The sequence below is a fragment of the Rhinoderma darwinii genome, chromosome 3, assembly GCF_050947455.1.
Source record: "Rhinoderma darwinii isolate aRhiDar2 chromosome 3, aRhiDar2.hap1, whole genome shotgun sequence".
NCBI classification, from domain to species: domain Eukaryota; kingdom Metazoa; phylum Chordata; class Amphibia; order Anura; family Rhinodermatidae; genus Rhinoderma; species Rhinoderma darwinii.
The window spans coordinates 350,101,203-350,245,381 of record NC_134689.1 but is presented as its reverse complement, the minus strand read 5'-3'; the positions used below and the strand labels follow the sequence as shown (position 1 = coordinate 350,245,381).

At 43.4% G+C, this 144,179-nt stretch overlaps 2 protein-coding genes across 4 annotated transcripts; both read right to left on the bottom strand.

Moving 5' to 3' along the window:
• Positions 1–58,483: 58,483 nt before the first annotated feature.
• On the bottom strand, positions 58,484–76,533 carry MXD1 (MAX dimerization protein 1). Of its 3 annotated transcripts, XM_075858498.1 has the most exons (7): positions 75,506–76,078; positions 72,435–72,531; positions 62,908–62,937; positions 60,697–60,811; positions 60,438–60,597; positions 59,017–59,227; positions 58,484–58,623 (listed from the first exon to the last, which is right to left on the bottom strand). In XM_075858498.1, the coding sequence occupies exons 1-6, from the start codon at positions 75,576–75,578 to the stop codon at positions 59,034–59,036; spliced, it is 669 nt and encodes a 222-aa protein (XP_075714613.1). In that variant the 5' UTR covers positions 75,579–76,078; the 3' UTR covers positions 58,484–58,623; positions 59,017–59,033. The 3 variants fall into 3 exon arrangements, with proteins under 3 accessions (XP_075714613.1, XP_075714614.1, XP_075714612.1); XM_075858499.1 differs by lacking the exons at positions 58,484–58,623; positions 75,506–76,078 and adding an exon at positions 76,478–76,533 and having other exon boundaries at positions 58,882–59,227; XM_075858497.1 differs by lacking the exon at positions 58,484–58,623 and having other exon boundaries at positions 58,882–59,227; positions 75,506–76,074.
• Positions 76,534–88,943: 12,410 nt separating this feature from the next.
• Positions 88,944–122,424, bottom strand: SNRNP27 (small nuclear ribonucleoprotein U4/U6.U5 subunit 27). The gene is made up of 6 exons (XM_075858496.1): positions 122,318–122,424; positions 105,383–105,497; positions 102,144–102,232; positions 97,647–97,726; positions 92,973–93,037; positions 88,944–89,271 (listed from the first exon to the last, which is right to left on the bottom strand). Exons 1-6 carry the CDS (start codon positions 122,355–122,357, stop codon positions 89,217–89,219), a joined length of 444 nt encoding a protein of 147 aa, XP_075714611.1. The 5' UTR covers positions 122,358–122,424; the 3' UTR covers positions 88,944–89,216.
• Between the last annotated feature and the right edge of the window lie 21,755 nt (positions 122,425–144,179).

The window sequence follows — 144,179 nt, the reverse complement described above, 5'->3', positions numbered from 1 at the left end:
TCCATAGTGTTCCCGACACAGTGTAATGCCTCCATATTTCCTTAAACGCACTCAGTATGCCACATATTGCGTCCCCACATGGTTTGATGTCCCCATAGTGCCCCTCACACAGTAAAATGCCCCCATAGTGCCCCAAACACAGTATAATGCCTCCATAGTGCCCCTCCCCACACCCTCAGTACAATGCGCCCATAGTGCCTACCCACACAGAATAGTACCCCATGGTACCTCCCCACACAGTGTAAGGCCCCCATAGTGCCTCCAAACACATTATAATGCCCCTATAGTGCCTTCCTACACATTAAAACGCCCCCATAGTGCCTTCACACATTGTATCCCCAGTGCCACATCCCGTTGAGAATGGCGGTGCAGGGAGCCGATGTAATCCTGCTCCGCCATAGTTTTCAACTGTATCCTTGTCCTCAGGCTGCGGATAAAGTTGAAAATAGTGCCGCTGCCAGGAGGTTTGGCTGCCAGAGGGTCCGGCGCAAGAGCACCATTTGCACATTTTGCCTTATGGTTAAAGCCCTGGTACAAATTTGTATTGCAATGTAATACAAACTTTTTAAAGAAAAATTAATTTTAGCAACTGAGATGTGAACATTATTAGCTGGATCCTGCGTGACAGAGACACGCAGGACCAGCTTTCAGCCAAATCGTCAGTCCTGCTGACTTGACGAAATTGGCTTTGAAGACAAGATGCATCTTCTATGTAAACAGGATTAATAGAAGCTGCCTGTAAAGGATCTGCCAGGCACAGCTTCGGGGTTAACGCCCATAGGTAATCAGTCTTCACCTGAGTCTATGTCTCTGAGACTGACTCCAGCTTCCACCACTCAGGCTGGCAGGCTTAGGAGTGGGAGAGCCTATCACAGCCTGGCCAGACTCAGCTAGCTCCCGCCCTCTGTCTATTTATACCTGCCTTTCCTGTTCCTCCTTGCTTGTGATTCTTTCCGTGTGGTTTCCTGGCCCAGCTACAGCTCCTACTATTTGATCCTGCTCCATACTGACCCTCGCTTACTGACTACTCTCCTGCTCTGCGTTTGGTACCTCGTGCTCTCCTGGTTTGACTTGGCTCGTTCACCACTCTGGTTGCTCACGGTGTTGCCATGGGCAACTGCCCCTTTCCCTTTGCTTTGTATTCCCTTGTATGTTTGTCTCGTGCACTTACTGAGCGTAGGGACTGCCGCCCAGTTGTACCCCGTCGCCTAGGGCGGGTCGTTGCAAGTAGGCAGGGACAGAGTGGCGGGTAGATTAGGGCTCACTTGTTCGTTTCCCTACCCCCGTCGTTACACTGCCTCTTAAAAAGAAAGAACATTTAATTAAAGTCAATTGAAAATGAGCTTAAAGTTTAATGATTTTTTTTTTTTTAGCTCAAAGGTTTCAATAGCCTTTAAAGGGGGTTTCCAGCCAATAAAAATTGATGGCCTATCCTCAGAATAGGCCATCAATAGCTGATGGGTTAGGGTCCAACTCCCAGGACCCTCGCCGATTAGCTGTTTTGTAGGGGCTGCAGCGCTCGTACGAGCGCTACTTCCACTTCATTCTTCTTGCTCACTGTGAATCTTCAACACGTATTTAGCGGCGATTCGCAGGTATTGCAGCCTCTCCTCCTATTCACTTCAATGTGACTCCGGCCCATCAGATATTTTTACAGGCTGGAAAATTCCTTTAAGCATGTAAATACCGTAATAGAATGAGTGTACGGCGTAAATGAACTTAGTACATACTGTATATATGGTACTAGATTCAAGCCTAGAGCATAGATAGGTAAAAGAACAAAGCCTGTAGCAAATAGCAATTGAAAAAAATCTAGACTGATGCATTAGGGTATGCCTGGGCTCACCAGGTACACCCTGTGCACACACCTATGGCTTCATTAGGACTCCATGTGTTGCTTCCGTGCCATTTGTAGGAGGCTTTAGTGCTATGTGACATTAAGATCTAGATGGAGATGGTCAAGTAGATGGGCATGTTTTTAACAAAGCTTTTCTGATTATATTATTTACATTAAACTACTTTACCTATCAAAAATCATCCCCTAGTCTAAGATTGTGACTATATGGTGATGATGCTGATGACTGTGCAATTGATAATCTGAGAATCATTGGCAGTTTTTATGTTGCGCAGAAATGGAAGTTCCACATTGTAACGCAGAAATCCAGGTTGAAGTGTAAAATAATGGAAGTGATCAGTCTTCCTACATAAACTGAGTCAGTGTGACGTAGGTAAAAAAAAAAATCATTGCTAGGAAGGTGCGACTGGTTTGTATTTTGCAAACTAAAATGTGACTTTGACAGCCTGAGGCAACATCCGGATGGTCTAAAGACACTGTCAAAATTAACCGTTTCACAGGCAGATCTCATAGACCTTACCAGATGATCAACATTAACAAAGAGAATCCTATTAATCAATGTACAAGTATTATGACAATTAATTACATTTAGGGGTCGAGAAATAGGCAACTGGCACCAGACTGGGACTGATAATATTATTTAGGATAGAAAAGGTGGAAAATGGTTTGATGACTCACGCACAGTACGGTATGCACCATAGTCATAACAAACAAGAATATTATCAGTCTGAGGTTACTAGGGAGTGGTCATGACAAGTAGCACTGGGTCTTATGACCTTAGGTAAGGACAACCAGTTTAGGGAAGGTCTTCTCTGGTCTGCAGTCTCAGTGTTAAGGTCTATTTACACGTAGCAGTTGTCTATATGACGTGACCAATTCTGACTTTCTGTAACAATAATCATCAAGTCTAAATGCACAAATCACAAAAGACAGAATATTATGGAGACACAATGTTTATTGCCACAAGGACAATAATTACACCCTTCAGTCCACATATTGGAAATGTATTGTCCACTTACCGGCTGACCCACTCCTGAATGATCCGGCCTCTGTGCCGGTCCCCCGTATCTGCTCTTCATGATGGCCACCACAGTCTCAGACTTTGCTATGGAGAGCTTCTTTGGAAGTCTGAAACACGCCCGACCCCTCCACTGCCCTCTGATAGACGAGCACAGATGGTGTTGACCCCAGTGTTTGGCACTCTGTCCAGCAGCGCTGATGTCATTTTCGCTCGTCTAGGGAATTCAAGTTGAATGTGTTTAGAAATATTCCTCTTCTGTTAATCTGCACTCTCGCTTCACTGCTAAAGAAGAATTTTGTGCTTCAGACCTTGTCTTTTGACTGCAATTGGGTGTGGGAGATTATGGAGATTTTCAGTGGATTCCACCGGTACGATCTAATGGGGAAAGATTAAATTCATACTCTCACAAACAAACAGCTGCATCTTCTACTGAAATTTGCAAGATGTCCTGGAAAAAATATAGGAACTCAACTCTCTCAAGATGAATGGTGCAAAGCCTTCATACTCACGCATAAAATGCCTATGGCTTGCCATGCTCCAGAAAAGATTTACAAGATATTGACAAGATAGTTACACAATATCTTCCCATCTGTGTCAGACATTTGTTGACATTGTGGCAATGTTCTAGCATCCATGTTACATATTTGGTGGGATTGTCAATAGGTTTTGGGTCAAGAATTTTACACTATAAAATACCTTCGTGGGCAACGATCCTACAGTCTCTCCTCAGATCAGTCTTTTGTTGGTGATACCTGGACCTTTCTCCTCAAACAGGAAGAGACTTTAGTGTCATGTCTCGACTACAACAAGAACATTCATGCTCCGCCACTGGACAGTGGCGCTGTCCTTAAGTAAATTGGTTGTGGGAGTCAATTACCTCATAAGAATGGAAAATATGGTGGCTGACAACACTGACTGTACTGCCATTTATCCGCTCTTGGACAAGATAGATACAATTTAAAGATAGTACCGGTATGACAAGCTGGCTAGATACTACCTCCCCTTAAAGATCACTATTTCATTTCTGCAATCTGTTTAACCCTATGGGCTCAGCTTCCCCCCTTTTTTCCACCCTTCATTATTGCCCCCCTTTTTTCTTTATTTCTTCCGCTCTCTCTTTTCTACTTCTAGCCTTCTCTTACTTCACGACCTCATTTTATATGGGTTATGTTTCTGTACCACTGATTATCTTATGCCCTTTTACCATTTTACAGGTTTCGTCCCATGTTGATATGCTCAACATTGTTTTGAACTCAGGGATTGCTATTTCAGAAAAGGCGTCCAGTTGCTGAGGCAGCAATACGACACCTGAAGCCACCCCTACAGAGCAGCAATTCAAACTTATTACTCTCACCCACAAAGCTCTCCATAGTGCTGCACCTCCTTACATCTCCTCCCTCATCTCTGTCTACCACCCTACTCGGGCTCTACGTTCTGCCAACGACCTTAGATTAAAATCCTCCATAATCCGAACCTCCCACTCCCGTCTCCAAGATTTCTCTCGTGCTGCACCCGTCCTCTGGAATGCGCTACCCCAAACAATCCGATTAATTCCCAATATCCACAGTTTTAAACGTGCCCTGAAAACACATCTATTTAGACAGGCCTATAACATTCCCTAATCTGACTCCTTTCCATGGCCCTCCTTTTAGATTAGTCATCAGAATAAGATTCCCTCACACTCCTCCTCTTCATGTCCGTCATACACGGATACTGGCTGGTGACCGGCTCATGCAGCTTTATGTTACCACCGCATGTGTATAAAAATGGCCGGACCATTGTACAGAACAAACACTGTTACACTTTGTGTCTCCCTTATTTCCTCATAGATTGTAAGCTCTTGCGAGCAGGGTCCTCACTCCCCAGGTTTGAATTGTAAATGAACTTTGTCACTATGTAATGTCTGATATTGTTTGTTTCATGTTCCCTCTAAATTGTAAAGTGCTGCGTAATATGTTGGGGCTATATAAATAAAGATCATTATTATTATTATTAGCAGGAGGTGCGGCTGCTTGTTTACGTGGGTATCACTTTAAGGCTGGGGCTACACATACTTTCTGTATTTTAATCATTGAAATCTGTATGACTACATTAATTCACATCTATATATGCAACTTTCATGGGATTTTCATGTGCTTGTCTAACAACAAATATATCAATAAGAAAGAGGAATAAAATAAGTTGTACACAAGTCACATGCAAATCATGCAAACTTTGCTTAGGATAGCAAAAGCAATATGATAAAAAAAAATAAAAAATTAATGACACCTTCCCTTTAATGTTTGATCCTGTAAGCACTACATCCCCTTCATTGTTAACATAGGCACATCGGCTCATCCGTACTACAGGCTGTGCCTAGTGCTGCCGCTCGTCCCATTCAAGTGCTGACCTGCGGTGGTCCCTGAGGTTGTACCCGACCAATCAAAACATTGGTGGCTTATGCAAAGGATAACCCATCAATGTTAAAGTCCCAAAGAACCCTATAAGACAATTAACACCAGTACATATGTAACAATTATTTGAGGAAATTCAACTTAGTTAATATTTGAAAACATCCTGGTTGAATTTGCAACAATAGCTAAAAACTATATTCAGGCTTGCAAACATATTTTGGACGCAAAGTAATTATTATGTTATGCAGAAAGTAAAAAAAAAATACAAAAATGTTTTAAAGTATAAATAAAATCATTTCTGTGGATCATAAAAAAAAACAAAAAACAGTCACAAATGTGTTATCCACAGGCAGAATACAGCGACTTGTGTGGCTTGCAAACCTGTTATTGCTCTATTAAGGGTAGGTAAGTATATGTATTATTAATCTTGTGTTTTCCTTCATCAACAAGCCCATTGTGTCAGCTGCAAACATGCCCGCTTACTGTTATACTGTTATAGGTTACGGATGTTCCTGTAGGATAGTGGGTGGCAAAGAATGAATAGTTTATTGGCGACAAAAATAAATAGTGTCTATTCTGTTCTCACTTAATTCAATGTTAATACAAAGCCAGGAAAATGTAAAATAATAATAAAATAAGAAAAAAAACATAGTGTGGAAAACGTAAAAAGTTTGTCCCAGAATCAAAAATTATCACCTAGCCACAGGATCCAATCCAATGTCTATGAGAATGTCGGAAACAGCCAAGTGCTGTACTTGGCTATTTTTGGCATTCCCATAGACTTTGAATAGAGCGGCATTCAATGTCCACCTCACTGCAGTGGAGAAGTGAGGAAAGGCACGGGGTTCGGGATCCCCTTTCCCACGATCAGTGGGGGTCCCAGCGGTGGGGCCCGCAGTGATCAGAAAATTATCACCTATGGACATATGTCCATCAAGTTCAACCAAAAAATGGGAGAAAGGGAAGCAATGGGAGAAATTACAGATTTTGTTTTACCACTATTAATTTCAGAAGAAGTTTAAATAAAAAAAAAAAAGTAATAAATATAAAAATTACCCATAAGGCATTAACCAATCCCCCCTTAAAGAGGCTCTGTCACCAGATTTTGCAACCCCTATCTGCTATTGCAGCAGATAGGCGCTGCAATGTAGATTACAGTAACGTTTTTATTTTTAAAAAACGAGCATTTTTGGCCAAGTTATGACCATTTTTGTAGTTATGCAAATGAGGCTTGCAAAAGTCCAAGTGGGTGTGTTTAAAAGTAAAAGTCCAAGTGGGCGTGTATTATGTGCGTACATCGGGGCGTTTTTACTACTTTTACTAGCTGGGCGCTCTGACGAGAAGTATCATCCACTTCTCTTCAGAACGCCCAGCTTCTGGCAGTGCAGATCTGTGACGTCACTCACAGGTCCTGCATCGTGTCAGACACATCGGCACCAGAGGCTTCAGTTGATTCTGCAGCAGCATCGGCGTTAGCAGGTAAGTCGATGTAGCGACTTACCTGCAAACGCTGATGCTGCTGCAGAATCAACTGTAGCCTCTGGTGCCGATGTGGCCGACACGATGCAGGACCTGTGAGTGACGTCACAGCGGGATCTGGCAGAAGCTGGGCGTTCTGAAGAGAAGTGGATGATACTTCTCATCAGAACGCCCAGCTAGTAAAAGTATTAAAAACGCCCCGATGTACGCACATAATACACGCCCACTTGGACTTTTACTTTTAAACACACCCACTTGGACTTTTGCAAGCCTCATTTGCATAACTACAAAAATGGTCATAACTTGGCCAAAAATGCTAGTTTTTTAAAAATAAAAACGTTACTGTAATCTACATTGCAGCGCCGATCTGCTGCAATAGCAGATAGGGGTTGCAAAATCTGGTGACAGAGCCTCTTTAAGGGTATGTTCACACGCAAAGTCAAAAATGCATGAAAATTACAGAGCTGTTTTTGAAGCTGAAAATGAAGCTTCTTTTGAGGCTTCTTTTGAGACGTTTTTCAAAGTGTTCAATGGAAAATCAGCTCCAAAAAACGACTCAAGAAGTGACATGCTGCTTCTTTTTACGGAGTGTCTTTTTAGTGCCGTTTTTTTAAAAACATCGGCGTAAAGAGATGCCCCGTGTGAACTAAATGCCGTTTTTCTCATTGATTTCAATGGGCAGATGTTTGTAGGCGTTCAGCTTCCGTTTCTCCAGGCGTATTTCGAGGCGTTTACGCCCCGAAGTACGCCTGAAAACACAGAGTGTGAACATACCCTTAAAAGGAAAAACTCCCTCCTGATCCCAAGTGGCAATCCGACTGGATCAACATTCAAACATACATTGACATAGGCGCTGACATTTTTTTATTCTAAGAATATATCTTAGCCTTTTTTAAAGCCACCTGAGATCTGAAAACACGCCTGCTTTTTTTCTCTTTCCAGAAACACTGCCACTCCTGTCCATAGACTGTGTCTGGTACTGCAGCTCAAGAGAATGGGGTTGAGGTGCTATACAAGGCAAAGCTCAAGGACAGAAGGGGTAATGTTTCACACAACCCCATTAAACACTGCATAAGCCTCTGCAAAATGACAAAGCCAATGTACATCAAAAGAATATTTTACAAGTTTAAAAAAGAGCTTCAAAATGTATTTAGAGCACATGCAGACAGCTGTGCTTTTTGGTCGATGTTGTGTCTATATATTTCTTGCCAAAAATAAGAAGGGATTCTATCAGAGGAAAGTAGGAATTTATTTTTTTTGCAAGAAATATATACATGTGAATGCACCCTTAAAATAACCGTAGAAGTAAGTAGGAGTAAGTAGTTTCCTTCTTAAAGGGAAACTGTCACGTTGAACATGCCGTCTAATCAAACGGCAGCATGTTATATAGCAGGACGAGCTCAACAGGGTGATATACAGTTTTGTGGAAAAATATTCAGCATAACTTTTATATTATTTATTTAAATCCCTGCTAACTCTTGGCTTATGAGTCCAGTGGGCGGTGCTACTCAGTGATTGACAGCTATCTCTGTATGCATGCTCTTACAGGGAAGGCTGTAAATCAGTCACTATGCCCCCTGGACTCCTGGGTAGGTATTTCAATTAATGAATTACAAGTTTTCCTGAATATTTTCCAACAAAACTATATATCAATCTGTTTAGTTCCTCCTGCTCTACAACATGCTACCCCAAGCAGAACATTAGACGCTCAACACCTCCTAAAAATAAAAGTTCAAGCTGTGCATAGTTCATACATGCCACTTATGCCTATGACTACATGTACATTACTTTCAAAAATCACCAGAACTAAAGTGACCAAAAATCAGTTTTTATGCTGTAAAATGTAAAAAAATTAACAATTTATCAAATACAGGGATTAAACACATTGAAAAGTGAGTTTACGCTCACACTATATATTTTCTGAATGCAGAAAGCCTGAAGAATGTAATAGCCCTACCTACTCATTTACAGCCATGACCACCTTTCTGCAATTATGTATGCGATACACAGTTGATTTTAAAAAGCATTTGACTCAAAAGCAAAACCCAACAGACCAGGGTCCTTCCAAAAAATACATTTAAATGTGTGCAACGTTCGCACGTACCACATGTGACTTTATCTACATGCACATGTCTTAAAACTAAAACATCAAAATAGTAAGGGTGCAAAGTTTAAATTTAAGATGTGGAAGAAGTAACAACGTCAATATAAAAAGGATTAAACATCCCTAGAGGTTGCTGTACCCCCAAACTCTGTATATTTCCTGAAAGTAGACAAACTGACGACTGCAGTTGTATCAACCTGCCATTTACAGCCTTGTCCGGCTTTATAAGCTTTGGAACTAATAGCAATTTTTTTGTAAACAAATGCATTAAATCTTCAATTCGCGACTAAAACTCACATTCAAGCAGAGACTATAATTTAAAAAAAAATAAAATAGATGAAGGTGTGCAAAGATCATATATACCAGAAGCAATGGGGATTCCACTCAAGGAGTAACCACTATTTCTAAAGCAGGGAACTATCAGCTCCCTGCTTCAGTATTAGTTCAGAGTGGAGGAGCTGAGGGAGCTCCTCCACTCGCCGAGGACTACCAGGGCACAGCACTACTTTAAGCGCTGTACTCTGGGAAGCCCTTTACGTTACTGTCCATATATGGACAGTGACGTCAGTGGCTACTCCTTAAGCGGAATCCCCATTGTCGATGATCTGGCTTGGGATTCTGCTCTTAGAGGAAACCACTGAGTTCACTGTTTATATATGGACATTAACGTCAGGTTCTCCTCCTGGAGAGGAGTCCCTGGTCAGAGTCGGCAACAGGGATTCCGCTCAAGGAGTAGCCATTGATGTCACTGTCTATATATGGAAAGTAATGTCAAGGGCTTCCCTGTGCACAGCGCATAAGTAGCGCTGTGCCCGGGGGGTCCTCAGCGAGCGGAGGAGCTCCCTCTGCTCCTCCCCTCTGAACTAATTCTGAAGCTGGGAGCTGAAGGTTCCCGCTTCAGAATTGGGTTCAACTGTATCTGCGTCCTGAGGACGCTGATACAGTTGAACCCAGCGGGACACCCCCGGCCGCCTGTGACAGCGGGACACCGCCCGGAACTCAGGACTGTCCCGCAGAATCTGGGACGGTTGGGAGGTATGGGTGTGGGTCCCTGAGGTGGTCTATCTGACATTAAACCCTAAACCCCCGTTGTGTGTTGCGGCTGAAGCAGGAGAATTACGACCATAAAGAAGGAAACAGTGTAGTTCACTGAGCAACACTGTTTCTTTAAGTCCCACAGAAGGGAATGGTAGTTATGGAAACATTGTAGTTCGCATGTGAAGCTGCTTCTGTAACTGTTATTCACCACTATGGGTCTTACGGAAATAGTGTAGCTCAGCGAGCGAAACAGTTTTCATAACTCCCGGTCATCAAGTCAGGAAGTGGCCGGGAGGCAGCGAGAGCAGAAGAAGGTAGAAAGGGGTTTAGGGGACCCACGTTCTCGAGATCGATGCGGGGCCCAGAGGTGGGACCCGCATCTATCTGACATTCTTGACATATCCTGTGAATACATCATAAATGTCCCTGGTGGGAAAACTCCTTTAAGACACCACAATGGAAATCCGATCACAGCCATTAAAGTTAGTGAGTTCCGTCAAGCGCTGATGGTGTCTGATGGAGCAGAACAACTGAAACACAGACGCAGATGTAAACAGGCCCTAACAGTAAAACTGTATTTTTGCCCATAACAACCAAGATCTCTACTTTTATTTTCCAGAGCAGTTTAAGAAATGAAAGCTGGGTTTTGATTGGTTGTTTTACAGTTAGACAGTTTTGATAAATGAGGGCTATTGAGTATACTTAGTGTTACGTCTAAGTTTACTTTTTATATCTATATCGAATATAAAGCATTATGTTTTTTTTGGGGGGTTTTATTATATATATTTCCCTGCTCTCCTTGGTGAGGGACTTATTGGATAATAATTGTTTTGGACAACCCCCAGAGCCAGATTTGCTGGAGGCAGCTCTTAGTTCCAAACAACATTGATTGGGTGCCCATCAGATTGACTTCTGGGGACTAGTAATGTGAAAAAGGAATTGTCTAAACTTGAGAAACCCTTTAATCAAAAGTGCAAAAAAAAACGAGGAAACCCTTTAATTACATGTATTGACTTTTACCTCTTATACCTAATAAACATCAGTATCAGCTTGGTTCCTGTTACACCACACTTAGCTTCTTCATTTTGGCCACAGCCTGGGAATCTTTTGTAGATCACATTCTTTCGAAAGACTGCACTAAACAATCAATCATTGGTAATAAAGAAATCCGTCTACTCTTACAAATAGCTGCAAGGGATTGCAATATAATAGATAAATCTCCTCAAGCTGAGTTTGGAAACTCAATATCAGGCTGCCCCTCTCTGTCTGCATTATTTCTCATATCGTATGCGAAAAATTCACCAGAAAAGGTAAAAATTTATCATTACCAGTTTATAAAATATGCTGTCAATTGAGTTGTCTATCAAAGATAAGGACATGGCAGTTCCGGTGAAATGATGGAACCCGGACCTTTAGGAGGGATCTAAATGGGAACACAAATCCCTGTGGTTTCATCCTAAAGGATTAAGTAATTTTGAGCGGGAAAAGCCATACCTCCCAACTTTTGAATTCGGAAAAGAGGGACATTTTTAAGCCACGCCCCCTAACCACGCCCAATATTCCGCATAAGCACATTAAATCACAGCCAGATCCTTCTGCAAATAACGCGCGCACATTGTCACTGCGGATCTCTAGACTGTCTGGATATCACAGATATTATGGATCCGGTTATATCGTCTTTATGTTACTTTTCCTATCTTGGGTATAACATTTGCTTATCATGGCGGCAGCAGCTGCAGGACAAACCAAAGGGCTGAGAATAATGAAAGTCAAGAGGGAGACCCTGTGGTGGATGACTTTTCAATTGACAGGTAGCAGAGTTACATGAAGGGTATTTTTTTTTCCAGTTGTGTAACTCTGCTACCGGTCAATGGAAAAATCAGCAACCAGAGCCCCCCTGTAGATTGCTCCACACACAGCCCCCCTGTACATAGCGCCAGACACAGCCCCCCTGTAGATAGCTCCACGCACAGCCCCCCTCTAGATAGCTACACACACAGCCCCCCTGTACATAGCTCCACACACAGCCCCCCTGTAGATAGCTCCACACACAGCCCCCTGTAGATAGTGCAAGACACAGCCCCCCTCTAGATAGCTCCAGATACAGCCCCCTGTAGATAGCTACACACACAGCCCCTGTAGATAGCGTCAGACACAGCCCCCTGTAGATAGCACCACACACAGCCCCCTGTAGATAGCTCCACACACAGCCCCCTGTATATAGCTCCACACACAGCCCCCCTGTACATAGCGTCAGATACAGCACCCTGAAGATAGTGCCACACACAGCCCCCCTGTAGATAGCGCCAGACACAGGCCCCCTGTAGATAGCGCCAGATACAGCCCCCCTGTACATAGCGTCAGATACAGCCCCCCTGTACATAGCGTCAGATACAGCCCTCTGTAGATAGCTCCATACACAGCCCCCTGTAGATAGTTCCACACACAGCACCCCTGTAGATAGCGTCACACACAGCCCCCCTGTAGATAGCTCCAGATACAGCCCCCTGTACATAGCGCCACACACAGCCCCCTGTAGATAGCTCTACACACAGCCCCCCTTTAGATAGCTCCAGATACAGCCACCTGTACATAGTGCCACACACAGCCCCCTGTAGATAGCGCCACACACAGCACCCCTGTAGATAGCGTCACACACAGCACCCCTGTAGATAGCGCCACACACAGCACCCCTGTAGATAGCCCCACACACAGTCCCTCTGTAGGTGCCACATTGCCGCCAGAGCGGAGAGCAGTAGGGTAGGCTGTTTTGGGCCGTTTTTCCCAGCCGTTTTGTATCCGTTCTGATTCTGTTCTGGGCCGCGTTGCTGTTTTTAATGGCCGATTTTGACCCGTTTTAAAATCGGATGAATTTCATTAAAATTTGTTGTCACACACAGCCCTCTGTAGATAATGCCACAGCCCCCCTGGTAGGTAATGCCACACAGCCACCTGTAGGTAATGCCACCCTGCCCCCTGTAGGTAATGCCACCCAGCCCCCTGCAGGTAATGCCACACAGCCCCTTGTAGGTTGCACCCATCCCCCCCTTCCAGGAGAAGTCACTGACTTCAATGTCCATATATGGACAGTGTAGTCACTGACTTCTGCTGGAGAGGAATCCCCGGCAACAGGGTCGGGGATTCCGCTTCAGAAGTGAGTGACGTCACTGTGTCCATATATGGACAGTGTAGTCACTCACTTCTCCTGTAGCGGAATCCCCGGCCACAGAGTCGGGGATTCCGCTTCAGAAGTGAGTGACGTCACTGTGTCCATATATGGACAGTGTAGTCACTCACTTCTCCTGTAGCGGAATCCCCGGCCACAGAGTCGGGGATTCCGCTTCAGAAGTGAGTGACGTCACTGTGTCCATATATGGACAGTGTAGTCACTCACTTCTCCTGTAGCGGAATCCCCAATCCCCGGCAGGGGATTGGGGTTTCCGACTCCTACAGGGAGGAAAAAAAAGACCCTTCTCCTCCTCACATGAACTCTACATTCTGGGGAGGAGGAGGAGAGAGAGCGCGAGCGACGGAAGACGCGGCTGTCGCTCGGGACACATCCGGTGATGGCCGTGTATTACCCGGCCCCATAGACTTCTATGGGAGCCGGGCGGCCGGATCAACGGCCGAAAATAGGGCATTTTTGAAGGCCAGGTTTCCCAGCCCCATCACTGACTGTCAGAAGAAGGCAGGAGTCTTGCAGCGGCGTTCTCACTGGTGTCTATGCCGGCCCGGGAGTGAACCAGTCCAGTCACCTGAGGTCAGGTGACAGGTCAGGTGACTGGACTGGTCCATTCACGGGCCAGCATCGATCCCAGTGAGAACACCGCCGCAAGACTCAGTGGGACATTTACAGACTGCCCAGGACGGCGGGACAGTGGTGAGAAACCGGGACTGTCCCGCCGGATCCGGGACAGTTGGGAGGTATGGGAAAAGCTGCCATCAGGTGCTGGGAAGATTTTATGTTTTGCCCAGTAATGCCTGTCATTGGGCCGCAATAATGACCCATGTGACATAGAAACACCTACCAGTCCCATCATGAAGATGAAGCAGGCACAGGAGCTGTGCGCGCTTCATCTTCAGCGGGTGTCAGCTGTAATATACAGCTGACATCCCGCTGCAACGGCGGCGATGGCGGTTACTACCGCCGATCGCCGCCGTTTAACCTCTTCAATGCGGCGGTCAATGGCGTCCGCCACATTGAAGTAGTAGACAGAGGGAGGGGGCACCCTCTATACTCCACCGCCCCCCCCCCCCCCCACGATCTCTGCCACGGCATTCAGGAAATCTAGCAACGTCTTCCTGGTTGGCCAGGTACGGAAGCCTATAAGGTCCTGCCCAAGACAGGACCAAATAGGCTTAACTGTCAGGTGAAAAATTACAGTTAGGGCCCAATCACACGAACGTTAATAACGTCCGTGTGCTGCGCATGGAAATCATGCACAGCACACGGACCCATTGATTTTAATGGGGCCGTTCACACATGCGTGAGTTTTCACGCAGCGAGAGTCCGCTGCGTGAAACTCACCTTATGTCTTATATTGGTGCGTTTTCACGCACCTACGCGTGCCCATTGAAGTCAATGGGTGCGTGAAAACCATGCAACGCACACAGATGCACATCCGTGTGCGGTTCTTGATTTGCGCATCAATTCGATTGAAAATAATAGTTAAAAAAAAGATGTGCTTTGCGAGTGCGTGAATAACGCATGCCACTCGCAAAGCACACTGATGCATTACGCTTCACACACGGACCAGATTCACGCGCGTGAATTTGATACACTCGTGTGAATGTAGCCTCCCAATAAAAATACACTGCACAACATAAGTAGTGCAGTGTATTGTACTGGGGATCAGAAGATCAGATCTTCAAGTCCCTTGGAAAGTGTAAAAAATTAATAAAAATAAAAAAATGTTTAAGAAACATAACTAAATAAATCAAAGTTTTAGGTAATAGAAACAATAATCGCCCTGTTTCTCTGATCAAGTCCTTTATAAATGAAAAAAAAACTATACATATTAGGTATCGCCGCGTTCGGAACAGCCTGAACTATTTAAAATATCACGTTATTTTTACCGCACGGTCAACACTGGAAAACATTTTTAATAAAAAACAATGACAGTATTTCTTTTTTTGGTCACCTTGTCTCAGAATTTTTTTTATAAAATATGATCAAAAAGTCGCAAGTACCCCAAATAGGTACCCACAAAAACTGCAGTTTGTCACACAAAAATCAACGATATCAATTTAAAAATAAAAAAGTTATGGCTGTCAGAAAATGGCGACATTAAATATGATTTTTTTTAGAAAAGAGTATTTTTATTGTGGGAAAGTAGTAAAACTTAAAAACACGATATAAATTTGGTGTCGCTGTAATCGTATCGACCCACAGAATGAAGTTAACATGTTTATACTGCACGGTGAACACGGTAAAAAAGAAAAAACAAAACAGTGCTAGAATTGCTGTTTTTTGGTTTCCTTGTCTCCCAAAAAATTTGTGGTAAAAAAAATCGTATGTACCCCAAAATGGAACCAATAAAAATTACAGCTCGTTCCACAAAAAACGCACCCTCGCACAGCTCCGTCAACGGAAAAATAACACGTTATGACTCAATGATGCAAAATGATGCAAAATGACGGCCCAGACTCATTTTTTAGGTCCAGTAGAATTTCACTAAATACCCCACATCGTCATTTGCTGGACCCCACAGGTGGACCCTGTAGATGCAGTGGAGATGAGGAAACTTTAGGGCCTTGTGCGGCTTATAGGGCTAGTGAAGAAGTCAAAAATTAGGCAAAACTGGAGCGCAGATATTTTGTATAATACCCAATAAACCCGGCCTGTGCATAAAGGATTGGTTCAAAGCGTACCACACCAATCCATGGATTATTCATTCACCCCATTATTACATCACCTATTATGCCCTGATGTACTCCACCCAGCACAGTTTACATATACACTGATTTACTCTGCACATCTTACATATACCCTGATGTACTCCGCCCAGTTTACATATACCCTGATGTACTCTGCACAGCTTACATATACCCTGATGTACGCGGCCCAGTTTACATATACCCTGATGTACTCCGCCCAGCTTACATATACCCTGAAGTACTTCGCACAGTTTACATATACCCAGATGTACTCCACCCAGCTTACATATACCCTGATGTACTCCGCACAGCTTACATAGACCCTGATGTACTCCGCCCAGCTTACATAGACCCTGATGTACTCCGCCCAGCTTACATATACCCTGATGTACTTCGCACAGCTTACATATACCCTGATGTACTCCGCACAGCTTACATATACCCTGATGTACTCCGCACAGCTTACGTAGACCCTGCTGTACTCCGCCCAGCTTACATATACCCTGATGAACTCCGCACAGCTTACATATACCCTAATGTACTCCGCACAGCTTACATATACTCCGCACAGCTTACATATACCCTGATGTACTCCGCACAGCGTACACATACCTTGATGTACTACGCATACTATACATATACCCTGATATACTCCACACAGCTTACATATACATTGATTTACTCCGCACAGCTTACATATACCCTGATGTACTCCGCACAGCTTACATATACCCTGATGTACTCCGCCCAGTTTACATATAACCTGATGTACTCCGCACAGCTTACATATACCCTGATGCACTCCGCCCAGCTTACATATACCCTGATGTACTACGCCCAGCTTACATATACCCGGATGTACTCCACCAAGCTTACATATACCCTGATGTACTCCGCCCCGCTTACATAGACCCTGATGTACTCCACACAGCTTACATATACCCTTATGTACTCCACACAGCTTACATATGCCCCCACATTATAAGCTGAAATACCAGTAGAACCCCAAAAAAAACTACTACCAAGCAAAATCTATGCTCCAAAAGCCAAATGGCGGTCCTTCTGAGTCTGACAGTGTGCCCAAACAGCAGTTTATGACCACATATGGAGTATTACTGTACTCTGGAGAACCCGCTTAACAATTTAAGGGGTATGTGTCTCCAGTGTCACAAGCTGGGCATAACATATTAGTCACTGAAATGGCATATCAGTGGAAAAATGTCAATTTTCAATCTGCAACATCCACGGTGCACTTATTTCTGCAAAACACTTGTAGGGTTAAAAATGCTCACAATACCTCTAGACGAATTTCTTCAGGGATGTAGTTTCCAAAATGGGGTCATTTTTCGGGGCTTTCCACTGTACTGGTACCTTAGCTCAATACAACATGTTGTCTGAAAACTCATTTTGTAAAATCTCCACTTCAAAAACTAAATTGCGCTCCTTTCCTTTAGAGCCTTGCTGTGTGTCCAAATAGCAGGTTACGACCACATGTGTGCTTTTGCCGTACTCGGGAGAAATTGCTTTACAAATCTTGGGCAGGTTCTTCTTCTTTATCCCTTGTGAAAATTAAAAAATGTAACTTTTTAGTGGTTTGATATTAATTTTTACAGCCTAATTCCAATAAATTCTGCAAAAGACCTGTGGGGTCTAAATGCTCACAATACCCCTAGAGAGATTCCTTAAGGTGAGCAGTTTCCCAAATGGGGTCACTTTTGGGGGGCTTCTACTGTTTTGGCCCGCAGGGGCTTTTGAAATGTGACATGGCACCTGAAAATCATTCCAGCTAAATTTGAGCTCCGAATGGTGCTCCTTCTATTTTGAGCCCTGCAGTGAGTCCAAACACCAGTTTACGACCACTTATGGGGTATTGCCGTAATCCGGAGAAATTTATTTTCAAATGATGGGGTGCTTTTTCTCCTTTATTCCTTGTAAAAATGTAAATGTCCATGTTTTATCTGAAAAAATCTAGCTTTTCCATTTCATGACCTAATTCCACTAAATTCGGCAAAAACGATTGTGATTGGAGATAAATTCCTTCATGGTTGTAGTTTCCCAAATGGGGTCACTTTTGGGGGCTTCCACTGATTTGGTCCTGCAGAGGCTTTGCAAATGTGACATGGCGCCGCAAACCATTCCAGTAAAATTTAAGCTCCAAAAACCAAATGGTGCCCCTTCAATTCTAAGCCCTGCCGTGGGTCCAAACAGCAGTTTATTGCCACACATGGGGTATTGCTGTGCATAGAAGAGGTTGCTTTACAATTTTTAGGGTGCCTTTTCTCCTTTATTTATTGTGAAAATGGAAAAATCTGTGCTAAAACTACATTTTATTAGAAAAAAACTTAGATTTTCATTTTCACTGCTTAATTTCATTTTCAGCAAAAAAAAACACTGTTTCAAATTACTTACTATACCCCTCGATAAATTTCTTGAAGGGTGTATTTTCCCACATGGGGTCACTTTTGGGGGTTTTCAACTGTTTCGGTCCCACAGGGGCTTTGCAAATGCGACATGGCACCCGAAAACCATTGCAGCAAAACTTGAGCTCCAAAAGCCAAATGGTGCTCCTTTTCTTCTGAGCTCTGCCGTGTGTCCAAGCAGCAGTTTATTACCACATATGGGGTATTACCGTAATCGGGAGAAATTGCTTTTCAAATGTTGGTGTGTTTTTTGTCCTTTATGCCTTGTAAAAATTGAAAATTTCCATGTTTTATTGGAAAACATTTAGATTTTCATTTTCAAGACCTCATTCCACTAAATTCAGCAGAAAACCTGTGCGGTCAAAATGCTCACTATACCCATTGATATATTATTTGAGGGGTGTAGTTTGCCAAATGGTGTCTCTTTGGGAGTGTTTCCATTGTTTTGGCCCCACAAGACCTCTCCAAAACTGACATGGTGCCTAAAATATATTCTAATAAAAAGAAGGCCCCAAAATCCTCTAGGTGCTCCTTTTGCTTCTAAGACATGTGCTTCAGTCCATTACCACACTAGGGCCACATGTGGGATATTTCTAAAAACTGCAGAATCTGGGCAATAAATATTGAGTTGCGTTTCTCTAGTAAAACCCTCTGTGTTACAGGGAAAAAAAAGAATTAAATATGAATTTCTGCAAAAAAAAAGAAATTTGTAAATGTCACCCCTACTTTGCTTTAATCTTGTGAAACGCCTAAAGGGTTAAGAAACTTTCTTAATGCTGTTTTGAATACTTTGAGGGGTGCAGTTTTAAAAATGGGGTGATTTATGGGGGTTTGTATTGTGTGGACCCTTCAAATCCACTTCACAACTGATCTGGTCCCTGAACAAATAGCCTTTTGAAATTTTCTTGAATATGTGAGAAATTGCTGATAAAGTTCTAAGCCTTGTAATGTCCCAGAAAAAGAAAAGAACGTTCAAAAAACACGATACCAACATAAAGTAGACATATGGGAAATAGTAACTATTTTGTGTGGTATTACTATCTGTTTTACAAGCAGATACAGTTAGGTCCAGAATTATTTGGACAGTGACACAAGTTTTGGCATTTTAGGTGTTTACCAACACATATTGAATATACAGTTATATAATCAATATGGGCTTAAAGTGCAGACTCTCAGCTTTAATTTGAGGGTATTCACATCCTAATTTGAGGAAGGATTTAGGAATTACAGCTCTTTAATATGTAGCTGCCTCTTTTTCAAGGGACCAAAGGTAATTGTACAATTATCTCAATAGCTATTTAATGGGCTGCATGGGCTATTCCCTCGTTAATCCATCATCAATTAAGCAGGTAAAAGGTCTGGAGTTGATTCCAGGTGTGGCATTTGCATTTGGAAGCTGTTGCTGTGAACCCACAACATGAGATCAAAGAACCTCTCAATGCAAGGGAAACAGACCATTGTTAGGCTGAAAAAAATGAAGAAATCCATCAGAGAGATAGCACAAATGTTAGGAGTGGCCACATCAACAGTTTGGTACATTCTTGAAAAAAAAAGAATGCACTGGTGATCTCGTGAACTCCAAAAGGCCTAGACGTCCACGGAAGACAACAGTGGTGGATGATCGCAGAATCCTTTCCATGGTGAAGAAAAACTCCTTCACAACATCTACCCAAGTGAAGAACACTCTCCTGGAAGTAGGTGTATCAGTATCTAAGTCTACCATAAAGAGAAGACTTCATGAGAGCAAATACAGAGTGTTCACTACAAGGTGCAAACCATTAATCAGCCTCAAAAATATAAAGGCCAGATTAGACTTTGCCAAACAACATGTAAAGAAGCCAGCCCAGTTCCGGAACAGCATAAAACTAAGATCAACTTGTACCAGAATGATGGGAGGAAGAAAGTATGGAGAAGGCTTGGAACAGCTCATGATCCAAAGCACACCACGTCCTCTGTAAAACATGGTGGAGGCAGTGTGATGGCATGGGCATGCATGGCTGCCAAAGACACTAGGTTACTAGTGTTTATTGATGATGTGACTGAAGACAGATGCAGCCGGATGAATTCTGAAGTGTTCAGGGATAAACTTTCTGCTCAGATTCATGCAAATACGGCAAGGTTGATTGGACGTTGCTTCACAGTACATATGGACAATGTCACAAAACATACTGCGAAAGCAGCCCAGGAGTTTTTCAAGGCAAAGAAATTGAATATTCTGCAATGGCCAAGTCAATCCCCAGACCTCAACCCGATCGAGCTGCATTTCACTTGCTTAAGACAAAACTTAAGGCAGAAAGACCCACGAACAAGCAACAACTGAAGACAGCTGCCGTAAAGGCCTGGCAAAGCATTACAAAGGAAGAAACACAGTGAAAAACAAAGGAGAGTTGATCCAGCGCTGTTTGGTATTTAAAAAGAAATCAGTGTTCCCACTTTTATTATAGTAGAAAAAATGGTAAAATATGAACAAACGCAGCACCTCGCTACTGCGTTTGTTTATATTTTACAATTTTTTCTACTATAATAAAAGTGGGAACACTGATTCCTTTTTAAATACCAAACAGCGCTGGATCAACCCTCCTTTTTTTTCTATGTTACTCACCGTGACCCGTCACGGAGATCCAGGCGAAGTTTGAACGCAGGACGCAGGACTGGTGAGCTGGACGTTTCCTCTCTTCAGGGTTTTTTCTCTTTTGAAGAAACGCAGTGTTTTTGTTGATCTCCATGGGTTCTAGACTTCAGGCAATGTTAATTTGTCCAATTACTTTTGAGCCCCTGAAATGAGCAGGCTGTGCAGAAAAATGGTTGCAATTCCTAAACGTTTCACAGGATATTTTTGTTCAACCCCTTGAATCAAACCTGAAAGTCTACTTCAATTGCATCTCAGTTGTTTCATTTCAAATCCAATGTGGTGGCATGCAGAGCCCAAATCATGAAGATCGTGTCATTGTCCAAATAATTCTGGACCTAACTGTACGTTTAAATTTAGAAAAGCGCAAATTTTTGCACATTTTCTCTACATTTTTGTGTTTTTCACAAACAAATATTGAATTTATCGACCAAATTTTTTCACTAACATAAAGTATAATATGTAACAAGAAAACAATCTCAGAATCACTTGAATAAGTAAAAGCATTCTGAAGTTATTACCACATAAAGTGAGACATGTCAGATTTGAAAAAATCGGCTTTGTCTTTAAGGCCAAAACATGCTGTGTCCTGAAGGGATTAAAGTTCTAAAATGGTTATTTAGTTATGTTGAGTAAAGTTTATATAGTAGAACCTTTAATAAAATACATGGCCAAAAAATATTATACCACCAATCAGCCTGTGGTATTCGTTTTATTTATAGTTTAAGTATGATTTGCAATCCTATAAGGAGTGTGGGGACAGGACTGATTGGTAAATCATCAGCTGGCAGGGGTGACACAACCTCTCTTGTTTCAGAGTGTGCCCCCCCTGAGGTGTGTTACGTTTACAGATAGCCCCGATTCACCCAATGTCATGCAAAGATTGCCAGCTTTTCCACCAAAAAATACAGACCGAATAACAAGTGGGATGTGATCTTGAGTGTGGCTTTATGAAAAGACTTTTTATCATCTAAAATTCATGTGGTCTAGGATAGTAAAATGGTTAATACCAGCATCCCTGGTGGTCTCGGTTAGTAAGAGGTTAATATTAGCATTCCTGGTGGTCTGGGGTCAGTAAGGGTTATAGTCAGTATCCATAGTGATCTAGTGTGGTTAAAGGGGTTAATCTAAGCACCCCTGGTGGTCTAGTGTGGTAAAAGAGTTAATGTTCCTAGTGGTGTAGGGGTTAATGTAAGCATCACTGGTGGTCTAATGTGGTGAAGGAGTTCATTATATGTGGTGTATAGTGGGTGATCAAAGAGATTAGTGCAGGGAGGGAGAATACTCTGCAGTTGTGATGGCACAACCACAGGCTTTAAGGCTGTGTTTGAGCAGAGCAAAGTACTGTACCCGATCATAGTAAGGGGAGCCATACATTGCCACCGGCAATTAGCATTTCTGGTGAAAATGTAATACCAGCACCAACCACCTGGTAGCAATTACGGCGCAGATGGCAACCGTAATTATGTATGCTTGCCACTGCGGGGCATGCATTTTATATCTGTGTGTGTAACATTCGTATGTATGTAGAGTTGTGTCATATGGCACTATCATCTGCTCAGACACAGCATCTCATTGGCTGTAGACAGAAATGTAAAGGCTATTGTGCCCCTGCCTGCTATACACAGTGTTCCAAATTATTATGCACATTGGATTTAAGTGTCATAAACATTTAATTATTCGTTTTTCAATTAAACTCATGGATGGTATTGTGTCTTAGGGCTCTTTGGATCATTGTAATCAATCTCAGACACCTGTGATAATTAGTTATCCAGGCGTGCCCAATCAAAGGAAAACTACTTAAGAAGGATGTTCCACATTAATAAGCAGGCCACATGTTTCAAGCAATATGGGAAAGAAAAAGGATCTCTCTGCTGCCGAAAAGCGTGAAATAGTGCAATACCTTGGACAAGGTATGAAAACATTGGATATTTCAAGAAAACTTAAGCATGATCCTCGTACTGTGAAAAGATTTGTGGCTGATTCAGAGCACAGACGGGTTCGTTCAGATAAAGGAATAATGAGGAAGGTTTCTGCCAGACAAATTAATAGGATTAGGAGAGCAGTTGCTAAAATGCCATTGCAAAGCAGCAAACAGGTATTTGAAGCCGCTGGTGCCTCCAGAGTCCCGCGAACCTCAAAGTGTAGGATCCTCCAGAGGTTTGCAAGTGTGCATAAAGCTATTATTCGGCCACCCCTAAACAATGCTCACAAGCAGAAACGGTTGCAGTGGGCTCAGAAATACATGAAGACTAATTTTCAAACTGTGTTGTTTACTGATGAGTGCCGTGCAACCCTGGATGGTCCAGATGGATGGAGTAGTGGATTGTTGGTGAATGGCAACCATGTCCCAACGAGGCTGTGACGTCAGCAAGGAGGTGGCGGAGTCATGTTTTGGGCTGGAATCATGGGGAGAGAGCTGGTAGGCCCCTTTAGGGTCCCTGACGGTGTGAAAATGACCTCTGCAAAGTACGTAGAGTTTATGACTGACCACTTTCTTCCGTGGTACAAAAAGAAGAACCGTGCCTTCCGTAGCAAAATTATCTTCATGAATGACAATGCACCATCTCATGCTGCAAAGAATACCTATGCGTCATTGGCTGCTAAGGGCATAAAAGGAGAGAAACTCATGGTGTGGCCCCCATGTTCCCCTGACCTCAACCCTATTGAGAACCTTTGGAGCATCCTCAAGCAAAATATCTATGAGGGTGGGAGGCAGTTCACATCAAAACAGAAGCTCTGGGAGGCTATTCTGACGTCCTGCAAAGATATGCAAGCAGAAACTGTCCAAATACTCACAAATTCAATGGATGCAAGAATTGTGAAGGTGATATCAAAGAAGGGGTCCTATGTTAACATGTAACTTGGCTTGCTAAGTTTTTTTTTATTGAAAGAGCTTTTGATTTCTGTAAATATGACTTCCTGATGCTGCAAATTCATCAAATTACCATTTTAGTTCTCTTTACAACCTTTAAAATGTTTTGATCTCTGTTGTGCATAATAATTTGAAACAGTGCATTTTTTTACTTCTAAAACAAAATCTGTTATGATTAGAAGATTTGTTCAATAACATTTGCATTATACTCCAACGGTTGATGGCTTGAAGATTATACTGACTGTCATTTGCATTGACTATTTAGGAAAATCAGCGAAAAATAACATTTGCATAATAATTTGGAACGCGGTGTAGTGTGCTAAATGGTCACCTACTATTCCCACCCCTTGTCATGTCCATGGTCGCGGGCCGTCAGGCTCACTAACCTCCTGACGGCCGCAGCCATGGGTCTGTGAGCGCTGGCCCCAATCTCCTCCTCAGGAGACGCCAGCGCTCACTTCCGCTTCTCTCGGCCGGGTTAACTCAGGTGCGCGCTCTGGCCCTTTAAGAGCGGGTACGAGCGTGTGCGCGCACCTGAGTTAAGTGCCAAATTAGCCCATGAGCACCCTGGACTATAAGAGGGGCCCAGCCCCTTCCTGCCTTGCCTGAGCTTTGTTGTCGTTACCCTAGTCTGTCTATGCAAATGGTCTCCTAAGTGTTTTCCAGTTCCAAGTGTTTCCCGTTCCTGCTACCTGTAACCTGTATCCCGTGCTATCCTGGTCAAGTGCCGTATTGAGTTGGAGTCGTGCTGCACTGAGTACCACGCCTGTCCTACTTCACCACGCCTGGTGCCTGCCTGCTGCCTAAGTCCCAGCCTAGCCTGTCTTGCTACTGTCTCAGCTACTACAGGTACACCTATACGAACTATAGATTGTGACCGGTGTCCTGTTGGCCAGCTGCCATACCGTCAAGGCGGTACGGCCCAGTGGGTCTACATACCCAACGTGACACCCCTCATCCCAATCCTGTACGATGGCATATGCCAAAGCCTATATACAGCTATATGGGATAAACCTAACTAAACTTACTCTCGCAGCTGTAGATAGGAGCAATTGGTTCCATCTGGTACGCAAAAAGAAAACCAAAGGGGTGACATTTAATGCCTCAAAATCATAAACTGATCTGGAAATCTGTACACCAAGATATGTAATAGAGGTCTACCAGAGGAGTGGGGTAGAGATCGCTGAGGCAACAGGGACTGATATATCTAATGGTAGAATATGGGACTTAGACCAATTAATGGTTAAACCAGACATTGAGCCGAAACGTGTCATTATGGAAAGTACTATATGCAGGGACACCCCAGGGTCGGCGACATATAACAGGGTGTCATCCGCATACATGCTGACCTTTTCTTGCACAGGGGGAGGTTGAAACCTATAATACAGGGTTCTTGTCTGAGTATTTCAGTGAGAGGTTCCACTGCCAGCGCAAATAATAGGGGGGAGAGTGGGCAACCCTGTCGGGTACCTCTATACAAGGGGAAGGGCTCCAAAGCCTAGCCATTTACTGACACCCGTGAGGATGGGGCAGAGTATAATAATTTAACCCATTTTATAAATTCTGGTCCGAAACCAAATTTCTCAAGTGTTAAGAAAAGGAAATCTGATTCTATTCAGTCAAAAGCCTTAGCGGCATCTAGGGAAACTACAGCAGGGGCACCTACATCCTCATGAGTGGACTGCAAATTAGTGAACAGTCGGCGAAGGTTAATCAAGGCCGTGGCTTTACCAGGCATAAAGCCCGTCTGGTCCGGATGTATCAAAGACAGTATAACCGCATTAAGTCGTCTAGCCAGAAGTTTCGCCATCATTTTTTTTTTTAAATCAATAGATTTTTATTTAAAATTGTAACAATTTTTTTTCCAACATTACAAACCAAAACATGGTCCTAGAAACATGGACCCTTAAAAGAAGCAGTACACGCATGTGATACATCAAAAAGACATATACAAACAAGAAACAACTTTGCTATGCCATGTTCATACAAAAATAAAAAATACAAATGAAATCAATTTTCCAGAGAAAGCTTGTCAATCAGACATAATAGTTAGAATTTACCCACAGCTCCCAAGAACGTACATTCCTTTTATAACCAGAGGGAGTTTGCAATAGCATGGATTCATGGTGACAGGTAACATTTACCCTGCCCTATCACTTCCGACAAGGAAGGAGAGATGGGAGACTTCCAGGATTTGGCAATTGCCGTTCTAGCAGCAATAAAGACGTGTTGTACTAGTACCCGAAAATCGATAAAAATATCTTCCAGTCCAATATAGAGGATGGCCAATTCTGGGCAATAAGGAAGAGATACTCCTGTGAGTTCTAATAGTAGGCGAAAAACCTCCTTCCACAAAACTCCAACCGTGGGACAGGACCACCACATATGTAGAGTGGATCCGAGGGAGCCACAGCCTCTCCAGCAGCTATTAGAACTACTTTGAAATATATGAGCACATCTGGACGGAGTCAGGTACCATCTAAGATGAATTTTACGGGTGAGTTCAATTATTTCAGTTACTTATATAGCGCCAACATATTACGCAGCGAGTTCAATAGGATTGACGCATTTAGAATGTCGAACAATCCAACTAGAGGCCTTCAGCCATTGTTCCGTAGAAAATTTAGTTCCCATCTCTCATTCCCATCGCAGCATATGAGCAAACTTTCCCGAATTCTGCCTCTTCAGTAGAAGATCATAACTACAAGCTAGGCCCTTATTGTGACCTTGCCATTTAAACAAGAATTTGTGAAATGAGGAAAGATTAGTAGGTTTAGCAGGGACAGAAATTGATTGAATCATATGCCATATCTGGAGATACTGGTAGAACATGTTTCGAGTCAAGCCATGATCCATTACTAACTGCTCAAAAGACCGCAGGTGTCCTCCTTCATACAGATCTGAAAGAGCTGTTATACCCAACTTCTCCCAGGTCAACATAAATACATGTGGGACCAAAGACTGGAATGCTTGCAACGGTATATGTTCATGAGCGAGGTACACCAATTGATTTGCGCAGGCCTTTAATTTCCAGCACTTCAATGCATCAGAGGTGGTTAACAAGGTTACCCTAGGCCAACTGGCCCCCACATAAGTCGCGGCCATCAGAGTGCGTAAAGAAGAGCGAGGAAACATCTCATTTTCTAACTGGGACCAAAGAGACGGAGCTGTGGAGCTCCATAACGAACCCAACTGATCCATGATGGCAGCTACGTTGTAGGCGGTCACATCCGGGATTCCCATACCACCCTTCCCAACCTTCTGAAACAATAATTTTTTAGCTACTCTCGCTCTTTTATTATTCCAGATGAACTTGAGAAATAGGTTCTGGATTTGAGAGGAGATAGTAGTAGGTAGCAACAGTGGAATAGTCCTGCAGAAGTATAAGTATTTGGGAAGCAATAACATTTTAACCAAATTGATTCTAGCAATCCATGATAACTGGAACGTATTCAATCTCTCACACTCTGATCTCAAATCTTCAATGAGCCCTGAGTAGTTTTCCTTTAGGACAAGTGACAGAGAAGAGTACAGTTTTATCCAGAATTATTCTAACCCTGAGTCCGGCTATGCCATATGAAAATTAGACAGATTACGTTTCAATTGAGGATCTATATGTATTGGTAACATCATGGATTAAGAAACATTTAACTTATAATATGATACCTCCGAAAACCTAGAAATGATACGAAGTAATTCTGTCAAAGATAAAAGGGGAGAAGTGCAGTTTACGATAACATCATCCGCATATAATCCTATTTTGTGCTCCTTCCTACCCGAAATATTATCAAAGCTGCGAATCATTTTGGCGAATGGTTCCATACATAAGGTAAATATCAATGTGGATAAAGGACACCCCTGCCTAGTCCCATTAGTGATAGTAATAGATCTAGATAGAAGACCGGAGGACAGAACCCTAACAGACGGTGAGGAATATAAAGCAAGTATGGCCGTCTTTATAAAGGAATGGAAACCAAATTCATCTACAGTACCTTCCAGATATTGCCAGTTAACTCTGTCAAAAGCCTTTTCGGCATCTAGGGAAATTAAAAGGGAGGCATACGTAGAATCTCCGGCTATCTGGATGAAATCTAACATTCTGCGCGTACCGTCGCATGCTTGACGACCTTTGACAATCCCTAGTCTAGTGCTATCAGGGAGGGCAAGCAATCATTTAACCTATTCGCCAATAGTTTAGCATATAATTTGATATCGCAATTTAATAGGGATATTGGGCGAAAATTGGCTGGGGAATCTGGGGTTTTACCCGGCTTAGGAAGTGTAACTATGGTGGCCTGTAACATTTATGGAGGGGGGGGCAAGCGTAGACGCAAAACCCATTAAAGTAGATTGCATATATGGAACCAGCTGGTCTACAAAAGTTCGATAATATTAATTCGGCAGACCATCCGGGCCAGGGGATTTATTATGTTTGGAGCGAAGAATGGCCAATTTGATTTCTTCAACCGTAAAAGGGGCATTTAGTTGACTAAGGTGGGACTCAGATAAGACTGGAAGTTGTACTTGTTCCAAAAAAGCGTTCACCACAGATTTGGACACTTCAGGAAGCTGTTTATCCTTTTTAAGGTTATACAGGGAGCTATAATATGTCGCAAATGTATCAGTGATCTCTTGAGGATCATACACCTTCATCCCCTCTGCCGTGCGTAGCCAGGAAATTTTGGACTTAGCCACATGCTGTTTCACTCTTTTTGCCAAGATTTTACTTGGCCTATCACCTTGGACGTAAAAATTCCATTTGAGTTTTTTCAAAGTCTTCTCATAAAAGAAGAGCTGGTGGGTGCGCAGTTTATCCCTAAAGTTCCTTAAATCTTTTCGCAAGGAAGATGAGGGAGTAATCTTTTATTTGCGACTCCAAGCATCTTATAGTACCAATAAGAAATTAAAATTCTTTATTTCTATCCCTCTTTGCTCTAGCAGCAGCCTGAATAAACAGACCCCTTACAAACGCCTTATGCGTACACCATAGGAGTTCAGGAGAGGAGGCCGTAGGACCATTAAGCTAAAAAAAATCCGTCAAAGCCTTTCCTATAGAGGCTTGGAGTTCTGGGGAATTTAATAGGAATGTATTCAACCTCCAAGAAGAATTACGAGGTGCGATATATTGATCAGAAAGCTGAAGAGTAATTGGCGCATGATCTGACCAAGTTATCAAGCCAAGGGAAGAGGACACCAAATTTAATAAGACCTCCCTATCCACCAGAAAATAGTCAATCCTAGAGTACACCTTATGTGGGGAAGAAAAGAACGTGTAATCCTTTTCAGAAGCATGTTGGTATCGCCAAACATCGTGCAAGTCTTTCTCCAACACCCAGGAACACAAGTCGTGAGATAATCTATTACTCCCCGCAGACCGATCTATATCCTTGTTCACCACTATATTAAAGTCTCCACATAATATTAATCCCCCTTTCTGCACAGATTTAGCCTTTAACAGTACTTTTTTAATGAAGGGAAGTTGTATGACATTAGGGGCATATAGAGAAACCAACGTGTAGGAGAGGTTATCAATTTCACAGACTAGAATTATAAATCTACCCTGTGGATCAGTGAAAACAGAATTGCATTTAAAAGCAAGGGACTCCTTCACAGCAATCATTAGTCCCGCCTTCTTTCCACTGTTAGAGGCATAGTATACATGAGGATATTTCTTATGTTTAAATAGATGACAATCTTTAGAAGATAAATGTGACTCTTGAACACATATTACATCACCTTTGGACTTGAAAGCCTCTTTCCAAAGTAAAGATCTCTTGAAAGGGGAGTTCAGGCCATGAGCATTGACCGAAAGTATTGTAAGACCCATTATGACATATGTAAAATAGGATTAGAATAGTTAGGATTATGGCACAGCAAGATAAAACCAACATAAAACATCATGAAGAAAAAGGAGAAAAAAAACATCCAATACAGATATGCTATATAGAATTGTAGACAGGAAGAGTAACGTCCACACGATAACTTAGAAAGCCTTGATGAACCATTCGTACCATAAAAGTCCCAACCTTCAGTCAGGGAGTTTCCGACCACAACAGCGATATCAGCTCCGCTTTAGAAGGGTTCCTGAGATGAGGACTCAAAGGAGGGGACGCAATGAGACCCCAAGAATGTAGAAGCTCTTTCGCAGAGGCTGGTGAGTGGCAAACATGTTGACTGCCGTTCCTTGTGATTAAGATTTTTACTGGGAAGCCCCATTTGTACAATATTCCGTTATCCCGTAGAATTCTCGTCAACACTGCAAATTCCTTTCGTCGTAGCATGGTCGCCGCTGACAAATCCGGGTATAAAGCAATGTCCTTAAAGCGGTCTGTTAAGTCAAGGGAGGCTTTCAGTCCTCTGAGAAATTCATTCTTCACATGAAAGAAATGGATTCGAGCAACTGTTTCTCTCGGCAGATGGGCGGCAATGTGCTTAGGTTTAGGAATTCTGTGAATCATATCTATGGTGAGATCCAGAGCCGATTTTTGCGGCAGAACGATACTCATGAGGTCTGTGTGATATTGCGCTAAGAGATCCGGCGTGACCGGTTCAGGTATACCTCTAATGCGGACATTATTTATTCTAGATTTGTCCTCTAGATCCAAGACTTTGGTAGACAGTCTCATGACTTCTTCCTCCAATGTGGAGTTCGCATCAATGAGCGAGTTATGAGATTTCACAAATTGTTCCAACTTGTGTTCCACGTGATCGGTCCTTGAGGCAATAGCCTGTATATCCATCCGTAAGTCCCCAATAACTTGCCGTAAATCCGATTGAATCGAATCTCTCAACGAGTTTAAAAGCCTCTTAATCATATGTTCAGAAACAGGCTGTGAATCCATGTCATCCTACATGTCATTTTCCACAGATGCAGCCCTAGAAGATGGCGAAGGTGAGGAAGGAGGGAGGGAGATACGGCGGTTCATCACCGCTTGTTGGGATGAAGAAGAAGGAAAAAACTCTGTAAGCTTAGCCGGCTTAGATTTAGCATTTCTTTTAGACGTGCCCCCCATTATCACAAGGGGGAAATCTCTGCTGGGCTATATGACAGAAAGTTATTGAAGTCTCCTTCAAGAAAGACCAGTGTAATATAAGTACCTCAAATACAGATGCTCTGTTCCTCTCCTAATCTCTCCAACAGGATTTGGTCAGGGGTAGGGAGTCTGCTTTTCTCTACCTCTCTTGTGTTGCTGCACAGAACGCTGCACCTCGTTATACAGGGAGACCGATGTCAAGATGGCCGCCGGAGGAGGGAGTGCCGCAATGGCGCCAGAAGTCCCAGTCAGGTAGCTTCGTTCAAGGCACTGTGGCACATAAAGCTGCCGGCCAGCACCCACAGGAAGCACAGGGATCACACCTCTCTCTCCCCCTGCCAGAAAGCCGCTCACCGCCGCTGAGTACTTCCCTGAGAATCCACGTCACCGGGAAGGAGGGAAGATGGCCGGCCCTGTCCCCGACCGCCACGAGGAAAGAGCTGTGTACCTCAGATGCACCGGAGCAGGCCCCGGCTGGAACGCACAATTCCCAGAGCAGTGCAGATGTCCAATCCACCGGATAGGGAGCAGGTACGGAGCAGGTACCAGATTTATTTAAGCCGCTTTTGGCTTTCACACCGGGAGCTCAGCTTCTATGCGACTCCTGCCATGCTCATCCAGGCCACACCCCCCGTTTCGCCATGATTTTAATGTCAGTCTGGAGGAGTGAGATGGGGCGGTAGGAATCACATAGTGTGGGGTCTTTACCCGGTTTAGGCAATACTACTATAGTCGCCTCCCTCATTGAACTGGGCAGTTCTCCAGAGTCCAAAGCTGCCTGGCAAACATCCAAGAGACATGTTGCAAAAAATCAGCATGGGCCCTGAAGAATTCCCATAGGCAGGCCATCACTACCGGGTGATTTAGTCGTCTAGAAGGAGGCCATGGACTCCAGAATATCCTGCACAGTAATGGGGCCATCCAAATATTCCCTGTGGGCAGGCGATAGCGATAAATGTATCATGTTTAGTTGCACACTACTATCTGTTTAGGCAAAAACAGCTTTGTTAAGATGACCCTAATGCCTAAAATCCTGTATATTCACCAGCAGTCTCCTATATACCTTCTAGCTCATCTATTACAGCGTATTGAGAGTATACTCACCTCCTTTGTGTGGAATGGTGGTAGATCTCGACTGGCTGGCCGGCGTCTATATGCCCCATGGGATGAGGGTGGTGTATCTTTCCAGAGTGATAGATGGTACTATATAGCTGGGCAGTTGTCTCACTTGGCAAGATGGGGAGCAGCCGAACAGGTGAGCTTTCAGACCCTCATAATGTCCCCATTTACGGCACATTATACTCACCCTTTGCATATTTTGTTTTATGGCCGAATGCCTAATGGTGGAAACTTACATGACCACCCGATCCTGAATCAAGCTCTACTGGTGTGGGATGTGTCCCAGCGCATGTTCTACTCCACTGGCATCACTAGACATACACCTCTATGGCACTGTAAAGCCCTCCCAGAATTACTGCAGCTTTCCTATAATATCCCCTGGCATAGGAATGGTATTTGGTATCTCTCTCACATGTATTCTGACTCTGGTATTAAACCCTTCCCAGAACTGCAGGAGGAATTTGCTCTCCCCTCCTCCCAATTGTTCTCGTATTTAAGGGTCAAACACGCACTTGAGACTGAGTTGGGCCGCGGGGAAATCACGTTCCAAAGCTTCCCACTTCCTAACTTTCTGCTCTCTCCACCAGCTAAACAATTGATTTCCCGACTTTATGGCCTATTATCCGGTAAATTTAGAGCGTCTTTGCTTATCCCACTGAAGGCAAAATGGGAATATGATGTGGGGCCGCTGACTGAGGATGAGTGGGACAGAGCCCTCTCCTCCCCTAATCATAATGAACGGCTCACACAATTTTATATACTGCATAGGGCATATTACACTACCTCTAGATTACATCGCTTCCATTCTGACTACCCTGACGAATGCCCTAAATGTGGACTTGCCTCGGGCTCCTTTTACCATCTGGTGTGGTCCTGCCCTAGGGTGGCTGGATTCTGGGATCAAGATGTAAAATTACTGAATGATGAGATTGGGTCTCCTGTCCCGCTGTGCCCTAAGACCTGTCTGTTTACTCCTGACCCTGCGGAATATAACTCCCTTCATAGCCATATATTTATTGTGGAGACATTGTATTATGCCAAGAAGCTGTTGGCCAAGACTTGGTTGTCCTGTCGTGCTCCTTCATTTGCAGAATGGCTATCTCTAGTTGGTAGTATGTTACCCCACAAGAAATGGTTATTCCAACATAGAAACCGCCCTCTCAAATTCACCAAACTCTGGGATAGGTGGCTACAATCTCCTGCCACGGTCTGCTCCCCCCAACACAGAATCTCGGACTCGCCCCCCAGCCCTTGATCTGTTGGCCGTCACGAACGTGGCTCATGTTTGACTCGTGTTCGGTTGGCCCCTCTTCCACTTCATGTATACATTATACATTAGACACTTTGGACCTCTACTTTCAACATGGTATGGCTATAGGTTCTGATCTTCCACCGAATATTGTCTGACATGTCTATGTTTTATTTTTTATGCATCTCTACATGTGGAAACTGTTTGAGTTTTAGTTAATTAGTTAACCCTTTATATTATATATATATATATATATATATATATATATATATTGGCAGTGATTGACTCTACACGCTGGGTCCTACATATTAACCCCTATCCGCACCAGGACATAACTGTCCGTCGTTGCGGGAGGTTACTTCCCGCACGAGGACGTACAGTTACTGAGTTAATCCCGGTGCACACTGTCGGCGACAGTGTGCACCGGGAATCGGGAGGTCAGCTGTCGCCGACAGCTGACACTCCCCTCTTGCCGGCCAGCGGTCCTTTGCCGCTGATTTCGGCGCATTAACCCCTTAAATTCGGCGATCGGGTGCAATCGCCGAATTTGAGGGGTTTCTAACATATCAGCAGACCCCCGTCCGAAATCGCGGGGTCTGCCGATAGTTAGTATGGCAAACGGAAGCCAAACAATGGCTTCCGGGTCTGCCATGGATGGAAGCCCATCAGGACCAACCTTCGGCTGGTCCTGATAGGCTTCCTGTCAGAGTGACAGAAAGTCACTGTGCCGTTACCGATGCACACTGTCGGCGACAGTGTGCATCGGGAATTTGGAGATCAGCTGTCCCCGACAGCTGACACTCTCCAGTGTTGCCGATCAGCGGCTCATCGCCGCTGATTTCGGCAATTAACCCGTTACATGCGGGGCTCGATTGCGATCTCCGCATGTAGCGGGTTTGTAGCGCATCAGCAGCCCCCATGCAATCGTGGGGGCTTCTGATGCTTGTGATGGCACCCGGGGGCCAGACAACGGCCCCCAAGTCTGCAATGTATGTCAGCCTATGAGGATCAGCTTCTGCTGATCCTCGTAGACCAACTGTCAGAGTGACTGTGATGTCACACTGACAGTTGGAATACATTACACTACCTAGGTAGTGTAATGTATTCTAGCAGCGATCAGAGCTGCAGGTCAAAAAAATAACAGTAAAAAAAAAAGTTAATAAACAAAAATATAAAGTGTAAAAAGTAAAAAAAAGTTAATAAAAATGTTTTAGAAAAGTGGAAAAATAAAAGGTTTTGTTTTCCTATAATAAGTCATTTATTATAGGGAAAAAATGAAAATGTTAAAAAAAAGTACACATATTTGGTATCGCCGCGTTCGTAACGACCCAATCTATGAAACTATAATGTTAATTTTTCCGCATGGTGAACGCCGCAAACAAAATAAACGGAAAACTGTCAGCGTCGCTATTTTTTGGTCACCACCCCTCCCAAGATAGAGAATAAAAAGTGATCAAAAAGTCGCATTTACCCCAAAATGGTACAAAATAAAAACTACAACCCGTCCCGCAAAAAACAAGACCTCCCACAGCTTTTTTGACGAAAAAATAAAAACGTTACGGCTCAAAATAGCGTGTCCCAGAAAATAAATTATTTTATAGAAACTTAATTTTATTGTGCAAACGCTGCAAAACTTTAAAAAATCTATACACATATGGTATCGCCATAATCGTACCGACCGGCAGAATAAATTAAAATGTAATTTATTGCGCACGGTGAACGCTGTAATAAATAAAGAATTTAAAGCGCCAAAATCGCTGTTTTTTGGTCACCTTAGCTCTAAAAAAGATCCTGAGGGGCCAAAATGCTCACTATACTCCTAGAAAAATTCCTTGAGGGGTGTAGATTCCAAAATGGGGTCACTTTTGGGGGGTTTCCACTGTTTTGGTCCCTCCGGGGCGTTGCAAACCCGACATGGCACTGAAAACCAATCCAGCAAAATCTGCGCTCCAAAATCCAAAAGGCGCTCCTTCCCTCCTGAGCTCTGCTGTGGGTCCAAACATCAGTTTACGACCACATATGGGGTATTGCCGTAATCGGGAGAAATTGCTTTACAAATTTTGGGGTGCTTTTTCTCCTTTATTCCTTGTAAAAATGAAAAAATTCTATGTTTCCACAGAAAAATAGGTGATTTTCATCTTCACAGACTAATTCCACTAAATTCTGCAAAAAAACTGTGGGGTCAATATGCTAACTATACCCCTAGAAAAATGCCTTGAGGGGTGTAGTTTCCAAAATGGGGTCACTTTGGGGGGGTTTCGACTGTTTAGGTACCACAAGACCTCCTCAAACCTGACATGGTGCCTAAAATATATTCCTAAAAAAAGGAGGCCCCAAAATCCACTAGGTGCTCCTTTGCTTCTGAGGCCGGTATTTCAGTCCATTACCGCACTAGGGCCACATGTTGGATATTTCTAAAATCTGCAGAATCTGGGCAATAAATATTGAGTTGCGTTTCTCTGGTAATACCTTCTGTGTTACAGATTTTTTTTTATTACAAATGAATTTCGGCAAAAAAAATGAAATTCGTAAATTTCACCTCTACTTTGCCTTAATTCCTGTGAAACGCCTAAAGGGTTAAAATATTTTCTGAATGTGGTTTTGAATACCTTGAGGGGTACAGTTTTCAAAATGGGGTGATTTATGGGGACTTTCTAATATATAAGGCCCTCAAAGCCACTTCAGAACTGAACTGGTCCCTGAAAAAATAGCCTTTTGAAATTTTATTGAAAATATGAGAAATTGCTGCTAAAGTTCTAAGCCTCGTAATGTCCTAGAAAAATAAAAGTACGTGAAAAAAAATGATGCAAACACAAAGTAGACATATGGGGGATGTTAACTAGTAACTATTTTATGTGGTATTACTATCTGTTTCACAAGCAAATACATTTAAATTTAGAAAAATGCAAATTTTTGCAAATTTTTGCTAAAATTTTAAGTTTTTCACAAATAAATATTGAATTTATCGACCAAATTTTTTCACTAACATAAAGTATAATATGTCACGAGAAAACAATCTCAGAATCGCTTGGATAGGTAAAAGCGTTCCGGAGTTATTACCACATAAAGTGACACATGTCAGATTTTAAAAAATCATCTGTGTCCACAAGGCAAAAACAGGCTGTGTCCTGAATGGGTTAAAGGAGTGTAAATTACCAGATACCCTGCTTGCTTTACATTGCTTTTGTATGCTATCACTTTGTATGACATATCTGTATTCAATAACTTTCATTGCCCTAATTGATTGAACTTAATTTTTCTGTCTCATTGCTGTTTTGCACTACTGAGTCCTCTGTACTTGTACATGTTGTCTACACATATCAATGCTCTGTATTTAATTCTGTTGTTTTATAATAAAATTTATTTGTGAATTAAAAAAAAACCATGATACATTCATAAAGAATACCAGTACCACACAGGTCCATATTGCTTATATTGTGGTCCCATATGCCAACGTGACTAGTGAATGAAGAAGCTCATAGAACATTTAAGTCATATGTAACTATCATGTACTGATGTGAAAAATCTTGCTCCATATGGCTCTTGTAGATAGTGCACAACCATAAATCAGGGATATATAGCTACAAGCGAGGTTTACATGTGAATAAAGATCAGACAATAGCAGTTCTGTATCTGGGTCAGCATAAGGAGCTAGCTTTAAATTCAGGGAAAGATGCACAGACACAGAGAAGGTCATGTATAAAAGGGTTATTTTTGTTGCAATAACCCTAAAATGGTGGTATCTGCTATAGATTTGTAACTGGTTGCAAAGTATTTCATACAGGTCTCACAATGTGCTCTAAAGAGAAGCCTGTACGATATGTCTGATCTGTCATATCCGTGCTCCATTGTGGAGAGGTCGTAACCGATGGACTGCGATACGAATTACAATAAAATAATATAACATAATATATATGTTACGTCCATCACCGTTCTAACTATCCCGGCCATGGACACCTCTCTGCTCGGCGTCCTCCTCCCTCTGGCAGACGCCGGCACTGTCTTCCGGGTCCTCGCGCCGTTCCCCGCAGGGCGCGCGCGCCCGCGCGTGAACGACCTTAAAGGGCCAGTACGCGTCCAGCTGCCAGTAATCAGTTATCAGCACAAATGGCTGCTGGACTATAAAAACGGACTCTGCCCACTGGTTCCTTGCCTGAGCGTTGTTGTATACCCTAGTCTGTCTTGCTAAAGGTCTCCCAGTGTTTTCCAGTTCCCAGTGTTGCCCGTTCCTGCTGCCTGTACCCTGTATCCCGTACTATCGTTACCTGCTGTAAAAAGCCAAGTCGTGTCTTCCGCCGCATCCGCGGCGTCACCTGCTGTGAAAGCCAAGTCGTGTCTTCCGCCGCATCCGCGGCGTCACCTGCTGTGAAAGCCAAGTCGTGTCTTCCGCCGCATCCATGGCGTCACCTGCTGTGAAAGCCAAGTCGTGATCCTGCCACTGTCTACATTGCCTCAGGTACCCGTTTTGAACTATAGACATTGTTTTGTACCTAGTTGGCCAGCTGCTGCCCCGCTACGCGGTACGGCCCAGTGGGTCCACACCCCGCACCGTGACAATATACAATATCATTCCCCTGTGGATGGCCAGTCTCCTTAACAGTGGCGTAGCTATAGGGGTCGCAGCAGTGGCGGTTGCGACCGGGCCCATGGGGCCCCCGTTGCCATGAAGCATGCTGATTAAATAAATTTTCTGTGCCGTGAAGCCGGCACTTCCTGATTACTGTCACATGGTACTAAGTGTACCATGTGACCGTGATGTCACGTGAGGGGCGTTCCAGCCAGCGTGGAAGAGCCGGTGCGAAGGACTCCATGTGAGCTGCAGAGTCTGTATTGTATTGTCCTTGTATTGTATTGCGTTGTCTTGTAATGTATTGTGTAGTATTGTACTGTCTGTGTTTGCGGTGGGGAGGGGTATTGGCGTTGACGTATCCTTGCTCCAGCATTCACTGTGCCCTGAGCGTCCCGACGCAGGCAGGTGCGATGTAGCGACATCAATACACCTGTCTACCACGAGTCACTCATAGCACAGACCGGAGGAGGAGAAGGATCCTCCATCTGGCGTGGGAACTGGCATAGGTAAGTAATTATGTTATTTTTCTATTATGCACATATGGTGGCATTATACTGTATGGGGGGCTGATATGGCGGGGGTATTATACTGTATGGGGGGCTGATATGGCATGGGGGCTGATAAGGTGGGGGCATTATACTGCATAGGGGCTGATATGGGGGAATTATACTGTATGGGGGCTGATATGGGGGGCATTATACTGTATGTGGATCTGATATGGAGGGGCATTATACTGTATGATGAGCTGATATGGGGGCATTATACTGTATGGGGGGCTGATATGGGGGGGACATAATACTGTATTGGGAGCTGATATGGAGGGTCATTATACTGTATTGGGAGCTCCTATGGAGGGGCATTATACTGTATGGGGAGCTCATATGGGGGGCATTATACTGTATGGGAAGCCCATATGGGGGGCATTATACTGCATAGGAAGCTCATATGGGGGGCATTATACTGTACGGGCTCATATGGGGGGCATTATACGGTATGGGGAGCTGATATGGGGGGCATTATACTGTATGGGGAGCTGATATGGGGGCATTATACCGTATGGGGAGCTGATATGGAGGGGCATTATACTGTATGGGAGCTGATATGGGGGGCATTATACTGTATGGGGGGCACTATACTGTATGGGGGCAGCTATGTGGGGCATTATACTGTTTGGGCTGATATGGGGAGCATTATACGGTAAGGGGCAGTTATGGAGGGCATTATACTGTATGGGGCAGTTATGGGGGGCATTATACTGTGTGGGGGCAGCTATGGGAGCATTATACTGTGTGGGGGGCATTATACTATGGGGGCTGTTGGGCAAGGCGGCTGGGCATAGGCACGCGCAGGTGTTTCTGTTGATGGTGGTGTTGGGGAGCTCAAGCTGAATTCTTGCACCCGGGCCCATGAGCCTTTGGGTATGTGCACACACACTAATTACGTCCGTAATTGACGGACGTATTTCGGCCGCAAGTACCGGACCGAACACAGTGCAGGAAGCCGGGCTCCTAGCATCATACTTATGTACGATGCTAGGAGTCCCTGCCTCTCCGTGGAACTACTGTCCCGTACTGAAAACATGATTACAGTACGGGACAGTTGTCCGCCGTTCCCACACAGACGGCGTACGCTATAGTGAATGGAACCGCTCCCGTTCGCATTCTCTATGGGGATGTATGTGCCGTATTCCATCTCTGTATGTGTCGTTAATCGACACATACAGAGATGAAAAAAAAATGGCAGCCCCCATAGAGAAGTAAAAGAAAGAAAAAAGTACAACACAAAAACACAAATAAATAAAATTTATTTTAATGACATACTAAAAGCAATAACATATATAAAAAAAAAAATATTTTGTGACACCTTCCCTTTAACCTTATGTATACATGTAGTCAGTAGATGTCTAGTACTGATAGTGCTTATTTGGCCTGAAGCAGGGAAATAACAGAATAGTTGATGCAGGAATTTACCAAATAGGTCTAAGCAGCTCTATTGTAACCTATAAAAGAATCCCTTCCTTATGTATTAGTGAAATAACGGAAATAAAATATAAACAGGGTAAAAAAGGATCAAGTGTTTAAGTAAAGGCATCTATAGAAAACAATAATCATTAAAGGGGTTGTCCCAGAATAAAAAATTATTACCTACACACCGCTGAAACCCCCATTATTTGCAAAAACGGGGGTCCCAAACCTTCCTTTTTGCCTTACTGCACCCCGCGGTGAGGGTGAATGGGCATGCACCCAGCACTCCTTTCAATGCCTATGGGACTGACGGATACAGCTAAACGCTGTACTCGGATGTTTCTGTCATTCCAATAGACTTTGAATGGCACAGCAGCGTGAAAAGAAACAGTGTTCGGTAAGGGTCCCAGGGGTGGGGCCCCTGCGATCAGACAATTATAGCCTATTCTGTGAATAGTGGGTAATTGTAAGTGATGCGAAATTTGCGCAACGGAATTCTGTGTGGAAATTGCGCATCATTTACAGTAGCAGCAAAGTGAATGAGATTTAACAAATCTCAGTCACACACTGCGGAAAGAAATTACGAAAAACCGTGTGAAAAGTGTTCTGTGGTGCAACTTTATATTCTGCAGCGTCATTTTATGCTGCATATTCTGTGCTGCGTGTTTTTTCCATAGACTTCAATGGAGAGCATAAAATCTGCAACAGATTTGGTTTATTGCAGTTTGTATAGTGTTTACACAGCGCAAACGCAGTAAAAACCTCTGGAAATCCGCAGGTAAAACGGCTGCCAAAAAAATGGTGTATTTTTATGACGGATTTATCTGCATTTTTTTTAGATACCGTTGCAGATTTTCTACTGCAGAAAATCTGCATCGTATCCTGTGTGTGGGAACATACCCTTAATGATCTGATCGTGAATGATGATCCTCATATCTATTATCTTAAAATCATAGCTTCCAACCAATGCAAAATGTCTCCATTGACCAGAACAATATAGGACTTGTTTAAAAATGTTCTCAGTCGTTACTAATATATAATAGGAACATGTTCAGGAAAGACGCAGGCTCGGCCGAACGTGCATGTTTATTTTAATGAGGAGAGGGGAATAAGCCAAACCCATTTGGGCAGCGACTTTTCCTGTGAGAACAATATTTGATTTCTACATGCCCGATCGATCTTTCCCCTGACATCTGCCATTCGGAAAGACTCGGGGGTGGGGGGGCACACATAATACTGATGGCCGACCCCGAAGTTTTTTTTAGTTTTGTCTAAAGTGTATGGGCACTTAAAGACTCCCTAACTGTTGGCAGCAGCAGATAATATTGTTCCCATATGGTACTTGACCGAAGAGCCAAGGGTAAGTGATATGATTGTTAGCGTAATGTCAGCTGCCAGAGATGTTCTCTAACCTTAGTGCCACGTTTCAGTAAGGGTATATTTACATGCGCCATTTTTTTGGGGAATAAAAGTATTTCGTAAACCAGGTATGTCAGGAGGTCTGACAGGTCCTCTTTAAAGTTTCATCCACATCGATATTTAAATATATTATAGGGACAAAAGTATTGGGACACACCTCTCAATCATTGAATTCAGGAGTTTTATTCAGTTCTATTGTCGCAGGTGTATAAAATCCAGCACTAGCCATGCAGTCTGCCTTTACAAACAATTGTGAAAGAACGGGTCGTTCTAAAGAGCTCACTGATAAAGGAGGGGTAATCCTATGGGGTTGTTTTTCAAGGGTTGTTCCAGGGCCTTCAGTTCCAGTAAAGGGAAATCTTAATGCTTCAGCGTACCAAGACATTTTGGACAATTGTATGTTTCCAACTTTGTGAGAACAGTTTGAGGTTTGGCCTTTTTCTGTTCCCGCATGACTGTGCCCCAGTGCACAAAGCAAGGTCCATAAAGTCATGGTTGGTTGAGTTTGGTGTGGAGGAACTTGACTGGCCTGCTCCTCAACCCCATCCAACACGTTTGGGATGAACTAAAACAGGGATTGCGAGCCAGACCCTCTCGTCCAACATCAGTGTCTGACCTCACAAATGCTCTTCTTTGTGAATGGGCAAATATTTCCCACTGACAGACTCCAAAATCTTGTAGAAAGCCTTCCCAGAAGAGTGGAAGCTGTTTTAGCTGCAAAGAGGGGAACCAACTCCATATTAATGTCTATGGATTTAGAATGGGATGCCATAAATGCTCCTGTAGGTGTAGTGGTCCCAATACTTTTCTCCATATAGTGTATATTCAGTCTGCCTACACATTGCATTATGTGAATAAACTAGAGATCCTAAAGTATATACAGTGAAACCTCTTTGAGACGATCACACAAAATTGCTGTTTCACTGTAAATATATATTTGAAGGTCTGTCCTATATCCGTAACAATATCTTCCACATCACACATATATACCATATATACATACCTTATGTGCATTTATTATACATATTCCTGTCCAGACACAGGTTCTCATATATCGAAATAGTTTCTGCACAAACCATTCCTACACATACTGAACATTGCTATGTGTCAGGATACCTCAATTTACCCTGCTGCTATTCCTGCACGGGTTCACTGTAACCTTCTCTATGTGCCCTTGGGCTGTGACAGCTATGCAGAGAAAATTGTCTGTGCTTTATGTGGGGCTGTGGGTGTTTTTGTCAAGTAGATTGTGCCAAGTTAGCTGCAAAATATTTGTCTGCGGTTGCAAAGAATGTTCCACTTATTACTGAAAACAACAAAAAAAAGCAAAGTAAATTTTCATAACAGTCTACAGGGCCCATGTGTGGGCACAGCAAACACAGCACCCCCAGCTACATCTCACCCATACAAACAATGCACGTCAGATGGCTCTGCTATTTGAAAGAGTTGTCCGGGCACAGACAACAGATGACCTATCCACTGGATAGGTCATCGGCATATGAACGGTGGGAGTCCGACACACTGATCCCGCACCGATCAGCTGTTCCGGCTGCCGGATGTTTTGCACTGTATGCAGTGTTTGGAATCGGAAGCAGATGGCTCATTACACGGCATAGCGGCCATGCTACAGAACTGCAACTCTGCTCCTATTCACTTGAATAGGATCAGAACTGCAGTACTGAAGCTCAGCCGTTATGCTGTGACTAGAGCATCTGTTTCCGGCATGGACGTCTGGTGACTGGAGGCAGCCAGAGCTGCTAATCGGTGCGAGGTCCATGTGTCGTACCCCCAGCGATCATCTACTGATGACCTGTCCTATGGATAGGTCATCAGTAGTTCGTGCCCGGACAACCCCCTATAATTTGCAAGAGAGTGTATATGTTTTGTTTTTTTCAATGGGACCCTATGAGTGATGGATGCCACTTTATGGCATTTGTTGAAGGCAGGAGCTATTCCCGGTGTCTATGTGAAACAGAGGCCATAAACGTGATGTGAGTAGAGCCTAATGTGTAGCATTGAGGATTTCACTGAATGCAGGCATACTGCATATTTGAAACCTAAATCGTGAGACATTTTACACCCTGCTAGTTCCACAAAGAAATTCCCCCAAAACTCCCCTTTATACACAAATGTGTATGATGCCCCTTATGTAGCTCGCGAGGGACTATCCTGTGAAAATTGGGACTGTTGACAAATATGGGACTGTTGACAAATAGGATATTGGCTTTACCTAATTTTTATAAAAACAGATATGACAAAGAGGTGTCTGAAGAAGGATTCATAGGGAAGTACAGTATAGTTCTATAGGTGTTATATTATGGCTCCGTACAGCTCAGAGATTGTAAGGGTATATTCAGAAGTTGCAGTTGAGGTGTGGTGAAAACCACATTAAAAAAAACTCTTTCAAAAACCGCGTGGATTTTTCGATATGGTTGTTTTTTACTGCATCGTAAAACGCACCAAATCGTGGATAAAAATGTATTTGTTTTTTTGATGCAGTTTTAATTGCACCTCAACCACAATATCTGAATACAAACTAAGGCCCCATGCACACGACAGCAAAAAACCTCCGTTTTTGCGGACCGCAATTGCGGTCCGCAAAAACGGAGCCATTCACTTTCATTGAACACTGACACCTTTCTGTAGCACTACGGAAGGGTGTCAGTGTCGTGGAAATGTTCCGGGAATTATGGAACATGTCCGTTCTTTCGCATTTTGCGGGCCGTGCTCCCATACTTTGTATGGGAGCACGGCCCGAAAATGCGGCTGTCAGTCAGCGGCCGGCCGTGCCCGCAATCACGGGCCGTGATTGCGGGCACGGTCGGGTGCATGGGGCCTAAGGAGTTAAAATACAGCTGTGTGCAAGCGGCCTAATAGTAAATAAAATAGAGCGGAGGTTTGTTTGGTAAATTGATGGTACATTGAAAAGAAAAAGGCAATTTCTTTGTCCATTATTCCGAATCTCTACATGTTAAATTCAGTGTGAAAATGTAATTTGAGCATAATAGAAAAGTGTTGATTAAAAAAATGCGAAGAATTACCAGTTTTGTCGCCTTTTTTTAAATGTTCTTTTAAATAGTTTAATCTTTTCAGGAACAAATTTCGATTTATGTTTTTTATTACATACTACACACAGACACACAGACACACAGACACACACACTGTATATTTCACATAATTGTAAATGTTTATGACTTTTTTGTGACTGGTCATGTGATTAATAATCAGATTCGAAAAGAGGTATAGCCAAAATTATCCAGCATAGCTACTACACATACAACTCTGCTCTGGTGGACTTGTTGCCCTTTCAGTTGAATCTGTGCCAATCATAGCAAATGAGCTGTCACACAATACCAGAAAGTCAGGGGTTAAAGAAATAGGACCTGTAACGATCAGTTGATCAAGGGGGCAGGACAACACAGGGTCTGCTCTCTCTTGTGCCGATATGGTGTTGACATTCACATAGAGATGAAGAGCTGGGGCCCTTTTGGTATTGACAGCCAAAGAGAGGAAGTGGACAGCCAAATTGTATTCACCAAAAAGTCAATGTTCATGCTGCTCCAGTAGAGTTAAATGGAGTTTTAAAGACGGGCGATGAATATATTCAGATGATTTGGTATGTTTAGTTAGTGAAGTATAGTTCACTTTATTAAAGGGATTGTCTCATGAAGACAAACCTAATCCATATGTCCTATTAGAGATCCCCCCATAAGCCAGAACTGAGAGCTGCTCTATAAGAGCGGCTCCCGCGACGGCAGACTAGAGCCACATTCATTTGAATGGCCGTCACGTATTACTACATTTTGCCTCAAATGTTTGGCTGGCTGCATCTTCCCTCAGTAAAATCCACTGTTTGCCAGGGGTCCTGGTAGTTGGACTTGCAGCAATCAGCTGATCACCTAGGCTGATCACCTCTATTCTAAAAAGGGTCGTCTATGATGCTCAGGTGAAAGGCAAAACGATATTTAAAGTAATCCAATGGCCAGAATTGGCCACTACTACAGTAACTATAGACATATCCCTTTAGCTTGTTGATTAACATTCCCCTGTCTTCTTACAAAGTAAAAATAAAGAGGAGATGCCCACAAATTACCTGTTAAGTTACACAGCAGTTTATTTCCTAACCTAATAGTTGTGAGGTCAATCTTTTTTTTTTTTTTTTAAAAACAACCCATAGCCACTTACTATTTTGTCAATAGCTCATCATCAATCATCATCATCATCATAAAGCTCCTTTTGTCCTCATTGCAACACTCCAATATCTGTGAGCCAAAAGAATAATTAGCAGAGACCATAGGAAGCATTTGTTTCATGATGGCGTGCCAATATGGTGTCAGGGACCCTGTGCGGGTGAAAATATAGTATGCCCCAAACTGAAGAGGGCACTCCCCTGCCACTGACCAACAATCAAGTGCTTTGAAATCTAAATATTCTCTTTCTAGAATTCAATTTTTCTTTGTGAAAGATGTATGGATAGAATGTTTCACCTAACTTGAGACATGTCACCACAATTGACCAATGTGATAGCCAGCTCTTGACTATATGCTCAAAACTGTTTTGCACTATGGGGCCATTATGGATTGGCAATAACCCCAACACCATCCACCATCAGTATCATTAACATCTATGTTGGAATGTAAGAATTAAAAATAAGCTAGCCCATGCTACAAAGCGTTTAAAAATACCCCCCACCAACAAAAATGTTGTTACTCTGTGGTGAAGTAGGGGCATAACTATAGGTTAGAATCACACTCAGGCCCTGGACCCTATGGGGGCCCAAGACATTCTTCTGCCCCATATGAGGAGACCAGTATTACAAATGATTGGTGATAGTTGGGGGGCCCAGTAGCTTCAACGTATGTGTCTAGGTTCTCTAGGGCTGACATACAATACAGTTTACTGAAGTGCAGACATACATACATACTCCGTATCCATATAAACAAATAAAGGAGCTCCTGTAACTATGGTCTTCAAGATCTAGTTACTGACCCATTGGTCATTGCCAGTGTACTCCTTTAAGAATGTCCACCCCGACTGTATCCGAGACTGAATAGCGAAGCCTTGACCCCCTTGATACCCGTTGTGTAGAGATATTACTACATAGGGTATGATGAAGCATAATATATACTATTTAATATTTACAGACCATGTTACAATGCATCAGTATTGTATAATAGAAACATTGTGAAAATACTTGTATATATAAATAAATATATATATATTTATTTATTTGTGTTATTTCTTGGCAACAGCAAACACTAGACGTCTTGTGGAAAGGAGACTTACATGCTGAAAATACATAGGTCAACAGACGTATCCTATTACAGCAGGTAGAAAAGGACAGACTGGGTGGGACAAGAGGTTTGTTTTTCATCTATACTTACATAATGGAAAAAAGTTCTGTACATATGTGGGGAGGTAACTTACCCGTCCCCTTCACCTTACATTACCTGAGCTGCACACATTTTACATGTCACAGAAGATTTTATAGATGTGTCACACAAGGCCAGATAACGGAGGTGGTAAACAAGTTAAATATGGATTACATGACCACAAGAGCCTAAGAAACATTTGCACAATGTATTCACAAGGGGAAGTAAAAGGAAAAAAACATATTTTATATAAGGTACTATACTTGTGGGGAACAAGGTGTGTCCTATTGGGGTGCACTATAAGAATATGAATTACATCAGATCTCTGCAATATTTCTAAAGTTAGCAGTATACAATTATATACCCTACTGTATATTACAGGAATACCCAAGGCTTATAAAGGTCAAGGAAAAGATACTGAGAAGGTCCTAATATTCCTAAAGGGTATTTCCACTGTCCTGGGTCTACAGTTCCTATGCAGACCTATGTGTCTCCATGGTTGCAGACTACAAACAAACCCTGTGTATTTTGAAGACTTATACCTCACGATTTACTATGGTCATTGATGATTATGCCATTATACAGAGGCTGCCACTCTATAGATGGTTTCTGTCCAAACAAAAGACATGTCATATGAAGACTGTTTGGGGTCTAGATGTGCAAAACGTAGAAAACAGAGAATGAGACCCTCTTAGTCCCAGAAGCTGGACCCTCTCTGATCTAAGGCTGGATTCACATGGGATGGAAATGCTGTGGATTTTCCGTGCGGAATTTCCATGTGAAAAATCCATAGTGGATTAGTCCCAGTTCAAATCTCATCCACATGCTGCTGAACATTTTCCGCATGGAAACCAGAGCATGCTGCGGATTTTCAAATCGCATAATGCTTATTTCTCTTCTGTATGTTCAATGTGGATTTTAACCTTTTCAATGTAGAACGGGTGAAATCCGCAGCAAACTTTGCATATAACGTGTGGATTTTGCTACAGAAAATCTGCAGCATTTCTGCCCTGTGTGGCTCCAGCCTAAATGGCAATTTTCGACCTGTACAACATCTGCATGGAGTTTGTATGTTCTCCCTGTATTTGAGCGGTTTCCTCCAGGTACTCCAGTTTCCTCCCACACCCCAAAAAACATACAGATAGGGAATTTAGATTGTGAGCCTCAATGGGGACAGTGAGTGAGGACAACCTCTGTACAGCGCTGCGGAACATGTTGGTGCTATATAAGTAACAGAAATAAATAAATCCTTGAAGTCAGATCCTACTGTCAGAGTGAAGAAGGCCGCCATGCTGGTCAATGTGGTGAATTTCATACCCAAAACCACCACCTTGAACAGCCACTGCTAGATCTAGTATTAAAGTTCAAGTAAGAATATTGATACTAAGCAATTACTACTGTGATCCCGGAGATTATATATAATCCAAAAAAATCCCCAAAAAATGAAGAGGCAGCACTCCAAGGAAATTGGTGAAAAAAAGTGGTGTTTATTCACCCCAGGCAGGCAACGTTTCGATCCGTCTCTATGGGATCTTTGTCAAGCGAGATTGAGATACATACATATATATATATATATAATTATTTTTTTCATACGGATTTTGCAATCTTGCACTATACATTTGACCTGTCTGCCAGTCCAGAGTCTTTTTAGACATGACAGGAGATCTGCTGGATCTGACCCGACTTCACCTTTTTTTTTTGCAAGTGTAAGTAGTTGCTGATTAAAGGCATGTAGAAAGCAGACAGATCTAAATATAAAGTGTAACCAATCTCGCATGGTCTGCAGGGTATAAACGTAACATATCCTCGTCCATAAACTGTTATAACAAGGATCATAAACCCATCAAGGTTGCATGTCTAACATGGCAATGACTCAGTCTACCGATCACACTGTAACAGCTAGTGACTAACTGTATTTGCAATCCACCCACCAAAGAAAAAGAAAAAAAAAAGGAGGCGTGGAGAGATCTGGTCTTGGACGGGGAGATTATGCAAGATGAAAGGTTACTACGTGCCATAAACACAGACACAACTCAACCAAATCCAGGAGGCGCTTAATGCAGTCATGTGCTTCCTGGTGTGAGCAAGTTTTGCCAATGACTTATCACAGGGGATTCCCTTCTTCATCTGAAGATACTTCTGCCCTACCCATAGGGTGTCTACAAGGACTTGCCTGGGCAAAACTCCATAACTAAATCAATGTTTCCATACCGTGTTATAAACAGATGGGACTGCCAAAAACAGTACACAGGAACACATCTTGTTTCTTCACAAAGCTCTCGAATAATGTAAAAACACAAAAAAAACATGAAGATGGACAGAAAAATGTTGAGATTGCATAATCGCAATGTCTCCTCCATGACCCTGTAAATGACCTTCAATATGTTACTCACCTGTCCTTGAGCTGTGCCGTCTATGACACTCTAATCCGGTATCCTTTCCTGTGGGGTCTGTGTAATGATGGGGTAGGGAGACAGACAGGTGAGCCCTAATCTACCCGCCACTCAGTCCCTGCCTACTTGCAACGACCCGCCCTAGGCGACGGGGTACAACTGGGCGACGGTCCCTACACAATAGGTGCACGACAGACAAACAGGCAAGGGAAAAAAGAAGCCGGGAAAATGGGGAAGTTGCCCACGGGAACACCGTGAGCAACAAGCGAGGTGAACGAGCCGAGTTAAACCAGGAGATGAGCGAGGTACAAAACGCAGAGAAGAAGAGTGGTAAGTCAAGCCAAGGTCAATAACAAGCAGAGGGTCAGAAGTTCAAGAAGCTGCAGCAAGCCAGGAAACAAGCATAGAAGAATCACAAGCAAAGGAGGAACAGGAAAGGCAGGTATAAATAGACAGGAGGGCGGGAGCTAGCTCCGTCTGGCTAGGCTGTGATAGGCTCTCCCACTCCTAAGCCTGCCATCCTGAGTGGTGGAAGATGGAGTCAGTCTCAGAGACATAGAAGCAGGTGCAGACTGATTACCTATGGGCGTTGACACAGAAGCTGTGTCTGGCAGATCCTTTACAGTCTGGCTGTACGTTTTATTGGGGTTAAATGGCTGGGGCAATTAATGGGGCTCATTGTCATATCAGAGCATACCTGAAGATCATACAGTCATCTGGACGGACAGTCAGACCCTGGCCGGGGTTCTTTTTAACACTTTGTGTAGCTTAATTTACGATATACTAATAGGACTATTAGTAGATTATATTCATATCATCTGGTGTAATGCAGATTATGTTGGGGTCAACATTGATTCCTTTGGTTTCACTGCTGGCTTCAATATAGGATTTTATGGGTTGCAGTTAGTCAGGGTAACTTTATTGCGTTAAAGAAATAACCTATTAGTTATTAGTATATTGTAATAAATACCCCACCTGCCACTCCGGATCAGTTATAGCTAGGTATTTAAAGAAATATAAGGTCTAACTACCAGCTAGATGGTAAACAGCGCAATTTAATGTAGATGTATACGCTTATTTATTATAATTTAGACATCATAACTAGGCTTTTCTTTCACCAGATTCAGTTTGCTGCCCTTAACCCCCTGGACAAGGCAGAGTGGACCCGGGAATATCCCCCCTGCTCATAACACATTTGAGTCACTATAACATTATAAATATTACAACTTGGCCAAGAATAGGATATACTTTTGCTCTACAAACTTGGCTATTATGTAATAGGACAGTGTTATGGTGAGATCACATCTGCTTTTCCTTTGTTCTGCTCCGTAATAGAAGCAGACAAACGGAAAATAAAAAAATGGACGTCCCAGATCCGTCGCATGACGGACATTAATGATGCCATTGACTTTAATGGGTTCCATTGGTTTTCGATCATGGTGTCCGCTGTTTTACCAGTAAAAGAAAATATCGATTTTTCCGACATTTTGGACCAGATCTGAGATGGATGCTCCGAACAGAGTCTCCAACGCAGATGTACCCTTAGCACTTAATTTGTTAACTACAAAAAGGAATATATTGTAAGAACCTCCTTGAGACGACCACCCAAGATTGCATTAGTCTTTTTAGAGGGGTTGTCCCCTCAAAGAGAATGGCCAGTATACGTAGTATATGAGTACTGAAAATCTGTTACAGGAAAATCGAGTCTAGATCAAAGGGGGTGGTCTTCGGGAGAAGTTCTACTGTAGTTTGCAAATAAAAGCTTTATATTACTAGTCTTAAAAAATATAAACTTCTTATTTCATGTGAATTATGATACCTAATACTTTATACAGTGCGCAGTCGGATGACGCAGGGTCAGAATTATAGAAGATCTGGCTCTTTGGCGCAGGAACTGGTTTCTTAAGAACTTCATTGCAGTTTTGGATTGTAAGAGCATTATTGCACATAAAGCCTGATAGAAGAAGTTTGAAGACACCTGTTAACCACAATTTTTAAACTTCCTGCTAATGTCCTATTGCAAAAGGATTGTTTTTATTAGGGGTTGGGTAATTTTTTGTAAATTTAAAGTTGCAATATTAGGCTAATTGCCCAATATTACTGCAACTATTACAAAATATGTGGCTAACATTAATGAAGATATATAGGTTACGGGCAAAAACTGTGGGTGCACTTGCTAGCATTGTATATTGAAGTATTTTACCCACTTATTAAATGGGGGTTGTCATCACAGAAAGGGATATCGCTAGGCTATGCCATCACTTTATGGAGGTCCGATTGCCAAGCCTGAGAACGAAGAGGCCACGGAGCTAATTGGTGCTGTGGACCCATCACAGTTTCTTGCTGCACAGTGGCACTCCCGGCCACCAGCTGTGCAGGGAACGCCAACACAGCTCCATTCATATTAATAGGCTCGTAAGGCAGTTCTCTGCACAACTGGTGGCCGGGAGCACTGAAGCTCCTCGTAGAGCCTAAACCAGCACTGCGACCCCGTAATTCTCAAATTTAGTTGGGGGTCCCGACAGTCAGACTCTCGGCTAATCAGAAAATGATGATTAATCCTAACAATATGCTATCTCTTTCTGTGATGGGAAAACTCCTTATAAAATATGCACATTCACCTTGCTTGTTTGCATGGGAATAGTAGGAATGCTCACCCAAGACTAAAGCTGCCCATACACGGTAAGATATGACATCACCCAGGTATACAAAAAAATGTTTAAAACAAAAAGAAAAAAAACCTAAAAATATGTAGCACCACAAGAGTCACGGTCGTAATTAAATATTTTTATTTAATTTTTGAACAGTTTAACAGTACAGAAGTATTTCCATATACACAGCAAGTTTTTATGTATTTTTTTTCTTTTTTATCTTCTAAAACGTAGATTCTAAAAATGAATGTGCTGAATGCAGTAAAAAGCACCATAATGTGATCTCACAGCGCTAAAAAAAACAGAATTAAAAACAAAATGTAAAAAAAAAAAAAAAAAAAAAAAAATATATTTAAAAAAAGGAACAAAAAGGATTATTACAAACATATGGGAAACAACCAAAGAAGACTCTCTATATAGTATTCCTGTGCCTGCTGTTTTTTTAAAACTTGCATTTTTCTTTTGGAAGACTGGCGAAACAACTGAAAGTGACATTCATTGTAGGTGGGATGGGAGGAACAAATAATAAATATGGCTGCCTAAAAAAAAAGTAAGTGAACATGGCAAATAAATATTTGGATCTAGCGAGCTGCAGAATTGACATGACTGTTACTGTAGCCTACTGGTAGGACGTTCAGCAACCCGTTCTACGACCTTCGTACAGATTACAGTCTATGGGACTCTACTACAGTTAACATATTGCACTGCTTTCTTGGACAATAGGACGTTGCAATACAGGGACAATTACGGTAATACCGCCTAAAACTTACTATACTGCTATAGAAATGCATCCATTATATATACAGTTTGTTTTTTGCATCTTTTTGAAACCCTCCAAATGCTTTTTAATTTTTATAAAAAGGGAGTCATAAATCTTTAATAACACAGAATAAACAGCAATGAATTTCCACCAATACATTGAGCATACAGGAATAGGCAACCCAATGGTTACAAGCCAGTTAGAATAGAGCAGGAAGAAAACACCAGTATATATGTATACCAGCTGCTTACACTCAATATATATTATGGGGGGGGGGTAGGGGTGGGGCGGTGACTGAAATTTGATTGCATTTATTGATAAGCTTGCTCTACCACCGAGGCACGGCAATTCACATTTATAAATGGAGAACAGCTTGCAGAGAGGTCATAATGAACTTTGTATTTCAAGAAATACATTTTGGTCGAAAATGCGTTTTAAGCGAGATTTTTTAGAAATTTATTATGCAATAATATAATTGCAGGCACTTGCCTAAACTTAAAACCGATCAGATACAATATATATATTTCATTTGTAAAACTGAATAACACATTCACAAGATGGGGAAATACAAAAAGGGAAATAATTAACATGAAAAATTAAAATAAAGAAAACATTAAAAAAAAAAAAATAAAAAAAAAGAAGGACAAAGCTATTAACACAACAGATAACACACCATCAGAAGTGCCATACGTTTTTTTTTTTTACCAATCCTAAGTCTTAAAATTTAGGCTAAAGTGGGAACCTTGTCCCTAGCTGCCCGATTGCCACTTTAAAACAGTAGGATGGTAATGAGCGGACAATGATCTGCATTCAGTCAAGATGTGATGTTGGAGTTTATAAGGCAGAGAAAGGAATACGTATGCGAGTAATGTAGTGGTAAACGAAATAAAAAGCATACACAAAATGGACAAGCCCTAGGATTTCATATGGGTAAAAGGACGCCTCAATGCCATATGTGATAAAGTAAACACACTCCCTAAAGATAGTGTAGGCGGCCATTTTGTAGATTCGGTAAACCCAAGGGCCATGTCCACAGACACTTTCTTTCATCACTATAAACACAAACCAGATGGACACACTCATTTTGCTCATGGGAATATTGGGTCAAACTACAAAATGACCGCTTCTACTACGTCCCGGAGAAAAGGTTTAGATATTTTAAAAAGCTATTTTTTTTATTTTAGAGTTCTCGCAACAATATTAAAAATGGAGCAAATACCAATTGGGTTTTAAAACCTGCAAATTGTAGAGATAAAAATTTTAATTAAAAACAAAAAAAAACACATGTACCGGTCTGTTTAAAAAAAGTCCAGGATAAGTCTATCATAAGGACTATGGGCCTCATTTCTCAAAAACTGGTCTTGTTGCCTATAGCAACCAATCACATTGCAGCTTTCAATTCTTAAACGGCTATGGAAAAATGAATGCTGCATTGTGATTGGTTGCTATTGGAAACAATGTCAGACAGATTTAATAAAGATACTGCACCAATGCAGCAGGCAGAGGCTACAAGCTTTCCAGAACATATTTGTGCAAAATGACCTAAATTACTACATAAGCATAATACAGTAATATACTGTTCCTTTGGCCAGTAATGTTTTAAAACTCCCTATTACAATTTAGGAGCGGCCCAACCTCCATGCCCGATATCAGGTCTGGCAGAGTGAAGATACACTTTAAGTGGCATCAAAGGATGTAAATAAATTCCACATATTAAAGATCCAGAGATTCCCTATTGCGATCTGTTGTAAAAGATTTCCCTCTGCAAGACACTGTGTGTACACGTGAAGAACATGCAGCTCGGATAGAATTATTGCAGGCCTTCAGAGCTTGACAACATACTAATCTTGTAAGAGGAAAGGACATTGACCAATAACAGTTACGGTTTACAACTTGGTGATGCTGGTGGGTACATTACAGGAAAAAAACATGTCTTTCAGTCATGGGGGAAGCAGTTGTTGTGCAAAGTTAATGGTAACTTCCTTTCTTAGCCTACGTAAAGCAAAGCTAAAGTAATGTTGTGTCTGAAGGCCTCAGGGTTGGCAGCTTTTAAGGAGAACATCCATTAACTTATAAGCTTAGAGGTCATTTCAAGTAAAAGTGTGTGTGCAGATTCAATAAGAATCACAAGGCCCAACCATAGCCTAATAGCAATAGAGAAAGCTGTTCCTTGGCCTGAACCAATGATAAAATAGGAACAGATCGGGTCGGCTGGGATCCCACCAATTACGGCTTTATAATAAGTGCGGAGACCCAAACATTGGAAGTTGCCATACAATGCTGAAGGGTTTTTGGAAGCTCTGCAGAGCTTTGTGGCCCCTTAAGGTGTTATCTTCTGACATATTAACGAAGGTGGGACGCCAATCCAACATAAAAGTCCACCTGAAGCAGAAGATTTCACTTATTACTAGTGAACAGATCGGTTGCCTTGAATACTGGTTTTATACACAAAATGGCTGACCGTGATAAACACCCATTCCATACCATACACCTTTATGGGGCCCATTTTATGAACGGAAATAAGTCAGTGCAAAGCTCCAGGCCTAAGCACTTTATACTTAGTTTCAAGTTTTTAGTTTATTGGCCATCAAGCTCGACTTAGAGAATGGTTAGCCGACCCTCCCACAATAAGAATATTGAATTCAGCGAGTAACTATACACGGAGAAAGGTTTGATTGTTAAGGACAAAGATTTGCCAACAAAAGGGTTGCTTTAAAGTTGTGCAAAACAAAAGCATACATGGAGTAGGTTCCCTTTTATCGTAAAAGCCTTAAATTCTCGTCTACGTCTCCCATTGTATATGAAGGGTCTCAGTGCATTGTGTTGTATACAAACACTATTTGATGCCGAGACATGAAAAGATATAAATGGACCCTGTAAGCCGCAGGTTTTCTGCTTTTTTTTTTTTAAAGTAAATAATTCAATTATCTTCAAATAAGGGAAAATAATTTCAACCTTTGTAAGTTATTGTACTATGAGAGGCACATAGCTGGGTACATTATACCATTATTAATACTCTGGACAGTCGGGGAAATTCCTGCATCTCCCCTGCATAGGATTTAGAAAATTTGAGGCCGGGACTTGAAATCAATAGTGGTGCCGTCAACTCTACTCCCCATTTGCAAATCCGTGGCGAACTCAAGATTCTGCCGTTTGTCTGTTGTTCCGGAGTATGAATTGTGTCCAATAAATTTAGTAAACAGGAAATAATTAATAAGGGAAAGGCCAACCCAAGATACAAGAGGTCTTATTCAGATGATAACTGGTAAATTTAGTCACTTCGCAGGTGACCAATTGTTCACCAAGCCTCTAATTCTCGAACATGTCTGTAGCCTACTTCTGGAGTTATCCATTGTCTCATCAACAAACGTACACAATAAAATATAATACAAAGATATAAAGCATACACGGAAAAGAAGAAAAACTATTGCCATTTTATACCAGCCCTAAATATACAGACGAGGCAGCCATGTTGAAGTAGACTGAACCAATATTCCGTCTATCAATTCAATATAAAATTAGCTATATAATTAGTTGAATTGATAAGCTGCATTCACATGAATATTGCTTGAGCCCACAGAATGGCGACTTCCATCATATACAGGACAAAGTACTTTAATCTCAAAGGAAATGCCTCAATCTACCCCTTCCCCCACCCGCATTGGATATGGTGTAGTGTTTTTGATGGACAATTGGCACAGTGCTGGCACCATCACCCACGAGCCTTTTAATTGCTTATCGGTGTCTCATTTGAGGCATCGCCTTGCCGATTCTAGACAGTGCTGATAAACAACATAGAATAGCAGCAACAATATAATTTTTTTTCTCTAAGCCAGCAAAGAGTATGTATGGTAATTGTGACGGCAGGACTTGCCGTTAAACTTGCTCATCTCAGCCTGGCAGAGTAGCCCAAAATTATACTACAAGGCCTTCTAGACCATACCACCGTCGTTTCCTTAGCGTAAGGAAAGGAAAATGATAATGCTACAGAGTAGTTAACAGATGTGCTAAAAGTCCTGTGTGTAAGAGAACACTTTTATAATTTGCAGATAGAGATCTCTATTATATATTTATATACATACAAAAAAGCTTGGAGAACATTTATAAAAGCACAAAGTCATAAGAATCTCTAATACATTAGCTATACAAAACATGAATAAATAGATTTAATGTGATTTACTTACAACTAGGTGTGCTTTTTTTTGGGGGGATGGGCGCAAGCAGGAAAGAAACAGTGCCATCAATTGTGGACGCTTCAGACCCGAACTATGTCAAATGGCCTGTCCCTGAATTGGTTTAAAAATATTCATAGAATACTTAGTCCGGTTTACGTCAGCCCTGCATTATTAGTTAGGCAAATGTTTCCGTAAGCCCTTTTATGCTGACCGTTGTGATGGCCCCAATTCTGCATTAGTTGTGCAATTTGACCGAAATTTAGTCAATGGACTCAACGGATTGAGGGAAAAGATTAGGAAATCTGCATTGCTGGTTAATCTCAAATGTGGTATTTAAATTTGAGATTGTATGAGATAAGAAAATGGGAGAGGAAACAAAACATTGTCGAAACACCATATATTAATAATACGATGGACAAACGAAAGGTATGGAGTGAAGGTGAGAACCAAGCTTCCCTTTACTGGGTGAAGGTAGAGTTAATAATTACTCTAGATTATTGCTCCAGTGTCTATGTGCATGCCAACAGCCTAAGGCCTAATATCAGTAGGGGGCACTAGCAACACACCACATCTTACTCCTAGTACTGACTGAAACCCAGCGGCAGTACTCAAGAAATTCTCCTAAATCTGATTACTATGGCAGAAACAGAGTGGTTTGAGCACTGCTAAAACTCTTAAAGTCTTCTCTATCTTCAACTCGGTGACATTTTGGCATGAAGGTTAAGAACCGAGCGATCTGAGACATGTTTGGCTGGAGACACCTGCCTGACAATGCCCTTTAAAAGGATGTAGCGGTTAGGCACCGTATCCATAGCAATCAGTCTGTCTTACACGTCTCAGCTGTTGAGCTAAAAGCTGGACTGGCACCGTGTGGATAGCAGAGGGGGTCAGATTCAATTTGGCAGCAGTCAAGCCATGCCATCCTTCCTCTCTCCCTGCATTAGTAATCAGATTTTTCTAACAATAAATGTAAGTGGAGAACTCCTTCAAGACATGGCTGGACAAACCACAGTAAATAGTTAGCTGATGTGTTCAAATAATTACCACTGCGCCATTGGAAGTTTTTTTTCTATTGACAGATATAGGTGCCTATCGCTCCTCTGTTTTATCCACTGCTGACCTAGCGACACACTTTGCAGGTTTGGTTACATAAGAAATTATTTAAATTCAAATAATATATAGTGTAAAAGCAAGAGTTTTATATTCTGCACTCAACGCACTGACCAATTCTTGTTCATCTTTCTACGAGGTAGAAAATAATAAAAATGTCCCAACAGAAAGAAAAGAAAATTCTGATTGGGGTAAATTTACGCAGCGGCAAAAGTTGGGAGTTCTAGATGTCCAACCTAGTTAAAAAGCTTTTTGCAAAATGGTTGTAAAAGAACTGCATGTTCTACTAACCGAATAAACAAGGCCGCTATTGTCTTTGTACGGAGCGCTCTCTAACTGGATGCATGTCTTCTCGGGATAGACTTTGGGAGAGACACCAATACAATAAAAACCAAAAAAAAATAATAAGGGCATATGTTCAAAATGCACAGCTTGTAGTCAGGTGCGGCCAAAACCAATGTGTGAGCGAGCGTCCAGATATTCTGATTGACATGTCCCAGATTACCTGACAGTCATACTGTCAAGATATGATGGGACTTTTGGTTCCCCCACACCTGGATTGAATACCAGATTTAGGACCAGTAACTGTACTGGGTAATAAGTACTAATAGAAACAATGAATGCCAAGACCCATATACCGCTAATAGATAACACTCTAATATAATAGAGTCATAACAAACACCAACAACCAATAAACAGGGTGAAATCAAAGAGAACAGTTGCCAAAAAAAGTGGTTTTAAAGATCTCCCAAAAAAAGCCAGAGAGGTCCAGCTTTGCGTTTTTTGTGTTTTTTTTTTTTTGTTTTTTTTTAAGAGTGTGCTGGGTTCAGTGCAACATTAGGTGCACTACTTTGTGAAAATAAAATATATATATATATTAGCAGCATTCTCACTGTTCTGAGCCAGAATCACTGAATAGAGACAACATGTCCCTTCTTCTGTAGCCTCCTGGCAGCTTCGGATTGGATAGTATAATAGCTGTAAACTGAGGCCTTGCAGTGTAGCAAGATGCTTTCGACATAAATCCTTCATACAGCTCCCAGTTGTGTATTCCAGGTGATGCAAGAAACTTTCCGTGTTGCAGGGAGATAACAGAACCTCTGTGCTTGGTCAAATCTAGTGGGTGGAGATGACAGATGCAGAAGATGAGCGCACACTCACCTCCACAATCTTTACCACTGCTGCATTGTTGCACCTTTTGTACATAAATCTATGTATATCATTTTTCTATTTGAGTGCTTCATTGTGTTTCTGGAATGTAGTCTCCTGGGGGACAAAGGCTGATGGGATAGCGTGAGATTTAAAATGTAAACTGACACCCACATACCTGTCAGGAGCTCTAGGAAAGGGAAGCAACAAACAGAGAGCTGGGAGTCTGAGTGGACATTTTTACGTGCAAGATTATGGTGTGAATGCAGTCACTAGATAAGACAGTCTCTGATGTAGGAGCACTGGGAAGGAGGGTGAAGAATTGCTGGGACACTTGAAAGCTCTCCCCCCTCCCCTCACCTTCTCTTACTGATGGTTTATAGGGTAACACTGGTTTTTGGATTGTCTTGTAGTTCTATCCTTTTAATTCCGGCACTGTAATAGCCTTCATCACTGCAAATGCTCTGCAGGCTTCCCCTCTCATCCAAGTCACTGGCACTGCTACTGCTACTGCTCCAGTCCAGCTCTGCTGTTAAATAGTCTGTGCTCTCCACATCCACATCAATCTCTTCTGTGGAAAAAATAATAATTCCAATGAGTATCGTATGGTCTACACAAAGCAGGAGCTTCTGATCATGTGTAAGGCATTCATACATCCCCCCTCTGCTGCTCCCCTCCCCCCTCTCACTGAAACACTGAGGAAAAGAAACTGCAGCTGCATCCCCCTACTCACAATAGACTCATATTCTGGAGGAGTCTAAGGCCCTGTTTAAACAGAGCTTTTTGCAGGCCCAAAAAATCTGCCTCAGAAATCCTTCAGGAATTTTGAGGCAGATTTTTAACTGCCTGCACATATTTTTCCATGTTTTTTCGCCCGTGGCCTTTGATACTAATGCAGGGACTGTGGGCAAAAAAAAAAAAACGCAGTGAAAAATCGTACAGGTTTTTTCAGCATTCTATTGACTTCAATGGTACGTCATAGGGGAAACCGCGGCAAGAAAGGACATGATGCTTATTTTTTTCCAGTGCGACCACAGGCTGCCCGGGAAAAACGCCTAATTCAGACACAGTTTCAGTGTCAAAATCTGCACAAAAAACCCCCAAAACACTATGAACTGACCCTAAGGCTAGATTTACACAAGCGTATGAAACCTCAGACGTGAAAAATTGCAATTTTTCGCGTCCAAGGTGCACCCGTGCTGCACCTCTGCGGGACACGTTATCACGCATCAACCATAGACTTGTGTGAAGCGCGAAAAAAATAGGACATGTTCTATTGTTTTCACGGACCCTTCACACGCTCCATTGAAACAACGGCCCATTGAATTACATAGGTCCGTGTGACGACCGTTGTTTCAACGGCCGTCACACGGGCGTATTAAACGTTCGTGTGAATAAGGCCCAAGAGGTTTCTGAACATTTACAGATACCCTGCAGGCAGAGAAAGCGGAACTATAGGCTGCTGGAAGATGAGGAAGTTGTCACTTCCCCCTGATAAAGATATATTACAAATTTTCATAAATTCACATGCACTGCTACAGAAAAAATAATACTACATATAATATGCCACTACATATTATGGAAATGCACCGGAGACATTGTGAGAGAAGACATTATACAGTTCTCAGATCTAGGTCTCACTTGACCAAAAGTGACGGTGTGATATTTCTCTTTCTATGAGGGAATATGTTGGAAAACGACTTGTGTTAAATAGTGAACAGTGAAGCATGAAGATATACATGATGCAATGGAGGAGAAACCATATGATTGAAAGCACTCACCCCGATCAGAATCCGATCTCTCAGATGACACTGCCGACCCTATACTGTCCATTCTAATTCTTTCAACTCCAAATTTTTCTAGCTGCCTTTTTAAGTGCCGCTGCTCCCGCTGTAGCTGCTCTAATTGGTGCTGTGACTTTCTGTCACAATCTTCAAGTTTCTGTAGAAGATAAAGTAGGCAAGAAATTAAAACAGACCATACACTGTGACCGGCATCTATATGTAGTACAAGGGTGGCTTGACCCACAATCGTGCTCACCTTAATGTGCAACTTTGCTCTTGTTAAGAGACTTAGCGTGGTATGTCTGTTGGATTCAGGACCTAAGGGTACCAATACTTTTAGCTTTTCCAGACAAAGCCGCAAATGAGCTCGCCTAGGAAAAAACCCAGAAGATTACAAATAAACTAAGAGGTTTGGGGGAAGATGCATAGTCCATAAATGTGATCAGACATTGCTGTGCCCCAATAATTGAGGATTGCCCCGAGCAATAAATAAAAACTGCGAGGCATTTAGATTAGTTCAATAACCCTCGGGGCTCATTCAGTTGAACGTGAATAACGTCCATGTGCTGCGCTTCGAAATCACGCGCAGCACACGGACCCATTGATTTCAATCACGCAACACACACGGACCAGATTCACATGTGTTTTTCACGCGAGTGAATCGGATACGCTCTCGTGAATGTAGCCTCAGTGGATTAAAATACACCTTAACATGAGCATCAGGCTGGAACTCCAGAGCGCTTTTACCACATTTTTACTACAGTTTTCATGGGCTTCTTAAATGCTGTGAAAAACGGCATGTGTTTTACAGCAAATCGCCTCGATTCTCACCCACCGATTCTTTTACAGCTGAAGCACATTGTTTGAATATGCTTCACCTGTAATAACCGCATGGCCAAAAACCGCAGCAATTTGCAGTAAAACGGCGTCAGTTTTGACGATTCTCGGTTTACAGCAATTAAGAAGCACGTGAAATTCCCTAGAAAACTGAAGTAAAATCCGCGATCAAAAACACCCTGTCGATTCCCAGCCATGTAGTCATAGGGGAGCTTATTAAGTCAAACTCAACTGCACTGGAGTAAATGCGCCAAATTTATTAAGAGGTGCACAGCTCTTAATAAATTTTGCATATCTTTGCCTGTCTGCACCAGAAAATCAAATCAGCGCCTGCTATAAAGAAGTTATTAAATTTCCCACAAAAAAAACAACTTTATTTAGCACATGTAAATAACATATTTAAGACCAGTATTTCAGTTCGGTCTGTATTATAAGAAAGCATGATGATGCCAGCTCTACAGTAAAATTATAAGTGATAAAATTCTGTCTGCCTACAGCCACCACTAGGGGGAGCTTAGAAGTTTACTGCATACTGATTATACATCAAAAAAAAAAAAAAAAAACATGCAGTAAGCTCTAAAGCTCCATCTAGTGGTGACTGCAGGTAGCCAGAAAAAAAACACAGCTCCAACTGTAATATATATTAAAGAAATGAATCAGCACATCATTTTGGGCCTAAAAACTACATGATATCAATTGGTTAAGATTCCCTTTAAAGGTCATAGGCATAAGAGCACAATCTAAAAAAAAAAGATTCCAATAAAATAGTGCATATGGGGAGCAATAAAATACTGCCCAACCAGACAGCGACTCCTTCCTTCTGTAGTACAGAAAGCCAGATTTATTATTCAGAAGTAAAGTTGGGTAAGAAACTCCTAAGGGAGTGGTAATAGTGGCCCTACTGGTTGTGACCCAACTTAACCACTCTTACCATCTATCATTTTGATAGAAAACATTCTTCCTGCATGAATATTAAAACATATACTGGTTATTCCACATGTACAAAACACAAAAACCAAATGTGTTACAGTAGAAACTAGACCCTGTAGATCAACTTTTTTGAAGAACAGAAATGTGACACAAGGCTAACCAATAATTAAGGCAATTACCAGGGTGGAGTAAAATTGGAAAAAGAATAAAAACAAAATCAATACAGACAAAAAAATAGATCTCTAATGACTCCAGAATCCGGTGATAATGGACACTGTGGTCCTGCTCTAAAGCCTCCGGGGAGGACTTAGGCTTCGTTCACATCTGCGCTAGGGTCTCATTCCGTCAGAGATTTCTGGCAGGACGGGACCCTGACTGACACAAACGGAAACCAGAGGTTACCATTTCCATCACCATTGATTTCAATGGTGATTGATCCGGTGCCAATCGTTTCCGTTTGTCTCCGTTGTGCAAGGGTTCCGTCGTTTTAACAGAAATCAATAGCGTAGTCCGTTTGTGTCAGTCAGGGTCCCGTTCCGCCGGAAAGCTCAGCGGAACGTCCGAACGGGACCCTAGCCCAGATGTGAACGAAGCCTTAGCATGACAATAAGGAAGAGGTTAGGAGTAGGGTTTCTTACAAGAAAGAGATGGCGGAGGTGATGAGGGCGAATAAACAAACATGTAAAGAGACTAGACATACCTGTTCTTCTCCATTTCATTATGGGTTGATCTGAAATACAAAAATAACCAATGAATTAGTCACATCCTCTCTAATATTAGGCTTACAATTATACCGTCATTTAAATATTAGAAACGTGGCCTTGTTAAAAGAAGAGCAGGATTAATGTCAGAGAGACAAGTAGAGCTCTGCGTGGGTGAACCTATTACTAGAGGAGTAAAGCACATGGTATGTCTAGGTGGAATCACAATTATAATCCTTCTTGAGTAAAGACGTAGGACAGCCTGCCGTTTTCTCCAATAATACAAATGAATATGGTGCCAGGTACACACTGTATGACGGTGGCCAAGACCATGCTTGTAAAAGACCAAAGGCTTGATGATGTTCAACCAGGAGTTTCCTACCAATTATTATCACAAATACCCAAAAATCCAATATCTAATTGCTCCACGGGCAAGATGGAGGCATCAAGAACTTATGAAAGCGGAACAACTTATCATGACTATGCAAGATCATGTATCAGCGATTAGCCCAAGAGATTTAGTAGGCAATTTCAACCATTGAGTATGGTCGTTGACAACTTATCCCTTGAGCCTGCATTAAAAAAAGACATATCGATTTTAGTAAATAATAGTATTCCTCATGAAAGAACTATTCTGAAACAAATTTTCTTAGAACTCTGCGTTTTGCCGTTCCTCTGTTATTCCTCCTAAAATTTTATGAATGAATTGAGAACTGGTTGTTAAACAGGCAAGTACCTATACAGTGTTACTCTGTCAGCACCGATTGGACAATATCAAAGAGGTGTAAGGACACATCCCCAACTGTTAATCACCAGTTGTCAAATTTAGTCATTAATTTCCAGGAGGAATAACTGAGGAACGACAACGTAAGGTTCTAAGAAAAGATGCTCCAGAATGATTGCTTTATGAAAAATATATTTTTTGCGTAAAACAAAAAAGAGCCCCTTAAGGCCCTGTTCACACTGAATTTTTTGCAGGTGGAAAAAATCTGCCTCAGAATTCCTTCAGGAATTTTGAGGCAGATTTTTACCTGCCTGCACTTTTTTGCCACGTTTTTCGCCCGCGCCCATTGAAAGTAATGCTAGGTGCGCTGGCAAAAAAATGCTCAGAAACGAGCACGGAGGGTTTTTTTCTGCCTCACATTGATTTCAATGGGAGGTCAAAGGCAGAAACCAGGGCAAGAAAGTGCATGCCACATTTCCCGCGAGCGACTAAATGCCGCCCGTGAAAGAAAACGCATCTGCCTCCCATTGAAATCAATGGGGGGGGGGCCATTTCAGGCATTTTTGGTGCGGATTCGGATGCAGTTTTCGCGTCAAAATCAGCGCAAAAAACCCCTCAGTGTGAACAGGGCTTTATTCTGCTGATCGCTGGGGCTCTGGAGGTTAGGCCCCTCCTAAGGACAGGCCAATGTTTATGTCCTGAAAAAAATAAAAAATAAATCGTACTATGGAGCCATATGCATACACCCTGCGTGTTTCTGTGAGGCACCAAATTCTGCCCAAAAATCAATGCTTCATAATACGGCATGCGTAACATGGATCCATAATATGACCACGTGCATGGATCCTAGCGGCCATTTTCTTGCTGATAGCAAGTGCAGTTTAGTAAATGATGTGGAGAATAATTGCTTGCTATGGACAAGAATTCCACATTTTCATTGCTTTGATACATTTGGGATCAATAGTCCGTCGGTGTTGCTGTCACAGCGACATAAAAAAATAAAAAAAAATAAAAAATTTAGCCTATGATGCAAAACTAAATACATAGAAAAACACAATAGGTAACATGTTTTTGCTAGAGGGAAAAAAAAATAAAAAGGGCAGCAGCATAGGTTACCTATGGAGGGAACGCTCCTCCCTGCCCTTTCCCCAGATTATCATATGAATGACCATTTAATGTTGGTGTTTTCAGATCGATAGCCCTCAAGGCCGAGACAAAATGGCCTATTCCAACAACAAAGCCTAAATCCAAACCTAAAAGACCCTTTGTGTTCAGCCAGCACAAACAACATGGCTCAAGATGTAATGGCCGTAGAGGTTAATAGAATTTTGCAACAGTGCTGAAAATGTGACATCCGCCAGTACCGGTGAATAGAGAAATCGTATAAATACAGGCGCACCGCGCACAATGGCATCTTATCACAACAGATGGGAAAACATTGACGGGGTGAAAGGTATTCATGTCATAGATGACCCGACCTGTAAACGTTATCAGAGGAAGATCCTCAATACAGATACGGTATCTTGTGTATATGTAATTTATAACAATATGAATAATAATCATTTTATGGACAGCCTCGGTTACCGAGCCTTATGTTTCTGATGCAGCGTTTTGGGAAGTAAAATATGGGGAAGTAATTAAAAGGTAAAGAAATTCAAACAACTATGGAAAAAAAATGTGGTTGTGGTTGGTAAAACTAGTAAAGAAAATAATAGTAGTCCAAAGGATGAGTCTAAGAGCACAGAGCCTGTACAACACCTTCATGTTTTATCGGTAAGGTCCAACCACCAATGAAAGGGACGCAGCACTCGTTCCGTGTATAGTTTACACAAGCGTCCATGTGAATGGTTGTGCCCGGTACTGCAGAGCATCCCATTCAAGTGCGTATGGATGTGGATGTGGTACTCGCAGAACTCCCAGTTCTAGAGAAAACGTTTAAAGGGATTTGGTCAGCAGTTTTGAACCCTTAAAACACCACGACAGCACTATATGGAGGACTAATGTAGAAGTAACCATATCTGGGGCGATGTTAATGCCGGTTGCATGACCGAGAAATCCACGTTTTATTTCCCCCAGCACCACGATCGAATGTGCCACCTCTGCCCTGATTGGACACTAGATCCGTCACGCGGAGAGGAGGGGCAGGGGGAGCGCTCAGTGTAGAGTCCGCAGCACTGCATACGAAGGAGCCGCCTCCACGATACTCACCTTCGCGGTGCCTGGCACATTAAAACGTGGATTTCTCGGTCATGCAAACTGCATGATCAGCCAAAGTATGGTTCCACTGCTCTCCTCATCCACTATATATTGCTGCCAATAGTTTTGGGAGGTCAAAACTTCTGACATATTCCGTTTAAAGAGGCTCTGTCACCAGATTATCAAATCCCTATCTCCTATTGCATGTGATCGGCGCTGCAATGTAGATAACAGGAACACTTTTTGTTTTTTTTAAAAACGTTCATTTTTGGCCAAGTTATGAGCTATTTTATATATATGCAAATGAGCTTTGAAATGGACAACTGGGCGTTTTTTTTTCGTTATGTCCAACTGGGCGTGTATTGTGTTTTTAACTGGGCGTGTTTATGTGTATGACGCTGACCAATCCGTGACCAGTCAGCATCATACACTCCTCAACATCTGCACGCTCCTCTCCTGAAATATTCTGTGCTGCTGTGAACTCTGCTCTTACCATTACGTAGCTCTCAGTCTGTTACCAACACCTTCACATGATTGGCAAGTCACCACCCCGCACAAGATCCTACTGCACGGCTGACAGCCGTCAGCTGTATAGCTAACAGCACGGTTGTGTTGGAAGCGCGGCCTGCTGTGTCTCACTTAGCAGCTGGGTGTATTCCCCTCATCTAGCTGCTACGTTCTATCCTGACCGCCGGTGAATTCTCCGTGCGGTCTTCGCAGTGCTGCTACCCCGTTTACCTACGGGAGCAGAACGCGGCTCCTGAAATACTCTGTGCTGCCTTAAACTCTGTGGACAGGTCAGGATCCTGTTTCTTTTAAATGCTGCTGGGGAACCCGCTCGATCCACTATATAAGGCTGCGCCTCCATCCTCTTCTGCCCCAGTCACTTATTCCCAAGCACTGTAAACTTTCAGATTGGTTGCGCTGTGAATATTCGGAGAACGTGATTGGTTTATGTGCAGGGTAATGAACATACAAACAAACAGTAGAAGACTGACTAAGGGCTGAGCATTTCATTGAATTCAGTCTTCTACTGCTTGTCTGTATGTTCATTACCCTGCACATAAACCAATCACGTCCCCGTGTCCTGGTAAGGCGTTTTCTCATCTACCGAAATCCACAACTTGACAGCAATTATTGGCAAGCCCCTTGACACGTGAACAAACTTGAAAATCATGGGTAGCAGAAAGGAGTAGGTGTTGAGATAAGGGCTGGTGTTTCGATGGAGTGATTCATATTTACTAAAAAGAGAACCTATGAAAAATGTTGCTTAAACGGGACAGGCGTCCAAGCATCAAGCTTAAAACTGAAATGTCTTCTTATAGGAAGACGCATTCCTAAGAGGTTACATTTATGACCAGAGGTGTAAGATCACAATGACATGTTATTTTTACAGGATTGTATGAAAATGACACTTGTTACGTGGACGATATAATTAAAGAACCAAAACAACAAGGAAAGAGTTGGTCACGACTGACTAACTTCTTAATTGCTGCCCTTTAAACAGACCGTGTTCAATAGGACACTTAAGTCATAACCGAGTTATATGGCAATGACCAGATATTTTCATGCGCCTAGCTGGTGGAGGACTATTACGGTTAAGAGGACCATAGATACTTGATAGAAATCTGTTTTCGTACTGGTCATACGGCGCACAGGAGGCTGTACTGCGGCACACAGAGTCCCTGCGACTCCAAAGTATGGAGTAGTAGGCACTCAGTGTGCCGACATGGTGCTTAGCGTGGCAACGTATTATGGAGTTATCTTCAAGAAGTAATGGTAATATTGGACAAGAACGCTGCAATACAGTATCTGACGGAGCATGCCATGGTTTTTTTTTCATCTGATTCACAGGAAACCTGACAGAAGGGCCCCATAAAAGCCTATGGATGCCCAATTACGGAGCCGTAATATGCCCTTACCGCAACAATTTCTTCGTAGAAAAATTTAAATCTGCAACCAAGTACAGTGCAAGACTAGTCAATAGGGTTTTATTAAACCCCATTGATATGTGCTGTAAAAAATGCATACATTTTTTTAGGGCATGCTACGGATTTTCAAATCCACAGAATGATCTATAGGTCGGGGACCGGTTGTGGAATTGCAGCAAAATCCACGGAGGAACATTTCTACGAAGTCTAAACGTAGCCTTAAAAAGAAAATGGTACAATGCTGACACTAATCCATTCAAAGAACATCTGCATCAGGGATAGCAACACGTCAAGGTGTTGGGCCAATGCCATCCAATATTTCTTTTAAACAAAATAAGCGCTTCCTACTCATCGGCCGTTTCTGAGGCGCGGTAATGATGCGAATTCAGGCTTCAATTTTCTTAGGTTCTCTTTAAAAGAGAAGTAGCCACAGATAATTTGCAGATCTTCATAAATGCACATTCCGTGTAGAAGACGATGGATTCTTCATCGCTTCACATAAGGATATACCTACTCTCAGTGGGCATGTTCTCGGTTGTGACTTTTTTAAATAGTCACTACCTCTACACCGGTCATAGAACCAAGCAGAGGCTGATCTTCACATATGTACATGTATGTTAGTGGCAGATGAATGGCGACTTTCGTCTGCACCATTTCAGTTGTTACATCAGCCATTTACTGATGATATGTTACCGCAGTGTCTATATGGTCTTCTACATCCAGTAGGCACAGCACAGGGCACATCACCACAGGCAGGTGTTAATCTGACACTGATAAGGATCTGAAGGCATTTTATAGCCATATTCAAATCTGGCCGGAGCCCCAAGGGGTAGATTAAATTAAATTCCCTGATTGACAAAGTCCTGCAGATTAAACAGTTAGGGCTTATTCAGACGAGCGTATTATACATGCGAGTGCTGTCTGTTAAAAAAAACGGACAGCATACAGACCTATGCAATTCAATGAAGCCGTTTACACGTCCGTGGTTTTTCACGCAGCATGGGTGAATGAAAAACATGGACAGCACACGGATGACATCGGTGTGCTGTCCGTGTTTTTCACGCACCTGTTGCTAAAGAAATTAGAAAAACAACAGGAACACTAATGCCACACGGAAAGCACGCGGATACCACATGGAACTGAAACGCATGAAATACGGTCCGTCTTTTGCAGATGCAGAACGGACACGTTCATCTGAATCAGGCCTTAAGCTGGAGATTGAGAACCCGGTCATTTCCGATGATGTGTGTAACACCCATGTGTGGTCCTTACAATAAAAACTACACTCAAAGCGTAGAGGTCTAGTGCTATACACCTGTACAAATTCTCCAGGACGCAGAAAAAACCCAAAAGGCATGGTAGCATTACTCATGGTATCATTACTTAGATGCTCCATAAGTAGAGTCTGCTATTCAGAATGTCTTACTTGGCCCAACAGGCGGCAAAACTGATCAGTTCTTTTATTAAAGGGCTGGTCGCATAAAGAAAATCCCTTTCCATGTGCCACATTTAGGCTCGGTTCACACGAGCATGTTACGTCCGTAATGGACGGAACGTATTTCGGCCAGAAGTCCCGGACCGAACACAGTGCAGGGAGCCGGGCTCCTAGCATCAGTTCTGTACGACGCTAGGAGTCCCTGCGTCTCTGTGGAACTACTGTCCCGTACTGTAAACATGATTACAGTACGGGACAGTTGTCCGGCAGCGAGGCAGGGACTCCTAGCGTCGTACAGAACTGATGCTAGGAGACCGGCTCCCTGAAATGTGTTCGGTCCGGGACTTCCGGCTGAAATACGTTCCATCCATTACGGACGTAACATGGTCGTGTGAACCCAGCCTTAGGCTTACAGCAATCAGAGGGGAAGGCCTGCTCCGGCAGATCTGGTCAGTCCGTGTATTACAGAGGTCCCAACCACTTTCAAATACGGCAGGTTGTGTTGAGCTACACTGAATATTTAGGCCTCCTGCACACAGGAATTTCCGTTGCATTTACGCAAGATAAATTTACATGCTGCAGATTGAGAAGCGGCACCGCAGGTCAATTTCCGCACGGGTTTCCTGCTGATTTTTTCCGCATGTGCGAGTGAGATTTGTTCAAATCTCATGCACTTTGCCGCTAGTGTAATATGCTGCGGAATCTCCATCATTCTCGTCCCGTGAACAGGAGGCCTAAAAAGAAAAGGCAAGCTTATGTTTTAACCCAGTGATACGTCTCTCACCCTAGTGTTAAGTGCCAGTGATATGGTTTTGACCGAGTATCCAAGTTTTAGTATTCCTATGTCATCCCTGATCCCACTAATGCACAATATTGTTCAGAGATAGATAGATAGCTTTATTCATGAACAAACTATTGCGTTACAGCATTACACAAACATAAAAACATGACAATACAATGTCGCAGGGAAACCAGGAGCCACGTGTTGCTTTCAAGCCACTTGTCGGGAACTCTAATGTGTTACATGATTGGTCATTCATTTCAATGACTGCCATGTAATACTAGATCTCTTCTGCAGCAGCCGCTAGAGGGGAAATGTATCGCCGGACACAGCTTTCCCCGGCGGTAACTGTGGATCTCTGGTGGTAAGAGAAGCCAGACCTGCTGCGATCAGCTCCGGTCCAGCTGATCACCAGGCCAGCTTCTAGTTACAAAAAAAAAAAAAAAGGATTGTCCTGGCAAATAAACTTCTGCCCAATCTTTTGACGCGGCCTGTTTTAGAGAAATAGCAGTTTACGAGATGGACATGGGAATCTTCCATTGACGGGAACGTTTATCACTCACGACACTGGATGCCATCAGATGATTTATCATTAAATCCCTTCATATTAGGGAAAGGGTTTAATCTTTACATCTATTTCAAGCTTTATATACAGTCATGCATTTACCCATAATCATCCTTCTATATCATTTTTGTATTAAGCGTGGCACGTAAGGGGCCCATAATGTTATACAAAGATGGCCATGACGTATATTCTTGCCTTGAAGCATATTTTCACATGGTCCTCCATATACCAGGTTTTAGGTCTATTAACCTATTGTATTGTGTTGTGCATATTATATATGTGGTTTTGTGGTTTCTATGGTAACTGTCAGATGTAATTTGTGTCACTGCATCAGTAGTCGGCAACCCGGATTGGCCCGTTGAGAATTAGTTTATATTTGGCGTTACGTTGTATAAACCGGTGTATATATCAGCCAGGCCATTTCCATGTCACCGGCCTCATGTTATAGTCATGTCAGTGGTTTTCACACAACCAATTTGGCTGTGACAGTTTTCACCAGGGAAGTCCCATTAGACCCGAACTCTGTGTGACCTTGTCACCGGTCACCTCAGAGCACACGCTGCCTAATCACAGCTCCTCGCAGGCCTAGCAATGCACATGGCCGCTACACCAACACAGCGGCCTGTGCGTCTCATCATGGCTCATGTTGCTATGGTTACAGCTGAACAATTCACCATCTCCATTCATTAAGAAAAATCCATGGGGGATGCCAGTTAGGCCCTGTTCCCACAGCTTTTTTTACGCGGCACCTCAATCCGAATCAGCGCCAATAAACGCCCAAATCTCCCCCCATTGATTTCAATGGGCGGTACAGGCGTTTTTTTCCCGGGTGTTTTTTGTCCACTCGTGGGGAAAAAAAAACCAAAACCATCATACCCTATATTGGCGTGTGTTTTTGTTTTTAATTAAATCGGAGGCTAAAAAAAAACGCTCCATTCGTTTGGAGCGTTTTTTTTTATGCAGTTTTTCCATTTGCTAAATTAAAAAAATAATAATAAGAATAATAATAATAATAATAATAATAATACACACCTAAACAAAAAAACAATACGCTTGAACTTCAAAATCGGCCTAAAAAATGCAGAAGCATTTTTCAATGCAGATTTTTTCTGCTTGACAACCGGATAGAGGATCGCTGACCTCTAGTATGGGTACACTAGGGTGTAAAATTATACTACACAATGCGATTACAATTACTCAGACTTCATACAAGAACAAGGGGGGCAGGTTAGTGTGCAGAACGGGTTCTGTTGTGGGCAGACTGAGTGGGAGGTTGGCATCGGGCATGTATACCTGGTTTAAATTTTGCTGGTGGATATGTATGAGGAATTCACATTATCAAAAATATAATGCAAAAAATAACTGGAGCAGATATCATAGTGGTGCTCATAACTGCATGCACATAATAAGAACATATAATAAATCCAGAGCATGGAATAATCCTACAATATTATCAAAGCTCAGCGCAGCTTAAATGGAAAACGTCTCCGCACATTTGCATGGCTGGCAAGGAGGGCAAAGACCGCTATTACTTAATAGCACTACGGCCGTGAAGATCCAATTCCATGTATATTATCTTTTCACGTTATTTTTTTTTGTATAATTCCATTGTTTTATTTGTTCTTTAATATGAAAATTTCAACAGCCACGCCGTCCTCACCTTATACCGGAGACGTGTCTCCTCATATTAAATTCACTCGCCCGGCCAATCTGCTTTCCATTCTCACTGCTTGAACAGCTCAGACACATGAAAACAAGAGCAGGAATGGCCAGAGGTTTCTAAATGACGGCACAAAGCCACGGGGCGCGCAGGCTGCCAAATGTCACACGCGGATAGCATGTGAACGGCGAGCAAAACTGCGAGTGACTGGAGCACATCACAGGCCGAGCTTACCTGCTACTGCTGCTTTTTTTCGATTTGCTTTTCCTCTTCAAGCTGTCCCTCTCCTTGCTATCGTAAGGCAACATGGAAGCATAACCATGCTCGGCTTCTGCGTACGACACAAGAGATACGACCGTTAACCGGATAACACAATAAATTCTCGCTCTCTAAGCACGGCAGAAGCACCACCCTATCACACGTCCATCGACGCAACAATAAATCATAAAAAACATAAAAATACGACGTTGATATATTCCAAATTGCACAGTCTAATAAGAAAGCGGCAGATTGATCATAAAAAAAAAAACCCTGCCAGAATACAGACTACCATAAACAGCGATTATATTATGATGGTGTTTGCAGGGATCGACATGAACATAACAGTAAAAAAAAAAAAAAATTGCCTCATGCAGATGATCGTGCTTTTGTGTTCGCACTTTATCTACATTTTTGCGGACCCATTTATTTCTATGAACCCCATGCACACGACCGTGGTTTTCTCGGATCCGTGCTGGGGTCGCGAATCCAGAGCACAAAAACTCAGGACAAGTAATTTTACGGTCCGGATTTGCGGCTTCACAAACTGGTGACATTTTTTTTTTTTTTAATGGTTGTGGATCCGTGAATCTTGATGACACTGATGCACAACAAAAGTTTTTTTGCGGACTAATGGACTGCAACAGATCCAAGGTTTTGCGACCCGCAATACCACTATGGTCATGTGCATTGGACCAGAACATAATAGCAAATTGCTAGATAGAATATCCACGATAGAAGTACCCAACACCTACATGACCTTTCTTCATCAAGTCTGGGGTTTAAAGAAGAGTTGCGATGTGGGTCCCTCTACGTTTTTGTGTAATAGTAGTAGGCCTCATGGTACCCGAGTGTCCGGAATAACGTCTACCCATGTGTCCTAGCCAGATCAGTGTCGACCACAGTCCATTCACAGGACCACACATCACTTCCACATCCGAACCAAAAATATTCTGATAATCTTGACTGGACAGCACGGTGGCTCAATGGTTAGCACCAGGTAAGAATCAGACCAAGGCAACATGGTACCATCTGCATGGCGTTTGTATGTACTTCACATGGTTGTGTGGGTTTGATTGGGCACGGTGTGGGTACTGCAATTTTTCTTCTACATTGGTCCTAAAGTACGTTTGAGATGAGAAAACTAGATTTTGACCGCCACTAGACGCAGAGACTATTGCGACTGTTTCTCATCACGACGCTGTGCTATATGATGGCGCTATTTAAGGAATGGGTGATAAATAACATGGCGGGGGGTGTTCTTGTGGACGCTGCACTCACAATGCTGAAGATCCTCCTGACGCTCAGGTACACGTAGGTCTACAACTGCAGGAGTTCTTCGACCCTTAAACATGCCGTAAATTATTTACAGCTTGTCTAAAGTATATAAAAAGCATAAAGAAGCCGTGAGACGTGTTCAGAGAGCCAATGAATAAAGGCCCGTAAAATGCTCACTGTGATTTATAATATGTCTTGATTATTACATCTTATGTGAAATATGAACGTCACTGTCTTTTGTGTTTGTATAAAAAGTTATATCTGCAATAAAATGAAGTTTAAAAATAAATAAATAAAAGTATAAATATATAACACTATTTAGAACGTCAACAATATATAAAAACGCAACCACAGAGTAGGTCAAGGCCACGTAACTGCCGTCATGCCGGTGACATCCAGCAATGCCACGTGCTCAGGTATTAGCTGCAGAACATTAGTGCTTTAAAGCAGTGTAGGAGTTTTAGATGCAGGTTTCTATTTTAGCAGATAAATAATAATTAAAAAAATAAAATAAATGTAAAAAAAAATAAAAAAATTATTAAAACCCATTTTCCTCCTCCCAAGATGGCATTATTATTCTTCTTCCCCCTCCCTCCTCTGGAACCTGTTGTGTTGACCACGAGTAACAGGCACACATAATAATTCCAGTCTGGGTACGGCCGGGGCACCCCACAAAATACAGGACCCCTACTTTTTTTTTTTTTATGCAAATGCACTCGATTTTTAGCAGGAGCTTCTATTTCTCAGATCATAGAAGAAGAGCCAGGCTCCATTTTCAGGCACTACCTCTGCATCATGTGAATTATTCAATATATTAACATAATAATAGGCAGCCCGTACAAGTGCAAAAATATTTGGAGGATAATTAACAACTATTATGGAGAAATGCTGCCTGGTAATTATTGCTTTGACGGTAACGCCAGCACTTGGCAGTGCCAGGCATAGATGGGCTCAGAGTGGGTTGTGTACATGTTTATGGAGACGATGATATCACACAATGTAGCTGCATCCGATATGTACTATTCAGCCAGAAATCATGTGCCATGATGGGCATTTCATCTGACGGAGGACCTGGGCATGAATCAGGGGAGGCCTGAGCAGCCATAATAGTAATAACATGCTCCAATGTGAATAACAGGATCACGTATGTACACGCATGACTACACGGCAGTAACACAGGTGCCTATGGCGATGAATGTAGGAACAACGCTGCTTCTGTAAACATCATACACTCCGCAATCTGCCTGCAGAATACTTACTACTATATATTCACAGGACTCCACATACATGTATGAGATGATACTGTATGTACAGAACATTACACCATATATACAGTCTATGCTATAGAACGGAATACGCGATGCGCAAGAAAAATCACGTATGTCAGGTAGATGCACAAGCGTGATAAGTCTCCACATACACACGAGTATCATGTATAGTGACGGTAAACACAGGTGCATTGTGGGTACATATAATACACATACATATCAATATATGCAAGAAACAGCTGATCACAAGGGAGAAGATTTACTCATGTATGTGCATTCACTATTTACACAAGGCTCACACACACACATATATATATATATATATATATATATACACACACACATGCATATCAGGGCATGCAAATATATATATATATATATATAGTGATGTATGTCATGATATAGACTGCTGCGTATACAGTATTACGAGACAGGATGCCTTCACGTGTCTGCTCCATATACAGGAGGGTGACACCGGAATGTACACATATCCACTCTCACCTCTCTCCCTCCGCTCCAGATACTCCGCCGCCTCCAGCAGCATCTGGATGTTGACACAGACCGAGGCCGCCATTTTCCAGCACCAGGGAGCAGGAGAGAGAAGTGGTGGTGACAGGGCACGGTGTACCGGCGGAGGTGGTGACAGATCGCTGGCTGAGGAATGGTATGGCGTGTACCGGGCTCGTTGCTCAGTGTCCTCAGCCTTGTCCCGGTGTCTAAGTAACCGAGTCTATGGGGGAAGTGCTGGGATTGTTGTTTATCTGCTCCTGCAAAACACGCCCCTTGCTCGCCTGCGCAGGCACGCCCACTGGCACAGTGGCGGGACCCGATTGGTCACGTTTCCACGGCACACAGTCCTCCCATTACTTTCTATTGGTCTTAATGACACATGGGGCCGACCAATAGAGCATCTGAAGGGAGGGGCCAGAATTGCTGTCAACAGACTTTAGTTGTAATTGGGCAGTGTATTGCCAGTGACACACCTTCAGAGGATGGACACGCCCATTCAGCTGTTTGCACACCTGATTGGTCCGCTCCTAGAAATGTGTTCCATTCGTGAATGTAGTGACGTCATCAGCGTCTAGCTCGCTAAATATGCATTTATCGTTAACTAGGCGATATTAGTTATACGTGCCCGTGTACATGTATGCAGAGGGAAAGGGCCTGTGCTGTAAATGTGCACGGAAGTATCGTGACAGTATCTCAATACAGTCAGGCATGGACTACTAGACGTGTTCTATGACTGTAAACATGATGCATATCGACATACAATGACGTATGGTGGAACATAGCAATGACTGTGTACTGCCAGCATTCAACCATGCTGGCATCATATGCAGGAGAGTGCATGGCATAGATAAGTTATATATTGCTGAATGGCCGGCATTATACAGGCTTGCTGCTTCAGAAATGATAGCTACAGAGGGTTAAGATGCAACCCTAATAAGATTATACATAGATATGTTCTAGTACATGGATCGGCTCCTGTTCTATGTGGAGGCGATGACGTCACTGGCGGAGCGCAGCTGTCAGTCACAGCAGGGACCCCCTCTGTGACGTAGCCGTGTATTGTCTCTGAAAATAGAACGCATTACGTAATGTGGTTGGCTGACAGATCACGTGACGGGGGGGGGCGCTTCACTTTGGCACCACGTGATTTTGAACATTGCTGCAGTGCAAAATCCATGAGAGCAGGTTGTGCCCATAGCGATGTCATTCTGCACGATGGGGCTCTGTATACACCTGATGTGCAAAGGAAGAGGATATGTATCCAAATTAATCTATTAAATATATCTAATTGATTTCATTACTTCTACTGCACCTCATGCATTCCTTGTTTTGAATTTATTCTCACCCCACATTTTTTCCATTGTTATTTCATTATTCATCCCTTGATATATTAGGACCTTCATTTGTATATTTATACACATTTCGTATTCAAATTATTCACTAATTAATTTTTTGTATTGTGTCTGATGTAGTCAACACCATAACTGGTGTTGTAAATGTGAGTCTTCAATATCATATTTCTTGTCCACATTATACTTTTCACTTTTGTGTCTATTTTCACCTTTTTACACTTATTTAACACTGTTCACATCATGCTTTTCCCATTTTTATTATTGTTTAACTATATCCCTATTATCGATTCATTCATACTTTGTGCAGTGCATGTTCTTCCATTACTTCACACCTACTTATTTATTATTCAGCACTTTGTCTATTTATTTACTTCTTGCTCTATTTTCAACGAACATTCACATGCACTTTTACTTATTTTCTTCCCTACCCCCCCTTTTCCCAGGCACAGAGCCATTACACCATTCACACTTCTTACTTTTGCAACAACCATTAAGTCACAGTCACACTGGCATTGTTGCGTTATCCTCTTGCACGGATTGTATCTGCTACACCCTTTTCAATTTTGACACGTTATAGTATTTTTCACATATTTTTATCATATTTACTTTGCGGCATATTTAATTCGAAACTTCTGGTTTTAAAACTACATATTTATTGTCCTTTATTAAAACCTCCATATATTATCTTTGTAGCTTCCTTATATTTTCCATCCGGTGTCAACCTGCGTACAAACTCTGCCTCATTGTTTACATTTTTGTACTCATTACCTCATGTTCCCTGTGTCGCTCTCTCATTGGTGGTTGAGGTGCGGCCCCCGCCTCTGTCATTCACGGCGAGCCTTCACTTGATCCACGTGACCGAATCGTGTTGATGCGGTCACGTGTTTCCGGTCTGGGCCTTCCGTCACTGGCACTGGCGTGTGTGTCCAATCCCGGCCGCGGTCAGACAGCGACCAATAATCAGACAGGGAAACACTAGTTTATCAGCTGTTATACGCAACAGATGCACTCCTGCCAGTTCATTGGCTTATGTCCAAATAAAGGACCCCTGACCTCAACCCTACACCACCCCCAGACGAAGGCATTAGCGCCGAAACGCGCGTTGGGGTGGACCTTGGCTGTACCTACCTTGTTCTACTACCATGGGTATGTGAGACCTTTAAATATTTTCACTTACTTTTCCTTTTACTTTATCCTGCATGTTTTTCGCTCCTTTGTATTCAGTATGTCGAGTGGCACTTGTGCTGCTCCATCTGCTCTCTTACCATTATGTAACCATCTGACACACTTGCATGTAGTCTGTGAGATTGCATATTTACTATACATTTCACTTGAACTGTTCTCTGTACAGACTGCAACTTTACGGATGTATACTTACATTTATCATCTTATTCAAGGACGCACATGCACTTTATATACCATTCCCTTGTGTAGCCACATGGTTTGATTACATTTCATCAGCCAAAGATCCCTGTTTTTATACTGTGGTTTTTTTGGATTCTTTTTATATTGTGTAATTATTGTCAATAAAATATTTTTTGTATATTTCCTACTTTTCAGTCTTCCAGCGTCAATCCTTCTTTTTTGGTTCTTCATTGCATTTCTGATGCTGTTAGGGTTTTACACCCTGAAATCGACCCATTTGTCCACACATATTTCTATGTGAGACTTGCTCTGGGCTTATGGTTATGCAGATTTCTGTTGCTTTTCTTGAATCGGTTATATGTAGTTGAAAACTGCAGGTATAAGGGTATTGATTAAACAAGAGTCTCACAGGACAAGTGCATATAGAGGTGGGAAAAACACTCAACCACCCATATGAAAAATTAGAGATAAGGACTCTAACAATATATGATAAACCGGAGAAACAGAGTCCATATATATCAATGTATGAAACAACTAAATATCTTTATTAAGAAACAAGAATAAAATACATAAAATAACATAGACAGAGAATCCAAAAATTATCCTTAAATGGATCACAGAAGTGTACATTGAGTCACTGTATATATTGGAAAACACAGATAGTATGCACAGTTACTATGACTCAATGTGACTCCAACATGGGGTGCATTAACATAGTATGATTTATGTGAAAAACAGGCAAAGTGCCTAACTCTGAAAGGGTCTATAGTGACCGAAAAGTAGGTACTTATTGCCTAAAAAATGGCAAAAAAGTAAATCCAGAGTGTGCACTTACCCATGTATGGAAGGTGGAGTGTGACCCAGCGGTATAGGATAGCGCCCCGACGCGCGTTTCGCCCGTAGCTTTCTCAAGGGGCCCTACCTACTTTTCGGTCACTATAGACCCTTTCAGAGTTAGGCACTTTGCCTGTTTTTCACATAAATCATACTATGTTAATGCACCCCATGTTGGAGTCACATTGAGTCATAGTAACTGTGCATACTATCTGTGTTTTCCAATATATACAGTGACTCAATGTACACTTCTGTGATCCATTTAAGGATAATTTTTGGATTCTCTGTCTATGTTATTTTATGTATTTTATTCTTGTTTCTTAATAAAGATATTTAGTTGTTTCATACATTGATATATATGGACTCTGTTTCTCCGGTTTATCAGGTATAAGGGTATGTTTACATGAGTCGTTTTTGCTGCAAAAGTGCAGCAATTACATAAAAAATAAGGTCATGTTCATATATAACGATCAGCCATAACATTCCATTTTTTTAAAGGTAATTTTATTAAGACCTCATAACAAATGGTACAAATACAAAGGTAACAATTCCTGAATGTTACATACAGTAAATAATACAATAGTACCAAGTGTATAAGGTCAGCTAGTAAGTAAAACATACGGATATATTTCTTCACATATATATATATATATATATATATATATATATATATATATATATATATATATATATATATATATATATATATATATATATATTAGAAAACAAAAACAAACCCTTGACAAGCAGCCTTTCCTTATCAGCAGAAAATATAAGCTTGGTGAGGACCCCTCAAGGTAGACGTTCATTGGAGGAATAGGGGACCAAAAGAGACGTCAGCAAATTCCAGGTCCAAACATCCCAGATAATGTCAAATTAACAGCTGGTGTGAGGGCTGGCTACCCAGGATTTCCGCACTTTCAGAAATTTGTCAGGACATCCACGTTCTTCATTAGTGAGTTTAAAAAGTGGCAGGGTAGAGTTAGCCAACGCAATCCATGCTGACAGCGTGGGAACCTTAGGATGTTTCCAGTGCAGGAGTACAGTTTTGTAGCATAAAATAATAGGAGTGTCATGAGAGATCTAACAGCCACAGTAAGTATAATGTCTTCCACCAGTAATAAGAAACAAATTCTAGGGTCAAGATTACGAGGGAGACCTAGTTTAAGCGAAAAAAAATTCTAGTACTTCAGTCCAGAAATGATCAATAATTAGACATTCCCAGAACATATGCAGAAATTTGTTGGAAAAACTTAATTGAATAAGTAGGTCGCTTGTAGAAATTAAGGGACCTGTTAGAGCAGGTAGCATTTCTTTATGCTCATCTGTAGATACAAAGGAAACAGTCTGAGACCATCGGTCCAGTGCCCCATCAAGTTTATTAGAAGATCCGGTTAATAACGGTCTATAAAGCATTAATAATGGTTTAGCCAACGTCTCCCGTGTCACCCAATCCTCCACCGAGGACATACATAGTCTGACATTATATCTAGCAAATTGCAACCAAAGGGTGTGTCTAAGCTGGAAATAACGGAAGCTCAGGTGAGTTGGATTCTGATGTTTGGACCTAAGTTGTGCGAACATAGCTACCCTATCCTCCACTACCACATCCTCCAAGGTCAATCTACCCAGAGTTGCCCACTCACTAGGGTTAGGAAGTCTTCTTAGCTGCGGTAGAAGCGGGTTATACCAGAGTGGCGTCCTAGGTGACCAGGACGCCACCACTGATTCAATGAGCATCGTTAATCTCTGACAAACCTTCAGAGTAGTCTGCATTAGGACGGTAAGTGTGTGTCCCGGGGGGGGGGGGGGGCTGTCTATAAATAAATTTTAGTGAGGCTGTATAGAAACCGAGAAGCGAAGCTTCCAGCTCAGTAGAGGGATTCAAATGTTTATGAGTAAACCACCACCAAACATATACCAGTTGGCTGGAGAGAAAGTAGAGATATAGGTTCGGGAGGGCCAGCCCACCCTGCTCAGTGGGCAGCCATAACATTAAAAAAAACACTGCCAGGTGAAGTGAATGACATTGATTAGCTCATTACAATGATGCCTGACAAGGGGAGGGATATAGATATGTGGGGCACTATATACAGGGGGGGGGCTATGTGTGGGGCACTAACTACAAGGGGGGCTATATGTGGGGCACTATCTACAGGCACTACTATCTACAGGGGGATCTATGTAGGGCACTGTCTACATGGGGGTCAGTATCTACAGGAGGCGCTATAGGGGGTACTATATATGTGTGTGTGTGTGTGTGTGTGTGTTGCTATTATAATCAGGGACACAATGTGTGGCACTATTAGAATTAGAGGTGCAGTGTATAGCGTTATTATATTTAGGGGCACCATGTAGTGTGTGGCACCATGAGAATTTTATCTTTGTTTATAAGTGCAGAAATGTTGAAAAGTAAGAAGCTGAAGACATCTGAGCGGCAAACTGCAGAAATTGGCTGTGGTTGGGAGAAGTCATCAAATAGGTCTGGACCGGATGGAGAAGAAAAAAGAACGACTGGAATCTGAGAAGACGTCACCTGTGAGTCACTTAATGTATAGCACTGTAGTCACTGTATGATCTGCAGCGAGATGATGTATCGCAAGTTTTTTTTTTTTTGTGAGACTGCAACTCCCAGCTTATCCTTACCATTGTTCGGGCCATGCTGGGAGCTGTAGTTTTACGCCTTGCAAACCTATACAGCAGGGGTTGCACTAAATTGAGCTGTATTTGTGCTGGTGTTGTATTTATGTGCTGTGCGTGCGTGCGTGCGTGCGTATACACTGAGCTTAGTTCTGGAGCTGTAATTATGTAGTGTATGTATATATATATGTGTATGTATATATGTGTATATATATATATATATATATATTATAATAATAATAAAATTGCAGGGCAGATGGAATTGTTTTCAATTCATTGTATACTAGCTATTATACCCGGCGTTGCTCGGAAGGTTGACTTACGGTATAGATAGAGTCCGTCCCGTCCCGGCTGTTGTGGGTGACGTCGGTCGGGCCCGGGGGTCTCATACCGGACGGCAGAAAAGCCGGAAAGCGAGGCGGCCCACCAGCTTGGTGGCTTGTTGTCGGGAGCATTCCGCCAAGTTGGGAAGGTCAGTATGGGAGCGGTGTGGCCTAGGCCTGCCATACAGCACACGTAACCTCACAGAGCTCGCTCTCCACCGCGCCCTCAAAGCACAGACCCAGCTCCCTCCGACAATGATACTCACCATCACGGCCGTCCATCCCGGAGAGGCTGTGAGCAGACAAAGACCAAGCTCCTGACACTTCGCTCGGAGTATCTTCGAGCCTAGCGCCATTTTGTGTGTGGCGTTACTCTGACGCCAAGATGCGGCTATGCTGTGGAGGATGGAGCGTGACGTCACTTCATTTTAAACCAATGAAAAATCGGGCTTCAAACAAACAAACTTTCGAAAATATATATAAGATTTAATGGGAACTTGTCATGTAGTTTTAACCTTGAACCCTGGCATTTCCAAATATTCCCCTGTATGTTCTTTTCAGATGCAGCAAAATCTATAAAAATCAACTTGAAACGGTGTACACTATATGCTAATTATTCATTAAAGGGTCAGGGGGCAGTGCCACAATCGTGAAGTGTCACATAGTCCTGCCTCCAAACCCACCTTTCCATGCTTGTTTGATATCCCACTGGCTGTTATACCTCATTACCAGTCTCCTCCAACTTTCTCAGATGCACCATTGCCTTGTACTACTTGGGCACGCACCGTGCAGCAAGGTGTACTCTGCTCGGCTTCATCACCGCACTGCGCATGCCAGGTAATAACAAGGCAATGGCGCATCCGCAAGTTAAACGAGGCTGGTAGTGATGTAGAACAGCCAGGGGGATGTCAATCAAAATCCAGGGGGCACCATTTTAATTTTTGCCTCAGGCAGCAGAAAAGCTAGATACGGCCCTGCTTTTACCACCTACATAAACCTTGTTGCAGACCAAGTACATTCCTTTGTTGCAACAGTATTTCCTAATGGCAGTGGCCTCTTTTAGCAGGATAATGCGCCCTGCCACACTCCAAAAATTGTTCAGGCATGGTTTGAGGAACATGACAAAGCAGACTTGGCCTCCAAAATTCCCAAGGTCTCAGTCTGATCAAGCATTTGTGGAATGTGCTGGAAGAACAAGTCCCAACCATAAGAGGACCCACCTCACAACTTACAGGACTGAAAGGATCTGCTGGTAAGGACTTGGTGTCAGATACTACAGTAGTAAATAAAAATAAAAAACGGGATTCTAAAGGCGCTGCTTAGTAAGATAAATAATGAGTTTATTAGACAGTCATAGAGCAGATGCTACGCGTTTCAACGCCGGACTGGCGTCTTCATCAGGCAATGTATTTAGTATAGTACAGGACAACTTTAGGGATCTTGTGGAATTTATACCTTGACAGGTCAGAGCTGTTTTTGCAGCACGAGGGAGAACTGCACAATATTACACAGGTGGTTTTAATGTTATGGGTGATCAGTGCAAGTAGTAAATGTTTCTGGAGGCTTTGAGAACATAGCATAAGTGATCACACTTTGTACTGCACTACCTGGCGGCTGTGGTTACATGGCCGTATTTTACGTTTGTATAGGAGCTGTATTACATAGGGAAACTAGATTGTTAGTCTCTTGGGGGACAGCGAATTATGTGAATGCATTGGCATTGTGAAATATGTTGGCGCTATTGTGTTCTCATGACTGTATTTTTGGTCCATGTCCTTTCCACATTTAAGTTTTTATATTCCCGCGTACTGCTCCTACCACCATAGGAGTAGCTCACTAATGCTGGATTCACACGAGCACATTACGTAATGTACGGAACGTATTTCGGCCGGAAGTCCCGGACGGAACACAGTGCAGGGAGCCGGGCTCCTAGCATCATAGTTATGTACGACGCTAGGAGTCCCTGCCTCCTGCTATGAATTTAGATGTGATAGATTACAGGGTGGATCCTGTCAGAGACATGCAGGACCCGTTTCCACTGAACTCGCCAGTCCCACAGACCTGACTGCTACAGGATTAAGTGCACAATACAGATGCTCTGTATCTCAAAAGAGCAACTGTATCTAAAAAAAAAGTAAAAATAATTTTTAGTAAAAACAAATTATAAAGTTGCACCAATCACAGTGACTAACCGGTTTAAAAGAAAAAAAAACAAAACACCCCTTGTTGAATAAGTCAAGCATGAAACTGCAGGATCTTACACTAACTAAACCACCAGTACACAAAAAGGAAGACCATACTTGGGGTGAGGAGAGATAATCCGCCTGTAGATGGTCTGTGAACCAGATGGCAGTATTATTTAGATACTGTATGGTGGCATTTTTTTGGGGGGACAGTATGGCTAGAATCAAGAATCCCCAAATAATGTTTTATCTGAAGCCTCACGATACCTGGATCCAGTACGGACAGAGAAAATACCTTCAATCACGTAATGTCCTCTTCTCCAAATAATCAAATATCAGGTTTTTTACCTGCTCAATGATCATTTCCACTGGGATACCTACCAAAGTGCACATATGCAAATAAAGTGGATAAGCTATTCTCAAATGAATGGCTTCTTTCCTATAAAGGATACTGTCGTTTTTGATTAACAAATGATGGTAACATGTTTCTGGATGGATCCTGTCCGTGTCAATCATGTAAGGGAATAACACTGTAACCAAACTCTTTGTAGACGTCTGTTTCATTGCATATTCTGGCTACCTTTATTAAAGGAGGCTAAACTCCACATACTGATCCATTACATCCTAAAATGAAATCAATAAACATATGAATCACTTTCACACATTCCAAAGAAAACAGGTCCCATGTCCCAGCCAAGAAAGGGTTAAACCTATCATGGGCTGACAAAAGCAACTCAGAACTGGAAGACACTCATGTGTGTGGGCTGCATATGAAAAAACATGGTAAAAGAAGTGTGCCCCGTTTATTCATGTGTTGCATGACTAACGCGGAAAATACTTCATTGTATATCTGTCACATAGACCAAGTGGACTCTCAGGCCTTGTTCACACTGTGCAAAATTTGAATTTAAGCTAAAACCAGGGATGGAACCTAAAGAGAAGAAATGTATAAAAAGGAAAGCCTTATGTCTGCTCTCCTAGATCCAATTCTGGTTTTGGCTTAAAAAAAAAAAATATGCATGCAAAATCTGTAGCAAATCTGCACAGTGTAAACAAGGCCTAAGAGCTCATGCACTAAGCGGGTCTCCCAGTTCCATGTTGTAGACAAAGACACTCCATCATATGGCGCCTCTGCACTTTGTTCCCTAGAAGCAACCTTCCTGTGCCTCTGTATGAAATTGGGGGCATATGCTAGGTACAGTATAGGCCCATAGATTTGTATAGGTGCCATATCACAGATCCATAATATGGTCAGCAGCAAAAGGCTGGAAAATCAGACAAGCAGTCTTTATAGGCAAAACCAGGAGTAGATCCAAAAACACAGACCTACTGATATGACTCCTCTCTGAGGGTCAGTTCACGTGGCAGATTTTGTAGGGGGGGGAGGGGGTACGGCACGTAATACGCCGCAGAATTATTCCAGCCGTCGGCAGAAGGACTCCTCCCCCATTCAGTTCAATGGAAGGAATCCGTCCAAACATTGGGAAGAACGCTTTTTCCCGTTAGCAGAAAAAGAAAACCGCTTGTGGGAAACAGAGGCGTCCGCCTTCCATTGAAATTAATGACGGATTCCAGCGCAAAAATGACACTGTGAGCAAACCCATAGACTGAATTTAAACACAGCATTTACGCGCAGCATTATTTATTTTGTCCCAAAAAAAATGCATTTTAAAATGCTTAAAAAGTGTAAAGGAGGTCTTAGACTATCCTCTATATCAGGGGTATAACAAAGACCACTCCCTAAAGTCTAGGAGTATGAAAGATTCCTGATGTGTATTCCCCGAAGTCATGCGATGCATTGCCTGTAAATTGTGCTCACTCAATAACCAGAATTCACTGGTCACCCGTGCGGTTTCCATGTAATAAACCTACAGTGTGGGTCTCCATCACTCGAGCAGAATCTGCTGCATAGGTGTACCCGAATGCACTGAACGGTTTCTTATTTTAAAAGGGAAAAGTCCACTGTAAAATTCTAGAATGAACAAGCCCACACACGCTCTACGCACTTGCAGGTTTTTAATATGCAGTACTGTCATGGAGACGTCTAGTCAAAGACACAACCAATACTGACATCTACAGGCCAATATAGGAACTACACACTGCTTTACTGATCGGGTATGTGCACACGCTTAGCAAAAAAACGACTAAAAATCAGGAGCGGTTTACCCTTGAAAACAGCTCTGTTTTTTCAGCTGTTTTTTAAGCAACTCACTTTTTTTACGGACGTTTTGGGAGCTGTTTTTCTATAATCAATGAAAAACCGATCCCAAAAAGTCTCATGACATGCACTTCCTTTTCATGGCCGTTTTTTTACGCAGCCTTGTTTCAAAACGGCCGCGTAAAAAGACAGCCCGTCAGAACAAAACACCATTTTTCTCCATTCAAATTAATGGGCAGATGTTTGGAGGCTTTCTGCTTTTGATTTTCCGGCCGTTTATGGCCCGAAAATAAGCCGTGTGAACATACCCTTAGATCTACCAGCTTGGAAAAATAAACCCATCAATCAGAATTAATACATCAATAAATAAGCGTTTCCTAAATCTTACTACACGTATTGATCAGCCCTGAGCTCTAAAGAACAATACATTTAAGTAAATGGCTAAAAGTGAGGAACCCCCAGGTAATATATTGATGAATGACCGAGAAGTTTTCCAGTGTTTTCTACTGACTACCTGAACCTGTGTCATCTAATTGCAATTTATTACAGCATGGAAAGAATGGACATCTCCCAGGGGACGACCACGCGCAGACCACAGGCTGCCAAACAATGTATTCAGCTATGACGGGAGGGAAGTGGTAGCGAATGTAGTGTCTCCTCCATGTAGTCGTGACTGAGATAAATAGCGACTATTATATAAGATCAGGGAGGCCCCAATGCAGTTTTTCTCTGATGAAGCAAATCACCTGATCGCAAAATAAACGACACGAGTATTACTGCAGTGAGAACTGGATTTAGAATAATACAATCCATTAGAAGGTTGGACTCACATATTTTTCAGTTCGGCTGTATTGATAATGAGCACCAATCAATTTTTAGTTTTTGGTCCCAGGTTTGCCCAAAACGCAGCATGAATGGTGGAGCTTCAGGGTATGTTCACACGCTTACTAAAAAAACATCTGAAAATACGCAGCTGTTTAAGGGAAAAACAGCTCCTGAGTTTGACGCTTTTTATTCAAAGTCGCGTTTTTTTTTATAGAGTCTATGAAAAACGACATGCACTTCATCGCGGCCGCTTTTTTACGCGGCCATTTTGAAAAACGGCCTCTTAAAAGATGCCCCGTCGGAACAGAACGTTGTTTTTCCCATTGAAATCAATGGGCAAATGTTTGTAGGCGTTCTGCTACCGATTTTTCAGCCGTTTACGGCCCTAAAAACGGCTGAAAACACTACGTGTGCACATACCCTTTATTCACACTTTATTTTGTATCCACTCCTGTGTTTGGATTTCACACATGCTGTTTTTTTAGCCAGTCTTAGGCGCCATGCATTCCTATGGGCCCATGCACACGACCGTGGTTTTCACAGTCCGTGCATGGCCCAGGAGCATTGACCGCAGAAAGAACGGACATGTCTTATTACGGCCGTGTACTGCGGTCCAGGCTCATAGGAAATAATGGACGCGTCTTGCGGGCGGCACATCACAGCCGTGCACATGGCTATGGTCGTGTGCATGAGGCCTAAAACATAAAAAAAACAAAAAAAAAAAACTAGCCCATGTGTGGAGGAGGCCGCATGTCACTATATACGCAGTCTATTATGACATCTGTCATTGGGCCGGTTGATTCTCATTGCAGCTATGACCTCGGTTTCACAGGCAGGGTTAGGTGAGCTCTTGATGTAATAAAAGTCTTCTGTATCACATGATCTTCTTTATCTCCAACCTTGAACAATGTGAGATCATAAAAATGTTTAGAGCCGAGAGCAGCATGTCGTATGGGGATAAGCAACCTTTGGCTCTTTCAAACTACATTTCCCATGATGCACAGCATTCCAATATTCTCAAATGAAGTTGAACAAAGGCTAGACTGTTTACAATATTTTGCGCTCTATAAACAGCGGTCCATATTGCACAACATACCTATAGATTTATAATACATGATGACTCTGGATTACTCCGTACTCCATTTGCAGCATGAAAACCAGTGTACAGATCTCCTTAGTCCTCAAGATGAGCTTTATGTCAATCCATACTCCCAGTTTTTTGGTGCCGATTTTAACGCAGAAACCACATCAGAATCGGCGCCAAGAAACTACCGAAATCGCCGAAGGAATTCTCCAGCTGATTATTTTCTGCCAGCAAAAAGCTCTGTGTGAACTGGGCCTAAAGGGTATGTCTAGGACGGTCTTCATTCCCCCAGATGGCCGTGGCTACATGTGAGCATTATAGCCATGGCTCAATCCCATCCATGGCTCCCACCTCTCCTTGCATATCGTATGGAGCAGAGCTCATTATGTGGCTGCTGTATAGAGTTCTGAACCATGCAATGTACACAGAGAGGAGGCCATGTACAAGCTGAGCCACAGCCAATGGGGGGGGGGGGGGGGGGGGGTCTGTGACAACTTCACATAGAATGTTTGAACACAACCCTTCAAAACTTTAGGCCTGAGCCTATTGCAAATCTCACCGTGATCAGGGGACTGATGCTCTATGGTTGGAACTTGCTGCAGTTCTGTAAATATTAGTTAATTTTCTCATACGCACCTATTTAATATGATCTTTTTGCAAGGATGTCACATAACAAAACCCTTTATTTTACATTACCATGACAGGAAGAACAAACAAATCCAACATAGGTTAAAAAAAAACTAAATAAAAATGAGAAAATGTTTAACTAAGCCAAACGATCCTTCGTCTCATCGCTCACATAATCCTAGACCAAAGCCACCTACATGCAGCCACCAGGATAGAGATGTAGGCTGCAAAGGCACAACCAATGTTGTCTGGTGTGCGAGGTCCATGCAGCAGACGTCCAGTGTCCCGAGTATACATACGGCCTCCACCGGTCATGCAATGAAGTCCAGAGGTCTGTTGAACCCTCCTTTCCTGTTCATGTATTGCCTGCATTAGAAACACAAAAGGAACAAACTCAGAAGTTTTACCATCATTTCACCAGCACTAAATAGAAATCGTTTCAGCTTTGACAAGTAACATTGCAGCTCGGCCAGACTAGTGAACGTGCCTAGTTGTGCTGCAGCACGATAAGGAAAGTATCACATATGCCATTGTGTGGGAAAGCCGAGCGACGTCTCCTGTAGGAACTGCAGTAACGGCCACACTATTTGTCATCAAGCTTTTTCTGGAAATACAGGATTTAGTAATGGACAAATAATTTTAGAATGGGACAAGTTACATTTAGGCTAGAGCTCCACGGCGACTGTCAAAATAAAATCGCAGGTTACTGCAGCTTTATCATTGTGCTTGTTGTATAACTTTACTTGGGGAGTAAAAGGACTATACCCCGACCAAAATTCAGTGATCCCGTACCCTTACTACTGATTTGTGTTTTTTTAGGGGAGAAATGTTGCACTTTTACCTAAAAGTTTTTTGTCCATCATCATTCTGGGAATACAGGAAGCTTTCAATTCATTAATCCCTTCACGACTGCCATACGGCTATATACGTTCCAACTGCCGAAGCCCCTCGCAGTTGTCACGTGTATATAGACGTTAACAGCCTGGAACGGGTTTAATGAGTACAGTGCTGCTTCAGTGTGAGCAGCGCTGCACTCTGTCAGCTGCGGCTTTCAGAGCCCTGGAATACACACCCCCCCCCACTGTAGATCACGCCACACACAACCCCCTGTAGGTAGCGCCACCTATGCTCCCATCAGCATCAGAATCCCTGGCCAGTGCTCTGGCCGAGGGTTCCCCTCCTAGAGGGAGCCCCCGCCGTCTCTCCATCCCCGCTGTAGATAGTGCCACCCAACCTGCAGATAGCAAACCCCCCCCCCCCCCGCTGTAGATCGCGCCATATGAACTCCCTCTAGGAGCGGAATCCCCAGTGTCAGGTGGCACTAGCCGGGGACTCCACTTCTAGAGAGCCCCTGACGTCGCTGTTCATTTGGACCGCGACATTAGCGGCTCTCTATAGGAGCAGAATCCCCGGCCAACACTCTGGCCGGGGATTCCGCTACTGGAGAAGCCCCTGGTGTCACTATCCATATATTGACAGTGACTACTAATGGAGCGGAATCTCCGCTCTGGCAGGGGATTCTGCTTTTAAAGTTAGCCCCTGACATCACTGTCCATATATAGTAGCTTGAGAAAGGCAGTTGCATTTGCCGAAACGTCGCTCACTTGAGGTGAATAAATCCACCCTGTTTCATCTACCTTGAAGTCCTGGTGCCGTTACTTTGCTCTATGGTCATTTTGTATTGAAATTTGGGAACGGATTCATCCCCTGGAAACGAGCACATGGCCTAATCTATGGTATGTTGGAGTGCTGTGTCCATTTGCATTTTTTTCCTAAATATGTAAATGAGGCTATACTTGACAAATGGGTGTCAACACCAGCGATTCTCCTGAGGTGGAGCCACCTCACAGCCCCTGACACTGTCCCATCAGCATGAAGCTGCTTCACACAGTGTGAGAGACTGAGGCTGGAGGGAAGGGGCATCACTTCAAACAGCCATATCTCCGGCTGTGGACCACCTAGAACAGTGGTTCACAGTTCTAGCTGTGAAGCCGGAGATAATCACCAGTTGAAAAGGGTCAGGAATGTAAGCTGTATACTATAAGATCAAGCTGTGTTTCTGGACAGGGAAGGGGGAGGAGCTGCATGCTGATTGGACAGAGTCATACAGAAAACATTACACCACCCAGAGTGAAAAGTAAGTAACCTCCCATTTGGCTATTAGAGCCACATTACCATATTCAGAAAAATGCTCATAACTTTGCAAATAATGAACGTTTTGGAAAACAAATCACACTGTAGTGATCAGCATCATAGCAGCTACTCGATTAGTTATGAGATAGGGAATTTATAAACTGGTGACAGAGCCTCTTTAAATGGCGATGAGATGCACTACTATAGAAAGCTTATGGACACAAGTAGTGCTTTTCTGGAAATAAAAAATGGGTCCCTTTTTTCTAATCCCAGACAACCCCTTTAAAAGGAGTATTCCCATGTTAAAAACTAACAGCATATCCTAGCAGTATCCCATCACTAGGATTGTGGGAGCACGACCTCAGGGACCCCCACAATCCTGAAAATGAAGGAGCAAGTGAATGCGGCCGGCTGCAGTTCTCTGCAAAGCCGGATGGCCGGGAGCGCCGCTGTGCAGGGAAAATCCCTTTATTCTCCGGATCGATAGAGGAGTTCCAGGTGTCAGACCCCCACCGATCATAAAGTGATGGCATATCTTTACGATATGCCATCACTTTATAAGGTGGGAATACTCCTTTAATGAGAGAACCTACAGGGTTTGACCATTATATGTAAGCAGAACATTGTACATGTAATAGAAGAATGTCTCATGCATTACACAATATGTTGATTCCACTATACTGTGAGTGAAAGAGCCCTGGACTTGGTCTGAATTAATATTCTCACAATTACAGAATACTGCAATTTCCTGATATTTTTTTTGTACATGTGCTTTCGCTCATGTGTGCCTGGTACTGCTGCCTAACAACTATTGTGTAACCGTGTTCAGGACTGCCTCCACGTCATCTCAGCTGTTATTTCCTGCGATTCCCACTGAGATGTTCCTGGGTAATTTATTAATATTCTAAGTAACCTTAACCTCGATATATTAAGTCATGCGCCGATCTTTACAGCTTGTCACACATGGGTAACAAAAGAAGTCAAACTTCATCATAAGGGTACGTTCACACGCAGTAGACAAAATACGTCTGAAATTACGGAGCTGTTTTCGCCTGAAAACCGCTCCTGCTTTTCAGAAGATTTTGTAACTACTCGTTTTTCGCTGCGTATTTTTCGGACGTTATTGGAGCGGTTTTTCAATGGAGTCAATGAAAAACGGCTCCAAAAACGTCACAAGAAGTGACATGCACTTTTTTCGCAGGCGTCTTTTTACGCGCCATATTTTGACAGTGACTCGTAAAACACCACCTTGTGGGAACAGAGCATCGTAAAACCCATTGAAAGCAATGGGCAAATGTTTGTAGGCGTAATGGAGTCGTTTTTTCAGGTGTAATTCGAGGCGTAAAATGCCCGAATTACGTCTGAAAACAGTGCGTGTGAACATACCCTTAGACCTCCCCAGCAATAAAAGTGGACAGGCTTACGATCAACTAGTAGTTTAACCAGACACAAAACATAAATTATATAAATGTGAATAATTCTAACATAACATTTATTCAGGCGTTTTATTTTATACCAGAAATGAGTCAATTACTATGTTAAACCTATTTATTTGGAGCACATCATTTTCTAGTCACTAATTTTTACTGTTTATAGATGGAGGACCCCATTTAGAACCCTCATCTATCAGTCAGAGTGGCTATAACGAGCATATCTCGCTCTGGAAGACCCGACATATCCATGCATTACATAGACAACCTAATAATTTGAATGAAAACTGAAATGCTTTCCTTCTCCTGTGGGGGCGCTGCAGGGAAATTGAAAACTTACTGCTGGATCCCTCAGATTACAGAGGACCTCTGACAGTCCCTACAGCAAGTGATAAGATTATAGTCAGGGGACACTTAACAAGATGCGGCTGTTCAAGGCAGAAAACCCCTTTCGGGGTAAAGAACTGTAGGCTCAGCTTAGTAGGGTAATGTACATGATCTTACCTGTATTTTCGTTTTTGAGACACATTTATGGCATATGCATTAACGGATCCATCTACTTTCCTCCCCTGAAAAAGAGAAAAGAACCATAGAAGAAAGTCAACAATTAACAGTTAACAATTAATAATTTGAGTAACAAAAGAAATCATCCACAGTAATTGTAATATGTTAATGATATACATGAGAAATGCTCAAAATGCAATTCCATAATATATTTATAGAGGCTGTGTCACCAGTTTCATATTTCCCCATCTCCTACCTAATCCAATAGGCGCTGTGTTGTAGATAACCACTGGGTTTTAACAACAAAAAAAAAACACCGTTTATTAGTGACAAAAGTTATGAGCATTTTAACATTTGTGATGGATTGGTCGGCGTCACACACTTTTCTTTATAACGCCCACTTGGTTAAAGTAAAAAAAAAAAATGCCCAGTTGGGCTTTTGCAAAAAAATTGCATAAATGTTAAAATGCTCATAAACGGTCACTAATAAATGTGTTTTTTTTTTAAAACTTCTTTTTGTTGAACTTTTTTTTCCAAACAATTAAGTTTGTGGGGAAAACAGATGGAAAGAAGTGAGGAGGAATAATGTATTACAACCAGGAGTCCAGAGGATCAGTTAGATTTCCAGTAAACGCAAATTACACATCATCAAGAAATTGACGTAACTGGCCAAGCAGGATAAATAGATTTGGGGGGGGGGGGGGGAGGAAAATGAAATAACTTTCAATTTTTTATCTCGCTGTGCTTATGAAGGAAACAATGCAGATGAAACACTCACATTTGCTGTAAGTAATTCCCCACCCCAGTGAGCTTGAAAAAGAAAAACATAAATCAGGGATGGAGGAGTCTGCAAACCAGCCCACCGCACACATCCACCCCAACAGAACCCATCGTATCTATGCAGGGACAGGAGAGTAATAGTAAGGACATGAAGGAGCATGGCTCTCGCTCACACCAGACAACCACCAGGATCCTGACCACATCTTACACGGGTGCGCTCCCCAGGAGCATCTGTTCGTGGAACCAGACCGTTGGTTCAAAGCATTTCCGGATTTGTATCTGAATGTTTTGTGGGAGTAACGCAATGAATGTTTCCCATGTCTCAAAAAACTGTTGGACCTGTAATTCCTTATGGAGAGAGACCTCTACCCAGTCCATTTTCAAGAGCTAGGATAATTTATACAAGATTAATTTGAAAGGTGAGGGCTGATTAGCAAGCCTGGTCTGTAGTATGGCTTTTGTCCCCGCCGCCGCCACATAATGCAACAATTTGTGTGCCCCAGGGGAACACCCGTGAACCTCCGGGTCCATGTACCCAAACACCGACCACAGTATCGTATCAGGGACAAAATTGGTGAGGTGAGTAGTAGTGAATGTGCATATGCGAGACCAAAATGTACGAATGTGCGGGCACGACCACAAACAATGGTAGAGATTGGTTACCGGAGCCCAACATTTGAAGCAACACGACGATTCATAGATACCAATCTTATACCCCACACTTGGAGTCAAATACGAACTATGGGCAATCTTAAGTCGCATTTCCAGAAAACGTGCAGCGGGAAGAAGTTTATGTGCCTGCTCTAGAGCCGCCAGTATCGTGGTAGGAGTCAAGAGTCTGATAGTCACCCTGCCATTTAGTTAGAGGAGTCTGGGATTGTAAATAATCAAGGGGACATGAAGGAATTGGTAGTTTCTAGTTATTTGGCCCTTCGGGGAGTTGGGACTGGAGAATTTTAGGAGCAAATAAGGATTCCATTCCAAGTTTGGCAGTTGTGGTAAAACCTTTTTTATAGAACGGTCAACTTGAAGAAAACTGAAGTCATCGATGGGTAACTCGGGATATTTAGAGCGGAGTTCTGAAAGTGTAAGAGCCTGACGTTCGTCCTTTTGTACAAGCTGTTTTAGGGAGGTGATTCCTAACGTGTGCCATCTATGGAAAATTGTCAGTGGATTATCATCCTGAAAATGATTGTTACAGATTAGTGTTAAGTGGAGAGATATCAGAGGAGAAAGCTGGTGATGGCGATGGATTTTCTGCCATGCTTTCCAAGTGGCAAAAAGTAGCGGGTTAGCTCTAGTCTCCACAGATAAACCCTCATATGGGAGGTGCAGGAGACCCGACAAAGCCCGTCCAGAAAATAATCCGGAATCCAGAGACTACGAGGTATAACGAGAGGTGCTCCCAAGCCAGTCCGAGACATAACGGAACAAGGCCGCCAGGTTATACTGCCTAATGTCGGGGAAATTAATGCCCCATTGGCTCTTGGTTGTTGTAAGATCTGGTAGGCTATGCGGGATCTCCCCCCCACACACACAAATGTCCTGTATAAGTAGTTAATGCATTTTTCATCTTTAGGGGTGAGATATATTGGGAGGGTATGGAAAATACATAGAAGACGAGGGAACTCCGTCATCTTAAGTAGATTGGCCTTCCCTAGGTATGAAAGGGTGAAGTGCTTCCAATTTGAGAGTGTCTTTTCCAATTCCTCTATATAACGTGTGATATTAAGTCTGTAGCGTTTAGCAGGGTATCTGGAGATTTGGACTCCTAAATATTTGATCGCCTGAGTGTTCCATTTAAATGGAAAGGCGGCCGCCCAAAGGGGTCTAGAAGGCCCTCACAACAACAGTGCCTCAGTCTTGTCCCTATTCAACTAGTATCCCGATAATCGGCCCACCCGGTCTAGTTCTTCAAGAAGGGGAATTAGTGTCCGCAACTACCAACAGGATATCATCCGCAAAAGCGGCTACTTTTAGTTCTAGATCCCGTATAATAAGGCCCTGAAAAGTTGTTTTTGGAAAGGTGACGCAGTAAGGGATCTATAGAAAGATTAAACAGAAGGGGGGGGCCCATTAACCGCCACACAGGTCGCTGCTCCCACGCGAAGGGACTGAATGAAGTTGGTAAAAATAGAACCCACCCCCATACGGACGAGCAACTGGTCCAAAAACGGCCATATCAAACGCTTTCTCGGCGTCGAGACTCATTAACATAGTCACCGGTTACGCAGAGTCCTGCATCGCGACCGCAGCGGCTATTGCAGATCTAATATTTTTTATACAAGTCCTACCTCGTGTAAAACCCGTCTGAGCATCAGACAAAAGATCAGGAAGGAAGCATTGCAACCTATCCGCCAGTATTCTGGCCAGCAGCTTGTAGTCGTGGTTAAGTAACGAGATGGGACGGTATGATTGAGTCAGGGAAAGATCCTTGTGTGGTTTGGGTAAAAGCACTGTGTGCGATTCCATGAAACGGTCAATGGGCATGGAGTGCAAAAACGAGTCATTATATAAAATTAGTCAAAAGCGGGATCAGCTGCGGCGCCAAAATTATATAGTATTCTGATGAAAATCCATCTGGACCCGGAGTTTTCCCATTAGAGGCCGTCGAAATAGCTCGCCTCACCTCATCCTCCTGTAACTCTGCATTCAATAAAGCTTGTTGCTCTACAGAGAGGGAGGCAATTCAACCGTGTCCAGAAAAGAGTTAATGTCTGGGGGGTGGGGCCGGGACCACCTTATAAAGAGCCTCATAATAATCCGAAAAAATGTTTGCTATTTCTGTTGGGTCAGTAGAGACAATTCCTGTAAGGGGACTACGTAGGGACAATATAGGCTTGAAGGGATGCTTTTGTTTTGCGAGGGTCGCGAGTAGCTTACCAGTTTTATTCCCCCATCTATAATACCTGTTATCCGTAGATTTAACCTGCCAGTGTGACTCAGTATGGATAAAGGCGTCTAACAAATGTTTTGAAGTTTGGTAAATCTGCTGGTTGAGTGGGGTGGAATCATCTATATAGGTTCTTTGGGCCACTAGTAGATCCTTGTATAGGGCATCAAAACGAGAAGACAGATATCCAATAACATGCCCTCTCATCACTGCCTTGGAAGTTGCCCACAGGAGTGGTACATTGTCCACAAGAGGGGAGTTATCATCCAGATAGTTGCCCCAGTGCATGCAGAGGTATTGTTTGAATTCCTCAGATTCTGCCAAGTAAGCGGGAAACCGCCATATTCTAGTTTTTGGTGAGGAGTGTGAGATTGATAACGTCAGTGATCGGAGCATGGTCCGATATGGTGATGAGGTGAATCCGGGAGGAGGAATGGAAGTCGAACAAGGACGTGGATATTATAAAATAATCTATGCACGAGAATGAGTTATGAGCAGCCGTGTGACACGTGTATTCTCGCGCACCCTCATCCGGCACCCTCCAGGGGTTGCATACAGTGAGCGAATCCACGAAGAGAGCAAGAGAGGAAGCGCAAGGCCGAGACTGAGGGGTAGGAGGGAATAAACGTTTGTTTAAAAAAACAAACAAACCACAATACTGTGGTTACCTACAACACCGCACCTATTAGATTAGGTAGGAGATAGGGAAGTATGAAACTGGTGATAGAGCCTCTTTAACGGTCTTTAAAGGAGAGAAGGACTACTTCAAATACCATTATACACCTGTGTTCTCCTCGAATAGCTCCAAAGTCTCAAGGAAAGACCAAAATCATTTAGCTACATTTCAGTTAGAACAATTGTCTATAGTAATGTATAAAAAAAATAAAAAAAAATAAAAGACTTTACTTTTAGTGTTGAAGAGGAGCAAGATGATAGAATGCATAAAATATTTACATAGTGTGATATAACACAAAGGTAATGAAACGTTAGAATTGCATTACCTTGGTGGTCTCAAATGAACCAAAACCCATCAACTTCATCATTTCTATCTCCTCTTCAGTCTTTCCTTCAAGATCCTCCGCTATAGAAAATGGAACAGGATTAGAAAACAAATACTTTCCACAGAATTATCTTTATCGAGTTTATAAAGTGAATGACAACCCTTTATAAATATTCTGCAACAGGAGAATGACACGACCCTTTATAAACAGACAGGAAGATTTGGAAACACTTCTCTGCCTCTCTAAAAGGAAATACATTGCCAATTTATAGATATAATTTACATAGGAAGCGTTATTTTCCAGACAAACGATACTTATCGTGGGCATCCCTTATGTTAATGTCCGATGTGGTGATAAAAAAAATCTGCATGTAGTACATGCGGATCTTGCTGAAGATGTGACGCAGATATCATCCACTGCAAAAGGTCAAATCTGCCGTGAAAATCCACCGCAGAGTTGACACGTTGCAGATCCACAGCAAGCCCTTTTTTCCCACTAGATCTGGATGGCGTTTCCAAAAGCTTATCCACATCCATTGTACTGTAAATGGTAAGATGTTCAATCCTCGCAATCTGCACACAAAAATCAGAGCAGACATTCCCCAGCATGCCCTGCTTGTTCAGTGACTGGTAATTTCCATCCTTGAAAAAACTACATAGGCCTTGTACAGTAATCTGATGTAGGACAATGATTTCCATAAAGTGCCACAGCAGAGAGCACTGCATTATAGGAGCCTTGATAATAGTTTAGTAGGACCTCAATCCTGGTTGTAATCTCAAAGAGGATCTGTCACCTCTCCTGATAGGTCTGTTTGAGTAATTACTTGTATTCCACATTAAATAATTCTGGTGCATCATTTTTTAGAACTCTATCTTGTGCTGTTATGCCTCGAAGAAATTGATGAATAACTTAACTGGGCGTTACCAGTTGGGGGGTGTGTCCCGACAGACTAACACTGTCCAATCAGTGCTGACAGAGTGACACCGTGTAGGAACACGCCCCATCACTAAGGAAATGGTAACACCTAGTAATCAATTTATTCATACATTTCTGCAGAGTTCTAAGAAAGTATGTTCCAGAAGCGACAGGTACACTTTAAATACTTATTTTAGTGGCCAGACCTAGGTAAATCCAACAACACTATTGGAATTGTTCCTAACTGTAGTGCTCACAAGAGATTGTTACACAGTAGGGGCAACATTACTACCCGTACAGTGGTCCCCATCTTGCAGTCATTCAGCACTGTAGTGCCCATAATGGTAACATGCAATTACCAACAAAAACTGTAAATCACATAGCAGTACCCACGCAAATGTCCTTGCCCCAGTGCCCATATAGTACAACATATTCTTCCCTATTTTACCAATAGTCTAGACCAGCATCTGAAGGGTGGTTACACATGACAATACAAACTATGCAGGGATCCAGGGATCATACACTGGGATCTAGCACAGATATGCTCTAGTATTACTGTATGTAAAGTTCATAGAGGAGCATCCTTCCTAGAAATCTGGTACATATGCACCTGACATGTCCATATCGTCCTACGGTCAATTTTCAGGCGATTCCAAAATATATTCAAGAATTTGACAGTACATTTTAGTACTATTTAAGATTGATGTCAAACCACCAGGTGTCTGATGATCGTAAATGCTATATAGGAAATTCAAACGGTCACAATTAAGCAATCAGGACGGAAACTATCGAACAATCACAATTTGCCAAAAAGCAACTAATCCCTAAATCTCGCTCCCCATTAAAAAAAATATAACCTTAAGGGTAGGGACACAAACAGCATAAACACTGCAGATGTTCCGTCACAGATTTTATTGCGGAAAACCCACAGCGTAGCACAGTAGCAGCAGAGTGCAATTCCGCCGCAAAAATCACAATTTAGAAAAAAAAAAAACACCTATTTTTGCAAAGAAAATAAAAAAGGTTCATACTTACCCCCGGGCTGTACTCCGAGCAGAGGCATGCATCGTTATGACTATACCCAAGAGGGAAGTATGAACATTTTATTGGTTTTTTTCCTGCATTATTTCCGCAGCGGACATGCCACCTGAAAAACTGCACCACAATTTGGTGCGTTTTTTATCCGACAGAATTTCCTGCGGTTTTCAGGACGAATACCACGTGTACTTTTGCAGTGTATCCGCCTTGTGTGAATATGGCCTAACTGTTTTTCAATAAATCCCATAATCGAACTCTGTATGAGGGCTGTACAGTGAAGGAAATAAGTATTTGATCACTTGCTGATTTTGTAAGTTTGCCCACTGTCAAAGATATGAACAGTCTAGAATTTTTAGGCTAGGTTAATTTTACCAGTGAGAGATAGATTATATTTTAAAAAAAAAATCAAAAAAAAAAAATCACAGTCAAAATGATATATATTTATTTGCATTGTGCACAGAGAAATAAGTATTTGATCCCTTTGGCAAACAAGACTTAATACTTGGTGGCAAAACCCTTGTTGACAAGCACAGCAGTCAGACGTTTTTTGTAGTTGATGATGAGGTTTGCACACATGTTAGATGGAATTTTGGCCCACTCCTCTTTGCAGATCATCTGTAAATCATTAAGATTTCGAGGCTGTCGCTTGGCAACTCAGATCTTCAGCTCCCTCCATAAGTTTTCGATGGGATTAAGGTCTGGAGACTGGCTAAGCCACTCCATGACCTTAATGTGCTTCTTTTTGAGCCACTCCTTTGTTGCCTTGGCTGTATGTTTCGGGTCATTGTCGTGCTGGAAGACCCAGCCACGAGCCATTTTTAATGTCCTGGTGGAGGGAAGGAGGTTGTCACTCAGGATTTGACGGTACATGGCTCCATCCATTCTCCCATTGATGCGGTGAAGTAGTCCTGTGCCCTTAGCAGAGAAACACCCCCAAAACATAATGTTTCCACCTCCATGCTTGACAGTGGGGACGGTGTTCTTTGGTTCATAGGCAGCATTTCTCTTCCTCCAAACACGGCGAGTTGAGTTAATGCCAAAGAGCTCAATTTTAGTCTCATCTGACCACAGCACCTTCTCCCAATCACTCTCAGAATCATCCAGATGTTCATTTGCAAACTTCAGACGGGCCTGTACATGTGCCTTCTTGAGCAGGGGGACCTTGCGGGCACTGCAGGATTTTAATCCATTACGGCGTAATGTGTTACCAATGTTTTTCTTGGTGACTGTGGTCCCAGCTGCCTTGAGATCATTAACAAGTTCCCCCCGTGTAGTTTTCGGCTGAGCTCTCACCTTCCTCAGGATCAAGGATACCCCACGAGGTGAGATTTTGCATGGAGCCCCAGATCGATGTCGATTGACAGTCATTTTGTATGTCTTCCATTTTCTTACTATTGCACCAACAGTTGTCTCCTTCTCACCCAGCGTCTTACTTATGGTTTTGTAGCCCATTCCAGCCTTGTGCAGGTCTATGATCTTGTCCCTGACATCCTTAGAAAGCTCTTTGGTCTTGCCCATGTTGTAGAGGGTAGAGTCAGACTGATTTATTGAGTCTGTGGACAGGAGTCTTGTATGCAGGTGACCATGTAAGACAGCTGTCTTTAATGCAGGCACAAAGTTGATTTGGAGCGTGTAACTGGTCTGGAGGAGGCTGAACTCTTAATGGTTGGTAGGGGATCAAATACTTATTTCTCTGTGCACAATGCAAATAAATATATGTAATTTTGACTGTGATTTTCTGTTTTATTTTTTATATAATCTATCTCTCACTGGTAAAATTAACCTAGCCTAAAAATTCTAGACTGTTCATGTCTTTGACAGTGGGCAAACTTACAAAATCAGCAAGGGATCAAATACTTATTTCCTTCACTGTATGTGGAACGAATATAGTTTTGCTCCTTTAACTGATAAGTAAATGCCAAGATGTAACGGGAATGCGTCAAAAACAGCAAACAGAACAAACACGCTGCTTATTAAAAGCATACATCACAGAGCCTTCTCAATATCTTTCGCCCCTTCACGCCACCCTCAAGAGTAATGGGTCTATGGCGGCGTTGCCGGTGTTACACAGGTTTAAATACATTGCTTAAACTACAATACATCGCTCAAGATAGTGCTGAAGAGAAGTGGGCAAAATAATGCAGATTACAGGAACAAAACATATGCTGAACCAGTGGCCAGAACTTCTTTCTGCACAGCCATCAGCAGGACGGGCAATCACAATGGGACACAGTGAAGTATGTTCACCCTGAATAGGCTTGATATAAAAGCCCCAATAGTAGCATGTGATGGCAACCTCCTTTACTTTTCATATGTCCTGCCGATGATACCATGGGGCATGGACACTGGACAACAGTGTTCTATATATATATCTATCTATCTCTCAAGTTGGCAAATGGCGTTGAACCCTTGGTCTAGGCACATTGGTTCCTTGGCCTCTTGGATTTGACCAGCACTGCTGTAGACGTGCGTGCGTTAATTAATATTATATTTTACCTCAGTTATTCAACATAGCAAAAGTGTAACCTTCATTTGTGTGCTCACCTGCAATCTGCCGCTCTTTGACCACGTTTGAATCTTTGTCATCATCGTGCCTCTCCAAGGGTGAGGAGGACCTGTGACGGCGGGGCGACCTAATAACCAAAACATATTGATTAAAAATATTTAAATGCTATGCAAAGCTTTGAGAACATTTAAAAAAAAAAAAAAAAAAAAAAAAACTTATTCGAGGATATAAAACAACTTTTTAAATAGTTTTTTTTTTACTTTTTGAGATAGAAGCTGTATCTTGCACTCAAATCCAAATCAGTTAGGTCAGCGGGACTGACCGCTTCGGTGACTGGGTATGCAGGATCCTGCTGTTTTCTATCACATCGACATTCATGAAATTAGATATGACAGATATCAGCTGGATCCTGCATGGCAGACGCACACAGTACCCAGTTACCGAAGTCATCAGTCCCGCTGACCTGACAGAGTTGGGTTTGAGCGCAAGATACAGCTTTTATGTATCCAGTGCTCAAAGGTTTACATAGCCTTTAATTTACTATTTCCAGAATGACGGTTCCAGTGAAGTGGAATTCTAGTTGAGGTCTACAATACGATATGCAAGCCATTACCCCATGAGTAACGTTACCTGCCATTTACCGCAGTAATGGCGGTTTGGTTTTTTTGCTCTGCTTCATTAGGCTACGGCTATGATCAGTGACTGCAGTGCGGCTGCATGGTCTTCTATAGTCGATCATACACATTAGATAAATTGAAAACAAACACACAAAAAAAACACTTCTACACTCTAAAAAACACTCTACTTCATACAGCCCCTGGCGTAGATAAAAAGTGGAATTATTTTAGCTAGAGTGTAAATCAATGGCAGTGATGTTGTGAAAAATTTATTGAAAATGAGTGAAGCCGTAACAACGGAGATACGCGTGGGATCCCAGCCCCACTCTTGCCCTCACAGGCCCCGGCCTTTAATTCCACCAGCATGGTGTGGCGTGGTAATCGCATCTTTTCCGATCTTGAACACGGTCTTTGCATTCTATATTTGACATTGCATTTTCAGTCATTTAAACGCAGATATCTACGGGTATCCTTTCTTTTAAGTGACATTTCTTCTGTTTAAATTCTTATAGGGCAAAAGTTGTGGTCCCTTTGGCATTTATTCAGGCCAGGGACATTTCTTCGATTTGAATGTTTTTTTTTCCCCTTTTGAGTACTGCTGTGCTCATTGTTTGTACTTTTTCATGTATATTGTAATAAAGTAATTTCAATGGTTTTGGATGTGCGACTAATTAGGGATGTCACGATACCAGAATTTGGACTTCGATACCGATACTTCGTTTAGTATTGCGATTTCGATACTTTTGCCAACAGTGATAAAAAAAAAAATTCTTCAGTTTTCTGAGGTGAGGCGCGACGTGTGATGAATTTTACATTAATAGTAATTAATCCCATCATGGTTTCTCATTCATAATGGGTTAATGTGTGAGGTACATGATGGGGTTAATTACTATTAATGTGAGGCACATGGAGGTTAAATTCATCGCACCTCGTGCCTCACATTAATAAGTGAATGAAAGCCGTGTTTATTTCATTTTTTTACAGCGTACACATCATAAATGATGCAAAAAAATTGTTGCGCGCGCCATTACTGAATGTGTGTATTTTATGTATTGAGACTTATTTTAATGTTTATTGTAAAAAAGGTGAATGTGTATTATTTTTTTAAATTTAACAATACTTTGTTTTTACTTTATTTTTAAACTTTAATGTACTGACATATATCAGATATGTGCCAGTACATTAGCCTGTGGACGGATAGCACACAGGCTGTTGTTAGGACATACTTGGGTAACTTTCAATACTAGTGGCCCTAGGGATGCACGATGCATCGAAACTTCGATACTGTTTCAATACTCTGCATCCCTAAACGGTTCAATACCGCTATTTCCTGTATTTCGATACTTCGCTGCACAGCTCAGTATAGTAATACATGAATGTATGAGAGCGGGGCTGCAGCTGTGTGATACAGCCGTGTGATACAGCCATTGCTCCGCTCCGGAGTCCTGATAACAAGTGCCGCGGGGTCAGGATGATGCGATGCGGCCGCCGCTGCACTAATGAGCAGCGGCACTGAAGACAGAACATGGCGGGCGCACTGCAAACACCCCTATGTTCTGTCCTCAGTGCCTGAACCGCCGCTCATTAGTGCAGCGCCGGCCGCATCACCTCATGCTGACCGCGCGCGCACTTCCTGTCAGGAGCGGGGCAATGGCTGTATTACACAGCTGCAGCCCCGCTCTATAACGGCGGAGATCAGAGAAACCTCTCCTCTCCGCCGCTATTCCCCTGAATGCTGCGATCACAGCTGACTGCAGCATTCAGGAGAAAATGAGAAGGGGGGGGGGGGGAGGATGCCCCTGGATCGTGTCACAGGGAATTCCTGTGACGCGATCGAGGGCCATACCATATATGGGCAGACAGCCCAGGGTCTATTGACGGACCCCAGGGCTGTCCTACCATATTTCTTGTTGTTAGGGCATACTGAGGTATGTCCTAACAACAGCCTGTGTGCTATCCGTCCACAGGCTAATGTACTGGCACATATCTGATATATGTCAGTACATTAAAGTTTAAAAATAAAGTATAAACAAAGTATTGTTAAATTTAAAAAAAATACACATACGCCTCTTTTACAATAAACATTAAAATAAGTCTCAATACATAAAATATACACATTACGTATTGGCGCGCACAACAATTTTTTTGCATCATTTATGATGTGTACGCTGTAAAAAAAAATGAAATAAACACGGCTTTCATTCACTTATTAATGTGAGGCGCGAGGTGTGATGAATTTAACCTCCATGTTCCTCACATTAATAGTAATTAACCCCATCATGTACCTCACACATTAACCCATTATGACTGAGAAACAGGATGGGATTAATTACTATTAATGTGAGGCGCATTCAAAATTCATCACACGTCGCGCCTCACATCAGAAAACTGAAGAATTTTTTTTTTTTATTACTGTTGGCAAAGTATCGAAATCGCAATACTAAACGAAGTATCGGTATCGAAGTCCAAATTCTGGTATCGTGACATCCCTAAGTGGCCCTATATTTTCTGTTTGGACATATATCGACGTATACACATATATATATACACACACGAAAATAATTTCAATATAACACTATACAAAATCTACCAGCAAAATGAAGAGGACTGCTTGTAATTAATTAGCTATTGGACCAAGCAGAACACATGTAAGTTGGTACCTGGAGCGGCGTCTATGTGGAGAGCGTGAACGGCTTCTCCGTCTCTCTCGGGACCTAGAGCGCTCTCGTCTCCTCCTTTCACGTTCTCTAGAAGTGGATCTGGAACGTCTACGTTCTAAAGAAAAACATTTACATTTTATTGCATTAACCCCTTCCCTGATTTTAGTTTTTTTCCTTCCCTCCTTCCAAAAGCCATAACTTTATTTTTCTGTCGACATAGCTATTTAAAGAGGCTCTATCACCACATTATAAGAGCCCTATCACCTACATAATGAGATCGGCGCTGTAATGTAGATAACAGCAGTGTTTCTTTTTAGAAAAACTATCTATTTTCACCAAGTTATGAGCGATTTTAGATTTATGCTAATGACTTTCTTAATGCCCAACTGCGCGTGATTTTACTTTTGACCAACTGGGCGTTTTAAAGAGAAGTGTATGACGCTGACCAATCAGCGTCATACACTTCTCTCCATTCATTTATTCAGCACATAGTGATCCTGCATTGTTCTCTATGTGCAGTCACATACTCACATATTAACATTACTGAAGTGTCTTGACGGTGAATAGACATCACCTCCAGCCAGGACGGGATGTCTATTACTTACAGAACAGCAAGCGTAATGTCGCAAGATCACGCTGTAAGGCTGGATTCACACGAGCGTGTTCAGCCCGTGATATACGGTCCGCAGATCGGCCCCATTTCCCGGACTGAGCACACTGCGAGGAGATGGGCTCCTTGTATCGTTATCTATCTAATATGTTTTCAGTACGTGACAGTTTTCCCGCAGCGAGGCAGGGACTTCTAGCGTCATACTTAACTATGACGATAAGCGCCCAGCTCCCTGCAGTGTGCGCAGTCCGGGAAATGCGGCCGACCTGCGGACCGTATATCACGGACTGAACAGGCTCGTGTGAATCCGGCCTAAATGACAGCTTACAGCGAGATCACGCATGCTGTGCTGTAATTCCCACACAAACGTTACCGAAGCGTCCTGCTGGAAGCGATGTCTATTCACTGTCAAGACACTTCAGTAACGTTAATGTGTGAGTATGTAACAGCACATCATGATCTAAAAAGATTACTATGTGCTGAATAAATTAATTGAGAGAAGTGTATGACACTGATTGGTCACTGATTGGTCAGCGTCATACACTTCTCTTTACAACGCCCACTTGGTCAAAAGTAAAAACACGCCCAGTTGGGCATTAAGAAAGTCATTAGCATAAATCTAAAATAGCTCATAACTCTGTGAAAATAGATCATTTTTCTAAATAAAAAAAACACGGCTGTCACCTACATTACAGCGCCGATCACATTATGTAGGATATAGGGCTCTTATAATGTGGTGACAGAGCCTCTTTAAGGTAATTTTATTGCAAGGCTATGTATTTTTCCGTTGTTCTTTGGGTTTTGATTTTACAACGGTCACCGTGTGATAAAACTGACATGCTGACTTTATTCTGTGGGTCAATACAATTACAGCAATATCAAATTAATAAAGCTTTTATGTTTTTCTACATTAACAAAATAAACGTTGTTCTTTGGGACTTCCGGTGGACGGGACATCTACCATAAACACGTTTCAGTGAAGTTCCAGAAAGCTGGAGACAAAGCGGCGGAATATCAGTGGCATCAGGCACATTGGCATCCCCATTACCTCCATACATTTTTGCCAGGCAGTTGGTGACCATCTGGAGCCAGACATTTATTGAGGCCGAATAGAGGATCAGGTAAAACACACCGGTGGAGGCGTTCTAGGCCGCAACCTGCCATCTTCCTAGCATGCTCTCAACAGCGTGTGATTGAGATCTGGCAGCCTCTCCGTCTTACCTCTACCACTGGGTACTGCCTGGTGGCGAGCACCATAACTGCCGTCACAGCGATCTCGGAAGTAGGCTGCAGGCCTGACTTCCTGGAGGGTGAGAGAACAGAGCCTTACCAAAACCACAACGGACCCAGAATCGGAGCGCAGAACACTAAAGGCAGAACAGAAGTCTTCCTGCAAGCTAAATCAAACTTGGAGAACAGAGACCAAAAGGAGGATTGTGATTTGCAGCGACCTCTAAGGCCCTTCACTGTGGGAATCAGAGAAGGGCCTGTTCACATCAGCGTTAGGTTCCGTCAGACCTTTCAGTCAGGGGAACCCATCAAAGGAAAGGCATAGCTTTCCGTTAGCATTACCACTGATTACAATGGTAATGCTTCAGTTTCTAATGGTTTCCGTTTGTTTCCGTTCTGTAAGGTTTCCATCTTCTTTTTTTTTTTGCCGGAAACAATAGCACAATCGACTGCGCTATTGATTCAGCAAAAAAAACAAAAAAACGAAAGCAGCTACAAAAGTCCCATCATATTGCCATAACAGAGTGTGATCCTCCCCAGCATATCTTCTATTTAGACGGTTCTCCCCACTAGGATTCTGCCTCAATTTTTCTGATTGGGGATAGACAAATATCTTATGTGGTCCCAACCTTAGAGAAGCTGGAAGAGCAGGAACAGCACCCCCTCTTCAGCCTTCCTCTGCTCTTCTAGCTTCTAAGACACAGCTGAATGGCGCAAATCTAATTTGTCACCTGGAGGACCTATTTTAGAAACATCTCAATTTCCTCCGGAGCTGCTCATCCAGGATTATCTCCTGCACCCTAATCTTACACCTCCATCTAGTCCTACCACAGTGGCACAGGAAGTGTCCAGACTCCTACCACTATTTGACAAAAGTCTCGATTTATTGCATACTTCCATAAATTCTGCCTTAGCCATGATTACTTCAAATGCACAGAGGATTGCGGAACTAGAAACCAGGGTCAGCACTGGAGAATACATTATTGCAGCTCACCCTCTCTTACTGAGGACTTCCTCACTTTAGTGCTCTATAGCCTTTTTTCTGAAAATGGCTGCCTCCTTCGTGCTTATTAGCGCACGGTTAATTGTTGTAATCCACCGGATAGGTCATCAGTATATGATCTACGGGGGTCCGACACCAGGACCCCGCACCAATCAGCTGTTCAGGCTGCCTGCGGGCACCGGATGTCATTGCACAGTATGCAATGTACGGAGCCGGAAGCAGTTGGCTCCATGCACTGTAGAAGTGCCACAGAACTGCAGCTCGACCGTTATTCCGTGACCGTAGCCATCTGCTTCCGTCATGAACGTCCGGTGCCCGGAGGCCGCCAGTCGTGTGGGGTCTGGGTGTCGGACCTCCACAGATCATATACTGATCACCTATCCTATGGATAGGTCATCAGTTGTGCAGTAGTGGACAACCCCTTTAATGTGTTCTCTTTTGCATGGATTTCCATTTACTCTACAATGTATCCTTTGTTTCAGATGTATTGGACTGGCATGCAATGCCCCGGTGGCGTCTCTTCACTTGTCTGACTGCTCTACCTTGTTGGTGGAGACAGGGGAGGGAGCAGTTCTACATGCAATGTTCACTCGTTTGTAGTACCATTTACCCCCTTGGCCAGAGGAGTAGTGAAACACCTGATCTCAAGGACACATACACCCCCCCCCCCATACCTTAAATTACTTACATGGAATGTAGAGGGATTAAACACCGCAGTTAAGAGAAGGAAAATACACTCATCTTAAACGGTTCAAGACACAAATAATTTCCCTACAAATAACCCATTGGAAATCATCTTCTCAACACTTAGGTCGCCCTGGCTAGCTACCCATACTTCAAATTGCCACGTTGTTTAGAAGGGGCCTATCGAATGAGGTCCAGGCGGCAGTAGTAGACCTTAAGGGGGGGTACATACTTTTGGAAATAAAGAAAATACCCAATTGGGGCTGGGCAATTAATCGAAAAATTATCTAAATTGAAATTCGGAACAATTAATTGACCTCATCTTGCAAATTTCTGTTTTGTCAATTATTTTATCCCGGTTTAAAAACTGTATCTGAATCTTCCGGACGGACCAGAGGGATCTCCTCCACTCATTGAAATGGGTTTAGGTGAGCATGTATAATATTTTTATCAGACACTATTGTGGGCAGCTGTGAGGGGGGGGATTATACAGCATGGGGGTAGTTATGGTGGACTTTATACTGTGTGGTAGGGTTGCACTACTATTTAGATGCTGTGCACCCTCAAATGGTTCAATACCGTTAATTCATGTATTTTGAGACTAAGCTGTGCGGCTGCATACTTCATGCTGACCGCGCGTGCACACTTGCCGTCAGGAGCGGGGCATTGGCTGTATAGCTCTAACGGCAGAGACCAAAGAAACCTCTCATCTCTGAAGCTATTTCTTTGAATGCTGAAATCAAAGCTGACCACAGCATTCAAGGGGTAAATGAGAAGGGGGGTGCCCGTTGGATCGCATCACAGGGAATCCCTGTGACGCGATCGAGGGACATACCATATATGGGCAGACAGCCCAGGGTCCTTTGAAGGACCCCAGGGCTTCCTGACCATATTTTCTGTTAGGGCATACTTGGGTATGCCCTAACAACTGCCTGTGTACTATCAGTACACAGGCTAATGTACTGGCATATAGATATTAAACATTAATATTAAGACATTAAAATAAAAGTCTCAATACATAAAATACACATTCGGTATCGTCGCGACCCTAATAACCTGCACAACAAATTTAAGCGTCATATATGAGGTTTACTCTGTAAAAACAATATACTGCTTTGTTTCATTTAATGTGAGGCACGAGGTATTATGAATTTTAAACCTCCACGTGCCTCACATTAAAAAGTAATTAACCCCATCATCTACCTCACACATTAACCAAATATTGTCCATTATGACTGTGAGGAACATGATGGGGTTAATTACCATTAATGTGAGGCATATGGAGGTTCAAACTTCATCACACCATGTGCCTCATCAGAAAATGTAACTTTTTTAAAAATTGTTGTTGGCAAAGTATCGTTTTGGTATCGAGAATCGCAATACTACACAAAGAATCGATATCAAAGTCCAAATTCTGGTATCGTGACAACCCTACTGTGTGGGGTGCAATTATGTGGCCATTATACTATGTAGAGGCAACTATGGGGGGGAAATACTGTGTTAACAGTCCGTGAGCCCACTCCATACACCCCCTACCCGGCTAGGACGTAAGTGTATGTCAAACGTCAGGAAAAGCTTCTGTAACAGGTAATCTACATACAGAATCGGATGATATAACTGACATTTTCAGAAACTACTATGAGGATCTATATCAGGGGTCTCAAGCACGCGGCCCCGGAGGCTGTCATTTGCCGCTAGTATCGGCTCTGCTCCGGGACTCTGTGGAATTCCCTGACATCGCTGTCCATATATGGACAGTGTTGTCAGGGTCTTCCCCCAGAGTGGAGTCCCGGGCAGAGCGCTAGTATAGGCGCTGCTCCAGGACTCGCTGACATCGCTGTCCACATATGGACAGCGATGTCTAGGGCTTCCCCAGAGCTGGACAAAGATGTCAGGAGCACAGCTGGAGTCCCAGTAGGAGCGCTACGATCGCTGTGCCCGGGACCCCAGCTCTGGGGTTGCCCCTGACATCTCTGTCCCCAGCTCTGCTCCAGGACTCCATATATGGACACTGATATAAGGGGCTTCCCCAGAGTTCCAGAGCAAAGCCTATACTAGTGCCCTCGGGTCTGGGGTTGCCCCTGACAGCACATTCTGGTCCAGGAGGATCCCCTGACGTCACGGTGTATGGACAGTGACGTCAGGGGCTCCTCCAGCAGAGGAATCCCTGGTCAAAGCGTCGTCAACGCTCTGGCTGGGGTTTCCAATCCTAGAGGGAGCCCTAATGGAGCTATCTACTAGGGCACATGCAGCGGCGGCAACACCCACAGAGGGGCGCGTGCGGCAGCACCCACAGAGGGCACTATCTAAAAAGGGGCTGCCCAATCTTGACATTTGTGTGTCTGCTAAACGCTGCCAACTCAGCCGCCGGACTGCGTTTAGCGACAAGCTGGAAAACTGGATTGTTTAAATAGGCACGTAGAGAAAACTCACAAATTTCCGTTAAGTTTAAACCTAGCGGTATTATACTAATGTAGTATTATTATAGTAGTTCAAATAACTAACAATAATTTTGTATTGTATCAAATTTGAAAGTAATGCGGCCCGTCAACTTCCCATTTTTTCTATATGTGGCCCACTTACCCGGCCGAGTTTGAGACCCCTGATCTATATAGAGCTACTCCTACTGACCCCCAAAAAAATTCAGTCCTTTCCGACTCCCTAAATATGCCTTCCTTGTAAAGTAAATCGACAGGCCACTTTGGATTCTGACATTCGGATTACATGCTCACACCCCGGAAAACTCCAGACTAGGGTTGTCACGATACCAGAATTTGGACTTCGATACCGATACTTGTGTAGTATTGCGATACTCAAAACTAAAACGATACTTTGCCAACAATAATAATAATAAAAAAATAAAAACAAGTTCTTCCATTTTCTGATGTGAGGCACCTGGCGTGTTGAATTTTGAACCTCCATATGCCTCACATTAATAGTAATTAAAGAGGCTCTGTCACCAGATTATAAGTGCCCTATCTCATACATAATCTGATTGATGCTGTAATGTAGATAACAGTGGTTTTTATTTTGAAAAACTATTATTTATGAGCAAGTTATGAGCAATTTTATATTTATGCTAATTTGTTTCTTAATAGACAACTGGGCGTGTCTTTACTTTTTACCAACTGGGCGTTGTACAGGGGAGTGTATGACGCTGACCAATCAGCATCATACACTTCTCATTGTTCCAGCCCAGCGTGATTGTGTAGTGAAAGAAGCTGGGCTGGAATGATGAGAAGTGTATGACGCTGATTGGTCACTGATTGGTCGGCGTCATACACTCCTCTGCACAACGCCCTGTTGGTATAAAGTAAAAATACGGCCAGTTGTCTATTAAGAAACTAATTAGCATAAATCAACACATAGATCACATTATGTAGGAGATAGGGCACTTATAATCTGGTGACAGAGCCTCTTTAACCAGTTCAGGACTGGGCTAATTTGCGCCTTCAGGACCAGACACCGTTTAGCCATTTTTAGCACGTGTTAGTTAAATGGCTATAACTTTTTTATTTGTTGGGTTAACTACGTTATTTTTGCGTCATTTTTTCCGTAGACAATGCAGGTTTCTTTTTTTATCGTTTTTATACACACCTTTTTTGCTATTTTAGCATTTTTATTCATAAAGTTTCAAAATAATAGTAAGAAAATAAGCTTTTTTACGTTTCAGCTATTTTTTTTTGGGTAATAACATAGTTTTAACCTAAATTAGACCTTTTATTTGTGATTGTCATTGTTTACCGTAAATTTTAATATATTACATGTCTATATTAGGGTAATTGGGTCAGCGCTAGCGTTACAGCAATGAATGGCGGGGGGGGGGACGTTTTTTTTTGGGGTGGGTATTTTGTGTGTATTTATTATTTAATTTTTTTTTTGCACTTGACTTTACTAATTTTTTTATTACTATGGTCTGTCCCCCAAAGCTCAAAAAAGACCTTTGGGGAACTTTATATATATTTTTTTCTTTCTTTTACACCATGTTTTTCCACTGTAACTGGAGCTGCACAGCGGCCCCAGTTACAGGGGAAATCAGCCCTCTCATAGTGACGATTGTCACTAATAGGGCTGTGCTGGGTCTAGCAAGACCCAGCAGCAGTCTGTCACTAACGGCACCCGGCAATCAAGTGACCAGTCACATGATCACCAGGAGGAATAGAGACAGCAGCGCTGCTGCTGTCTCTATTCCTATACACAGCGTTCATTGAGCGCTGTGTAAAAAGACATCGGAGAAGACAGAAGCTGCTTCTATCCTCTCCTCAGGTTCCCCGGCAGTCACTGACAGCCGGAGACCCGACATTCAGCTGCCCGATCGCGCGGGCAGCAAGTTAAAACCCGAGCCGTAAAAAGTATATGGCTCGGGTTTTAAGGACCCTGACCGCTGGCCGTAAAAATACAGCCAGCGGTCGGGAACCAGTTAACGCCATCATGTTCCTCACAGTCATAATAGACAACATTGGGTTAATGTAGGGATGCACGATGCATCGAAACTTCGATACTGTGCATCCCCAAACAGTTCGATACCGTTATTTCATGTATTTCGATACTTAGCTGCGCAGCCGCACAGCCCAGTATTGTAACACATGAATGTATGGGAGCGGGGCTGCAGCTGTGTAATACAGTCGTTGCCCCGCTCCTGAGTCCTGACAAGTGCGCAGGTCAAGTTGATTTGATGCTGCCGGCGCTTCACTAATAAGCGGCGGCACTGAAAACAGAACATGGCAGGCGCACTAGAAAACACCCCCATGTTCTGTCTTCAGTGCTTGAACCGCCGCGCATTACTGCACCGCCGGCCGCATCTCCTCATGCTGACCGCGTGCGCACTTCCTGTCAGGAGCGGGGCAATGGCTGTATTACACAGCCGCAGCCCAGCACTAGAATGGCGGAGATCAGAGAAACCTCTCCTCTCCGCCGCTATTCCCCTGAATGATGCCATCAAAGGTGACTGCAGCATTCAGGAGAAAATGAGAAGGGGGGGATGCCCCTTGAATCGCATCACAGGAATCCCTGTGACGCTATTGAGGGACATACCATATATGGGCAGACAGCCCAGGGTCCATTGAAGGACCCCAGGGCTGTCTTACCATATTTCCTGTTAGGGCATACTTCGGTATGTCCCAACAACTGCCTGTGTACTATCAGTATATAGATATATGCCAGTACATTAAAGTTTAACCCCTTAACGCTCAGTGACGTACTATTACGTCATGGAAAGCACCCTGTTCGTGCTCCATGACGGAATAGTACGTCTCGGGAGTAACGGCCGTTTCGGCCGTCCTCCTGACACATACAGGAGCTGTGACAGCTGCTGTCTTGTTCAGCAGCTGTCACAGCTCCTACAGCGGGGACCGATCGCTGTGTCCCCGCTGATTAACCCCTTAAAAGCCGCGTTCTATAGAGATCGCGGCTTTTTAGGGGTTAAGCTGCCATCGCCGGCCTGCTACACGATAGCGGCCGGCGATGGTGACTATGGCAACCGGACACCAAACAATGGCGTCCGGCTATGCCATAGACGGAAGCCTAGTGGGTCCTGACAACGTCAGGACCCACTATGCTTGCTGTCAGTGAGTAGCTGACAGTTCTAATACACTGCACTACTACGCATGTAGTGCAGTGTATTAGAATAGCGATCAGGGCCTCCTGTCCTCAAGTCCCCTAGTGGGACAAAGTAAAATAGTTAAAAAAAAAAGTTTAAAAAAGATGTGTAAAAATAAGAAAATAAAAGATTTAAAAAGTAATAAAAAGTAAAAATCCCCCTTTTTCCCTTATCAGTCATTTATTATTAATAAAAATATATAAACAAACAAATAAACTATACATAATTGGTATCGCCGCGTCCGTAACGGCCTGAACTACAAAATTATTTTGTTATTTATCCCGCGCGGTGAACGCCGTAAAAGAAAATAATAATAAACCGTCCCAGAATCACAATTGTTTGGTCACTTCACCTCGCAAAAAATGGAATAAAAAGAGATCAAAAAGTCGCATGTACAGAAAAATGGTACTGATCGAAACTACAGTTCGTTACGCAAAAAATAAGTCCTCGCACGGCTTTATTGATGGAAAAATAAAAACGTTATGGCTCTTAGAATAAGGTAACACAAAAAGTGAGTGATTTATTACAAAACGTATTTTATTGTGCAAACGCCATAAGACATAAAAAAACTATAAACATCAGGTATCGCCGTAATCGTATCGCCCCGCAGAATAAAGTGAATATGTCATTTATAGCGCACGGTGAACGCTGTAAAAAAAATAGAATAAAAAAACAATAGTAGAATTGCTGTTTTTTAGTCACCACGCCACCTAAAAATAGAATAAAAACTGATCAAAAAGCCGCATGCACCCCATGAAAACTACAATGAATTCCTCAAGGGGTTCAGTGTCCAAAATGGGGTCACTTTTGGGGGGTTTCCAATGTTTTGGCACCACAAGACCTCTTCAAAGTGGACATGGTGCCTAATAAAAAAAGAGGTCTCATAATCCACTGGGTGCTCCTTTGCTTCGGAGGCCGGTGCTTCAGTCCATTACCGCCCGAGAGCCACATGTGGGATATTTCTCAAAACTGCAGAATCTGGGCAATACGTATTAAGTTGCGTTTCTCTGATAAATCCTTTTGTGTTATAAAAAAAAATGGTATAAAGAGGATTTTCTGACAAAAATAAAAATGTAAATTTCACCTCTACTTTGCTCTAAATTTCTGTGAAACACTGAAAGGGTTCATAAACTTTCTAAATGCTGTTGTGAATACTTTGAGGGGTCTAGTTTCTAAAATGGGGTATTTCATAGGGGTTTCTAATATATGGGCCCCTCAAAGCAACTTCAGAACTGAACTGTAACCTAAAAAAATAAATAAATGAGGCAATACTTCGCTTCTTACATTATACTGAATGAGTCGTGCCCACCCGAGATTACCCCAGTTTTGACCGTTTGTATAAACGGAGACCCCCATTAGACCGTTTCAGTGCCCGGTTTTCCCAAGCATTCACCCCCGAGACGTGTATTTCTATTGATGAGTCTCTGGTACATTTTAAAGGGAGGGTTCAATTCCGCGAGTACCTGACGAGTAAGAGGGCAAGGTATGGCGTGAAGATATATAAGCTGCGAGAGTGCATCAGGGTATACCTACAAATTTAGGATATATGAAGGAAAGGCCACCCCCAAACCAGACTGCTTCCTGGACTACAATAGGTACATGGGAGAGGTGGACTTGTCAGATCAAATCCTGAAGCCCTACAGCGCCATGCGGTGTGGTATAAGAAGCTGGCCGGGCACATCATACAGATGGCATTGTACAATGCGTACGTGCTACGTCGATGTGCAGACCAGACGGGAACTTTCCTGGAATTTCAAGAGGTGATTATCAAGAACCTAATCTTTAGGGACCAAGAAGGGGGGGCACCCAGTACTTGTGGAAGCGGGGCCACACGCATCGTACCAGGGCGGCAACACTTTCCTGGAGAAGTTCCCCAAACTGGCAAGAAGGGAAAAAGTCAAAAGAGGTGCAAAGTCTGCTATAAGAGGGCGATAAGGGATGACACAATATATCAATGTGACACGTGTCCCGAATAACCAGAGCTCTGTATGAAAGAGTGTTTTAAAATTTATCATACATCCCTTGGTTTATAATTTACCCCAATTTTACTTACCCTGACGCCCCCCGCACAGCTTACCCCCCCTCGTCTTTCCCCTCTGAGCCCTGCTGTGTGCCCAGGCAGCTGATAACAGCCACATGTAGGGTATTGCCATACCCGGGAGAACCCACATTACAGTTTATGGGGTGTAGGTCTCCGGTCAAAATGCTCACTACACCTCTAGATGAATGCCTTAAGGGTGTCGTTTTTAAAACGGGGTCACTTCTTGCGGGTTTCAACTGTACTGGTACCTCAGGGGCTTCTGCATACATGACTTCGCACTAGAAAATCCCCAGAAGGCCAAATGGTGGTCCTTTCCTTCTGAGCCCTCCCATGGGCCCAAACGGCAGTTTATCACCACAAATGGGGTATTGCTGCACTCAGAACAAATTGCGCAACAGAATGGGGTATTTTGTTTCTTGTGAAAATAAGAAATTTTCAGCCAAAACGACATATTATTTGCAAAAATAATTTTGTTTTCATTCCCAGCCCAATTCAAATAAGTTCTATGAAAAAACTATGGGGTCAAAATGGTCACAACACCCATAAATGAATTCCTTGAGGGGTGTAGTTTCCAAAATGGGGTCACTTCTGGTGGGTTTCCATTGCTTTGATATCTCTGAGGCTCTGCAAATGCGACATGGCACCCGAAAACCAATCCAGCAAAATCTGGACTCCAACAAACACACAGCGCTCCTTTCCTTCTGAGCCCTCCCATGAGCCCAAACGGCAGTTTATCACCACAAATGGGGTATTGCCACACTAAGGACAAATTCGGCAACAAAATTGGGTATTTTGTTCCCTGTGAAAATAAGAAATTTTGATCACAAATGACATTTTATTGGAAAAAATGACATTTTTTTTATTTCACAGCCCAATTCAAATACGTGCTGTGAAAAAACTGTGTGGTCAAAATGGTAACCACAACCATAAATGAATTCCTTGAGGGGTGTAGTTTCCAAAATGGGGTCACTATTGGGGGATTCCTACTGTTTTGGCACCTCAACACCTCTTCAAACCTGGCATGCTGCCTAAAATATATTCTAATAAAAAAAAAAGAGGACTCAAAATGCACTAGGTGCTTCTTTGCTTCTAGGGCTTGTGTTTTATTCCACGAGCGCAGTAGGGCCACATGTGGGACATTTCTAAAAACTGCAGAATCTGGACAATACATATTTAGTAGTGTTTCTCTGGTAAAACCTTCAGTGTTACAGAAAAAAAATGAATAAAATTGAAATTCAGCAAGAAAAATGAAATTTGCAAATTTCACCTCCACTTTGCTTTAATTCCTGTGAAATGCCTGAAGGGTTAAAAAACTTTCTAAATGCTGTTTTGAATACTTTGAGGGGTCTAGTTTTTAAAATGGGGTGTTTTATCAGGGTTTCTAATACATAGGCCCCTCAAAGCCACTTCAGAACTCAAGAGGTACCTTAAAAAAAAGGCTTTTGAAATTTTCTTAAAAATATGAGAAATTGCTGTTTATGTTCTAAGCCTTGTAACGTCCAAGAAAAATAAAAGAATGTTCAAAAAACGATGCCAATCTAAAGTAGACATATGGGAAATGTGAACTAGTAACTATCTTGGGTGGTATAACCGTCTGTTTTACAAGCAGATGCATTTAAATTCTGAAAAATGCTATTTTTTCAAAATTTTCTCTACATTTTGCAATTTTTCACCAATAAACACTGAATATATCGACCAAATTTTACCACGAACATGAAGCCCAATGTGTCACGAGAAAACAATCTCAGAATCGCTTTCGTAGGTTTAAGCATTCCGACGTTATTACCACATAAAGTGAAATATGTCAGATTTGAAAAATGGGCTCTGAGCCTTAAAGGGAATGTGTTGCCAGAAAAACATGTTTTTTTTTAAAAAATTAAACATTTAGTGTGTGGGTGATTAAACATTGTTCAAATTTTTTTTATTTTTTTGCACGAGTCCATGTAATATTATAAATTATTTCTAATTTATAATACTACCCATTTTTGGTCACTAGATGGAGCTGTTCCCAAAATTGCAGCATTGCAACATTGGGTTAAAAGCCCTCGCTCTAGTGAGCTCTCAGCATCCCCCCCTCCTTTATCCTGGCTAGTGCCGGGATAAACGAGGGGTTTGAAAGGTTTAACCTCCTACACTGTGTGTCGCCATTTTTTGAGGTAACCCACAGTGTAGTAGGTTTACATACAGTAGTAAACACACACAAACACTAACATACATTGAAATCTCTTACCTGCTCCTGCCGCCGCGGCTCCCTCCGGCCCGTCCGCTCCCTTTGCTGCCGCTGTTCCATGTGCACAAGTCCGGAAGCCGCGACCGGAAGTAGTAATATTACTGTCCGGCCGCGACTTCCGGTCCACAGGAAAATGGCGCCGGACGGCGCCAATTTCGAATAGGACTGTGTGGGAGCGGCGCATGCGCAGTTCCCACACAGACGCCGTACACGGCAGTCAATGGGACGGGAGCCGTTCGCAGTCCCTATGGGACTGTGGCTGCCGTATTCCATGTCTGTGTGTGTCGTTAATCGACACACACAGAAATGGAACAAAAAATGGCAGCCCCCATAGGGAAGAAAAAGTGTAAAAATAAGAAACAGTAAAACACAAACACACAAATGAAAATAAACGTTTTTATTAAAGCACTAACATCTTTAACATATAAAAAAATTATTTGTGATGACACTGTTCCTTTAAGGCCAAAACTAGGCTGCGTCCTTAAGGGGTTAAAAATAAAGTAAAAACAAAGTAATGTTGAAGTAAAAAAAATACACCTTTTTTTACAATAAACATTAAAATAAGTCAATATATACAAAAATATACACATTCGGTATTGGCGCGGCCGTAATAACCTGCACAACAATTTTTAGCGTAATTTATGGTACGCTGTAAAAAAATAAAATAAAAACTGCTTTCTATCACTTATTATTGTGGGGCACGGGGTGTGATGAATTTAACCTCCATGTGCCTCACAGTAATAGTAATTAACCCCATCATTTACCTTACACATTAACCCATTATGACTGAGAAACAGGATAGGTTTAATTACTACTAATGTGAGGCACGTGGAGGTTAAATTCATCGCACCACGCGCCTCACATCAGAAAACAACTGTTGGCAAAGTATCGAATGGATATCGAAATCGCAATACTAAGCGAAGTATCGGTATCGAAGTCCAAATTCTGGTATCGTGACATCCCTAGGTCATGGTGTGAGCTACATGATGGGGTTAATTACTATTAAGGTGAGGCACATGGAGGTTAAAAATTCATAATACCTCGTGCCTCATATTAATAAGTCAAAGACAGCAGTTTGTTTTATTTTATAACAGCGTAATCATAAATGACGCTATAAATTTGTTATTACGGTCGCGACGATACAGAATGTGTGTATATTTTATGTATTGTGACTTATTTTAATGTATTTATTGTAAAAAATGTGTGTGTATTTTTTTTAAAGATTACTTTATTTTTACTTTTAAACTTTATTGTGCTGGCATATATCTATATGCTAGTACATTAGCCCGTGTACGGATAGTAAACAGGCAGCTGTTAGGACATACCCAAGTATGCCCTAGCAACAGGAAATATGGTTAGACAGCCCTGGGGTCCTTCAATGGGCTCTGGGCTGTTTGCCCATATATGGCATGCCCCTTGATCTCATCACATGGATTCCCTGTGACGCAGCCAAAGGACCATCCATCCCCCTTTCTCATCTTCCCCTCGAATGCTGTAGTCAGCTTTAAATCGCAACATTCAGAGGGAATAGCAGTGGAGATAGAAGGTTTCTCTGATCTCCGTGGTTAGTGTGGGGCTGCAACTGTGTAATACAGCCATTGACCAGCTCCTGACAATAAGTGTGTGCGCGTAGTCAGCATGAGGTCATGCGGCCGGCGCTGCACTAACGAGCAGCGGCACAGGCACTGAAGACAGAACATGGGGATGTTTTGTAGTGCGCCCGCCATGTGCAGCGCTGGTCGCATCAGATCATGCTCACCGCACGCACACTTGTCAGGTGCACGGTATCGAAACAGTATCAAAGTTTTGATGCTTTGTGCAAACCTACTCCAGACCCAGATGGGTTTACCGCTGATTATAAGCAACTCTTTCCGGAGATGGTTCCTATTCTCACCACTCTGTACAATCTTGCATATAAGGAAGGCATATCTGCGGGTCGTTTTACGGACTCTAGCGTAAGCCCTCGACCGTAGTGATCTTGCAGTCTGCAAAACCACGGATCCGTTGCAGTCAATTTGGTCGTACAAAACCTGCTATAGTGAAGCCGTGCATCTATAAGTACTCACCGATCCACAAAAAAAAAAAAAAAAAAGGAAGGCTGGAATTGGTCCCAACCTTCTGAGTAGGTCACATGATCCACAAATACGGACAGTAAAATGACAAGTCCTGAGTTTTTGCGGCCCCCACAAGGATCCATGAACATTACGGTCGTGTGCATTGGGCCAAATAAATGAACAGGTCTGTGTGCTTTATGCAAAATTGCACATGGACAAAAAAAACACGGTTGAGTTCATAAGGCCGAATTCGGATTCCTAAACGGCTAATGATTGGAGCCCCCCGTGGTTATATACACTTAAAGAGGCTCTGTCACCACATTATAAGTGGCCTATATTGCACATGATGTGATTGGCGCTGTAATGTAGATTACAGCAGTGTTTTTTTATTTAGAAAAACGGTCATTTTTGACAGTTATGACCTATTTCAGCTTTATGCTAATGAGTTTCTCAATGACAAACTGGGCGTGTTTTACTATATGACCAAGTGGGCGTGGTACGGAGGAGTGTATGCATAACGCTGACCAATCAGTGACCAGTCACCGTCATACAATTCTCTCCATTCTTTTACACTACAGATAGCGACATAGCTATATCGCTATGTGCAGCCACATAAACATTACTGTAGTGTCCGGATAATGAATATACATTACCTCCAGCCAGGACATGAGGTGTATTCAGAATCCTGACACTTCTGTAGCGTCTCTGTGAGTTACAGCAGGCGTAGTCTCGCGAGATTACGATGTAACCTGTCATTTGCAGCGAGATCTCGCTGTGCATCACAGAGACGCTACAGAAGTGTCAGGATTCTGAATACACATCACGTCCTGGCTGGAGGTAATGTATATTCATTGCCAGGACACTGCAGTAACGTTAGAGTGTGTTTATGTGGCTGCACATAGCGATATAGCTATATCGCTAGTGCAGTGTAAATGATTGGAGAGAAGTGTATGACGCTGATTGGTCACTGATTGATCAGTGTCATACACTCCCCTGTACAACGCCCACTTGATCAAAAAGTAAAACACGCCCAGTTGTCCATTGAGAAACTCATTAGCATAAAAATAATATAGGTCATAACTCCGTCAAAAATGATCGTTTTTCTAAATAAAAAACACTGCTGTTACCTACATTACAGCGCCGATCACATCATGTACAAGATAGGGAATTTATAATGTGGTGAAAGAGCCTCTTTAATACATGTTCATGGCAGACAAGTATTGCATCTCTTTAGGATGAACAGGACATACAATTGATGTGGTCTTGTCAAAGGACTACAGACTACTAACACACGGCGAAGGGAAGACGATAAAACACAAAACAAATTATGGAACGGCTAGTTAAGCAGTTGCCTCCCATCCCTATTGATATTTCCATCCTTACAGGTGAGGATAATACATCACCACATTCAGCCCCCTGTAGTTAGTAAGAGCCTCGGTGCGTTATACAAACGCAATAATACCGTCTAAAAACCCAGCTCTCACCTCTCCGCCTCTCCGGGGACCTGCTCCGGCTACGAACCATCCTCTCGCTAGACCGGAAAAACACAGCCTGGAAATGTCCAGTCGCTGCGCACACTGAAAACCTTCCGCCTAACAACTCGTCCGGGAACAAAGGTTCCGGGCGGAAATAAACAAGCCTGTGATGGCTGCGGGAGAAGTGTCACGTGGTATAGGATCATGAAAGGGATGCAGCCAGGACACCACTGTATTACAGAAAAAGTGCAGAGCAAATCACACGTGGGGAAGGCATTGTACTACATGGGGACTGCTGAAGTGGATGCAGCAAAGACCGGGACGTCCGAGAACGGCTCATATGGGGCTCATCACATCCTTTGGCGTTTCGGTTTTCATCTTGTCCTGTGTTGCTGTCAGATTAGGTTGACGTTTCACGGGTGCAGTCTACTTAGTAGCCTTATCAGGCTGGATTCACACCTGCAGGTCTTGGTGCAGATTTTTTTTTTAGAGAAAACCAGCAGTGGACCCATAAGAAAGGCAAAGTATGAAGGGAAAACTTTAATGCTTCTGGTTTTAGGATTTACTTCTATATTTGGCTAAATAAAACTGCATGTGTTTTCCACCTTCGACATTTACACAGGATAAGGGCCTGCAGCGTTGGCTTTCCGTTGCGGGGTTCCGTCTGAGGTTTCCGTCAGGTGAACCCCGCAACGGAAAGTGAAACTGAAACCACAGCTTCTGTTTCTGTCAAAATTGATATCAATGGTGAAGGAAACATTGCTAATGGTTTCCGTTCGTCACCATTCCGGCAGGTTTCAGTTTTAACGACGGAATCAATAGCGGAGTCGACTGCGCTATTGATTCCGTCCGAAAACCTTCCGGAATGGTGACGAACGGAAACCATTAGCAATGTTTCCGTCACCATTGATGGATTCTAGAGGTGGTAGTCGCACCTATCTCTACAACAGGTCCCTCTGACGGCCGTTAAGGCCCTGTAACATCGGCCGGGGCAGCGAGCGCCGATCAACGAGACATTGTTGATCGGCGCTCGCTTGCTCCTGTCACACGGAGCTATGGATGGGGACGAGCAGTCTTTACTCCGATCGCTCGTCCCCATACATTATTATCATGTCGGCAGCGCTTCTCCCTGTTTACACTGAGAGATGTTCTGCCAACGATAATATTTAACTTTTTAAAACGATACGACCAGCAGATGATCGGGCTCGTCTGCCCGATAATCGCCCAGTGTAAAACCCCTTTTATACGTTGTTCAGCTCCTAGTGCTCCTTGGCCACTGTCTGACGAGGTGGACAGGAGTTACGGAAACAGCCAGGCTCGCTGAGATACGCTGCTACTGCAACTCCTATGGAAGAGAATGTAAGTTATGAAAACAGCGTGGCGCTTCGATGTTTCTGTAAATCGGCAGCTACAGAAAAAGCCAGACAGCTTAGGACAGGGGTCAGGGAGCCCCGTTTTAGAGATTGGTGTGGGCAGGGCCAATTCTAGCTTATCTGCTGCTTGAGGCGAAAATTAAAATGGTGCCCCCAGATTTTGATTGATATCCCCCTGGCTGTTCTACATCACTACCAGCCTCCAACTCTTCCGGATGCGCCGTTGCCTTGTACTCCCCTGGCATGAGTAGTGCAGCGATGAAGCCATGCAGAGTACACCTCTCTGTACTGTGTGTGCCCAAGTAGTACAAGGCAATGGCGCATCCGAGAAAGTTGGAGGAGACTGGTAGTGACCAGAACAAAGCTCATACATTTAGGCTGAGTTCACACGTGGTGGATACACTGTGTAATAGCACGCAGCGTATCCGCCCTTTCTGCCGCAGGGAATTCCGGGCAAAAATGCGCACCAAACTGTGGTGCAGTTTTCACCCGGAATGTCCGCTGCAAAAAACTGCAGCAGTAAAGCCGGCCGGCCTCCTGGGATGACGTCTCGTGATCGCCTGTGATTGGCTGCAGCGGCGGTCACATGGGATGAAGCGTCATCCCAGGAGGCCAGCCCTCTGACGTCATCCAGGCCGCCCTCCTGGGATGATCCTCCATCCATGTGACCACCGCAACAGCCTGTGATTGGCTGCAGCGGTGGTCACATGAGATGAAGCATCATCCCAAGAGGATGAAACACAGATTCCTAGGTAAGTTCTGTTTTTTTGCGGCGGGATCGCTATGAATCCGTCGCAAAAAACGGAACAACTGCTATTTGACGCAGGATTTACATACAAATTTAATCCAATGGGAAAATCCTGTAACATATAAGCAGTGTTTACATAAAGACAATTGACATGCTGCGGAATGAATTTCCGCACCACAGGTCAATTTCTGAGCGGTATTTCCGCTCAGTATTTACGCAGTGTGTGGATGAGATTTGTTAAATCTCATCCATTTTGCTGCTACTGTATTTGCTGTGTGTTTTCCGCAACGGAATCCGCAGTATTTACGCAACGTGGGAACTGGCCTATATACAGCACCAGAACAAAGCTCAGTACATATATACAAGACCAGACCCAAGTTCAGCACATATATACAGCACCAGAACAAAGCTCAGTAAATATATACAGCACCAGAACAAAGCTCAGTAAATATATACAGCACCAGAACCAAGCTCAATACATATATGTACAGCACCAGAACCAAGCTCATACATATATACAGCACCGGAACAAAGCTCAATATATATTTACAGCACTAGAACAAAGCTCATACATATATACAGCACCAGAACAAAGCTCAATACATATATAAAACACCAGAACCAAGCTCAGTACAAAACTACAGCACCAGAACCAAGCTCAGTACATATATACAGCACCAGAACAAAGCCCATACATATATAGAGCACCAGAAACAAGCTCATACATATATCAAACACCAGAACCAAACTTAGTACATACATACAGCCCCAGAATCAAACTCAGTACATAAATACAGCACCAGAACCAAACTTAGTACATATATACAGCTCCACAACCAAGCTCAGTGTATATATATATATATATATATATATATATATACAGTACCAGAACAAAGCTCAGCATATAAATACAACACCAGCACAAATACAGCTCAATTTAGTGCAACCCCTGCCATATAGGTTTGTACGGCGTAAAACTACAACTCCCAGAATAACCCGAACAATGGTAAGGATATGCTGAGAGTTTCTGTTTCACAAAAAAAAAATCATACCACCCATCATCTTGCTACAGATCATACAGTGACTACAGTACTGATTAGAGGCAGAATAGACATTTACATTAAGTGACTCACCGATGACGTCTTTTCAGACTCTAGTTGTTCTTGTTCTCTTTTCTTCTCCACCCGGTCCAGACCGCTATGATGATTTCTCCTGGGCACAGCCTATTTCTGCAGTTTGCCACTCAGATGTCTTCAGCTTCTCACTTTTCAAGCATTTCTGCACCCATATACGAAGATAAATTTCTGATGGTGCCACACACTACGTGCCTAAATATAATAGTTCCATACACTGCATCTATAATTATAATAGCACCATACACTGTGTCCCTGATTATAATAGCACCATACACTGTGTCCCTGATTATAATAGGACCATACACTGTGTCCCTGATTATAATAGCACCATACACTGTTTCAGACACACACATACATACACAGTGCTCCCTGTCGATAATGCCCCATAGAGCCCCCTGTAGATAGTGCCCCCCATAGAGCCCCCTGCAGATAGTGCCCTACATAGATTCCCCTGTAGATAGTGGTCCACATACAGCCCCCTGTAGATAGCTAACCACATATAACCCCCCTGTAGATAGTGCCCCACATATAGCCCCCTTGTAGATAGTGTCCCACATATAGCTCCCCCTGTAGATAATGACATTCACACTATTAAGTGAAAAAAATGAAACTTTACATACTCACCTTGATCCCATCCTTTAGACGCAGGTACAATCAGTGCAGGAGGGGGTGGCGGCAGCTGGTTTCAGTTGCGTCACCTCCCATTCAGAGAGGCAGCAGGCTGCCGCCTGAGGAGAGAAGCTCATTTTGCCTCATGGAAGGTGTGGCCTTGGGTGTGGGACCCACATCATTGGACATAAATGGCCATGGTGGGAAAAACCCTTGAAAGGCTATGTACACCCTTGAAATGGTTTTTGTGCTTTCTTAATAAAAATTTGTATCAGTGTCTTTGGTGCAACTTTCTAATTACTTTTTATGAAAACTCATTTTTCGTTTTTGAGATACAGCTGCTTTGTATTCTGTATACAGAGCAGCTGTATCTTGCACTGAATGCTGTATCCGTCAGGTGAGCGGGACTGACGGATTCAGTGACTGAGCGGGCTCTGTTTGTCTCTGACAAAAATAATTTTTAATAAAAAGTAGTTGTAGTTAGAAAGTTGCACCAAACACACTGATATATATATATATATATATATATATACTGTATATGTATATATATAGTTCTTAAATCATGCCGCTATACTAGATTAAATATTACCTGCATACTATTACTGAACACAACTCACTATTATAAGACCAACATTACCAATACTAATACAATATAAGGGCCACATAATACCATCACGCCATAACCACAGTGACTGAATAATACCCCATACTGTTACTGAATAAAAACCACTATACAAAGACCAATATTACCACCATATAGTGACCATGTAGTGGTAGATGCCAGTAATACACAGGAGCTCTGCAGACTATATAAGTGATTACAGCACATTTATATCTAGTGACTCACAGGTGATGTCTTCTCTGATTAGATTTGTTCAGTTTCCCTTTTATTCTCCATTCAGCCCAGACCACTGTGTCGACTTATTCCAGCCACGACTTGTCTATGCAGAATTTGACACACAGACATGTTGGTTTCTTGCTTTTCCAGCACCCTCCACACCTATACTCCAACCTCTAAACAAACTCGTAATCCGCAGTGCCCCAGATGGTAATAATGATCTCTTAGTGCTCGACACAATAAAAGTGCCCCATCAGTAACCATGCCCCTTTTGTGCCCCATCAGTAATAATTCCCCCTTTGTCTCCCCAGTAGATAGTGCCACATACAGCTCCTTCTAGACAGCGCCACACAACCCTTTGTAGATAGTGCCACACACAGCCCCCTGTAGATAGCGCCACACACAGCCCCCTGTAGATAGTCTCACACACAGCCCCCTGTAGATGGCGCCACACAGCCCTCCCCCTTGTATATAGTGCCACACAGTCCCCCCTTGTATATAGTGCCACCCAGCCCCCTTGTATATAGTGCTACACAGCCCCCTTGTATATAGTGCCACACAGCCCCCTTGTATATAGTGCCACACAGCCCCCTTGTATATAGTGCCACAAAGCCCCCTTATATATATTGCCACACAGCCACCTCCCTTGTATATAGTTCCACACAGCCCCCCTTTGTAAATAGTGCCATATAGCCGCACTCCCTTTTATTTAGTGCCACACCGCCCCCATTGTATATAGTACCACACAGCCCCCCCATGTATATACTCCCACACTGCCCCCTCCTTTGTATGTAGTGCCACACAGCTCCCCCCTCTCCTCGTATATAGTGCCACTTAGCCCCAAAAAAATCGTACTTACCTAGCCCCATTCCCGCGATGGACTGAGTGTTTCACAGCTTCCGGGCGGGACCATTGCACATGCCAGCATGATGCAGTGAAGTCATCAAGCCGGCCGGCGCAGGGATTCTGTATAGCACTATATACAAGGGGGGCTGTGTGGCACTATAAACTCTGGGCTGTGTGTGGCCTGTAGCCTATAGTATTCAATTGTATCTGTATCCTGAGGAAGCAGATACAATTGAATGTGGCTGTCGCTTGCACCGGGCCCGCCCCCCTGGTGCTAGTGATGCCACTGGGCATAAGGGGGCCCATGTCGCCTGGTACATAACAGCTGTTAGAGGATAGGGCCATGAACAATTGCCCAGTTCCCCCCCCCCTAACACTGGCCCTGACTGCAGGGCACTAGAATAGAAGCTGTGCAGGCCGAGAGCTGATCCTATAGAGCCTGCTGGGCGTTAATAGTGGCACTTACTGGGGCGTGGCCTGAATGCTGAGCGGAGCAGTCGCATTTTTGTGAGCTCCGTACTCTGACCTCTCAGCAACTACTTTAATCGGCTAATTGCACATATATTTGCTCCCCTGTAGACCTGTACCAAACATCTGAGCAGCACAGCATGATGAGTTGGAAGAAAGCTCTCACAACGGGCCCCAAACGCCTTACAGACTTCTCTTCGTGAGGTAACAAACATGACGTGGTTACGCCATCCTCGGGTAGCGCCTCTCCTGCTTCCTCTCCGAGGGGGGATGTTGATGTGGAACCTTCCAATGCCGATGGAACGGGTGAGTCCGTTTCTCTGGCCACTGCTGTGGACTGTACTTATCCTCCAGAGACAATGAGAGTGGTCCCCTCACCGATTCCCCCCTCACAGTGCACTCCCCACCCTAAAATGGTGGTGCCTGCCCTGGCTGCACTTACTAAATCATCTCCTTCTGCAAGCCCAGTGAAGCAGAGAAGCTCCCGTCGTCTGTGTCCATTTATGGACCGTGCCGTCTTTGGCTTCTCCTGGAGTGGAATCCCTGATCACAGCATCTGCAACACTGTGGACAGGGATTCCGCTTCAGGAGTTTCCCCTGATGTCACTGTCCATATATGGACAAAGAAATCAAGCAGAGTGCTCCAGGAACGGAATCCCCGGCCACACGGTGATTCCGCTCCTTCAGGGAGCTACAGTGGCTCTAGTAGATAGCAGAGCAGATGTCATGTCCGTGGCTGCGGGCTGTCTGCTCCGTTACCCCCCTGACAGCCGCAGCCACGCGTCGGCAAGCGCTGGCCCCAGCCTCCTCCTCAGGAGACGCCAGCGCTCGCGTCCACTCACCTCTGCCGGATCCCGTAGGGTGCGCTCTTAAAGGGGCAGCGCGCGCATCGGACCTTGTTGAACTTTGACCCGTGAGCACCCTGGACTATAAGAGGGGTCCAGCCCCCTAGTTCTATGCCTGAGCGTTGTTGTGTTCCCTAGTTTGTCTATGTGATGGCCTCCTAGTGTTTCCTGTTCCTGTACCTGTTCCTTGCATTTCCATAACATCCTGGTCAAGCACTGTGCTGTGCCAAATTCGTGTCGGGCTGTATCCACGTCTGACCTGCTTCATCTCGCCTGACGTCTACCTGCTGCCTAGTCCAAGCCGAGCCTGCCCTGCTGCTGTCTGAGCTGCCACAGGTACCTATACGAACTATAGACTTTCACCTGCTCCCTGTTGGCCAGCTGCCTTACCGACAAGGCGGTACGGCCCAGTGAGTCCACAGACCCTTCGTGACAGTACGCTAAGGCCATGGACCCCGCTGGTCAATCCAAGACTATGACGACGTCTCAAGAGATTCGAGTGGATATGCTGGACCTCCGGTCTCTACAGGACCAACTCCTACAGGTGTTGAACATTCTTGCACGTCGGTAGGAGGCACAAGCTGCTGTTCCTCCTACTACACCTGGCAATGTTGATCCTCTGACTACAACTCTTGGCAGTATTGACCCACGTGTTTCTTTGCCACTTCCTGACCGCTATGATAGAGAAGCAAGTACCTGTCGTGGATTTCTTAATCAATGCCAGATCCACTTCTGCCTGTATGCTAGGACATTTTCGTGTGATGGTGCCAGGGTCGCTTTCATCATTTCTCTCCTCACCAGCAAGGCTCTTGCATGGGCGAACCCTATCTGGGAGAGACAAGGACCAGAGACCCGTGACTTCCAAGCCTTCCTCCGGACTTTTCGCATGGTGTTTGAGGAGCCTGGAAGGGTCTCATCTGCAGCAGCCTCTTTGATTAACCTGCGCCAAGGAGACACCTCTGTGAGTGAGTACACTATCCTCTTCCGCACCCTGGCGGGAGAGCTGTTATGGAACAATGAGACTCTGATGGCTGCATTCTGGCATGGACTATCTTCTAGAATTAAGGACGAACTTGCCACTCGGGATCTGCCGTCTACCCTGGATGACCTCATCCTTCTGTCTGCCCGGATTGATATATGGATCCGAGAACGCCTCCAAGAGGTTCGACGGGAGGGAGCCCTTCCTAGTCTGGTCCCTACTTTGCCGCAACCCCTGCTCTCCTCAGATCTCGATCCTCCTAAGGAGTCGGTAATAACGGACCAGTATAAGTTATCTACCCAGGAGAGACAACGCATACGCACATCTGGACTTTATTGCGGTCTCGATGGCCATCTTGAGCGCCTGTGTCCCCAAATATCCCAAAACCTAGGGTTGCTAGGAGTGACAACCTTGGGTAAAGATGGACTTCCGTCTAAATTGTCCATAACTGTGACCATAGTGTCCGGCGAGAAAACGCATCAGGTCTCTGCGTATCTGGACTTTGGATCCACTGCTAATTTCATCCGCAGAGATCTGGTGGACCTTCTGCAATTGCCCACCACCCCTCTGGAGAGCCCATTGACAGTTGCCTCAGTGAATGGACTACCTCTGCCAGACCCTGTTATAGCTGTGACCAAGCCGCTGAGGCTCCAAGTGGGAGCCCTTCACTCCGAACTTCTGTCTTTCTATGTCCTGTCCAAAGCTGTTAACCCTGTGTTGCTGGGTCTGCCTTGGCTCCGACTGCATGCCCTAGTCCTGGACTGGAATTCTGGAGAGGTTCTCCAGTGAGGCCCTGAGTGTCAAGGTCGGTGCCTGGTGCAGATTCATTCGGCTCACCCTTCGCTGCCTCGGTCATTGGCAGGATTGCCGAGTCATTATGCTGCATTTTCGTACGTCTTCAGCAAGAGGGAGGTGGAGATATTGCCTCCACATCGGGCATATGACTGCCCTATTGAACTGATTTCTGGTGCATCCCTTCCCCATGGTAGGGTATATCGTCTCTCCTTGCCAGAGACTATGTCCATGTCCGCCTATGTGAAGGAGAACTTGGAGAGGAGCTTCATACGGAAGTCTTCCTCCCCGGCAGGAGCCAGGTTCTTCTTTGTCAAGAAGAAAGATGGCTCTCTTCGTCCTTGTATTGACTACAGAGGTCTCAACGAGATCACTGTGAAGAATAAATATCCGTTGCCACTGGTCTCTGAACTGTTTGATCGTTTACGTGGTGCCAGGATTTGTTCTATACTAGACCTGCGTGGGGCTTACAAAATAGTCAGGATTCGCCAGGGTGAGGAATGGAAGACTGCATTTAACACCCATGATGGACGCAATGAGTATCTAGTAATGCCCTTCGGCCTGTGTAATGCTCCCGCGGTCTTCCAGGAGATTGTGAATTACATTTTCCGTGACCTCCTCTATGTTTGTGTAGTAGTCTACTTTGATGACATCTTGATTTTTTCTCCAGATCCTATAACGCACCAGAGATATGTCCGTCAAGTTCTTCTACGGTTAAGGGAGAATCGTCTGTAGGCCAAGCTGGAGAAGTGCGTGTTTGACAGAGATGCTCTACCCTTCCTGGGCTACATCGTCTCGAATCGAGGTCTCGAGATGGATCCTGAGAAGATAAAGTCTGTTCTGGAATGGCCACGTCCTCAAGGCTTAAGGGCCATACAGCGCTTTCTGGGATTCGCTAATTTTTACAGGCAGTTTATTCCAACGTGGCTCAGTGGTTAGCACTGTTGCCCTGCAGCGTTGGGGTCCTGGGTTCAAATCCAACCAGGGACAACATCTGCATGGAGTTTGTATGTTCTCCCCGTGTTTGCGTGGGTTTCCTCCGGGTACTCCGTTTTCCTCCCACAACCCAAAAACATACAAATAGGGAATTTAGATTGTGAGCCCCAATGGGGATAGTAAAAAGAGGACTCTGTACAGCGCTGCGTAATATGTTGGCGCTATATAAGTAACTGAAATAAATAAATAACTTCTCCTCACTGACTTCTCCGATCTCTAACCTTACTAACAAGGGTATAAACGCCAAGGTGTGGACTTCTGAGGCAGAGTCCACATACAATAGCCTGAAGAGCGCCTTCACGTTAGCCTCTATCCTCCATCATCCGGATGTCTCTCTGCAGTTCTTGTTGGAGGTGGACGCATCCTCTGTCGTGCTGGTGCACTCTTGTTCCAGAGAGGTCCCAAGGGCAAGTCAAAGCTCTTCTCTTCCGCAGAACGCAACTACTCGATTGGGGATCGGGAGTTACTGGCCATCAAATTGGCCCTGGAAGAATGGAAACATCTATTAGAGGGTGCAGCTCATCCAATCCTGATTTTTACAGACCACAAAAATCTGACCTACCGCCAGACGGCCCAACGGCTGAACCCTCGTCAGGCCAGGTGGTCACTGTTCTTTTCAAGGTTCCAGTTTCAGCTCCATTATCGCGCGACCCCCAAGAATGTGAGGGCCGATGCCTTGTCCAGGTCTTTCGAAACGGAAGACACCTTGGAGACTCCACAGAATATTATTGATCCGTCTTGCATTATCTCTGTCAATCCCCTGCAAGTTGGGGACATTCCTCCAGGGAGGACTTTTGTGCGCCTGGCTGATCGTGGAAGAATCCTCCGCTGGGGACACTCCTCTAGACTGGCAGGTCACGCGGGGGTCCGTAAGACCCGGGATCTGATTGCTCGTCATTTCTGGTGGCCCACGCTGCCCAAGGACATTATGGACTTAGTTTCTTCCTATTCTGCATGTGCAGTCAACAATGCCGCTCACTCCAGACCTGCTGGTCTACTCCAGCCACTGCCTGTGTCCAATGCTCCCTGGCAGCATATAGCTATGGACTTTATTATGGACCTGCCTGGATGCAGTGCTGTCTGGGTGGTGGAGGATCGATTTTCGAATATGGCCCACTTCGTTCCTCTGACCGGTCTTCCTTCTGCTCCTCAGTTGGCCAAGCTGTTCATCCAACACATCTTTCGCCTGCACGGCTTGCCGCAGCATATTGTGTTTAATCGGGGGGTTCAGTTTACCTCGAAGTTCTGGAGAGCCCTCTGCGGACTCCTCGGTGTAAAGTTAGACTTGTCATCAGCCTACTATCCTCGTTCAAATGGTCAGGTCGAGAGGATTAATCTTGGAGAACTACCTACGCCACTTCATTTCCAAGCAACATGATGACTGGGTACAGTTGCTCCCATGGGCAGAATTATCCTACAATAATCACACCAGCGAGTCTACAAGGAATACACCGTTCTTCTATGTTTACGGCCAGCACCCACGAATTCCTCTCCCTGTGCCCGATACTTCCGAGGTACCAGCAGCTCACTCCATGTTTAGAGACTTTCTGAAGATCTGGCAGCAGACTCGATCCTCCATCCTAATGGCAGTCGACCGCATGAAACGGAAGGCTGACACAAGGAGAAGAGAACTGTAGCGTCCATGGCCGTCGGGTTTACTCACCTCCCGACGCCCGCAGCCATGGATCCGTGATCTCCTTCATAGGAGATGCCAGCGCTCACTTCCGCTCCGTTCTGCTGTGTCCCGTAGGGTGCGCGCACACGCCCGTGCCCGGCCTTAAAGGGCCAGCGCGCGCACAAAGGAAATTGTCATCATCATCAACTGCCATGATTTCCTGGTCTGTAAGAAGTCCCCAGGCCTTCTGATCCTTGCCTGAGCGTTGTTAGTCTATCCCAGTCTGTCTTGCAAATGGCTCCTTAGTATTTCTCCGTTCCAGTTGTTACCCGTGCCTTGTTACCCGTTCCTGTATCCCGCATTGTTCTTGTTCCTGTGCCTACCAGTGTTGGACTCGTGTCTACTGCTCCTGCTGTCGTTTGCCACGTCCAGTGTCTTCTGCCACGTCCAGTGTCTTCTGCCACGTCCAGTGTCTTCTGCCACGTCCAGTGTCTTCTGCTACATCAGATACTGCCCGCCACGTCTGGCGCTACCTGCCGCACCGGCCTCCATGCGTGCTGAAGCCACAGCCACCGTCTGGCTCCGTACGGCGGAGCGGCCTAGTGGGTCCACATACCCTGTGACCGTGACAGTACGCTCAAGCCATGGAACCCGCTGGCCAGCCCAAGACCGCAGTCCAGAAGATACAGACAGAGATGCATGACCAACGCCCACGTCAGGATCAACTCCTTGAGGCTGTGAATTCTATCCTGGTCCACCTGGATCTACTCACTGTTCCACCCCCGGTTCTTCCTCCTGAGGCTGTTGCTGTGCCACTGCCTGTTGCTCCTCCTGTTTGTTCCGGATCCATAGTTCCTCTGCCTCTTCCTCCTCGCTACGATGGAGATCCCAGAGCATGTAGAGGATTTCTTAATCAGTGCATGGTTCATTTTAGGCTGCGGCCTCATCTCTTCCCCTCCGAGGAGGCCAAAGTGGCGTTTATTATCTCCCTCCTCGCTGGCAAGGCCCTCGCATGGGCAAACCCAATCTTGGAGAAACAAGGACCTGTATCCTCGGACCTAGCCTTGTTCCTGCAGCCCTTTCGTGCCGTGTTCGAGGAGCCGGGTCGAACATCCTCTGCCGCAGCCACTCTGTTGACCCTCAAGCAAGAGGGCTCCACAGTAGGGGAGTATGCTATCTCCTTCCGTACCCTAGCAGCTGAGCTGGCATGGAACAATGAGGCACTGGTGGCGACCTTCTGGCAGGGACTGTCCTCTCACATCAAGGACGGACTGGCGGCCCGCGACCTTTTTTCTACCTTGGATGCCCTCATCCTGTTAACCACCCGGGTTGATATGAGAATCCGGGAGCGCACTCAAAAGGTTCGACAGGAGAGCCGGGCCCACAGACCAGCACCCTCGGTCCAGAGACCGCTATTGTCTTCCCCTAGTGCGCTCCCTGAAGAACCCATGCAGGTAGACAGAGTCCGGTTATCTGAACAGGAGAAGCAGCACAGACGCTCCTCTGGACTATGTATGTATTGTGGCCTTAAGGGTAATTTCGTGCGCCAATGCCCACAGAAACCGGGAAACTCCAGTACCTAGGGTTGGTTGGAGAGGCAACTCTAGGTGGAACGTCTCCAAACGTTAAAACCTCTTCCAGATTATCGATTCCTGTGGCCATCGTCTCCGGAGAAATTTCACATCCTTCCTCCGCCTATCTTGACTCTGGAGCGGCTGCTAATTTCATCCAGCAGGATCTAGTGGATCGTTTATGCCTACCCACAGTCCGTCTGGAGAGACACCTGGCTGTTGCCTCTGTGAATGGTCTACCATTGCCCGATCCGATAATGCTCATCAAGGAGCCGTTGACACTACAGGTCGGTGCTCTTCACTTAGAACAGATCACCTTCCTGGTACTACCTAAGGCTATCAATCCTATCCTGCTGGGTCTGCCATGGCTCCGCCTACACGCCCCGGTCCTTGACTGGAATTCCGGAGAGGTTCTTCAATGGGGTTCCAGATGCCATAGCCATTGCCTGTCACAAGTCCGTCCTGTTATGCCCCCTCTGCCTCAATCACTCTCCGGTCTACCATCTCAGTATGCCAGTTTGGCGGATGTCTTCTGCAAACGAGAGGCTGAGACGTTGCCTCCACATCAGAATTATGACTGTCCCATTGAACTGGTTCCCAATACTTCTCTTCCCCGTGGACGAGTATATCCTCTCTCCTTGCCAGAGACTTTATCTATGTCAGCCTATATCAAGGAGAACTTGGAGAGGGGTTTTCTTCGAAAATCTTCCTCCCCGGCTGGGGCAGGCTTCTTCTTCGTTAAAAAGAGAGATGGATCTCTTCGACCCTGCATTGACTACCGTGGTCTTAACCAGCTCACGGTCAAGAACAAATACCCGTTGCCACTTATATTTGAGCTATTTGATCGCATACGAGGAGCCAAAAATTTTTCCAAGCTAGATCTGCGGGGGGCTTATAATCAAATCCGGATTCGCCGGGGTGATGAATGGAAGATGGCATTTAACACCCGCGATGGGCACTACGAATACTTAGTGATGCCCTTCAGACTGTGTAACGCTCCTGCAGTATTTCAGGAATTCGTCAATTATATTTTCCGAGATCTCCTCTATGTCTGTGTTGTTGTTTATCTCGATGATATTTTGATTTTCTCCCCAGATCCGATGACCCATCGGAGGCATGTCCGTCAAGTTCTTCTGCGACTAAGAGAGAATCACTTATATGCCAAGTTGGAGAAGTGCGTCTTTGAAAAGAAGTCTTTGCCTTTCCTGGGCTACGTCATCTCGGATCAAGGTCTTAAGATGGACCCTGAGAAACTAAAGTCTGTCCTGGAGTGGCCACGTCCTCAAGGCCTAAGGGCCATACAACGGTTCCTGGGATTCGCCAATTTCTACCGGCAGTTTATTCCGAACTTTTCATCTCTGACGGCTCCCATCTCTACCCTTACCAAGAAGGGTGTGAACGCCAAGGTGTGGACTCCAGAGGCAGAGTCCGCATTCATTAGCCTCAAGAAAGCCTTCACTTCAGCTTCGATCCTCCATCACCCTGACGTATTTCGGCAGTTCTCACTGGAAGTGGACGGTTCCTCTGTTGGTGCAGGTGCACTTCTGTTCCAGAGGAGCTCCAAAGGAAAGGCAGTAGTATGTGGCTACTACTCAATACTTTTTTCTTCTGCTGAGCGAAATTACTCTATTGGAGATCGGGAGCTACTGGCCATCAAATTGGCTCTGGAGGAGTGGAGACATCTTCTAGAAGGCGCAGCTCACCCCATCTTGATCTACACCGACCACAAGAACCTTACCTACCTTCAGTCCGCTCAAAAACTGAATCCTCGTCAAGCCAGGTGGTCGCTGTTCTTCACCCGTTTCCAGTTTCTGCTCCACTACCGTCCCGCTGACAAGAATGTGAGGGCCGATGCCCTGTCCAGATCGTTTGAGACGGAGGATATGGTGGAGTCCCTTCAGACTATCATAGACCCGTCCTGCGTTGTCACCGTCAATCCGCTGCAGATTAGAGAAATCCCTCCGGGGAGAACTTTTGTTCGGTTGGCAGACAGGAGAAGAATTCTCTGCTGGGGACACAGTTATAAACCGGCTGGGCACGCTAGTGTCCGTAAAACCCAAGACCTGATTGCTTGTCACTTCTGGTGGCCCACGCTACCTAAAGATGTTCTGGACTTTGTCTTTTCCTCCACGGTGTGTGCCTCTAACAAAGTTTCTCACTCCAAGCCTGCCGGCCTGCTTCAACCTCTGCCTGTACCCAATGCCCCTTGGCAGCACATTGCAATGGACTTTGTCACAGACCTTCCTCTCTCAGCAGGATGCAACACCATCCGGTTCTCTAAGATGGCACATTTTATCCCGCTGACCGGCCTACCTTCTGCTCCCTGACTGGCGAGTCTCTTCATTCAACACATCTTTCACTTGCATGGCTTGCCTCTTCACATTGTGTCCGACCGGGGGGTTCAGTTTACCTCTAAGTTCTGGAGAGCCCTCTGTAAACTCCTGGAGATGAGTTAGGACTTTTCCTCAGCCTATCACCCCCAGTCCAATGGGCAAGTTGAGAGGATCAACCAGATCATGGAGAATTATCTCCGCCACTTCATCTCTTCACAGCACGATAACTGGGTACAGCTTCTTCCATGGGCCGAGTTCTCATACAACAACCACACAAGTGAGTCCACCACTTCCACTCCATTTCACATTGTATACATTCAACATCCTAGAGTCCCTCTTCCTGTGTCGACTTCATCTCAGGTACCCGCTGCTGACTCTGCATATGGGGACTTCCTGCAAATCTGGCAACAGACTCGGTCCTCTATTTTGCTGGCAGTAGATCGCATGAACGAAAGGCAGTTACTAGGAGAAGAGAGCCGCCTCAGTATCTTCCGGGGACTAAAGTCTGGCTGTCCTCTCGAAACATTCGCTTGAAGGTGCCCTCATACAAATTTGCTCCCAGGTTCCTTGGTCCTTTCGAGATTCTGCAACAAATCAACTCTGTCTCCTATTAGCTGTGGTTGCCTCCTACCCTCAGAATCTCCAACTCCTTCCATGTGTCCTTCCTGAAACCAGTGGTCCTGAACGCTTCAGCAAGACTTCTAGTTCCACAGTTGCTCCCAGCGGTCCTCCTGATGTATTTGAGGTAAAGGAGATCCTGGACTGCAAAAGGGTAGGAGGAAGGACTTTCTATTTGGTGCACTGGAGAGGGTTTGGTCCTGAGGAGAGGTCCTGGGAGCCAGAAGAGAACCTCAGTGCTCCTGCTCTTATTAAAAAGTTCCTCCCTCGCTCTGGCCCCAAGAAGAGGGGGCGTAAGATGGGGGATACTGTAGCGTCCATGGCCGCGGGCCGTCGGGTTTACTCACCTCCCGAAGCCATGGATCCGTTAGCGCTGGTCCCCATATCCTTCCTAGGAGACGCCAGCGCTCACTTCCGCTCCATTCTTCTGTGTCCCGTAGGGTGCGCGCACACGCTCGTGCCTGGCCTTAAAGGGCCAGCGCGCGCACAAAGGAAATCATCATCATCAACTGTCATGATTTCCTGATCTATAAGAAGGCCCCAGGCCTTCTGATCCTTGCCTGAGCATTGTTAGTCTATCCCATAGACAGAATAGACGAGGAGACAGCACTTCCAACATATGTCAGCTTTTTAATCACCCGTGCAACGTTTCAATCCAACAGGACCTTTCTCAAGCATCCTGTTGGACTGAAACATTGCACGGGTGATTAATAAGCTGACATATGTTGGAAGTGCTGTCTCCTCGTCTATTCTGTCTATCTGATATTGGGGACCGCGGATCCGGTGCTATTGAGGCGTGTACCCACTTGTGGTCCTCACTGTGGTAATTTTCTGCTTTGGTTAGTCTATCCTAGTCTGTCTTGCAAATGGTCCCTTAGTGTTTCCCCGTTCCTTGTTACCCGTTCCGGTATCCCGTATTGTTCTTGTTCCTGTTCCTACCAGTGTTGGAGTCATGTCTACTGCACCTGCTGTCGTTTGCCACGTCCAGTGTCGTTTTCCACGTCCAGTGTCTTCTGCCACATCCAGTGTCTTCTGCCACGTCCAGTTTCTTCTGCTACATCGGATACTGCCAACCACGTCTGGCGCTACCTGCCGCACCGGCCTCCATCCGTGCTGAAACCACAGCCACCGTCTGGACTAGTTCAGGTACCCAAGCATTGCTATCTGCTATTTACTTTAGTGTAGACTGTGACCTGGTCAGCTGCCTCCCCGCTACGGCGGAGCGGCCTAGTGGGTCCACATACCCTGTGACCGTGACAAGAACCTCCTCAGTTTCCACCTGGCACGAAGGTCTGGCTGTCTTCCAGGAATATCCGACTAAGTGTGCCATCATGCAAATTTGCTTCCAGGTTCCTCGGACCCTTTGAGATCCTACAACAGATCAACCCTGTCGTCTGTAAGCTTCGGCTGCCTCCTACCCTCAAGATCCCCAACTCCTTCCATGTATCCCTCCTGAAGCCGGTGGTCCTGAACCGCTACACCAAGAGTCCTAGCCCTGTGCTTGCCTCCAGCGGGCCTTCAGACACCTTTGAGGTTCAAGAGATCCTGGACACCAAAAAAGTGAGAGGAAAGACCTTTTATTTGGTGGATTGGAGGGGGTTTGGTCCTGAAGAAAGGTCTTGGGAGCCAGAGGAGAACCTCAATGCTCCTGCTTTTCTGAAGAAGTTTCTCTTTCGCTCTGGTGCCAAGAAGAGGGGGCGTAAGAGGGGGGATACTGTAATGTCAGTGGCTGCGGGCTATCAGCTCCGTTCCCCCCCTGACAGCCGCAGCCATGAGTCGGCAAGCGCTGGCCCCAGCCTCCTCCACAGCCTCCTCGCATCCACTCACTCTGCCGAATCCCGTAGGAATGTTGATGAACTTTGACCCGTGAGCACCCTGGACTATAAGAGTGGTCCAGCCCCCTACAACAGGGTCCCGCCCTTTGCAGAATCCATTCGCTCCAATATAAATATTAAAAGTTTTCCTGTGGTATTTCGTCAGCATAAGTTGGGACTATTTGCAGACGACGTCATTTTGACAATTTCTGATTCCTTACCCTCACTCAGAGAATTCTTTAATGTCATATCTCGATTTGGATTAGTCTCGTATTACAAAATCAATGCTACCAAGTCCCAGATGCTAGGGCTGTTCATTAACCATACTTTGAAATGTATTATCCAGACAGAATTTCCCTTCCAGTGGGAAAATACCTCTATCCCATACCTAGGGATACAACTTGACTTTCCCCTTTCCTTGCTTCCTAAATTAAACTTTGGCCCCCTACTTTTCGCTCTCCAGGACGAACTTAATTGCATATCAAAACATGAACCCTCCTGGTTGGGGCGTAATATTTGCTACAAAATGTTTATTCTCCCAAAAATGTTATATTTTCTACGGACTTTGTCTGTCCCTATCCCATCCTCCCTTCTTTTGAAGTTTCAAAAGCAACTTAGAATCTTTATATGGGGAGGAAGAAATCAGAGAATTGCTTCCTCCATCCTTCTGTTAAATAGCCATAGAGGGGGATTGGGAATGCCTAACATCCTGTCCTACCATAAAGCACTGATAGCTAAACAATTACGTGCATGGATTTCCCCAACTCCAATTACCAACTGGACCTCCATAGAACAAAATGTTACTGGCAGTAAATCCCTTTATAATGTCCTTTTGGCTTATGCTTTAACACCATTCTTCCCCTTCCCATCGCGACTATGGTAAGAGTTTCTGTACAAGCTTGGCTCTCCCTTCTTTCGATTAACTCTGGTAATATTATGGGGGATCCTTTTCCCATCCCTTTGGCTGTTCTTGAACTGTTAATCCCAAACGTGGAACCCCAAAATTGGTGCGGTTATCGTCTACGTTATGTCTCAGAGTTGTTCAATGGGAATTGTATAAGATCGTTTTCAGATTTAGTGTCTATATACTATATACCACATAATGACATGTTTAAGTATGTGCAGATAAAGTCTTACTTAGACTGTTCTCCTATAACTACGATTTCTTTACCAAAATTTATATGTAATCATCTCTCTAATCCTAGCAAAGGAGACTTAAACTTTACTAAACGTATCTATGAATTCTTCAACCGAGATGTGGAGATTGCTAAGCGGGCCCATTTTTTAAATTGGGAGAAAGATATAGACAAAGTTTTTGCCATTGGACAATGGACCACGTCAATTAAGTGGACTATGAAGTCCTCCCTCTGCACAAATTTATTGGCAGTGTACCATAAATTAGGGTATGTGCACACACACTAATTACGTCCGTAATTGACGGACGTATTTCGGCCGCAAGTACCGGACCGAACACAGTGCAGGGAGCCGGGCTCCTAGCATCATACTTATGTACGATGCTAAGAGTCCCTGCCTCGCTGCAGGACAACTGTCCCGTACTGTAATCATGTTTTCATTACGGGACAGTTGTCCTGCAGCGAGGCAGGGACTCCTAGCATCGTACATAAGTATGATGCTAGGAGCCCGGCTCCCTGCACTGTGTTCGGTCCGGTACTTGCGGGCGAAATACGTCCGTCAATTACGGACGTAATTATTGTGTGTGCACATACCCTTACTGATGAGATGGTACTATACACCCTCCAAATTAGCTAGAATCTATCCCCATTCGCCAGACTTATGCTGGCGTAGGTGTGGTCATTCGGGCACCCTTTACCAAATTTTTTGGAGTTACCCCCTCATATCAAACTTATGGGATGATGTATTTCAGCAATCTCGGGTATATACATCACTAGAGACCCAGCTTTGGCCCTGCTTTCTCTAGGAATAGAACTTGCCACTAACGTCAGACGCTTGGCATGCCATGTACTTCTTGCTGCTAAGCTCTTGATTGCCAAACCTTGGAAATCCTCCACGTCTTCATCTTGCAATGAAGTGCTAAAGATGGTATCTAACCATTGTATTTATGAATTCCTATTCTACCTCAGATGCAATAAATATGTTTTCTTTTCTACCTTCTGGGGCCCATGGATACATTGTTTTGCTGACTGTAGAGATCACGTACATATATTATCTTAACTCCCCTCTCCCCCTCTATCCCTACCCTTTTTTGCCATATTTTCTTGTAGTTCTTTTAATTTATGCCTGTCAATTGAACAGACATGTATTTTTGGATGTCATTCCACTCAGAATTTGTTCAATATGTGAAACTTATTCTATACTGTAATATGTTGGAATTTCAATACAAATTTATTGATAAAAAAAAATAGTGCCGCTTACTCTAGATAACAGGTTCTCTTTAAAAAAAGAAATGATAATATGTATATATATATATATATATATATATATATATATATATATATATATACATATATATACACACACACTGCCGTTCAAAAGTTTAGGGTCACTTAGAAATTTCCTTATTTTTGCAAGAAAAGCACAGTTTTTTTCAATGAAGATACCATTAAATTAATCAGAAATACACTCTATACATTGTTAATGTGCTAAATGACTATTCTAGCTGCAAACGTCTGGTTTTTAATGCAATAGCTACATAGGTGTATAGAGGCCCATTTCCAGCAACCATCACTCCAGTGTTCTAATGGTACATTGTGTTTGCTAACTGTGTTAGAAGGCTAATAGATGATTAGAAAACACTTGAAAACCCTTGTGCAATTATGTTAGCACCGCTGTAAACAGTTTTGCTGTTTAGAGGACCTATAAAACTGACCTTCCTTTGAGGTAGATGAGAATCTGGAGCATTACATCTGTGGGTTCGATTAAACTCTCAAAATGGCAAGAAAAAGAGAGCTTTCATGTGAAACTCGACAGTCTATTCTTGTTCTTAGAAATGAAAGCTATTCCATGCGAGAAATTGCCAAGAAACTGAAGATTTCCTACAACGGTGTGTACTACTCCCTTCAGAGGACAGCACAAACAGGCTCTAACCGGAGTAGAAAGAGAAGTGGGAGGCCCCGCTGCACAACTGAGCAACAAGACAAGTACATTAGAGTCTCTAGTTTGAGAAATAGACACCTCACAGGTACTCAACTGGCAGCTTCATTAAATAGTACCCGCAAAACGCCAGTGTCAACGTCTACATTGAAGAGGCGACTCCGGGATGCTGGCCTTCAGGGCAGAGTGGCAAAGAAAAAGCCATACCTGAGACTGGCTAATAAAAGGAAAAGATTAATATGGGCAAAAGCACACAGACATTGGATAGAGGAAGATTGGAAAAAAGTGTTATGGACAGACAAATCGAAGTTTGAGGTGTTTGGATCACACAGAAGAACATTTGTGAGACGCAGAACAACTGAAAAGATGCTGGAAGAGTGCCTGACGCCATCTGTCAAGCATGGTGGAGGTAATGTGATGGTCTGGGGTTGCTTTGGTGCTGGTAAAGTGGGAGATTTGTACAAGGTAAAAGGGATTTTGAATAAGGAAGGCTATCACTCCATTTTGCAACGCCATGCCATACCCTGTGGACAGCGCTTGATTGGAGCCAATTTCATCCTACAACAGGACAATGACCCAAAGCACACCTCCAAATTATGCAAGAACTATTTAGGGAAGAAGCAGGCAGCTGGTATTCTATCTGTAATGGAGTGGCCAGCGCAGTCACCAGATCTCAAACCCATAGAGCTGTTGTGGGAGCAGCTTGACCGTATGGTACGCAAGAAGTGCCCATCAAGCCAATCCAACTTGTGGGAGGCGCTTCTGGAATCATCGGGTAAAATTTCTCCCGATTACCTCAGCAAATTAACAGCTAGAATGCCAAAGGTCTGCAATGCTGTAATTGCTGCAAATGGAGCATTCCTTGACGAAAGCAAAGTTTGAAGGAGAAAATTATTATTTGAAATAAAAATAATTATTTCTAACCTTGTCAATGTCTTGACTATATTTTCTAGTCATTTTGCAACTCATTAGATAAATATAAGTGTGAGTTTTCATGGAAAACACAAAATTGTCTGGGTGACCCCAAACTTTTGAACGGTAGTGTATATGCATATACATATATATATATATATATATATATATATATATATATATACACACCGTGTTCCAAATTATTATGCACATTGGATTTAAGTGTCATAAACATTTAATTATTAGTCTTTCAATTAAACTCATGGATGGTATTTTGTCTTAGGGCTCTTTGGATCATTGTAATCA

Bases quoted from the DNA above. Each gene is read 5' to 3' on its own strand.
- MXD1 (XM_075858498.1), bottom strand. From the start codon at position 75,578: ATGGCGGCCTCGGTCTGTGTCAACATCCAGATGCTGCTGGAGGCGGCG. The intron at 60,598-60,696 runs GTGAGCACGATT...TATCTTCTACAG, and splicing joins GAGCAAAGTTGCACATTAAG to AAACTTGAAGATTGTGACAG. The intron at 59,228-60,437 runs GTGAGTGCTTTC...TTTTTTCCACAG, and splicing joins GAGATCGGATTCTGATCGGG to AAGAGATTGATGTGGATGTG.
- SNRNP27 (XM_075858496.1), bottom strand. From the start codon at position 122,357: ATGGTTCGTAGCCGGAGCAGGTCCCCGGAGAGGCGGAGAG. The intron at 93,038-97,646 runs GTAATGCAATTC...TCTCTTTTTCAG, and splicing joins GTTCATTTGAGACCACCAAG to GGGAGGAAAGTAGATGGATC. The intron at 89,272-92,972 runs GTAAGATCATGT...TTTCTAATGCAG, and splicing joins TCTCAAAAACGAAAATACAG to GCAATACATGAACAGGAAAG.